This window comes from Magnolia sinica, chromosome 17 (assembly GCF_029962835.1).
Source record: "Magnolia sinica isolate HGM2019 chromosome 17, MsV1, whole genome shotgun sequence".
NCBI lineage: Eukaryota > Viridiplantae > Streptophyta > Magnoliopsida > Magnoliales > Magnoliaceae > Magnolia > Magnolia sinica.
This window is the reverse complement of record NC_080589.1, coordinates 47,581,466-47,725,644: the sequence shown is the minus strand read 5'-3', so window position 1 is coordinate 47,725,644 and position 144,179 is coordinate 47,581,466. Positions and strand designations below refer to the sequence as shown.

At 39.4% G+C, this 144,179-nt stretch overlaps 1 protein-coding gene across 4 annotated transcripts; it reads left to right on the top strand.

Annotated features, from left to right (window-relative positions):
* Window positions 1-24,889: 24,889 nt before the first annotated feature.
* LOC131230990 (kinesin-like protein KIN-UA) lies at window positions 24,890-114,247 on the top strand. 4 transcript variants are annotated; one of them, XM_058227034.1, is made up of 20 exons: window positions 24,891-25,268; window positions 27,878-27,978; window positions 28,164-28,286; window positions 28,545-28,730; window positions 46,966-47,187; window positions 47,322-47,484; window positions 47,858-48,007; window positions 48,316-48,404; window positions 55,191-55,403; window positions 56,753-56,887; window positions 74,853-75,029; window positions 76,507-76,632; window positions 76,830-76,958; window positions 77,059-77,188; window positions 77,298-77,390; window positions 81,151-81,276; window positions 96,035-96,160; window positions 99,328-99,471; window positions 99,824-99,952; window positions 113,586-114,247. In XM_058227034.1, exons 1-20 carry the CDS (start codon window positions 25,091-25,093, stop codon window positions 113,732-113,734), a joined length of 2,889 nt encoding a protein of 962 aa, XP_058083017.1. In that variant the 5' UTR covers window positions 24,891-25,090; the 3' UTR covers window positions 113,735-114,247. The 4 variants fall into 4 exon arrangements, with proteins under 4 accessions (XP_058083018.1, XP_058083017.1, XP_058083016.1 ...); XM_058227033.1 differs by having other exon boundaries at window positions 74,850-75,029; XM_058227035.1 differs by lacking the exon at window positions 81,151-81,276 and having other exon boundaries at window positions 24,890-25,268; window positions 74,850-75,029.
* The last annotated feature ends 29,932 nt before the right edge of the window (window positions 114,248-144,179 follow it).

Sequence of the window (144,179 nt, the reverse complement as noted above, 5' to 3'; positions counted from 1 at the left end):
TAAAGGGCATATTTGTCAATTGGGTTACTTTTAAATTGATCTAAGGGCTAAATTTTGATATGTATGATTAATTTATGATACATAGGCATGGTATAAAATTTCATATCAAATAGATCGTAGGAACCATGTAATTTAGAATTCAAGGGTATAGGTTAATGACATTTTCGTACTTATTGCTGATATGAGAGTTTTGAGAAATCTAATGGTTCTACATAATTATAAGTATATTTATAAGTAATTCTTACAAAAGAAATTATATCTAAATCATTATGAATAAAGAATTATTCACCAAATTAATTAAGGGAATGCGCATATATCAACTAATATAATGGATGGTCAGATGACATGTTAAAAAAAAAAAAAAAACTTGATGGTTTGTACTCTGATCATGTATGTAAGTGAGTGTATGGTCAGTTTTATAACCGGCTGATTACAAATGGGTTTTTAGAGTGGTCAAGAGGCAGAACATGTATACTGTTAAATTCAAGTGACTTGTTCACATGTGTAAGTTTCTCAGATTGTAGTTTTGATGGTAGGTTAAACATATTCATAGGTGGTGAATAAGATTAATGGATCAGAATCTCGATTTAATATGTGTACGAGTGGATGCAGATATAAAGTAGTTAGTTTATTATGATCGAATGATCCTAACTCAAAGTGGATGGTCAGATATCGTTACCTATCAGTGGATAGTTGGTTGAACGGTTGGTTATGATATACAAGTGGGAATACTTGGACATATGATGATCTTGTCTTTAAAATCAACGGTCGGATGACTTGATTTATGGATGAAGATCATTATCGACTGTCAAATTCATGTTGGAGAATAAATGTAAGGTTATGATAGCTAAATTGGTATCGTACACATGTACATACTAAGTTAAACTTCATGATGACACTCGAGAACTTTCAATACTCAGGTATTGAAAGTTCGGAGTATTACAAAAGTAAACTAGAACTGAAACTTTATTTAAACCAATATTAATGAATTATTCAACATTCAAACCAAATAACTTAAATCAAAGTAAACTAGAATATTAAAAACCACTACAAGTTTCACCTCTTAGCCCTAACTAAGAGATTTAGTCAACCATAGATATGATTGAACTAAAGTCAAACAAAAACATAAAAATTAATTTGGAACAGAAATATTAAAGAGGAAGAATGACTCTATATATGCTCTATTACTCATTGTTATTACTCATTGCTCTCTCTTCTAAACTTTAAATCGTACTTAGAAAAGCTTAAAACATTCCTTTAAATAGACTTAATTTGCATAGACTTTGAACTGACTTAAAAAATTTGCACTTGGTTATGCTTTGGTCTCACCGACAGTCACATTTGATTGCGCCAAGTCTAGCCAAATATTCCTTTGGCTGTAACCGAATTTCATCAAATTTCTTCTGGTCTTAGTATCCTTCATGTCAAACCGAACTCTTATTTGGTGACACCAAATATGGATTTGGTCACACATAACTATTGAATCGAATTAAGTCTGAAAATCACATTTTCTTGCCAGACTGTTTTGTGCACATTCAGCTCAGGTGGGACCGAACAATCTATAATTATTTCTGTTATTACACTTTGTGATTTTTTTAGTATTTTCTCTCTTTTGCATTTAGTTTTCTTGAATCTTTGACATGTAAATTTTTTAATAATGACTTCTAAATCTCCAATTCTTCATCAATAATTTTTCTGCGCTTTAATTCCTCCATTTAATTACATATTTTATGGTTATGAGAGAATGGAAAAATATAGGGTGCATGTGTAGTCTTTTGATAAAAGTAGGGGCAAGGTGGTGTAATTACACATGGGGGTAGGGTCTTTATAAAAAATGGTGAATATCTCGATTTGCGTGCACCTTAGGAAACATGCTCGTGCATTAGAATGCGCAACATGTCTTGATTTATGTGCAGGTTCTTCCTAACCGGGCGTCATCTCTAGTTAATCAGACTAAATTTCTAAGGGCACGATCAGCATTCGACAATCCAAGCAACCTCGGGTATGTCAATGTCAAAAACAGGCGTATGGAAGGTCCTAGATGAATACAAGATCTACATATAGCGTTGCTTATTTGTACATTTCTACTGGTTATAACCTCTTTGTAGGTCTTGAACCAACAATGATCAAAACACCCGCGCATTAGCGGTTGTGGTTGTGTCTATCCATGATCCATTATGTGATTGTAACCACAGCCACTATTTGAGGCTCTCTGATCAAATTTGCTTAACGTGCAATTGTTGGTTCCTTTTTTTCTTTTTTTCTTTTTATTGCAACATTCTCTTCAATGACTGGGTTTGCCACATACATTACACGTAACAAATTTGTCTTGGCTACCGGATTTCTTACTCTTGGGCTTGCACTTAGGCTTTAATTTTTTTAACCGAGTGTTCTGGTTTTGTTTCTAGTTGTTGGGTTTTTCTTGGACTTTTTCATTCAAGTGGTTAACTTTAGAAGCTATCTCTTGATTGCTCATTTTTACCTATACATCTTGCCTCTACCTCGATACAATAACATACAATAAGGCTTTTAATGAAGAGCTATTTTGTTTTATGATAGAAGTTCTTAAAGTCTTTTAACGTTGTAGGCAATTTTGCAATCATTGTCATTAGCTGAAAGAGTTCATTTCGTTTAATCCCCTCAACTATACTCTCATGAGCTATCAAATTGAACCCGTTTGTTTGTTGATCTATTAAATTATTATCTACCATTTGGTATTTAAAATACCAAGTGACATTGTATTTTTCAATATAGATCAAATTTCAACAAATGTTACATTATCACAGAATATATCGTATAGTTGGTTTAATAGTGTACTAAGTATATAATTTTTGTACAAGTAATCATATTTTCATCCCATTTTTTTTCATGTAGCAGATAATTCTAGTTCTTGAAAATAAGATGTCCTTCTTTTATTAATCACATTAGTAGTATGAAGAATGCTGAGGTAGAAGAACATCTTCTGCCTCCACCTTTTATGGTGTTATCTATCAAAGTTTTGAATTGACTAGGTATTATTCAAGGGACTTTTCAAGTGATAGGGCCATTATCTCAAACTTATTGAATTAAATACGGAAAATAATCTTGAAATTAATTTTTTTAAAAAAATTGAATATTAGAACCCACACTTGGTTAAAATGGCTACAAAAGGAAAAAGAGTTTAAATTTTTATCCGGCAAGGCGTGCATACAATCATTGTTTATGAAATAGTTCATACTCCTCGGTTTGGTTTGACCGTTGTAATATTCTCCCAACGTTACTTCCAGGATACAATGCCCACCGTGGTCATCTTCATTGTGCACAGTAAAAGTCATCTCCGAATAGAGGGCCCACAGGATCCAACGTTCTACATGATGTGGACTTTTGCAAAGCTGATGATGAACAGTGCAAGTTTAGTGGTCCGTGTAATTACTATAGGAGCAAGTGGGTCTGATCACCACTTTGATTCTACCGAAAGAATGGCTCCTGATTATAATTTACCGCTTGAATCGTACAAGGAATGATCCAGGTAGACATATACGGTATGTTCCTTGAAACACAAATGAGAAAACGAGGAAAACGCACGTGGGACCATCCACTAAAATAGTTGCCTACAAGTGGGTCCCACAGGCGCATGACCAACACACACATGAACTATGGATGAACCCACCAACCAACACCAAAAAGAGTAGTTTGTATGCCTAGTATAAGAGAGAGTGACTTTTTTTTTTTTCAATGAAAAGACCCAAGGAATGGTGGACTCTACACACAAATTGGACAATTTTATTGGCGTTACATCCCATCTCAACTATTCCCGTTGGTGGATCTGAGCTTCAAATCGCCCTGATCTTTGGGCCTCTGCCCTACCACAAGGTGGCACACCAGATGGACGGGGTGGATCTCATCCAAATAAAGTCATCCATCCGCATTAGCATGTAGTCACGCCCGGAATGACGACGCAAATCACGGAAGCGCTTTCATTTAAAGAATAGGTATAATTGGAAAAAAGAATTTCGATCTCTCGGAACGGGTTTAGCAAACGCAGGGTTTCGGTGGAATGAAAACGAAGGCACGGGGCGATTGGTCACGGGGGCTAATAATATTAATGATGCTTGGGTCATCCTCCATTTTTGCCGCTTTAAACGTTGCCGATGAAAACAAACAAGAGAGGACAAGCGTCTCCTGACAAAACATTTCACTTTTATCCGCGCGAGTACAACGTGAATTGGGAAGCGAATTAGCTGGTGTACCTCACACCAGGTATATAGCTATATAGTTGGTATCGACGTCAGCAAGTTCTGTGGGTCTTATCATAATGTATGTGTTATATCCAAACCGTCCATCCATTTTCCGAGCTCGTATTAAGGCTTGAAAAGAAAAATAAGACAGATCTTACTACCAAATAGACTACACTGCAAAAATCAGTGGGGGATTGAACGTCTACCATTGAAACCCTTTTTGGGGTCACTGAAGTTCTGGATCAATGTGAAATTTGCTTTTCGTATTCATTCAAGTTTTTGTGACCTTGTGAATAAATTGGATGGAAAATAAACGTTATGGTGAGCTCTACAAATTTTTTAACGGTGAAAATCATTATCTCAATTGCTATTTATGGTGTGGTTGAGATGATCTGTGGATATGATTCTCTTTTTGGATAATGCTCTAAAATAAACTCTAGAAGTAGATGAACAATGTACATATGATAAATATATCACTGTGCGCTCATAAAACTTTGATCTCCTTTGAGCCGTATGTACAACTCGGAACTCAAAGAGCGTAGTGCTCGTCTTCGCACACCGGTACACCAGCCAATCCACTTCCTGTGAATTCACACGACTCCGCTCACAAATGGGACGCGGTCTAGCCACTGAACCCGACAGTCGCGAGTCTGGCTACTGAAGTGATGTCACCACGTTATGTGGGCTTAGAATGATGTACGTGGTCTATCCACATCGTTCATCCAATTGGAGAGATCATTTTAGGGCATGGACCAAAGAACAAAGCATATCCGAAGTTCAAGTGGACCCAACCATAGAAAACAGTGGGGATTGAACGCCTACCATTAAAATATTCTCTGAGCCACATAAGTTTTTTTTATCAAGCTGATATTTGTCCTTTCCCTTACTTCATGTCTATAGTAACTTATAAACAAGTTCGGTCTCAAATAAACATCACGGTGAGCCCTAGTCAATTTCGACCCATCACTGTCCCACTGTTTTCTGTAGTGGGTCCACTTAAGCTTTGCATATGCCTCATTCTTTGACCCATAACCTGAAATGATCTCTTCCAGTGGATGGATGGTGCGGATGCAACACATACGTCATGGTGGGCCCAAAGAATGTGGTCACATCACTTCAGTATCCAACTCGCTACTGTCGGGTTCAATAGCTAATCTGTGTCTCCAAAGATGCGTGCGGCAACATCTAACGGGAAGCGGATTGGCTGGTGTACCACACACCACCAATTTAGCTGGTGCTTTAAGGTCACCGAGTTCTGTGGGTCACATTATGAAGTATGTATTATATCTAAACCGTCCATCCAATTTGCGAGATCTTCATAAGTATTGAACCGAATAATAAGACAGATCTAAAAATCACGTTGACATGCTGCAGAAAGCAACGGGGGATTGAACGCCTCCATTGAAACGCCTTTTGGGGTCACAGATATTTTGGATCAATATGATATTTGTTTTTTCTCTTCATGCGGGTTTGTACGAAAAGTTTGAATGGAAAGTAAACGTTTTAGTTTTTTGCGGTGAGAATCATTGTCCCACTGCTATCCGTGGTGTGGTCCACTTGAACCTTGTAAATTACTCATTTTTAGAATCAAGATCTAAAATGATCTGGCCAAATGGATAAATGGTGTAAATATGATAAATACATCATTGTGGGGCCATGTAACTTTGATCTCATTTGATCTCCTTTGAACCGTTCGCACGACACATACCGACACAAGCTATATCGCTCGCTGGTGTGTCGTACACCAGCCAATCCGCTTCCCATCCAACGGCCTCGAGTGCAGCTTATTCACAGTGGGGCCCACCAGTCTGGTGCTCTAGCTTAAAAATAGGCTAGCATGAACGCGGTTTGCGTCCTGCCCTGCCTGGACGGACTCAGTCTAGGCAGGGACTGTGGGTCCCGTCGCGATGTATTTGTTTTATCTAGGCCGTCCATTCATTTTGACAGTTCATTTTAGGGCAGATCGAAGGCTCCAGTAGACCCCACCATAGCACGCAGTAGTTCTAATGATACCCACCGTTTATATATTTTAGGACTCATTGTTATGTTTATTTGCTATCCAACCTGCTCATAAGGCCACGTGGAAATGGATGAAGGGGAAACACACATAACAGCTTGATCGAAATTTCCACCGCTCCCAAGAAGTTTTTAATGGTGAGCATTCAATCCTCTGCGGCCCACTTGAGTCTCGGATCTGCCTCATTTTTTCCTCAGGCCAGAAATGATACGTCAAAATGAATGGATGGACGGCATGGATAACACATGCATCACAGTGGGCCGCACAGAGCCCTGCCTGGACCGAGTCCGTCCTGACAGGGAGGGGACGCAATCCGCGTCCGGCTGGTACGCTTGTACGTAGAATGTTGATTGTAGGCCAATTGTTCTTGCCGACCTTTCTTCACACCTCCGGGCACCCGATGAGCGGACTGGATAGATTCTTGGTAAGAGAACAGCAAGGTGGCCCACGCGATGAGACTTGAGATCGGGTAGTGACACGGCCAGTACCTACCTCCCTACTAGTAGGTACTGGAAAAGTTCGTATAAAACATCCAATCAGCCGAAAGGGTGGCCTTCACTGCGAAGATTACCGGGTAGAAAACCAAATCAATTCACTCATTACGCCAGCCACATTCGTACAATAAGTCGGACCATTAGCCAATAATTAATTATTTGATTTGGAGGGTGTAAATCATACGACTGTTGTACCATGTTGGGTTTTGACTAGAGGTGGGCGTTGGGCCGAGTCGAACCGATTTAGGTCCAACTCGGCTTGATCCAGTTTTGCCAACTACTTGACCCCGACTCGATTGGACTTGAGACCGAGTCTGGCAGGCCTGACTTGATCTGAACTAAGTCCCAGCTGGGCTGACCTAAACCGAGTCCGACTCGGTTAGAGAAACCCAGTCGGATCAAGTTGGGTACGATTCGGATTGAGTCTTTTGTTTTGTTTTGTTTTTTTTTTTGAAAAATTTTAAAAAATATGAAAAGTTTTCGAAAAAAATTGTAAAAAAAAAAAGAAGAAATTAAGGGTAAATTTACTATGTTAATAAATAACTAATTTTACATATTTAAAATATATTTTAGAGAAATAAAATCAATTAAACAATGAATTAAATAACAAGTGCTTGAATCTTGATCTTTTAACTTATAGGAGAGTGAATGCAGGGGGCGGGGGGAGGCCACTTGGAAGTATCAAGTAGGAAATATAAGAGAGAGAAAGAGAGAGAGAGAGAGAGAGAGAGAGAGAGAGATTAAGACCACTTGGAGTGAAAATATAAGAGAGAGAGAGAGAGAGAGAGAGAGAGAGAGAGAGAGAGATTAAGAGTCCATACATCACATATGTGATCATATATTTTCGCATATGCAACATATGCAATTACATGTGCTAGATCGCACACTTGGCACACAATAGGTCATTCAATTGTTATTTGAAAGATCCAAGGTAAAATCTTTTAATCTGGGAGATTTCATGAAGCATCATCCATGGTGAGACGGATGATATCAATACGTTGGACCATTTAGCTAGGTCATTCAATTGTTAAAATATCATAGATCTAACTTCCAAAGTAAATAAACTATGTCCATAAAATGAACAAAGTAAATAAACTTTCTCAAAAATCAAAAGTAAATAAACCAAACATGCACATACAAACAAATAAAACTTTCATACATTCAATAACTTCTGTATGATGAATATCTTTGTGGCGTGTAACCAGATGAACCTTGTCCGTAATAGTAACCTCCTCCTCCACCTCCACCTTTATTGCCAAAATCATACTTTGGTTCTCTTTTTATGGCTTCAATTGTAAGAGAACTCTGGGCTGACTCCGAGCTGGAGGTGTCCAAAAGATGGTCGTTTACCTTTACTGAATTGGATGGTGGAGACGTCTTCCCATCGTCCTCATTTATAGATTGAACAAGTTTTTTCAGCCACTTTTTATGATCCGATTTGTATGGGATTCTCAACCGCCTATAAAATGCTGCGAGACTTTTAAAAAACTTTGATGATTTACTCGTGCTTGCTTCAGCATCATGTTGTCTCATAAGCGGTGGATGTTGTTGTCTAGTCCTGGATGCCATTTTCAACCTTTCTTTTATAGCCTCTTTATAATCTTGTTCTTCTTATTCCCTTAAAATTCTCTCTTGTTTTTCTTTTCTACCGATTGTGGAGGGCTTGGAGGTAGTTCCTCTGCTTAACCCTTCTTCATTTATAATAGGCCTACTTTTATATATTATTAGTTGGTTGTATCGGTTGTAATTGTAGCGGGAGCGGCGTAGAAAGTCATTGTATTTGGGTCTAGAATAGCTGGAAATAAATCCCAGACTTCTTGAGGAGCTTTGCTATATGGTGCAACATCTCCTCCCCGATAAGCCAAATGTAATTTCAGCTGATTTGTTTTTTTTATAATTTATTTTCCACACAACTTATATTGTAACTTTATCTTTCCATCTTGGGAGTAAACTTGGACTCCATAATTCTAAATATCTGCCGATGCATCATCTTTCGATGACATATCTACAGGTGTATATTTTAAAAGAAAAATATTTGGTTAGGTTAAGGCAACATCAAAAAAAAGTTATAGTGATGAATGAACGCAATTAGCCAACCATATACTATGAGATTTAAGCAACATTAACTAATTGAATAGTACAAATGAAAAGAGAGAAATATCCTCCACCCATAAAATATTACAATTTAAGCCATCAAAAATAATTACTAATATCCCATTGTAACTTGTAAGCAAATGCAAGAGAAATAGAAGGCAGTATCTTATCCTGCAGTTCATGCAGGTACTGTCTCATCTTGTTTGTCACTCTCCTCTTCCTCAAACTCTTCATCAACAAAGTTCCCTTTCCCTCAGATCGGATGCAGCCAATCATGTGTACAAATAAGCGCTTCAACCGATTCTGGTATAAGTGAGCTTCGATACTTATTCACGACCTTACTCCCCATACTAAAAGCAGATTTTAAAGCTACAGTTGAAATTGGAATTGATAATATGTCTCATGTCATTAACGAGAGCACGAGGTATTGTGAATCACGAGATTTCGTCTTCCACCAGTCCAAAACATCAAATTCTTCGCCTTTGTATTTTACAAGTGGATCCTTGAGATAGTTTTCAAGTTCTGATTGGGGTGTTTACGTTTGAGTCTCATGCTATACCATGAAAGACATGAAATCATCGATTATTTCTTCTCATGGTTCATCAACAACAGAACTAGAACCCACTTAAGGAGTATTGTCTTTTGCGGCACTCACATAGAAATTGTACAAATCATTGACTGCATCACGAATCTTATTAACCTCAAGGGCACTCTTCTCACTATATAACTTATTACATATGAATGCAACCATGAACATCTTGTATCGAGGATCAAGAATAACTGCAATAGTCATTACTAGATTACACTCAAACTAATACTTATCAAACTTTAATTGCATACATAAGGTTATTAATTGTAAAAAGTCTGGTCCACTACAGCTTCTATGCGAGACATCTTTTATCATCTAAAGTTCTGGCAGAAATATATTTGTTGTTGGATACTTGCTTCTTGAAAATTTTTTTGTTGTGTCGTAAAAAAATAAAAGGAACTTGCGAACTGATTTAGCTCTTGACCAATCATCTTCAGAAGACAACCAAAGATACGCACTATCATGCTCCGTATAGTAAGAGAATGCATCTCTGAAAGCTATCGCTGAATCCAACATTTCAAAAGTTGAATTCTAATGTGTCATAACATCCAGCTTCATCGTTCCTTGAGATGACAAATTTTACCGCTTCACGATCTCATTCCATGTATATAATTATGAAGGTGACCCCCATATGTACTTCACACTCTCTCTTATGTTCTCGATCGTTGGCTCAATTATTTTAAGGCCATCTTGTACAATCAAGTTGAGGATATGGGCACAACACCTAACATGAAATATCTTTCCACCAAAATACAAGTCACTGGTGGCCTTAAACTGGTTCTGCAAATTCGTTATCACGCTATCATTTGCAAAGGCATTATCTAAATTTATTGAGTAAATTTTCTTTTCAATGCCTTACTCCACAAGACATTTATACATGCAGTGTGAAATCATCAATCTAGTGTGAGGAGGAGCAAGATAATGAAAGTTTATGATTCTCTTGTAAAGCCTCCATTCGGCATCAACGCAGTGAGTAATTAGAGACATACTCTTTTTGTTGATTGGATGTCATCCACAAATATGATGTCCGGCTAATTCGAGAAATTGATTCCAACTGTCCTTTCAACTTGAGCTTCTCGCTTTCATATATATTCATGCACACTCTCTTTATTGTTGTACGGGAGACCTCGTATCTAGGGTTAAGGCATCTGGCTAATTCGACAAAAGCAGGACTCTTTACCATCTGAAATGATTTTTTATTGATAATAATAAATTTGGCTGTCAACTCATTTAACTGGTCTTCGTTATACTTGTAGATGGACAATGTATCTTGCGACGGACCCACTAAAGATTAGGTAAATGAAAGTGTCTGTTGCCCTGAGCTCTGAGTTCTCACTTTTTTGTAAGACTTCAGACTGTGTTTTTTCAAAGTTATGGTTAACCCATCTAATTGCTTAGCATATTGAGTCTTGCTGTACTTGCATCGTATCTTCACGGTGCCGTTCTTCATGATTACTTCTTCAAAATTTTTCCATACTACAGATCTTTTTTTCATTTTTCCTATAATATGTGACTGTGAGGTACTAATATCAATAGGCACTTCTTCATCTTCTAGACCTAATCCTTCATCTTCTAAGATCATCGGTGATGTAACTGACAAACTGCCTGGGGTATTGGAAAGACCTTTACTAGCCATCTAATAGTTGAAAGACATTAAATCATATTAGCATTAGCAATCTAATGCTAAAAAAGTTATACTAAATCTTAAATTAGTTACTCATCCAAGGTTAAATAGATTGTAATACTTTCATATTCCCATTTAAACACCCACGCCGAAAATCCGGCAGCATCTCCCCATGTCTCTCCAGATAAGTTGATCTTTCGTTGCATTCCGATGCCAAATATCTAAGTAATGTGAAGATATTTGACATTAGAAATGAAAAGAAAGAAACATATCTAGAGAGAAATGAGGAGATGGAGCGTAGATCTGGCATGAACATTTAAATAAGTTATATGAAAGCATATTATCCATCTAACCTTGAACTGTCTAAAACAGGACAATTTGAGCGATTTCTATGCCACCAAAAACACACTATATCTATGTAGGACCACATAAAAATCCTCAAATGGGCAATTAATTATCTAACTCACAATCATAATTCACAACTCACAACTCACAATAATAAGCTAAGTAAAAAAAAGCAATGTAATACATATTAAGCTAACTATATAATGCACAAAAATAAGATAAGCAAAAAGTAATATAATACAATTATACAAATATATTAAGCTAACTAGTAACTACTTAATGTACAATAAGAACTAAGAAGCTAAGCGATAAGCAATGTAAATGGTAATTCCAAAAAATTAACTACTGATTATTTAATTCAAATTTTAAATAAATAAAACACTTTTGCAATTTAGGAATTAGGGTTTAGGGTTAGGATTAGTGTTAGGGTTATGGTTAAGGGTTTAGGATTAGGGTTATGTTTAAGGTTTAGTGTCAGACCCTTAACCTGGTATCCGTTCTATTCCGATAGGTCTCGCGGTCCTTTCAGTCGAATTCGGTGTCCCCCGACCTGTAGGTTACATTTGCGATGATCTTTAAGTTCCGTCCTGTAAATTCGACCTGATTCGACCCAAAACCTATGCTAATGCGATCACATCGTCGCCGCGGTTCCAACGCCGCGTCCCGTGCGTCAATCTGAGTTGTAGATCAAAAGTTGTAGGTTGCGCATCATTTGGACCATTGATCATGATTGTAGGACCCACCTATTGCATGTACACATTTTCCTAGGTAGACCCACCTATTGCATGTACACATTTTCCTAGGAGGACCCACCCTAGTTCCATCATTGCCTATGAGAGCTTTAGTTAACTCTCTCTTTCAAGCCATCATGGGTTTTCTTCCCAAAAAGGCATGATTACCTTACATTGCTATCATTACTTTCTTACAACATTCCATCTTCCCTTCCTTCTCTCTCATTTCCCTCATTTCTCTCCTCTAGCAATCCATGAGAGAGCCCTTGGAAGTCCATAAGAACCCATTCCTCCAGCCCCTTCCAAGCTAGATCTCTCCCAATTTAACCCTCTAAAACCCATCCTCACCATTAAAACTTCACCATTGGAGCTATAGAACCTTACGCTAGAAGAAGGAAGATCTTAGAGGTGGGTGCTCTCCTAGGACTAGTTTTCTGATTTCTCCTTCATGTAATCTTTTTATTTATTTATTTATTCTTGGGAGTGTGTAGGACCTACCAATCAATGGTGGAGGTCCTTCATGACTCCATGGGTGTGGTTAATGTCCTACTTTATGCATGCATGTTGCCATGATGGGGCCATTCTCCATGGACCCCATCATGAGATTTTTCCTTTGATTTATAGTGTGTTGGGTCATTTAGACCCTAGATCCATGGTGAGGATGGTATCTGTGAAGCCCGTATCCTAGACCGTATTGTTCCGTAGGCTTTCGCGGTCCTTCCGGTCGAATTCCGGCAACCCACAACCTGTAATCGAATTTACGCGCAACCTTGAGTCGTATCCCGTATTCTAGAGTCGGCTCAACCTGAGACTTGTATCCTTGCGACCACGTCGTCACCGCGGTTCCAACGCCCCGTCTCACACGTCGATTCGATACCCAGGCTAGGAGATGTGGGCCCGCGTTCAGTTCGAGAAAAATGCCACATATTTGTAAACCTAAGAGAGTATGTCCCATCAATCACATCAATCGTGTCAAGTACATATCCCATCTCCATGTACAAGCAACCCCAAAGTCAACTCTCTCTCTCTCCACCCCTCCCTTTTCAAGTACACCCATCACTCACTCACCCATCCCTCTCTCTCTTACAACCTCTCTCCCTCTCTCATCTCTCTCATTTCCTCCCAAGCAACCATGAGAGACCGTCCAAGCTCCATGAGAGAGCCTAGTGTGGCCCACTTCCTACCCAAGATCCCCACCATCCAACCGTCCGATCTCCATCATCCTCCATCAAACTTGTAGCTTTGGAACTAGAGAGTCCAAGGAGCTAAAGAAGAGGAGCAATAGGTGGGTGATTTTATGATTTTTCAACCGTTGATTATTGTGTATTTGAGGACCCACATATGGTGGGACCCATCTTGATGTATGCATTGTATAGGGAGGGCCCATAGTGGCGGGGTCCCTCCCCTTCTCACGTCTCTCTCTCTCTCTCCCCCTTTTTGACTGTTTGATGGCCCACCTGAGGCGTGCATCCATGCCATCCATCATGATGGAACCCACCTTGGTGTATGTGAGAAATCCACACCGTCCAGCAAACCTGGACGGTGAGACCCACCTGATGAATGTGTTTCATCCAGCTATCTAGCTAGGACAGTGGAGCTCACCTGATGCATGTATTTTATCCAGTCGTCTAGCTGGGACGGTAGACCCCACTGTGATGTATGCCTTCCATCCACACCGTCCATAGAATTTGGATGGTGATGGACACCGTTCTGGATGGTGTTGTGGCCCCCACTGTGATGTATGTGCAACACCCACACCGTCCAGATAGCTGGACGGTGGGCCACACCAAGATGTATATGTTTTATATTCAGACTGTCCATCCATTTTGCTGGTGGGCCAGCTACCAGTAGCCAACAACTACAGTTGTTGCTTTGATGCAGCAAGTTCTGTGGGTGTCATCATGAGGTCTGTGTTTCATCCAGACGTCCGTCCATTTTTCAGATGAGGTGGGGTCCACCTCTCAAGCGTGGCACGTGTGAGGGTAGGGCCACCTTATGCATGTATTCTGCATCCACACCGTCCAGTACTCTGCAGGCCCACCTGCAGCGTGCAGGGTCCACCTTGATTTATGTATCTGATCTGCACCGACCAGATGTGCTGGACGGTGGCAGCCATCTTGATTTGTGTATTATATAGCACTGTCCATCCACGATGGGGCCAACCTTGATGATATGTTGTATATCCACACCGTCCAGACCTTGGACGGTGGGGATTAGATTGACTAGCGTACCTCACTCCAGATATGTAGCTGTTGTACCACATCAACAAGTTCTGAGGGCCACCGTGATGTATTTGTTTCATGGCCCATTAGTGCGGCCCATTGATGCGGCCCACTTGATGTATATGAGGCCCATTGGTGCGGCCCATTGATGTGGCCCACTTGATGTATACAAGGCCCATGTGATATATTTGAGGCCCATGTGATGGGGCCCACCTGTTTTGTATTTAAGGCCCATGTGTGGGGCCTACCTATTGTGTATTTGAAGCCCATGTGATGAGGCCCATGGGTTGTGGCCTATTGTGATGTATTGAGGCCTATGGGTTATGGCCCATTGTGACACATTCGAGGCCCAGGTGGTGCGGTCCATTGTGATGTATTTGAAGCCCATGGGACGTGGCCCATTATGATATATTTTCAGCCCATATGATGAGGCCTGACTTGATGTATATTAGGCCCGTGTGAGTGGCCCATTGCGATGTATATTAGACTCGTGAGATGCGACCCACTTGATGTATATGTGGCCCGTGTGATGTAACCCATTGTGATGTGTATTTGGCCCATGTGATGAGGCCCGTCGTGATGTATATGTAGCCCTTATATGAGGCCCAAGTGATGTATATTAGGCCCTTGTATGAGACTATAGGCCCACGATACGTTTGACTCTATGTGGGCCACTCCTTGAGAGCAATATTGGTTAAATGTCCACATTGATGGGCAATGATGGTTAAATGTCCTTATTGTGACCTTCCCTTAGGCTTTGTTAGGCCCATTCTCATCATTTTCTAAGTGGGTTGACCCTAATTATTGGGCCCTATAGGAAGTCTACTTTATTGCACGATAGAGAGGGTAAGGAAGCCCACTTATTGCATTTAGACTCGGATATGCCCTTGGTGGGGGATATTGTGACGCTCCATCATTGTGATCACATGTGGGCAGGCGCACGTGGGCAGATACTGAGTGGGCGGGGCATGAGGACCTGAGCAAGCTACCAGTGATTGGTAGGCTACTGTGCTGGCAGGCTACTGTGCACACAATGAAGGCAGAACTTTGTCCTACATCGGGAGCATCGTCCGACTTTATGGTGGTTATAAGTTGAATTCTTTCCTTAACTATCGTAACGTGTTTTAAATCAATGAGCCTATCTTGATATTTGAACTAGATTTGCTATCCTTCTGTGGGTCCCCATCATTCGTATGCATGTTGTGATGGATGATTGATTAAAGCAGATGTCATTGGGCTGAGATGTTTATGGGACTCCTTGTGAGACGGAGTTATCCCCACATGATCGTGCGATACGTGCATGTTTGATGTATGACTTAGATGAGGTTGATGGTATTTGTGGACTTATCAGGATTTGCGTATTGCATTGAATCCTCAGTATTTGATATTTTGCTTACTATGTCTCCGCATTGCATAGCTGTTCTACATTGCTTCCTCAGTATATGATATTGACTTATTATATTTTTGCATCGTATAGCCTGGATAAGGCTGATGATATTTATGGACTTATTAGCATGTTTCTGAATTACTCAAATATTATACGATTTATGGATTACTAGTATTTTCGCTTACTCTGATATCTATATGCTTGGCATGTGCATTGCACACACTTTCACCACCCTATAAGCTTTCTATAAGCTTATGCACAATAGATGCGTGCAGGTGGCGTTAAGTCGCAGTAGCTGTCTTCTAGAGCTTCAATTTTTGATATATGTATTTCCCTTTCAGCACTATATTCAACTATTTATATTAGTGGAAATGTGATGATTATGTTGCCTTTGTGATTTGGGTATACTTGTGGTTATGCTTCTTACGAGATAAATGTACGTTGGAAAATCTTCCTTGTAGGATCCCAAGATCGGAACCTGATGTATGGGCACTGGGAGCCAAAAATGGGGTACTACGGAGGTTGTCGGCAATGGACTCGGCGATCGGGAATTCTGTGAGCCTGTTTTTCGAGTTTGGGGTGTGACAGTATCCCCACCTCATCAGACCCATGTGTATAGATCATGTGGTTGTGATTGCTTGAGGAGGACTCATAATGGCAGAGTCCTCCTTATGGTTGGATCTTCTTTCTCTCTCCTTCTCTCTCCCCTTTCTTTGGTTTCTGATGTGTGTGGCCCACTTGATGTGTCCATACTTCCAGCCCATCCAGCTGTAGGGACGTCCAGGCCCAACTTGCTGGACGTCCAGGCCCATCATAGTTTGCATGGTTTGGATGGCCATTAAGGCTTGATTTCATGGTTGTTTTGGATGGGTCTTGGGTCTGGAATATGTGTAACCCATCTAGGTGGACCCTACTTTGATGAATCTGAGATAAATCCCTCCATCTATTGCATATTGGGTTGGAATGGACAGCAACATGTTGCTGTCCAGATTTCTGGCCCATTGCTGTATAATTTTGTATGAAGTTGTAAGCCCTGTTTATAATTCTTTTCTCCTTGATTTTTAGGGTGTTTCTCTGAGGTGTGACCCCACCTTGATGTATGATGAGACCCACACCATCCACCCTTGATTGGAGCCCCATGGAGTAGGCCCAAGAGGGCTGGATGATCCAAGTTTTTGGACCATCTAGCAGCCCTGCATGAAGGGAAAACACATATATCAGCTTGGTTTTGGGGATGGTGGGCCACTCACGTGGACCCCACTTGTTGTTCATTCATGGGTGCATGTAATCCACCCATTTTCCCCTTGATTGGGCAGGCATGGGCCCACTCCATTGGGTGTACAAGATGGGGACAACAACATTCCTGCAGCAAAATTTTATCTAAAAACCTTGCTGTCCAGATTTTAAAATTTTGTTTGTATGCATGTATGGCCTCTCTCCTTACCTCCCTTGTAGTCCACCTTGCTGGGACCCACCTCAGGTGTATGTGGACCATCTGGACCGTCCACTTTTGGGGTCCACCATAGCTGGACTGGTAGCCCACTGCTGGACGTTCCAGCTAGGTTGACGTCCAGCCATGGGTTGGGCGTTCTCCCCATGTGGCCCACCTTGATGATGTGCATTATCCATGCCATTCTCTCCAATGTGTGGCCCACTTGGATGTGGTCCACCCCCTGGTGGGATGTCCACAAGTGGGGCCTACCTTGAGTGTTTTTGGGGCCAGCCGTCTAGCCCCATAGGGACGCCCAGGCTGTTGGGGTGTTGCTGGACTTGCAGTCCAGCAATAGACCCACTTGATTTATGTGTTGTACACTCACCTCCCATCTGGTGGGGCCCATTGTGATAGGTATGTGCTACCATGGAGTGTTTATTTTATCCAGATAGTCTGTTTTGCTGGACTCCAGTAGGCCCAGGAAGTTAGGTGGGCTGGATTTCTAGCAAGGGCCCAAAATTGCTGCATATAGTTGTATGTTTTAGAGTTGTGAGGCCCACTAGACTGAGGGTGTTGTGTACACACACCATGCTTATATTTTCTGAGATTTTTGGGCTTAATTAGCCCTTGTGAGGCCCACTTTTGGGCTAATTGTTGAGGACCATGACAGTTCAGATTTTTGGACGTCAAGCAAGCCCAAATAGCATTAGACGTCCAGTTTTGAGCCTAGTTTTGTGAATAGGCGGTTTTCACATTGTGCTGGACTTTGTAGGCTAAAATGTTATATGTAATTGGACCCTTGTTGCCCATCTATCTTGCCTAGTCTTGGGCTAAATTGTAGGGCCCATTTTACCAAATCTTGGGTATGCCTTATGTATTTTAGGCATTTGGGCTGCCCATGAGGCCCATCATAATGCATGTATTCGTTGGCCATGATTTGCCCCATTGAGCTCACATCGATGTATGTAGGCTTTGGGCCTTTTTCTTGAGGCCCATCATGTGATATAAGATGTATGTATTGCTGCCCATTTCATTTACATGATTGTATTTGGGCCATGAGCCTTATCTTGGCTAGACTCCTTGATGGGCGGCCTTCTTGGGGATAATGGTGGTTGAATGTCCACATTGTGTATCCCCTCTAGGCCCCTTTGTTAGGCCCATTCTCATCTATTGGTGGTTGAATGTTCACCTTTAACCTCGATTGGGCCCATTCTTACCCATTAGGCCCATAATATTGCTTACTTAGGCTTTGTGGGCTACCCCAAACCATTGGGCCCCCACTATTAGTTATGCTTCCCCTATATCTTGAGGAATTGCCTAAGTACATAGACCCAACCTTGGTAAGAGGAGAGTACAACTTCACCGCATGTTATGTTATCTTTACGATTCATCCCCATGTGCACCATGTGCCTAGACCTGACTTTGTCATGAGGAGGGTACATTATTGCCGCATGTCATACTTAGATACTTTCATGACTCGTTCCCATGTGCATCATATGTGTGCTTGAGGAGTGATTGATCATGGTATATGCCATTGGGCAGGTTGTTATGAGACTCCCTGAGTGATGGAGTTGCCCCACATGAGCGCGCTGTATGCGTATGGACTGATGTAGGGTTGATTAGTGTGATTCATGCATCTTGCATTTGTATGGCACGGTTATTATTCGCACTAGCTTCATCAGGGTCGTAACCTCCACAGGCACATCGTGGATGGCCAGATTTGGACACCGAAAATATTTGGTTCTAGCACTATGAGCACATAGGTCCTTGGGTGAAAGTCTCAGAACCTTCATGGTACCAGGAGATGCTCTAATGTCGAGACCGAGTGAAAAACATGAGCGTCGGTGTTGTTACCATTAGGCCGCGTCTCCCACTGTATTGTGGTCGGTTGGAAGGGGGTGTGGCCTTATCCGCCTAAGTGAGGGGGATATAAGCTAGGCTGAGTTTGACCAACTCACAAATGGTTCCGCTACTGACGAGCCTTGTAGGTGTTGGTTGACCACAGGCAAATAATGAGGTCTCTTATACCCGCTAGGCTGCATGGCTAAGGAGTGGCAGTCGGTGTGGAGTGTATTTGACCCAGGTGATTTCCTAGAGAGGAACTGTATTGATATGTGGACATCATATAAGGATGAGCATGATCGCATTGCACATTGCATATGACATTTGGCTATATAGGCCTCGAATTGCCTGGCCTTGGGATGACTGATGGCACTCCTGCATGGTAATGCATAGCCTTGTTATGGTTGTTGGTATTTATGGTCTTGCCAGCATTTTCTGTATACTCTGATATTGCATAGTTGGCACCTGTCCCACACACAATTACACCACCCTCTAAGCTTTCTATAAGCTTATGCACGATTGATGCGTGCAGGTGATTCTAGGCTGTAGCAGGAGCAAGAGCATGCCGCGGATCTTCTGGAGTTCTTCTTTTATAGCCATTGTATCTTTTGCTTTTGCGCCTTGTATTGTAAAAAGTTTTTATTCTTAGTGGATTTTGTGATGATGCTCTTGTGGTTATTATCTGTGGGTTATGATCTTGGTTATGCTGATTATGAAACAGACTTGTGATTTAGAAATCCTCCTTTTAGGATCCCAGGATCGAAACCTGGTGAATGGGTGCCAGGAGCCGAGAATGGGGTACTACGGAGGCTGTCAGCGCCATATTCGACGATCGAGAATTTTGTGAGCCTCATTTCCGAGTTTGGGGCGTGACATTTAGGGTTTAGGGTTAGGGCTATGGTTAGGTTTAAGGTTTAGGGTTTAGGGTTTAGGTTAGGATTTAGGTTTAGGGTTAGCTCGGCTGGACCACCAGCGAACCAGGGTTGGACGCTGTAGTCGAGCCAGCGAGGTCCTAAGATTGGCCAGATCACCAGCGAGCCAGGGCGGGACCCACCATGTACGGTCCACCAGTGAGGTCGAACCAGGGTGGCCACCAGCTGCCCCCGAGCCAGTGAGGTCCCGAGATCGTCCAGACAACCAGCGAGCTAGGCGGGACCACCATGAAGTGTGGCCCACTAGTGAGCCTGGGTGGGACCCACCAACTCGCTACTATCGTGTTCAGTAGCTAATCCACGTCTGTCCCGATCAAGGGCGGGCCATGACCGAGGTCCCAGGCTCGAACGGACCACTAGCAGCCTGCACGACTGCACCCAAGGTCCCGAATAAGGGCGGGCCACCGGCGGCCTACACCTGATGAATGGAGCTCAAAAAAACATAAAAAAAACTTATAAAATCAACATACCTGATGAATGGATGAGGATGACTGGTGAAGATAGGGTGTTGGGCTGTTAACTGGCCTAAATTCTGATCGGGTTCAGTGCGACGCCGGCTCGGGTAGGTTAGGGTTAGGGTAGATAAATGGTAAAGGTAAAAAAAAAAGAAAAAGAAAATTTGATTTTATAGTACCCAATTCCGGTTTGGATCGAGTTTCCGATCTGAATAGATTGGATTTCGGATCGAGTTGGATCGAGTTACTATGTAACCGGAACTCAACTTGGTCGAGATTCGGATCCGGGTGGGTCTACTCGATCCAAACCCAACCCTGGCATTTGGTTCGGGTCGAGTCGGATCTGACCGGTTCGGTCGAGTCGGATCTGACGAGTCGAGTCGGGTCCTGCCCACCTCTAGTTTTGACCATTGACCTTTAGGAACTCGAGACTAAAACGAATGTATGTCTGAGTTCAAAAGATACCGTTGTGTGTTAAATTCTCTATTTCTCTCTCTTTTCAAAGAACCAACTAGCCAGACTACTAGCAGCACTTAAGCATACCTACCAACATCTGGGTCTAACTTTTATTAGATCCAACCGTTCATCATGTCTGTTGCCTCTAGTTTAGGCTGGAAACCAATAATCATGACAATCAGGAATTCATGTAAGCCACACCATAGGAAAAAGTTGGCATGGAATGCCCACAATTGGTTTGTGTAGGGCCTACAACACTATATTTCACCAAGTATGTTTATCTAACTTACCTCATTAGGATGAAAGCATTTCCTAAAATTTATTTATGTTCATTGCAAGTTGTCTTCAAATAAGTGTCCTAACACAGAAGCAACGAATGAATATTACAAAGCTTTTATATTTTCTATGGTGTGCACCAGACTTGACATTACATAAGCAATGAGAGCAATTAGTAAATATATAGCGAACTTGGGGAGAGATCATTGAAATGTTATGAGGCGGATCATTCGTTACTTAAATGATACTTTTGAGGTGGCTCTTTGTTATAATGGTTGAAATTTAGAGTTGATTGAGTTTGTGGATGCAGATTATGTAGGTGACCATGATAAAAGAATATATATACTAATGTCATGTTTTCTCTTTGTTTGATGGTGCTATTAGTTTGATGTCGAGATTGTAGTCACTGGCTTGTCTACTACATAAGCAAAGTACATATTAGTTATACAAGTATGTAAAGAATGTATTTGGTTGAAGAGATTGCTAAAAGAATCGAAGTTCAAACAGAAAGTGGTGGTAATTCATGGTGACAATTAGAACGCGTTACACTTGGCGAGGAATTTGATATTTCATGCCAGATCAAGCACAATAATGTTTAGTATCATTTTGTTCACATTGTTGTGGATGATGGTTAGATCTCACTGACTAAAATGCAACAAATATGTTGATGTAGAAATCTGGTTAACCCTTGTTGGACCTTCGAGTACCTGCACATGAAGAAGACAAAGGAGACCCTGGCTGCAGTAGGGAACCCTCCGATGCCAATGTCAGATAGGCAAACTAGGTCTAGTAGAACATAGGGTTTTTGGGTATGATTTGTGCATTTTGTTGTATGTACCTTTCACCATTGCAGATGCTCTTATTTATAGCTGAAAGGTGCGGTGGCGTAAACAACAATCTTCCTATTTAGTAGGTGCGTATTGTGGAGGGAATCGTTTCCCCATCGTATCGTGGTTATCTTTTGAGATCATTGGCTGAGATCTCGAGCAAATCCATATCTTGGTTATCTTCCGAGATCTTCGGCTGAGATCTCGGACATATCTCTTCAATAAGATCTGAGTAGTTGGAATCAGAAAAAACATGTAGTAGGAGGCCGAAGTCGAGCATCCGAGGTGACCTACGTAGTCATCCCGCGGAGTAGTTTACCGGCCTGGATTTTTTAGTGAGTCGTGATCAAGTTTTCCCTTAACATTGAGTAGATCACCGACTTGCCGACCTGTCCTTGGAAGTCGTAGCCGAGCACTGAGGTCAAGCTTACTTTCTTAGTAGAATATAGGCGAAATTGGGGATGACCATCCTCTTCATTTTATTGTACGGTGCAAGGCTTCCCTAAGTGTAGCAGCTCGGAGTCTTGTCCCGTACAGAGTCATACTTTGGGAGCCCTTACCAAGAGATGTTCCAAGCAACAACTCGAAAATAGATGAGACCATGGAAGGGTTCGACGTCTGATGAAAGCGGAGATACTTCATCTTTTGATGGTTGAGCTCAAGGAATATGCTGTTTCACTAGCAGTGGATTACTGCTTTCTGGCCGTTGAAGAGCTCCTTGGTTATGACGGGTGCTGACTGATCACACGACGAGTGCAGATGTCCGAGCTGGCCCCTTCTCCTTGGCCAAACTATTTTTACCCATAACAAAGCTTATTGCAAATGAGAAGTTTGTTTGGTGTAGGACTTCTCTTGGCTTGTTGTTATATAACAATTGGTGATGTTTGAACAATTGTTATTGCGAGTGTTTTTCATATTATTTGAAAAACTAGTCTTCAAGTAGGAGAATATTGAGATACTTCCTTATTATTATTATTTTTTTCCATAAAAGGCAATTCTTTCCCTCTCCTAGAAGCATATGTACATATGCATGTATGGGTGAAGCATAATTTCTGTAAGACTTTGCCATAAGTCCTCTCTTGTGGATGTTGTCTGTATAAGGAAATGTACATGTAAAGAGAGTTATTCTATTTAGATTATTTTATGAGGTAATCTTTGGTGAGATGTTCTTGTTTAATGAGAGGGAGGCGAGTCTTGTATTTCTATTTCCTTTAACTTGGTAAAGAAGAAAGCCTTATACTACTACCCTGTGGAGTAGGTATATTATTGAAATACATAAATCTTTGTGTCTCTTGTCTTTTATTTTTTGTCTAGTCCTTTAGCTTGGTTTGACTTGCATCAATTACTTATGAATATTTTTCTATACCAATATCCATTCTGCCCACCTTTTGCTCATGTTAGGACATGAAACCAAACACTAGGGAGATCCACAACTCATGTGGGACGCATCATGGGAAACAATTAAGGATGAAAACACTCATTGTTAAAACCTTTTTAGTAGTTGTGACGTTTATATGCTATTTGATGTGCTTACGAGTTGATTCCTACAAGGATGAATCATTATCATTTATCAATAAAAGCCTCATACAGTTGGAAAATAATGTTGAAAACAATAGATAGAAATTTTGAAAACAGAAATTGAATAAACAGGAAAAAAAAAATAAAAAAGAAGAAATTATTGTCGACCATAATCCGATCTCAACAGTGCACTCAGTGTATATGAGCTTGAATTAGCATGCAAAACGTAAACCAAAGTAAGTTAACTCAGCGACAAATGAATTAGAGTAGGTCTATTTATAGACCACAATTAAGTGTGTGAGATCACCCCAACATACGAGTCTCTGGTAGACTCAGACCCGAACCCAACCTGACGTGCTCACATGCCCCTTGTATAATCTTTCACGTACCTCTGAAAGAGGCACATGCTCTATGCAAAAATTATCTCTTATAAGCCTGAAGTTTTTATTGGTCATCTCCCGTACGAGAAAAGAAAGTTGCTAAAAAAACAAAACTACTTTTCCAAATAAAACAAAATAAGAAAAAAAATTTGAATTTTCAAATACATTTTATATTTAAAATTCATTTTAATACAACACATCCGGACAAAATCTTCCTTATTACCTCTGTCCATGTCTTTTTGAACCATTTTCTTATATTTTCAGAGCCTTTCATGCAAAATGCAGGTACATCCAAAACTTCCCTTGCCAGCAAGGTTTCAGCATTGAGCATTCAATATCCACTGTTTTGGTACGTTATAGCCAACTTTGACTCTTCGATCTCACTCGTGTCTGGCTCATGTCCTAAATGAGTTGGCGAATGGATGGATAGATTCGCCGTAACACAAGCATCGTGTGGTGGGACACACGGAGATGGGGAGATTTAACTTTGGATTCTCCGACCAGACTCGGAACTGACTCTACTGAAACCATGTCGGTTCTGGAAATGCTCCTTGGGCCCACCATGAAATACGTGCTTTATCCATGCCGTCCATCCATTTTCCAGCTCATTTTCACAAAAGCCGAAAAATAGGTAGATCCAAATCTCAGGTGGACCACACCATGGGAAACAGTGGTGATTGAACGCCCATCATTAAAAACTTGTTAGAGGCCACAGAAGTTTTGGTTGGAGCTGATAATGGTGTTTTACCTTCGTCCAAGTCTGATTTACAGGTTGGATGGAAAATCAACGTTACAGTGGGCCTTAGAATTTTTTAATGGTGGCCGTTCAATCATTACTGTTTCCTGTCCTGTGGTCCACGAGAGATTTTTATTTGCCTCATTTTCTGGATTATTGCCTAAAATGAGCTGAAAAAATGGATGGACGGCTGCATACAACACATATATTATGATGGGACCCACGGAGCGTTTCCAGCACCGACGTCGGTACTGGAGGGGTCAGTACCGAATCCGAGTTCCTGCACCCACTCCAGCAAGTCGCGTTAAAAATCTCTTTCAAAATTCTAACGGGAGGGGGGACATCGTGCCGGCCTCAACTCTCTCCTGATTTTGTAATAAAAGAGACAGACATGCACAACAATCTTCTTCTATTCTCTGTTTCTCTCGTCTCTCGTTCTCCTCTCCTCCTTCTCAACAACACTTTTCCTCCCTCTTCTCTCTATCAGTTTCATCTCTGTCGGTTTTTTGGCGGGAAATGGCGTCGAATTCTGCTTTCAGATCTTCCCACCGTTCCGAAAGACCAATCCCTCCTCCCCAGCCATCATCATCTGCCTCGAGGCCGCGATCTTCGAGGCCCGCTTCCACCAGACGCTCCGTCTTGTCAGCTTCCAGACCTTCTTCCCACTTCAACACCCACAACGAAGACGATGCAGGTAGTTTCTTTGCGACTTCTGTCTTTCGATGACATACGTGGCTTTTGGCCCGTGGTTCTGTAATCGAGTCCGTCCGTCCATTGCATTTACTTGTGGATGGACTGTGCCCTGAAGATCTCCCAGATTGGATGATCGCAGCGGCCAATCGTTGGCCTTCTTTTCAGTTGAATTTGCTTCTGAGACATTAATCTGTAGGGGTCGTTTGGATGCCTGTCAAGTCCTTAAGTTGTAAAGGGATTAGAGGTAATCAGATTACAGGTGCTGTTTTGGATGCATGTAATTTGCCTGTAAAGGCTTTACAGGCTGTAAACAGATTACAGCTTTTAGCTGTAATCTGAAACCTGGCAAAAAGCCAAGTTTCAAATTACAGGTGAAGTCTTTATAGCTAAAAAGGCATTATACATATTAGAACACAGTGGTTGATATACACTCATGATATGTGGGCCCCACCGTAATGTGTATGGTACATCCAATCTATCCATCACGTGCTTCCCTTGATGCTCTCCTATAGCCTGGCAGAAAGTTAAGATTTCCCTGGCAAAGGACATTTTCGGGGTGCAGTCCATCCACGGTGGGAAATGAGCTGGGCTTTTTAGAATTGAAAATCTGCTTTTACTGTGGACAGACGCCGATTGGGCATTACATAATTCCACTTTTTATTATTATTATTATTATTATTTTTTTAATCTCACCTTCTTTCCCCTCTCTGCTTTTGCACATGTGTTTTTAAGTATTTGATTTCGCAATGTATTGGTGGGCGTATTTGGATGCTCTATTGAAATGAATTGCAATATGTCCCGTTGATACAAAAGAAATGGCTGATATGAAGCCATCCACGGGTAGCAATTCAGATCATTACCACTCCAACTTGTAACACATGAAGTTGCAATTTGGGGTAGCCTTGGTTGGAATGAGAATGGCCCCACCTTATTGTTGACATTTCCTCTATTGAAATTTACATCTCTTATCACAATTTGGTCAGACTGAGCATCTCAACACACCCTTAGGCCCTGTTTGGTAGATGTCTAAAAATGAGTTCATCTCATTTTAGTTAAGTAGTAATTATGTATTAGAGATATTAATCTCTAATATATAATTACTACTACCATGAACTCATTATGTATTAGAGATCAGCATTTCTAACATGAATTTACTGTTAGCTAAAGTGAGGTGAACTCGTTTTTAGCATCTACCAAACAGGGCCTTAGGATTACTAACATCTAAAACTTTGTCACTTCAATTCATAGCATGTAGCGTCAGCTCCACGCTACTTCTAGATTTCTAATCAAGGTTGTGCTTGGTTGCACCAATTCATGATATTCCGCACCAAACTAGGCTGATTAATAATGAAATTTAACAAAATTTCATGACATTTAGTACAATGGTGCATCCAAACGCTACCTAAAGTAATAGGAAAGGGCAATGATTAAGTATAAAGGTAGAGAAAGAGCAGTGAAACTGATTTAATACTGTTACTTATATTATTTTACTAAAATCATTGAAAAGATTAAATAATTTTTATTGAAAATAGAAAAAATGTAACAAATGATTGAAAAAATTAATTGTTTTTACTGTTGTAGTGAAAATAACTTGTAATGTAAGTTATGTAGAGTGAAGCATAGTTTATGTAGTGTGTAGTGTATGCAAATTATCATGTTGCGTAGGCTACATGCGACTTAAGCTATTTTCATGAGCTAAATAGCATTAAGGCTAAGTTACGCTACGTAGTGTAAGCACACGCTACATAGTGTGGCTATTTAAAACACTGGTTGGGATAATGCTTAGATGACGATGATGAGAAGCATGTAGGAAAAGTAGCCAAACCAATACCAAGTGTTCAACTGTGCATTGTATTAGAAGACTAATCATGATGATATCGAGATGTGTAGGCATTTGGGAAGTTTGTCCTTTGTTGTGAGTGATCATTTGCTATAGGTTGTGTTTTGAATGATTTAGATTGACAATCATCCATGACAACTCCATGTTGTGGAGTGAAGGTTAGAAAGCCTTTCAGATGTGCCTAGGTAAGCCTCAAATGTCTTCCAGATGGATTGGAGGTGAACCCGATACGATTGCATGAAAATGGAGTGGATGTGTTTATGATGCTAAGATGTTCGTTGATATCACATCACAACCTTGGGATGTCATATCACTCTCCGGGTGATGTCTTTATCACTCTCATGGCATGAGGAACTAGTTGCTTCTTTTGAAGAGCCGACTGTTTATCATAACGTATTCAATTACAAATTTCAATTGATTAAACATTGTATGTCCTGTTGTCCATGATGCTTGCATATGTAGGATGATTTCATGTGGCTCGACAAAGCTACATAACATTATAAATGCTTGACAGTCTAGTAATGTAGCATGATAATCTCATCCATCTAGTGAATGCTGCTAATTAATACATACATACATACATGCATACACATTTGCGTACACACACATACATCCATCAATACAAATACACACACATTTCTGTGCGTATACATATATAGTACATTTATGTATGTATGTATTGATGCTATCATTTTAAAAATGGTGGAAGTTGGATAAGTGAAATTTAATTCTCAGATTTTGGACTTGATAGTTTGGTTCTCTTACCACAGATCCGGGAAGAGTTCGAGTAGCTGTCAGGCTTCGACCAAGGAATGCAGAAGATCTCTCGTCTGATGCTGATTTTGCTGATTGTGTTGAAGTACAGCCAGAGGTGATTGGTTTTTCACTTAGATGCAAATACCACATTATGTCCTTGCAATATAAAACATGTTTAGAATTTGCAAATAAGGTTTTTTTTTTTCTCCGCACATGCATTCTTCCAACCTTATTCTCAATTAGAGCTGCTGTGGAAATTCACAACTTTAATGTATTGATTGTTCTTTAATCTTTTGCTAGTTGAACCGGCTTAAATTAAAGAAGAACAATTGGAGCTCTGAAGCATTCAAGTTCGATGAGGTCTTTACAGAAAGTGCTTCTCAGAAGCGTGTTTATGAGGCAGTTGCAAAACCTGTAGTGGAGGTAAGTGATTCAGGAGCAAGATATACTTCACAAGCAAAAAGCCTTTGTTACTTGAATTTTTAGTCCTGATTCTGATTGATGAACGGTAGGGAAATTCCGATCTGCTTGTAATTGTGGAATTCTCATTTTAGAATAGTTACATTCTGTTTCCGTGGTTCTTCATGTGGTCATTTTGAATTAAGCATGATATATTTACCCCAGGTTCATGTTAGGATGGCCATGTTAAACATATATCGTCCATTTGATATACTTTTGCAGAGTGTATTAGATGGGTATAACGGGACAGTGATGGCTTACGGTCAAACAGGTACTGGGAAAACTTATACTGTGGGTCGACTAGGCAAAGACGATCCATCTGAACGGGGAATTATGGTTAGAGCTTTAGAGGATATAATTGCTGGCACCTCTCCTGCTTCGGATACTGTGGCAATCTCCTATTTGCAGGTATATGAAATTTATCATTTATGCATTTCAAACTGCACATATAGTAGTGCAGATTCTTATTGAAAGGGCTTTATCTCAATTTATAAATATCTCTGAAAATGAAAAATTCCATAAGGCATTTGGAAATGGATGGTTAGCCCATGAACAGCATCTAGCTCGACTTCTTCTTCGCATTGTTACAGTTGGCTGGGCTTAGCCATGGCTGATCATGTAGCGTGTGATTTAGAAGATTCTGTTCTACTTTTGTATTTTCTGACGGGTAATTGATTCCAAGAATTCTACTGAATTGTTGAAACATGGATCTAATAGTCGATGATTTCAGTTGCTATGTAAAACTCATGGCTCAATTTCCATGAGACCTTTGCTCTAGTCGCTAAGTTGAACTCTGTGCATGTGTTGCTCTCCTTGGTTGCAAATCTCTTATGGCCCCTTAACCCACTCAATATAAAAAGTTGCCTTTCTATATGGGGATATCTAAGAAGAAGTTTACATGGTTCTTCCTCTAGGCTTTCTTCCCTGTTGGGAAAGAGTTTGTTAGTAAGCTTCACGAGGGTATTTATGGGTTGAAGCAATCTTTGGGCGTGTCGTTTGAGCATTTCAGTGATGCTCTGTTGAAGTTTGGGTACATTCGGAGTAATGACAATCATATCCTTTTCTTCAAACATACTGTTGGCCTCACCATTATCAGTGTATGTTGATGATATTGTTGTCCCAGGTGATGATATTGATGCGAATTGCGATGAAGTCTTTGAAATTGTTTTTTAGCGAGGAGTTTGATATTGAGAATTTTGGACCCCTTCGCTATTTTTTGGGCATTGAAGTGGCTAGATCTTGACATGACATTGTTATCTAACAAAGGAAGTATACTCTTGATCTTCTATGGGACAATGGTCTTCTTGGTGCTCGCTTTTGGATACTTCTATCAAGTTGAGTCATTGTCTTCAGCTTGATAGTGGTGACTACCAGATGTTGGAATGTATCAACATTTGGTGGGCGAACTTATCAATCTTATTAGTAGACATCTTGATATTGCATATGCCATTAGTGTGGTGAGCTAGTTTATGCATGCTCCTCGGACATGTTATCTTGATGTTGCGTATTGTATCTTGAAATTTCTAGAAGATTCTCTAGGTCAAGGTGTTCTTTATTCTCAACATGGTCATCTTCAAAATGAGGCCTATATTGTCGCAGATTGGTCTGCATCTTCATCTAATCGTCGATCTACTTCTGGTTATTGTACTCTAGTCGGTGACAACCTAGTTACCTGGAAAAGTAAGAGTCAATCTATTGTGGCATGCTCAATTGCTGAAGTGGAGTCTCGGGCCATGGCTCATAGTGTATGTGAGCTTCTCTGGTTGAAGACCTTATAGAGTTAGGCCTTCATGTCCCTTTTGCAATGACTCTTCACTGTGACAATTTAGCTGCCATTCACACTCTTCTAATCCAGTCTATCATAAGCGTATCAAACATATCAAGGTTCAATGCCACTTCATTTGAGAAAAAGTGGCCTCGAAAAAAGTTTGCATTTAATATCAGAAATCAAATGATCAACTTATTGATTTTTTAACCAAGGGAATCGGTTGTCATCAACTACATTGCATGTGCTACAAGTTGGGCGTGATTGATATTTGTGCTCCACCTTAAGGGGGAGTGCAGAGAGAGATCTTATTTGTATATGGATGTGTATCTCTTTTGTGTATCCATGATTCTATGCTCCTTTATTAGTTATAAAGTATCTGTTAGTCCCTTGAGGCTCATCATCATCTATACCTTATCCCAATTAATTGGGTTTGGCTACATGGATCCCATTCCGCGATGTGACTATGTTAAGGGCCAGACCTTTAGTCAGACCATTGATCGTCAAGTCAAGTCTTTTCTTATTACCTCTATCCACTTCCTTTTGGGCCCCTTGCCCTTTCAGAGCCTTCAACTTATACCAACTCACTTCTAACCGGCGTAGTTCTTGGTCTCCGTGGCACATTTCCAAACCATCTTAAGTCTACTACTCTACTTTCCTTCATCTTATGTCCTCTTGGTGCTACTCGTAGGTTCCCTTGAATGCATTCATTTCTAATTCTATCCTTCCTCGTCTTGCCACTCATCCATCTCAACATCCTCATTTCAGCAGCTACACTCATCCTATTGACTTGTTGATCCTTAACTGCCCATCATTTTGTCCCATAAACCATGGCTATTCTTATAACTGTCCTATAAAAATTCCCTTTCTGTTTGAGTGGTACACAACGATCACTAAAACTCCTGAGGCACATCTCCATTTCTTCCACCTAGCTTTTTTTTTTTTTCACACACACGCACACACACACCCCCACACTTTTACGCCGTAGTGGGATTTCACCACCTATGGGTACTCGAACCATTGACCAGGTGTTGAAACTCCTGAGAGTCTTCCACCCGAGCAAGAGTAAGGACCCCTTCCACCTAGCTTGAATTCTATGGGCAACATCTCCTTTTCAATCTCTCCACCTAGCTCGAGACTATTGCCATAAATCTCTCTCTCTCTCTCTCTCTCCCCTCTCTGTCCTTTCCTCTTCTTCCTTCTTTTCTCCTTACACTAGTCCGTCTTTTGTTCTTCTTCACGACAAAAAGAAGGTATGATAAATGTTGGATCTGAACCCGATTTCCAGCTTATTTTGGATCCGAACTCAATTATGGGTCCAAATGCATGTTGGTAATCGTGATTGAAGGTCAGATCCACCTGATTGGATCCTCTAATATTCTTGGATTCAGATATGGCATCTCATGTATCATACTGGTATCTGAATCTGATGGGACCCAAATCTTATTCTCTTAGTTGAGTTTAGATATTGGTGACATCTGATCCATATACCCCATTGACAACCCCAACACTAAAGCGGCATATTCTCTTGAAGTGGGGCTCAGTACCTCCAAGGAAAGCGACCACATTGCAGGATCCAACTGTGGATGTTGTCATACTGGTGGTTACCAGTCACCTTTCTTTAATGGGTGATCCTTCGTGAAATGTAACTCCAGTTTGGAATGATGAAGCATTTCCTTTAGACTTGGTGAAAATTGGTTATTAGACAAAAGATTCAATTTTCATCACTAAAGTTTAGTTTGGAAGTTACATATGAATGAGTGAATAAAAATGAAAAATAATAGATCTACTCCTAGTGAAGTCAAACAACCAAAGAAACCTAATCAACCCTTTGTAATGTGGAAAGCATAACAAGAATCACAACACTACCCCTTAATAAATAATAAGCCTCTTTGAAGCTGGAGAGTAGAAATCAGTTGCGGTCGAGTTGTCACTAGAAAGATTTGAATCTTTCTTTCACTCTCGCCTCTTTGATCTACTCTATTATTTATCAAATAGTTCCTTTTCATGCACATCTTACCACTCCACTTTTATCTTTGGTCTTTCATGGAATGGTTGCAATGTGGATTGCACTGTCTATTGCGAAACATAATAACATGCTATACTATCCTTCTTGATGAATGGTAATTTTAACTGTGTTAACTCATGTTGTGGAGGTAGTTATCGACTATCATCCTCTTACCTTCGTGGCTTGATCTTGACTCTCATTGTTCGACTTCCATGTGGATACGTTGCTTCTAATAAATGCACAGAGCGCAATGGTTGACTTTCTATAGTTATTGGATCGAGCCATTTCTTTTAGTATAGGCTTTCTTATCAAGTGATAGAAATATGCCTTTCTTAGGTGATTTAATATATGGAGGGTTCTGTGCACTGACCAAATCGACTTTTTGGCTATGGTGTTTGGATCCCATAAAAAAACTGGAGTACCCCAGTAATTTGCTTGGTGTACTAGCAAGTCTAATGTTGATGTGATCGTTTGCTTGCTTTTTCATATGTTCTTATTGGAGAAGGTTAGTGAAGTGTAATAATGCAAGATTATTGAGCTTGAACTTGCAGTAGTGCAATCACATGTGACAATTCTCTTTTCAAGTGCTTTCCAAGACTTGGAATTTGTACTTACTGGGATTTTGATTATAGAGTTTTCAGTTGTTTAGAATTTGTAGTGAACTGTGCCAATTGGGCAACAATCTCAGCTTTTGGTATTTTTGGAGAAGTTTTTTAAAGACGTAATTATACTTATAGGAAGCGACCAATCCTCCCACACCTGCATCTAAGAATTTGGATTTCGAGGACCGAAACTGATCCTTTCCATACTCAATACCCATACTTGTACTCGGGTAATATAACTTTGTGGTTTCATGCATGAATCTGCTAACTCCAACCATATAAGCTACATTAGACGGGCATCCGATCTCAAGATGACATTGTTATCAAGTATGGTTCTCCTTGCTTTCTTTAGGCCCTGTTCGGGATCAAGGAATTGATAATGTGAATTTGGTAACTCGATGAACTCGTGAAATTCATGGATTTGGATTTGGCAAATCTCAAAGTCCACTGTTTGGTAATTAAATTACAAATCCTTGGATTTGGAAAGCATTAATTGTAATGTTAGAGCATTTATTACCAAGGATTACTTTTTTTTTTTTGCTTTAAAAAGTCCCTCATTTTGAGGAGTTGCCAAGTCTTTTGGGAATTTGGATTTGCCCCAAACCCATGGAGTTATGGAGTTGTGGATTTGGGAAGTGCCCAACCAAAAATAAATAGGGAGGTTTAAATTCGTGGATTTCATCCTTGCCCCAAATCCCTCACTCCAAATAACACCTTAGAAGACAATTGCTTTACTTGTTCTAGGTACATCTGATCCAAGAAAGTACTTTAGACTGGCAATATCCTTGATTTCCTTTTTTCTGAAGGTCCTTGATATCAACAATCTTGAGGCCATTAATTCCAGAGTGTCATTCATGCATACATTTCATGTGATAACCCGTTGATGAAGATGTCCCTATATTTCCCACAAGGGAAAGATGGACTGACTATATATTATTTGAGAAAAATACAAGAATACCCCTACACATATAAGAAAGACCCAACATGGGTCTAGGGGCCAAAAAAGGAAAAGACCATAACAAATACACAATAATGTGCAATATACAAGAGCGGGTAGGGGCCCCACAAGGCCACAACTACGACCATCCAACTATACTGCCCCTGAGACAGGGCGAGCATAAAGACATGACTAACCCCCCCCCCCCCCCAAAAAAAAAAAAAAAAAAAAAAAAACTGATGCGGGTCATTTAGAAACAACAATTTGCTAACAAGGAAGCAATGTCATGCAAAAGGTAGTGTCTTAGTAAGAATGTCAACTATTCAATCCTGGGACGCCACATTGGGGAGAGAAATGATACTAGACTGATATTTCTCTCAGATGAAGTGACACTGAACCTCTATGTGTTTCGTCCTCTCAAGAAAGACAGGGTTGGAAGCAAGTTGGACTGCACTGAGGTTATCCACATGGAGAGGAGTCGGCGATTGAAGGTGAAGCCCCAGATCACCGAGAAGCCCATGAAGCCATACAATCTCACTACATGTAGCAGGCATCGCGTGATATTCGGCCTTGATACTGGACTTAGAAACTATGGCTTGCTTCTTTCACTTCCAAGAAATAAGGGAGGATCCAAGAAAAACACAATAACCAGTAGTGGAACGGTGGGTGACAACACATTCAGCCCAATCAACGTCAAAATAATCTCAAAGGTCCAGAGGAGAGCTGGAGGAGAAGAACATAGACCAGTCCATAGTCCCACGCAAGTATCGGATAATCCAAAGGACAACGATCATATGGAGGGTCCGGAGCGTAGAAACAAATTGACTGCCAACTTGGACAAATAGGAATTGTCGGGATGAGTCATCATCAATATACTGAACTCCCTACCAAGCGACGGTAAAGAGTAGGCTGCTCTAGTAAGTCACCATCATCATGGCCATACTGAACATTCAGCTCTAGAGGGGTCTGAACAAACTTCTGATCTGTCAATTGAGCCAAAGCAATGAGGTCCATGGTATACTTGCGCTGGTTGACAAGGATCTCATGGTCAAATCGAGAGACCTCAAGGCTGAGGAAGTAGGTAAGAGAGTAGAGAATGATTTGATAATGATAATGTGAAGAAGAGATGAGAATATTGAGAGAGAGAAGAAGAAGAAGGAGAGTTTGGGATAGATGATGTGTTAGGCTTTCTTGCCCTAACACATAATATTTTATTATAATAAAGCATATAGTACATTGCAGGAGAAGAGGGAAGTGTGCACATGCACTTAAACTAAAAGGGGCCACTAACCATATACACAATATACTAGCATTCTCTATACTCCCCCTCAAGTTGGAGCATAGATGTTGATCATGCCCAACTTGTCACGAACATGATGAAGAGCATCTTGACTCAAAGACTTTGTAAGAACATCAGCAAGTTGATCCCCAGATCTATCAAAAGGAGTGACGATTTCCTTAGAAGGGACTTTCTTCCGAATAAAGCGACAGTCGACCTCAATATGCGTGGTTCGCTCGTGGAAAATTGGGTTACGAGCAATATGGATGACTGCTTGGTTGTCACAGTGAAGAGGAACAACATCCGAAGGAGGATAGCCAAGTTCTTCAAGAAGGTTGCAAAGCCACACGAGTTCACACGTCGCATGAGCCATAGCACGATATTCTGCTTCAGCCGAGGACCGGGCAACAATTGGCTGCTTTTTGCTCTTCCAGGTTATAAGATTGCCACCTAGGAAGGTACAGAAGCCGGATGTAGAGTGGCGATCAAAAGTACTACCTGCACAATTAGCATCGGAATAGCCAGAAAGATGAAGATGACCATGCAATTGAAAGCGGAGGCCAAGACCCCGGGCTGATTTTAAATACTGAAGTATGCGGTAGACAGCCGTGAGATGGGAAGTACGGGGAGCTTGTATGAATTGGCACTGCAAATGAGAGATCTGGTTTAGTAATAGTCAGGTAAATAAGCCGGTCTACAAGTCGTCGATACATCTCGAGATCAGTAAGGAGAGCACTATCATCTGGTCGAAGTTTCTGTGAAGTATCCATGGGAGTGGTAGCAGGCTTGCACCCTAACATGCCAGTCTCCATGAGAAGATCAAGCGCATATTTTCGTTGTGACAAGACCAATCTAGATGATGAGCGAGCAACTTCAATTCCGAGGAAGTAGCGAAGAGGACCAAGATCCTTGATCTCAAACTTGGTCTTAAAAAAATCTTTGACCTCCCTCATTCTAGCAGAATCACTACCGGATAGAACAATATCATCCCAATAGACAATGAGAACCATGATGCCCGTTGATCGACGACATATAAAGAGAGAATGATCGGCATGACTACGAACAAAGCCAAACTCCAAGAGAGCCTGACTAAAATTTTCGAACCATGCACGTGGGGATTGTTTGAGTCCATAAAGAGCCTTCTTCAACCGACATACAAGTGTAGGGTTGTGAGAAGCAACAAAGCCAGGAGGTTGATGCATGTAAACCTCCTTTGTAAGATCCCCATGGAGAAATGCATTCTTAACATCAAGCTGAAACAAGGGCCATGATAAATTAACGGCTAAGGAGAGCACAACGTGAATCGAATTAAGCTTAGCTATTGGAGAAAATGTCTCAAAGTAATCCACACCATGAGTTTGTGTGTAACCTTTAGCAACAAGACAGGCTTTATAACAATCAATTGAGCCGTCTGGAAGAAACTTGATCGTATAAACCCATCGACAGTCGACAGGTTTATGGCCTAAAGGAAGTGCCACAAGGTCCCAAGTATGATTCTTCTCAAGAGCAGACATTTCTTCTATCATCGCCTTTGTCCAATCAGGACTCGGAAGAGCATGTGAGAGAGATCTAGGAATAATTTATGATGAAAGGGAAGCTGCAAACGACGAAAAGAAGGTGAAAGATGATCATATGAAACGAAATTACTAATGGGTGTTGAGTACAAGATTGTGACCCTTTGCGCAAGGCAATGGGAAGATCTAAACTCGATGTAGGAGAGTCACCTGAGCCAACATCCAAAGTGAGCGGAAGGGTGGATGGCTGAACGTGTGAAGATTTATCTCGACAATGATACACCCGCAGAGGCTTAGGCTCACCCATATCACCAACAGGATGCTGAATAGAGGGGAGAAGAGTTTTCCCATGATCACTAGTGGAAAGAGGAGAAGAGTTATACTCCCCTTGACTCGCCAGAGGATAACAGAGGGATCGGCCTAGAGCGGAGGAAAAAGAAATATCCTCAAAGAAGGTTACATCAGCAGAGACATATTTCTTACGAGTCAATGGGTCAAAACATTTATACCCTTTTTGACCCCAAGGATACCCTAGAAAGACACATTTAATTGCCCTGGGGCTAAGTTTATCATTACTCCTATCCAAAATTTGAACAAAGCATGTACAACCAAAAACTTTAGGTGGTAGAGGAAATGAATTATCATGAGGATACAATGTAGTAAATAAAGATTTGTAAGACAAAATACGTGATGGTATACGATTAATAAGAAAAGTAGCAGTGAGAAGAGCATCACCCCAAAAATGTTTAGGTAGATGCATACCAAGCAGAAGAGTGCGAGCAACTTCAAGAAGATGACGATTCTTTTGTTTTGCAATACCATTTGTTGAGGTGTGTGAGCACATGACGTCCTAGACAAAATACCACGCTCCTGCAAGAAGGACAGAAAGGCAGTATACATGTATTCCCTCCCCCCAATTATTAGAATGGAGGGATTTGATGGAACAATGAAATTGAGTGCACACTTCATGATAAAACACTTTGAACGCATCAAACACTTCACTTTTAGATTTCAAAAGATAAATCCAAGTCATGCGAGAATAATCATCAATAAAGGTAACAAAATATCTAAATCCAAAAGTCGAGATGACTGGAGCAGGTCCCCAGACATCCGAGTGAACCAGAAGAAAATGTTGAGATTTCCTCCCAGAAGAGGTAGGAGGAAATGTAGCACGATGATGTTTAAACAATTCACAAATATCATAATATAATGTTTTAGTGACAGGTAAGGAGGGAAACAAAAGTCTCAATATAGCAATGGATGGGTGGCCTAAGCGGCAATGCCACCGAGTCATGGACTCTGGATCTAGAGAAAGGGTACTAGAAGCGGCAATGGGTGTATCATCGAGAAGATAAACGCCTCCTCGCTCATGCCCCCAACCAATCACTCTTCGTCTGTAGGTCCTGAAACAAACAATAAGAAGGGAAGAAGGTAATGGAACAATTGAATGATTTAGTAAGAGAGCTAACAGACAATAAGTTTAATGGAAAACGAGGTACATGCAAGACTGAGGACAAAGACAAGGAAGAAGAGAGAGGGATGGAACCAATCCCAGAGATGGGAGATTGGGTTCCATCTGCGACTGTGACATTCTGAGTGTGAGGAGAAGGAGAATAAGAAGAAAAGAATTGACACTTACCAGTCATATAGGAGGAAGCTCCAGAGTCGATGACCCAAGAGGTAGGAGAGGATGACGCAAGAAGGGCGGTACCTGACTGGGCCGAAGTTGCGTGAGAAGACTCAGGAATATCACGAATGTGAAGCCGCATAAGGGCATCATATGCAGCCCGAGAAATGATAAGAGACTCCCCTGAAGTAGACTGCTCAGCTGTTGGGGTGGTAGACCGTGTCTTAGAAGTAATCGTGGATGCAATAGAAGCAGTGGCATACGTAGGACGACCATGTAGCTGCCAGCAATAATCAACCGTGTGATTAGTTCCACCACAATGTGAACAAATGCGGGAACCATCACGTCCTCGTCCACGACCACCACAACCACGAAGACTATGGCCGCCATGACTGCGATCTCCCTCACGGCCTCTACTGCGACCACCAAAGCCAGAAATGCGCCCCAAACTCAAGGATGGTACCCGAAGACCAAGAGAGGACTGATCGCCAGTAAGATGTGCCGAACGCTCGGGTGGCACAAATGAATGAGAAGGAAGAGTAGAGGCAGTAGCACGCTGACACATGGCATACACTGTCGTCAATGGGGGAAGAGGATCCTGCAAAACAACCTGATCTCGAACATGAAGGTAATCAGAACTCAACCCAGCTAGGAACTGCATGATACGAGTATCATCCCGCTGCTTATGAGCATGTTCATGATCCTCTTTACATTTGGAAGGAAGAGGCTGATACATATCCAACTCATCCCACATACGCCGAAGCGTCGAATAGTAATCTTTTAAGGATCTGGAGTTTTGTTGGAACCGACCAATTTCTTGAATAAGCTGGAATACCTGTTAAAAATTCTAAGATTCCGAGAACATATCATGAAGCGTATCCCAAATACCTTTAGCCGAGGATAAAAACATCACTGAGTGGCTAATCGAGGAATCCATACTATTCAACAACCATGCAATAACTTGATAATTCTCCTTTGTCCAAAACTTGTAGGTAACATCTGTAGAGTTTGGGGGATTATCCAAAATACACGACAACTTGTCACGGGCTCCTAAAAATACTTTTACAGATTGTGCCCATTGAAGATAGTTGTCACCATTCAACTTAGTGGAGTTAATCTGCAAGGGGTTGGATTCAAGAGACCCTATGCCAAGAGATGAGGGCCCTAGTCAGCCATAGGAGAGTCTAAGAGAGATAAACCTATGCCAAGAGATCCCCTACGCCAAGAAAGATTGATTCAAACAACTCTATCTCACTCGATCCTTCAAGATAATAAGAGATAAACCTCAAACAACCAACATACCATGAAACGTAGTAAAAAATAGCCTTAACCGAGTGAAAAATGGCCCAACCGCAAGTCCGTTTGAGGTTAAAAACCTTTTAAACATTGATCTTAAGTAAAAAATCCACCATGGGTAGCTTGGGAGGAAGATTTCGGTCCACCTTGAGGAAAGAAACCAAAGAAAAGCTTACCGATTTGAGGTAGATCGAAGAAAAATAGAAGATGGGTCCAATTTTCGAATTTCTCTATTTTGCCTAAAATACCATGAAAGGAGGTCCAATAAATTCTGAAAAAATTATGACAAATCTTCTAAAATCAAGATCTATCAAACCCCTAAACTTTTAGCTCAAACGGAGTCCATGTGTCCGTACAATGCTAACGTCAGCAAGGTAACGTGTCGCCTCTCAATCTGTTGGATGCGGAATGCCTGGATCTAAGCTCTGATACCAAGTAGAGAGTGATTTGATGATGATAATGTGAAGAAGAGATGAGAATATTGAGAGAGAGAAGAGGAAGAAGGAGAGTTTGGGAGAGATGATGTGTTAGGCTTTCTTGCCCTAACACATAATATTTTATTATAATAAAGCATATAGTACACTGCAGGAGAAGAGGGAAGTGTGCACATGTACTTACACTAAAAGGGGCCACTAACCATATACACAATACACTAGCATTCTCAATAAAGAGGTCCTAAATCCTTCATCCGAAAGGAGGATTGTAGAATCATCTGTAACTCGGTAATTCCAGAAGGATCACTACTAGTCAATAGAAGGTCATCCACATACACTAGAACAATGACAATTGCATGAGAGGTAGTGTGAGTAAATAAGGAAGGATCATGGCCACTTTGAGAGAGCCTAGCACCAACAACAACATCATGAAAGCGCTGGAACCATACGCGTGGCACCTGCTTGAGACCATACAACGCCTTCTTCAGGCGGCAAACCATATCACCAAAAGTCGTACCAGAATCCAAAGGCAAGTTCATATAGATGGTCTCTAGAAGATCGCATGAAGGAAGGCAATCTGCACATCCATTTGAGAGATGGGCTAGGCACGAGTGGAGGCAACCGCAAAAAGGGTTCGGACCATCTTCATCTTGGCCAAGGGAGCGAAAATTTCCTCATAGTCAATCCATACTCCTATTTGTATCCTTGGGCAACGAGCCTTGCCTTGTAGTGGTCCAGAGAGCCATTAGACTTTAACTTAACAGAAGACACCCACTTGTTATCGATCACTAGATCATGGAACAAGCTCCAATGTATGATTGTTAGCTAAATCTCTAAGTTCCTTAGCCATAGCCTCCCTTTAACAACTTTGAGAAGCAGCTTGCGAGTAAGTGGTAGGAATAGAAATGGAATCTTAAGTGGAAGACATGGTAGGCATAGAATAGATCAATCGATTGGGAGCCCTATGAGGGCGGCTAGAACAACGTACCGAAGGAGGATCCAGATCGGCAGGATGAGACGTAGCGGGAGTGGCTAGAGGAGGAAGTTGTCTTGGCCGCTAAGAGTAGACCTACAAGGGACGAGATGACACACGAGAGGCAGAGGAAATGCTTGTAAAAAAAGGTCAAACAAGGAGATGAAAGTGGGTGCAGGGAAACAACAGAAGAGGCATGAAATGGAACATGTTCAAGAAAGACAAGATGACGAGACACTCGAATGCGGCAGGAAATAGGACTAGCACCAAAATCCTTTTTGAGTTTCCCAAACTTCAAGTACATGCATCGAATAGACTTAGGTGAAAGTTTGGGACGTTCACGTGTGGCAAGATGAACATAACAGACATAACCAAAAACACGGAATGTAGAGTAATCAACAAAAGAACCAGAGAGAACAAAGTAGGAAGAGGTATTCTCATGAAGTTTCGTAGGCATGCGATTTATCAAGTACATGGAGTGTAACATGACTTCGGCCCAAAGTGAATGAGGAATATCCATTTCAGTCATCAAGGTAATTTCTGAAGGCCAGAGAGACGTATTCGTAGTCTCAATATTGTAATGATTTTTCCGTTCAGCAACTCTGTTTTATTGGGGAGTATCAGAACAAGTTGTTTGATGGATAATGCCTGTTGTGTTTGGCACCCTAGATTGGCAATTAACTTTAATCCAAAAGTAGCTATGCATGGTATATTTACAAGGAATTTAATTACTAAATCAACTTTAATATCTCTAATTAGTGATGTATGTAATGTTTGACACAATGGTTGTAATAAGCCCGTTGAAATATATGCTTTGCCCGAAAATGATGAAATTCCAAGTCTCGGATGGGCCATAAGCACAAGATCATGTCCGAGTGACTAACCAATGATTTTTAACTGTTGATTTACATGGACAATATTTAGATGGTGCTGATCATCATATTAAAGTATTTATAGTAATACAATTGACAATCTAATTGTTTTGGGATATCATTAGTGGGCCTTGTGCCCAATAGAATCATAGTCTAGTGACACACATGCTACACATGCAACTCTTGGAAGGATTTTAGAGGTAATCCAAGCTCTCACGGTGGATTTCAAACCCCCTCTTTGAGGGGATTTGAAACCCCCAATTACTTTATGGTGCCAAACAACTAGGGGATTTGAAATCCCCTCAAATCCCCCCAAATCCATGGTGCCAAACGACCCCTTAATGAAAAGGAAGCACATTTATTTTTCGATAGGAAACAAGAAGGATGAGAGAGATCCAAAATAAATTTGTTAATGTTCAATTTATCTAACATCCCAGAAGAAAATAAATGAAGTAACCGGTCCGAATGGGGATGACCAAGACGACAATGCCATAGTCTCCGCTTTCGGTCTGCCAATGAAATCTCATTATCAAATGGTGCAAAAAAATAGTTGGCTGGTGTCACAGATTGATCAAAATCCAGCATGAATAGCCGTCTGCTCCTCCTACCCTTCCCAACCACTTTCCCCATCTCTAGACTCTGCACAAAACAACAATCAGGAAGAAACACGACTAAACAATTGTTGTTGGTAGGTTGGCCCTCGGAGATCAAATTAGAGGAAAGATGAGGAAACATGAAAGACATCACGAAGAACAAACTTCCTATGGGAACAAGGAGAGAAAGTCAAGGAGCCAATAGACTTGATGGGTAAATGAGTCCCATAAGCAATTGAAATAACCTGAGTACTAGTATATGGTCTGATATCATAAAGATAGGAGGCATCACCAGTCATATGATTTGAAGCACCAGAGTCAAAGAACCATTGAATAAAGTGTGAGTTACCTGACAGACCCGCAACGAAAAGGGCCTACACTATTTGTTGAAGGATCTTGGGAGTCAATGGTGAGGATGAGGAGGGGTTGGCAGTGTTGATCATGGTGGGCTCAGAAATCGAAGGAGTAGAAGTGGCAGCAAGGGCTTGACCACAACCACACCGACGACCATGCCCACGGCCACGTCCTGGGAAGGAAGCATGTGCCTTCGTCCAGCAATCGACAATACCATGTCCAGTCCGCCGACAATAAGCACACCACTTGCGATATTGAGATACCACATGGCCCACTTTGTTGCAGCCCTGACACGTCACACTGCTCGAGCCACGAATACCAGAAGAAGCGGAGGTCGCTAATACCATATTAGACGAACCAGAATACCGAGGTAAGGTAGAGAGAACCTTTAGCCGCTGCTCTTCAACCAACAGGTTGTTGATTGCAACATTTAGAGAAGGAAGGGGACTACGATTCAGAAGAGCAGCTCGACAATGCTCATATTTTGGTCTCAGCTTCATAAGGTATTGTTAAACATGCGTGCGGTCTCTCATAGCCTAGAATATCTGGAAATTAGCGAAAACTCTGGATCCATCATCGCTATTTCCATCTAAATGGCCACTATCTTTGAATAAAATTCCCGAATGGTCTCGTCACCCTCAAGGATATGTGCCAGATCCTATTCTAGACGGTAGAGATGGGCTTCGCTACTCTTTTGATAGACCACCTTGAGGTGATCCCACATCGCCTTGGCTGTACGGTGTGGGGTCAGGCCAATAGCGATCAACTTATCCACGGAGTCGAGAATCCAAGTGACGATTCTCCCATTTTTCATTTCCCAATTGGCTAGTTTTTCTAAATTTGTAGGAGGGATCAGAAAAGACCCATCAACCAGTCCCCACAACCCTCGACCTTTAAGGAAACTCTGGAAATGGATTGACTACAACCTGTAGTTGGTGCCATCAAAACTACACTGAGGGGCATCGACCGATATGTTTCTTTGTCCATACAAATAAAAATGGAGCACATGAGCAGAGAAAAAATCACACCAAACACACCTGAAAGAAAGGGCAACAACAGTAGGTGTTTAGAGTCAGAGGTTGAGAAATCATGAGTGGGGGTGTCGGATTTGGAGGAGTAGCTGAATCTTGAGCAGGGCTGCCAGATCCGGAGGAGTGCCGAATCTGGAGTAGGAGCAGCCAGACCTTGAGCAAGGGTGCCGGATTTGGAGTGCCGGATCTAGAGCATGGACTGTCGGACCTTGAGCAGAAGCTGCCGGATACGAGTAGGGGTTGCCGGATCTGAGCAGGGCCTATTGGAGTAGTGGGTGCCAGATCTGGAGAAGAAAATGGGATGGTTCTACGATGGAGTATCTTAGTTGGAGTCAGATTTGGTAACCCTCTCTGATACCATGATAACCCGTTAATGAAGATTTTCCTATATTTCCCACAAGGGAAAGAAGGACTATATATTATCTGAGAAAAATATAGGAATACCCCTACACATATAAGAAATACCCAACATGGGTCCAAGGGCCAAAAAAGGAAAAGACCATAACAAATACACAATAATGTACAATATATAAGAGGGGGCAGGGGCCCTAAAAATACGGCCATCCAACCATATGGCCCATGAGACAGGGCGAGCAGAAAGACATGACTAACATCATGAACCCAACCTCTTTCCTTGTTTTTATCAAAAAGAGATCCTATGGTTGTACATGACCTATTCCTCTTTCGATGTTTTTAAAAATTAGAGATTCTATGGTTTTATAGGAACACACCCTCTTTCCATGTTTTTAAGAAACAGAGCTTCTGTGGTTGTTCAATGCTATCAAGAATGTTTCTCCATGCTTCTTTGCAAAACAATTGATTTACTCGATCTAGCTTCATCTAATATAAGAAAGGACTTTAGTCGGTGATAAGTTTGGTTTACTTCTTCTTCTTCTTCTTTTTATTTTTATTTTTATTTATTTTTAATTTTTTTAATTTTTAATTTGAAATAAAAGTCCTCGATATCAACCATCTTTAGGTCATCAATTCTAGTGGCTAGAGTGTTATTCTTGCATACAGTTACACAAACCCACCCCTTTTCCATGTTTAAAGAAACAAACATTGGTTGTACATGACTAATCCCTCTTTTGATCATTTTAAGAACCAACCATTTTATAGTGCCAAGGGCATTGTATTTTTGTCTTGAGGAAATCCTAGTCAAAATGCAGATTAATCCGATTCCAAAGCAAGGCATGTCAAAGTTTTAGTGACTGTTGTATGAAGGTTGTACATATGATTGCAAAAGCAATATTCTTAAGGGGTAGAAATTAAGCCTCACGTACATTTTTCGTGTTTCAAGTCTTTAGTGTGTACTCTTTTTGAAAGAGGTTATGTAGATTCATCATCATTATCTCAGCCTTATTCCAATTAATTAGGGTCTCCTACATGAATTCTGTTTTGCCATTCCACCAATGTTTTAAATATCGACGATATTGGCCGATACATCCCATGATATATCTTGTATCCCACCTGTGCCGCTGTGCGATACAAAAAGCACAGGTCGTGCCGATATCTCGCATGTTCGATCCGGTGAGCATTTTCAGTTTTCGAACCCCCCCCCCCCCCGCTTTGAAATTATGTTAAATTAGTATCAAATGGTTATAAATCCATTAGTTCTTCATGTTTTGCATGAAAATTTTTGGAGTTGGGGCTTTGATTTCTATATCCATTGGTTCTTCATGTTCTCCTTTTTTTTTGAAATCTTCCTTCAACTAGCTGTCAATTGATTTTAATTTCGAAGTATTTAGGACTATTTGATGAAATGATCATCACATACATTCTAATTTTGAAATTTGAGTGTAGGTGGTCTGATTTGTGGAAAATTCAAAATTTCCCTAATTTCTCCCGAATTGCTTGTAATGTTGCACTCCAAACATGAAATCAAGAATGTATGAGGGCTGATCTACTGATTTGTTAAAGTCCTTTTCAATTTTCAAAAAATAAAATTCATTTTTAATTAAAAATTATTAAAATATTATTTCTTTTTTGAAATTTCCCTTCAACCAGCTGCGGTCAATTGAGACTAATTTCGAAGTATTTGGGAGTGGTTGATGAAATGATCATGACATACACTCTAAATGTTATGCATTCAATCTGAATATAGCTGTATTAGTTCAGTTAGACAACGCACAACTTAGGACCCTATACAAAGGAAACCTATTGTGTGTAATTTTGTTTTGAGATGTTATGATTTAAAAGTGTGTATTAAGGTCTTTTCTAACAATCCCTGAAGTTTCATTGAAAAATTCAACCATTTTCCTAATGTTTCCCCATATTTCCTAAAAAGTGCAATAAATTACCAGATACAAACGATATCCCGTGTGATAACCGATACGTATCTGTATCCAAAGGGATACGTATCTGTATCCAAAGGATGCGATACGTAATATGATACTGATATTTGAAACACTACATTCCACTATATCAAGGGTCATACCTTCAGTTAGAGAGGCTATCTAGATTTATTTATTTGACTGGGGAAACTGGTTTAGATAGGACCTCAGGGTGGTCTTTTTCACTTTAACTTTCATGGGGACTTGGTTTTTTACTGTTATGTTGTTATGTCTATTTATATTATTACCCTTTCTGTTGATGACAACACTGGTTCCAACTTGCTTTAGAAACCTTGGCAGTAAGAAGTAAATCCAGATGATGCAGGACAATTAACCACTTGCTCTAAAAGCTCGAACTGTTAGAGTATGGCGAATTAATCCCTTTATCTCATTGCCCAGGCCCCACGTCTCATGGGTTAGGATCTCCGCCGAACCCCCCTTGTGGGCCCCAAATCAAATGGGCCGCCCACCCCTAGTGTCCCCGCATCCCACGGTCTACCCCACTCGAGCCCGATGTGAAATGCGCATTAATCACCCCCGGTGCGGAGTCTCGAACACGAGACCTCCCCCGTGGGCCCCAAATAACATGGGTCACCCACCCCGAGTTTGTCCTTGCATCCCACGGGCTACCCCACTCGAGTCCGGTGTGAAAATGCCCCTGCATTACCAAATAGAGGTGTTTCCAAGCATGTGTCCTGTCATTCTTTCAAGGTGTACTGCTAAAAAAAAATATGATGTTAATAAACTATACTTTTCCTCCTCTCTTAGAAATAATAAAATTTTTGCCCGTTGAACACTTATTCCTACAATGGCGGTGTTGTGCCTTTGTAGTTTGTACTATTAGTGAAATTGATGATTACAGCTAAATTCATTGCTAGCTTTTTCTTGCAAACACTTATGTCATGTACAATTTCTATTGGATCACTTTTTCATAATTCATTCTAGTGTTTGTGATTCATTTATTTCATGATCAATACCATGTTGTGTTTACTCAATTTTTTTAATATTATATTTTGTTGCTCCAGTTGTATTTGGAATCCATACAAGATTTACTTGCACCTGAAAAGAATAATATTCCTATTGTTGAGGACCCTAAGACTGGTGAAGTGTCCTTACCTGGTGTTTCAATAATTAAAGTTCGAGATCTCGACCACTGTCTGCTACTACTGCAAATTGGTGAAGCAAACCGCCATGCATCAAATACAAAGCTGAATACTGAATCTTCACGTAGTCATGCGATTCTTATGGTGGGCACCTGTTTGGGATTTCAAATATCTTGACTTTTTAATAGACTTTTAGTTCATAAAAATATCTTTCATGCTTTCTACCGTGCAAGGAAACTGAATGCTCAATGTGTCTTTGGGGTTGGTTTTATATATAGGTCTATATCCAAAAGCCTTCAAAAGGAAAAGTTGAAAATGAGCTCTCTACTTTAGCAAACAGCACCGGAAATGATTTACCTGGTGGCGATGGTGTACCTGTTGTTCTGAAAAGCAAGCTGCTGATTGTTGATTTAGCAGGATCTGAAAGAATAGACAAATCAGGTTTGTTTTGAAATTATATCTTCTATTTTGATCGCCATGTGACTTGGTCCTAACGGGAAGTTAGTGGTAAATAAACCATCAGCACATCATATTTAGGAGGTTTTGTAGATCTACCTTTACACACAACACACATGCCATCCTGGATAGTGAGTGGGACATCTGTGGAGTGCATAAGTTGGCCCTATCTGCGAATATGAGCTGACACAAAAACTGTCTGGTCCACTCTTCAGTTGGGGCCACATGTTTATGATGAACATGGTATGCCAAAATGGTTATGTAACAGTAACGGTCGTAAATGAGATCTCCGATTATGCTCTTAGAATTTTACTTCTCCATTTACATTTTTTCAATCACGACACATTTTATGTTGCAGGCAGCGATGGGCACATGTTTGAAGAGGCTAAGTTCATTAATCTTTCACTCACTTCCCTTGGAAAATGTATAAATGCATTAGCTGAAAACAGTCCTCATATTCCTACAAGAGAATCGAAGCTTACAAGACTACTTCGTGACTCATTTGGAGGTTACAAATTCTGCCCTTTTCATTTGTAGCTTTCATGTTGCGCACATGCTTTATCTGTAGCTATTGCACAATTGTCTCTGGAATGGTATTCAGTGCTAGTAGTAGTTTTGTTAACCTTTCCTTGATTTGATAAAATTGCAATTTCTCATCCATATCTCTGATTGAAATCATTGTTGAATTGGAACTTCTCCTTTCAACTTTTATTCTGCATCAATGCCTTAAAATCAGCGTTAGATACCTTAAATATCTGCTGTTCTACCATTTCTCGGGAATGTGTTGGATCTTAGCTTTAGTATTTTGTCATACAGGATCAGCAAGGACCTCACTTGTGGTAACAATTTGGCCATCTGTACGACATCATGCAGAAACATCAAGCACAATAATGTTTGGACAGAGAGTAAGTAATATATAAACTTATAATTATATTATGCAGTTAATGTCAGTAACTGATACAAACTAGTTCCAAAACTGCCCTTTACCCCCCACCCCCCCACCCCCAACAAAAAAAAGAAAGAAAGAAAGAAAAGAAACTGATACAAACTTGTCATATGCTATTTCACATTGGGTGCTCTTTTCGTTCGTCATACACAACTTCATTTATTTTTATATTCTTATGATATTCATTTTTCAGCCACAATGATATAAACCACTTATTGTCATCTTCTACCTTATAGTGAAGGTTGAGTGGTCTATATTTTCTGGTGTTCTCCTTGAATAGTTCCATTAACTAATTTATAGGCATTGTCATGATGATGAGAAACACCTTCAAAATCGAAATTTCTTGTTTGAAATCCATATCAATTCATGAAAATGAAATACATACATAGATATAGATTTCTTCTATATTTTCGATAATTTGTTGAAAAAAAAGAAGAAATTCTATCAACTTTTCTCACCTTTTGGGTTTCGGGCCAAAACCTGTCTCGGATTGCGATTTTAACACCAAATTCATGTTTCAATGCAAATGAACTCGATTGGAGTCGTTAAAACACAGCAAGACTCACCAAAAGCTTGGGCAAAAGAAGAGCTTTTCTAAATTTGCTTGATTTTTTTTTTTTTTTAAAATAATTTCGCATGAATTTCACACATTGTGTGTATTGATTGATGCTTGTGAAATATCACAACTAGCGATTGATGCATTGCATGCATTTAACTGACTTCTTACTGGTATATTGCGGTATGTTTGTCATGTATTGATGATAATTCATTCATACATGGGAATTTTTGTGAATACATGTGTATAACGTATCGCCCAAGTTTGATTTCGATAATATTGCCTATATTTCTGCCCATACTATCAATTCATGAAACACTGCCTTTACTCCTCACCACCCATAATTCACCGAAGTAGTTAGACTTAACAATTCCTTCTTTGTACTCTACTTTCTCATGAGTGAAGCTAAGGGGTCATTTGGCACCATAAAGTAACCGGGGGTTTCAAATCCTCTCAAAGAGGGGGTTTGAAATCCAAGGTAGAAGCTTTGATTACATAAAAAATCCTTCCAAGAGTTGCATGTGTAACATGTGTGTCACTAGACTACTAATCTATTGGGCACATGGTCCACTATAATTATTACTTTAATAGGTTAATCTGCACCGTCCAAACATCCCAAAACAATCAGATTATCAACTGCATCACTATAGTTAGTTTAATAGGATAATCTGCGCCGTCCAAACATTGTCCTTGTAAATCAATGGTAAAAAATTGTTGGTTAGTCACTCGGATGTGATCCTATGCTTGTGGCCCATCTGAGACTTGGAATTTCATCATTTTCGGGCAAAGTATATATTTCAATGGGCTTATTACAACCATTGTATCAAACATTACATACGTACACTAATTAGAGATATTAAAGTTGATTTAGTAATTAAATTCAAACCCCTGTAAATATACTATGCATATCTACTTTTGCATTACAGGGGATTTTGAATCCAAGTTGCCAAACACAACGAGAGGATTCCAAATCTAGGGGGTTTCGAATCCTGGGGGTTCCAAATCTGCGCTCCCAAACAGGCCTTAATGCTCCTTTTCCTTTCCCATTTCCCTGTCCTTTTCATCTTAAAAGCTGAATGACATCTGAAAATGTCACGCCTCGAATCCAGCACCCAGGTATGCTTGACCCTAATCCCATACCTGAGAGCATGACTTATAGTTTACATGCTCACAAACCATAATCCACAAACTATCACATAATACCAAACTACAAATATACATTTCCATAAAATAAATCAAATAACCATTAACTAAAAAAAATAAAATGTCATTATCACCATGCCCCAAAGTCTTAATGAACCTTCTACTTTAAGTCCTTTACAAATAATTCTGAAACTTCAAAAGGAAACTAAACCTAAACAAAATAAAATAAAGATAACTAACCATCCACTCCTTACACTCCCCAACAAGATGCCGATACTGAAATTTAAAATCCTATGAGGGTAAATTACAAAGCCCAATGATAAAATCTCAACATAAGTTTGAAAACCCATTCAATCCGAATAGAACATCTTTATTAAATCACTGAAAATCAAATACTGGATAAACGAATATTTCAATGCAATTCCATACGAAATAAATCATGAATGAATAGATACAAACTATGCAAGGGTATCCACATGCACATTTTAAATTCCAATAACTGTAAAATCCAATGTATTTCATATGTGACAAAAATCGTGGATGAATGAATAATGATGTAGGAAGTAATCACAATAATCCGTATGGTTAATCCCATTGAATACCAGGGCTGTTCCACTCTAGTCGGCCAACACTCTCCCAAAATACAACACCTGGCCTAACTGTGTCCTTTTGCAATCTTGATATGCTTATCCATGCGGCCTTGCCCCATTCATACATTAGTTGGCCAGATTACTACCCTACGTGGCCTAACTGTGGCCTTTTGCAATCTTTACATGCTCATCCACATGGCCCCATAGGGAGAGGTTCCAAGAGGTACCAATTGGGCTTTAGGGACTTTTAACCCAAGGGTCTGGATTGTCCCACCTATTTATGCTTTTGGGGATTTTCAACCTAGAGGACTCAATCGCCCCAACTATTTTTTTGGTGTTCTCACAATGATATGAATAATGCATGAATTTCCTTATAAAAAATAAATATTTTTAGAATATTGCAAACACCTGAGAGATTCATAAACTTTTCCCTGCATGAATTCAAGTATCACAAACTCTTTTCCAACATTAAAAGATTCCATAAGGAACATCCATATGCAATGTAAAGAGTTAAAATTGAAAAATTGAAAAATTACAACTGAAACCCTATAATTTTTGAAAAGTGCAGAAAACTGTGCAGTAAACCTTGTAACTATAAAATCTGAACAGATAAGCCCCTGTAGAATTGACCAAAAGGTCCCTGGAAATTCTGGGAAAGTACAAAATGTTGTTGGAGTTACAAAGTTTGTATAGGTTAGTGCTGTAATTCCGAAAAATTACACTAGGAAAAAAATCTTCATCAATTTAATAGTTTGTGCATAAATTCCCATAGAATTGCATATTAAACCCTAGAATGTATCCAGGGATCTTGATTTAGAAAAAAAAAGAAGAAGAAAAAAAGAAAGAAATAAAAAGGGGTAAGAATTCAAGAAAGACAGGAAGTAAATCTTTGATTTTTAAGAAAATAAAGGAAATGGTATGGATGAAGAAAAATGAAATTCACTTTTCAAGAAAATAAAGAAAAAAGTGCAAGGAATCATACCTTGGGGAATCCTACAATGCATGTTAGACGAAAATGGAAAATCATTTACACAAAAGAAAAAGGGTTGCACTTACCCAAAAGAAGAAACCCAAATCTAAGGATTCCATAAAAACAAGAATAAAATCAAGAAAAACCCATGTGTGAGACAAATCACCTGAAGAATCCTCCTCTTGAACTCACTCAAGAAGCCCTTTTTCTTCCTTTCTCACCTTCCCTAAGAAATCTCCCTTTTCTTTCTTTTTTCTCTAAACTCTAAGCTCTAAACCTTTTCCCAAGAGCTTTCCTCTCCTTTCATTTCTTCTTTGTTTCCTCCTCCTCCTCCTCCTCCTCTCTCTCTCTCTCTTTCTCTCTCTCTCTCTCTCTCTCTCTCTCTAATCCACATCCCCTTAAATAGAAAAAGCTCCACTGTCCTTAAATAGAACTAATGGTTAAGATTGAGCTGATTTTTCTCATTGATTAATGATCAAGGTTGGATGGATTTAATGTACAAATCAATGGTCCTAAGTGGGCAGATTTAAGGTACAATTTAATGATCAAAATTGGGTAGATTTAATACATAAATTAACGGTCACAATTGGACTAATTTAGCACTAGAAGTTAGAACAGTGGTCATAAGTGGGCTGATTTGTTACATAGTTCAATGGTTAAAACTTGACAGATCTAACATACATATTAATGGTCACACCTTGGACAAATTTAATACACAATCAATGGTCAAGATTAGGTAGTTTCAATACAAAAATCAACGGTTATCTTTGTACAGATTGATGGATGCATAGTTGGTCTTGTATGAATGTATGTATGCGTGAATGAATTGATGGATGTATGCGTGTATGCATGGATGGATGGATGGATGGATAGATGTTTGCATGTATGTATGCTCGAGTGTGTGTATGTGTATATGAATGCGTACAAGAATCTAGGGTTATTACAGAAAATCATCCTCACTGTCGCCAAATGGGATGCCCACAAGCTTTCCAACATGATACACAAGCTTTCCAACATGGTACACATGCCTTTGATCCAATTCTCACTTGACCTTCTTCTCCATTTTTCCCTTCTTGTTCTTCAATAGGAGCCCTTAGTTGGGTCCCATCTTACCCTTTTTCCCTCTTCTTCCATTTGAATTGCTCAACTCTTACTGCACCCTGCTCCTGAGACCTCTGCCAGACCATGACTGATTAGTAGACATGTTCGGTCATGGATGAATGTGTGTATGCATGGATGGATGGATGGATGTATGCATGTATGTATGGATGGAGCATGTATGTATGTTCAAGTGTGTGCATGCGTATATGAATGTGTACAAGAATCCAGGGTTATTACAGAAAATTATCCTCACTGTAGCCAAATGAGATGCCCACAAGCTTCCCAACATGGTATACATGCCTTATATCCAATTCTCACTTGACCTTCTTCTCCATTTTGCCCTTCTTGTTCTTCAATAGGAGTCCCTAGTTGGGTCCCATCTTAGCCTTTTTCCCTCCTCTTCCATTTGAATCACTCAACTCTTACTGCGCCCTGCTCCTGAGACCTCTGCCAGACCATGACTGATTAGTAGACACGTTCGGTCTATGATTGAAAAAAAGCCCCCTTCTTTCCCCTCATTGCATAGCAGATGCAGGGGATTTGTTGGCTGATTCAAATTTCGAAGCACAATCCTCCCATCTTCCTGTGGATGTTTTGCCTCTCGTCTCTCTTTTGCTTTGCTTAATTGTTGTACCCATTCTTTTGTAGGCCCTTTAAGCCTCTGCCCATGTTGCTGAGATGTCTCCTTTCTTTCCTTCAGTTGAGTAGCGCTATTGTTTCACTCCCACTACCTGATCATGGTTCGCTGATTTTCCTTAAAAACTTCAGGCAAGGTTTCTGTATGAAATGACCAATTTGCCTCTAATCTGTGTCACTAATTCCCTTCTTGGTCGTTCACTGCTACTGATGCCCACTTTTTGTGCGAAGGTACGGAACTGATCCCCTTCATGGTCAATTTTTGGCAACTCCTTTTGTGCTTTCTCCCACTTGTTACCTGTCCCCCAGACATGGTGCTACACACTTGAATTTAAATTTTGCACCTCTTGAACCTGTGATGGACATTACTCTGCTTGCATGCTGCCAACTAAGCCTCCCCTCAATATTCTGTGCTCTGGGGTTCACCCTAAAGGGTGCACCATCATCTTCTTTGTCCGAGCTGCCTTTCGCACAATCCTCCACCTCTTTTCCTGTAATTTCTCCTGTTCTGATTATCTCTCCTAGACCACCTCTATGTTAAAGCTGATGTCCTAAATCCAGAGTTTTACATTCTCCAAGTTAGCTCCTTACCTCTTTCTATGGATTTTCATCCTTGCAAATTGGACCTCCTCAGTCCTCCCAGTCCAGTGTTAAATCACTATCCTCAACCAGTCATAGGCAAGAGCCTATCAAGTGAAAGACCTATTCCATTTAAGCATGAAGCGGGAACTCCACACAGTTTTACCCAACTCCCTTTCTCTTCCAGTTGGGCATGATCAGAGCAGCTACATAACCAAATCCAGAATTTCAGTAATTCATATTATAGTGCATAATCTAGAAAACCAATGTTAGCAGCTGCTTTGTTGATGATGATTGTGACTGATTCATTTCCATAGACATCAATGACAAATTCCCCTTTCTTTTTCTTTTCTTTTCTCTTTTTTCCTTTTTTCCTTAAAAAAAAAAAAAAATCTCTTTGAATGGTAAATAGTATCATTTCTAGAAAAGGGAAAATAATTGATTGTGGATATGGAGAGCAATTGATGGGCTTCTGCAATGTTTGATTTGGATTAGAAACTTCCTGAGATTTCTCTTGCTTTGGAAGGAGAACATGATTTAATAACAAATATCCAAGGTGCCATCTGCAACTGCTAATTTTGTATGCAGTATTCCATGAAAGAATGGAGCATAGCAAGATTGGACACTTTGTTCTAGAGAAAATAACTTCTTGAGAAACTCTCATCTAGAATGAAAACTAGCCTGAAAAAATAGCGAGTTTATGAGAGAGTTGAACTTCTCATGAGTCATGAGTATGCTCAGATGTGCAGTATTCGCTTTTCTTGGAAGTCTGTAGTGACGCAATGATTTTATTTCTGAAATCATTGTTGTGGTATCAATTCCGTACACTTAAGGTGCTTGAGGAAGAGAGCCTTGTTTCTTACAATATTATTTCTTAGGTTATTGTTATGATGCTGATGTTTATTTATTTATTTTTTTCTTCGTAGAATTATGAAGAGGATAATATTTGTTTCCACAAGTTATGCCTGCTTCTCATGTGATGGTTTTCTTTTGCTTACTGGAGTTCCTTCAGTTTTCTATAACAATGTCAGTTTATTTATATTTCCTTTTTTTTCTGTTTTTCTGCAGAGTAAATCATAATAAAATCAATTTTCACCAATTACAAGTACTTAACATATTATTTTTAGTATTTATGCCCAGCTTAGAAATGCCTATTTCTGTTTGTTGCAGGCTATGAAAGTAGTAAACACGATCAGGCTTAAAGAAGAATTTGATTATGAAAGTCAATGTCGAAAACTAGAATGTCATGTTGACTATCTTACTGCGGAAATTGAGAGACAGCAAAAGTTGAGAGAGACTGACAAAGAAGAGATGGAGAAGAAGGTTGAAGAGTGTCAAAACTCCTTAGTGGAAGCAGAAAAGAGTTTTGCAGCAAAGTCTGAGGTAATTTGTTCTCTCAACGAACAGTTCTTCCTACAAGTGTTGTGTAGAGAATAGTCCCTCCACTCAAACCTAGTGTTCGAAGTATTGGTATTGATGCAAGTTTCGTTCACTAGGGATATGGAAACGATATCGATATCGTTGATAATATTGCCAATAACTGAAAATGCTGGGAAACATGGGGGATATCGGTGGAATTTTTTAGTGAAACTTAAGGAGATGCTAAAATACACAAATTTGCATATTTTAGAATAAAAAATTGCCCATTTATCAATCCAACCATCCAACCTTCCATCCAAACACCAATTGATATTTCAGAATATCAACAACACAATATTTAGTCAAGAAATCCTCGACAACTGGAAAGGAAACAAAAGACTATGGTCTTGATATCACCAATGGTGCAATAACGATAATATCGCGATATGATTGATATTATCGTCGACAATTTAACATTGCATATAACCATGTGCATATATTTGAAATGGAATTTTTTTAATAAAAAGATTTTTGGCAATATTGATACATTAGAGATATTATCGAAACATCGCTGATACAGTGGCAATACAAGTGACACCCGGAATTTTCACAGCTGAAAATAATGGTGATATCGATACATTGGTGATTCAAGCGACACCTAGAATTTACACAGTGAAAAATATTGGCGATATCGATACATGGGCAATACTTAGCGATACATCATCGACCCCTGGAATTTCTAAGACTACCATTGTTATTGGTATCGCCGAGCTGGAGATAAGGATAATATCGGAGATACTCTAAACAATGCTCACACCCTAATGATATTTCCCTAATGGATATAAAGGAGCGGGGTCCTGAGGGACCACCAAAGCATACACAACCACCCCCCCTCCCTCATACACACACACACACACACAGGCCCTTTAGAGTCCGTCAGCTTGCTTGTTGGCTAGCTTCAAAGCCCCTATCACGTAAGGTGTGCGTTGGCGCTCATGTTTTTCAGCTGGTTACAGATCAGCACTCTAGTTTCCTACAAAAATTGCCTTATTTTCACCTGTTAAAAATCGTTTGTAGAATAGAATACCATATTCACAACACGACATGGCTTTTCTTCTAGAAAAACATTTTTCTTATTTTATTGTACAATGTTATTTAATTATAATGCTTTGTGAATCTTGTATGTTAGTGGTGTCTCGCCATGCAATTTACTTCAAGGGTCTCTTGTTGCACTTGCTGTGAATTGAACATGTCTTTTTGGATAGCTGCACTACTTGTGAAGTTAACCTTTCTTTGTGGATAGCTTGATTGTGATAGTTTATATAAAAATGTTACTTAGCTAATTCTCAAACTTTTGATATTGTTTGTTATAGTCATTAGAGAAAGAGAACATCTGCTTGGGATTGGAGATAAAAACTATGCTGGATGAGTTAAATCTCCAAAAAGATCAAAGCGATCATATGTGTGATGAACTTGCACGCTTAGAAATGAGTTTAAGACAAACCGAGGTAACCTCCTTTCTTTGGCATTTCTTACCTGTTCATACTTGTGCTTGTGACATGTTCTTATGCTTCATTTTCTTCTTGTGATGTGGGCATCTTGCCTCAACTTATTTTTCTTACAAATTTTAACTATTTAACTATGATAGACACATACAGTATGGATATCCACGGATGTATCCTGATTGTGAGTAGGGATTTTACACATTAAAATTGAAATATCGGATATTTTGTGGTATGATATGCTACCTATTTTGAAGTATCTATGAATCATAGGCAATCAACATTTAATCTATCAAGAGGACAAACGATTAACATCAATTAGTGTCTTCCAAAATGCTTCTAAACAGTGAAGATTACTTTAGGAACTTCTGGAAATGGTCATGATATCTTTTATATTCAGTCTTGTGAACTATAAAAGATCCTTAGATATCTTTAGATAATAATTTAATATAAGTTGTGCTAGTGAAGTGTTCAGACTTAACTAGGCTCCTGCAAATCAGCAGGAGAGGAGTCAATATGCTTCTTCCACTGATTTGACTCATGCATTCAGGGGAAAAGAGCATTAGTGCTGGTTCTTCTTCACAAGAAGCCCAGGTTCAAGAAGTCTATTTAGTTTCCCAAGAGTAGATCCTCTAGCTGAAACTCTAAATGGGTCACTGATATGGCTAGTTGAATCTGCAATAGCTGGGTTATGTGAGTTATTTTTTTCCAACATTGAAGTAGTGGTTGTATCACTTTTCAAATACCTTGAGTTGAGGGATGCCAAAACCAAGAACAGTCCTCTGTAGTAAAGTCGGGAGAAAAGCTTTAGTAAAGGAAGAACTCTTTAACTTGTCTATGAATTATAAATGAGGTACACCAAAGTCAAGCTTGAGCATGACATGATTTGATGAAGATGTTACTAGATATGGGAAAGGAGCAAGCATTGTTTCTAAATGAAGATCATCTCATGTTCATAAGGGGCTAGACAAACTGGTCAAGAGAATGATTTTGAAGTGTCTAGAGAGTTTGCATGGCCTAGGTCATGAATCTATTTTGCAAATGCTTATATTTTCAAATTTAAATGAAGGTCTTGGTATATTGCGACATGAGTATGCTAGCGTAATAGGCAATCTAATGTACGTTATGAATGGTTCAAGGCCCGATTTTGCATGTGCAATGGACACTACTTGCACATGAATTTTAGATAGAGGTTTTGTAGAGAGAATTTTCCAGTCATTTTTAGGGCCATACATCGAGCCGAGTTGAGTCAAGGTGGGCCAAGCTTAGCTTGACTTGTCCCTGCTCTCCTCAAGCTCAAGCTCGAGCTCACTCTAGAGCTTACCATTGGAGCTTAGCTTGACTTGTTCGTGCTCCCCTTGAGCTCGAGCTCGCCCTTGAGCTTACCATTCAAGCTCCCAACCTGCCCCCCCCCCCCCCCAACGCAACCTAACCCCCAAACCTTTCAATTTGCGAATCATAGATTCAAAACTCCAAATCTTAATCTTGAGATTTGGGGTTTTCCTATTTTCAAACAATTACATAAATAAAAATATCAAAGATTAGATTTAGAGGTACATTGCTGTTGAGAGAGAGAGAGAGAGAGAGCTCGGGTGGGTGCGGCGGGTTGGAATCTTAAAGGGAAAGTAAAGAATGGGATGGGCAGGGTAGGGCATACACACACACACGCGCACACACACACACATATTCGAATTGAGCCGAGCTTGAGCTAACTGATGGGGACATCGTGTGCACACGCGCAAGCACGCCGCCCCTTACGCACTACGGAAGGAGAGGGAGGGCCCCACCTTTGATCTGGCTCGATGACAACATTCAGGGAGGGCCTCGTAGTTAGAAGACGAAGTTTTGATTCAAAAGAGTGGACCCGATAATCATGAAAAGCTCTTCATGGGATCTCATGATCGTGGCCCACTAGTCAGATTAAGTTTATACTTTAGGTTTTTCTTATTTATATTATTTAGAACATCATGAACGCTTTAGATTTATTTGATTGGTTTTTATTTTAGTTTATTTCATCGCCAAGTAATAGGTTGCGCACATGGCGCGAGTTTTGGAGTATAGGGTTTTCCCTATAAATAGGCACCCCTTGTAGTTCTTTTGATTCATTTAAGTTTAATAAAATTCCTGTAAGTTTTTTTCTACTTTTTGAGTTTCTGAGTTGTGAAAAAATTCAAGTGGGTGTGAAGCCCTCCCTTTTCGAAGGGCTAAAGTGCAAAGCCACATTTATCCCAATCTGCCCCTCCATCCTATTTCATCCATCCTTCGATCATCTTCGCCTCAAATCTACTTGTTTTGCAGCTGTTTGTCTTTCTACAGCTAGTTTCCAGAATTTGGCCCTGCAGGAGGGCTGAAACTTCGACGGAGTACTGCACTTCAACCGTACGTCGGATCGCCATCAAATTTGGAGGGATTGGAGACCCCCCTGGCCGACCAAGGCTAAGAAGTCCCTTTTGGGATTCGGGCCTCCTCCACACGTGCAACCCCCTACTGCGCACGTGCGTCGGTACCCTGCCCCGCTGCCTGCACGCGAGATCTGTTCTAGGTTCAGGATTTCCTTTTCTTTTCCTTTTTCTTACCTAGTTTCATAACCCTAGTCCTAGTTTGCATTATCCATAATTTGTTTCCGTTTTTTTTTTTTTTTTTCTCATCCTAGGATTCCTTGAATTAGAATTGGGGAATCCCTTGGATTAGGGGCGGATTACTATGCATGTGTGGCTGAATTCTATTTTCCCTCTAAGTATCGTTTGGCTTATAATTTTTATTGTTTCAACCCTAGCCTGTGTAGGCTTGGACTCGCATAGATTCCCCTTAATTGAATGTTTGTACTTTCTTGTGGGATATGGAATTTGTGTAGTTGTTTCTGAACTAATGGGATCTTAAGCCTGAATTCTTGCATATCATATTTGAATTTCATGTCCTGCATCACTAACCAAGCTTGGAATTGAGCTTTAAGCCAAGCCGAGTCAAGCTTCACTCTGCTCGAGCTCGACTCGTTTTCAAACGAGCTAGGTCATATGAAGCTTGGCTCACCTTGAGTTGCAGTTCAGCCGAGTCAAATTGAGCTAGATCGAGCCAAGCCGAGTGAGCTTTTCGACCTAGTTTGGCTCGTGTACAGCTCTAGTCATTTTTATTAAATCCTGCTTGGGTTCTTATAGGGAGTAAGGACTTCGTCTTTTGTAACGGTTAGAAAAGACTAAAAGAACTAAGTATAACTATTAGCATTGTTCAAAGTATCCCTGATATTATTTGTATCTTTAGCTCGGCGATACCAGTAATACCGGTAGTGATGCTGATAACATTGGTAGCAGTGTTTTCATTGTCGTCGAGAAATCGATAATATCGCCGATATTATTGGTGTTGCTGAACCGGCGATATCAAAACCCCAAATTTTCGTTTCTCTTCCTAGTGTCTACGAAATATCGGCGATATTTTGGATTTTATCGAAAAAATATCTATTGTCGAAATTTTCTCCATATTATTGGAAAAAAATGAAATAAATATAAAAAAAATATATAGTCAAAATCTCTCTTACCTTTTTTTTTTTTTCTTGAGATCTACATGTGGAAGCAGCTTTTGGCTGGATTTGGTGGGTCAATCACTGTAAACGACGCCGAATTTTCCGAGATAAGAAAACCCTAAAAAAAACCCTTTTGTTTTCTTTGAAGAGAAAAGATTTGGAAGAGAACCTGATTTTGCCGACGTTTAAGGGGATTTGGGTTTACGTTTGAAAAAAAAATGATAAATTTATGGAGGGATTTTTGGATTTTTGACGGAAAAAGATCGAAATATCATCGTCATTGCATGTTTTCCGGAGAAGACGAGAGACTTTCGTAAAAACGAAAGCTCTCTCTCTTTCTCTCTCTGTCTTAACTCTTAAAGTTTTAAGGGAGTGGATTCCGTGTGACTCCAACTTTACTGAAGATGGTGCGGCCCTCACTGTGGGGCTTGCCTTCTTGTATTTATAATAAATCCGTGTCGTCCATCCATTTTTCCAGAGCACGTTAGGGCATGAGCCCAAAAATCAAGCAGATCCAAAGTTCATGTGGGCCACACGACATGAAACAGTGAAGATTAAACATCCACCATTGAAACATTTTCGGGGCCACGGAAGTTTTGGTCCTTTTTGTGGGGCTATTATTTTTGTGTTTTCAGTTCATCTCACTAGGAATGACCCTATGAATGGTATGTATAGGACATAAACATCACAGTGGACCCTAGGGTGGTTTCAACTGCAGGCATTTTCCTACACACTTTTTCCTGTCATGTGGTCCACTTGAGTTTGGATCTGCCTGATTTTTAGGCTAGGCCCCAACATGTTAGGCTTAGGCCCTGACATGGATAGGATTAAACATCACCGTGGACCCTAGGGAGGTTTCAACGGTAGGCATTTTCTTGTCCATTTTTTCCTATCATGTGGTCCACATGAGTTTGGATTTGCTTGATTTTTAGGCTCAAACCCTTACATGATCTAGATAAATGGATGGACGGAGTGGATTTCTCACAAACTTCATGGTGGATCCCACCAACAGATGTAAGAAGACCTATTTTCCCTTATTTACAGACTGAAAAATTTAAAATGGGAGTTTTATTATACTCTGGCTACATGTATCTCTTCATGTGTGGGCACTTGAAATTGTACATGTGATATATATTTATTAAAAAGTAGTTGAATGGAATGAGCAACCCTCTCTAGGCACATCACTATCTCAATGGCAGATTGTTAAAACCATCCCATTTCATGGATGCTTCTTTATGAAAATAGGATTGTTGGATTTATTCATTTTAACTGTCTAATAAATGTCTACTAATCTCGTACTCAAATAATAATTATTGTATAGTAACAACATTCATATGATATAAATTCATTTTGATTACTATTTGAGTGATTTCTTGTGACATCACATTTATTTTGGGTTCCATTAAATGAGAAGTAATGCATTCTTTTTTGCTATTTTTATATTCATAAACATGTAAATATGTGTATTTAGGCATGTCCTGAAGTTTCAGTGAAAAATTCCACCATTTCCCCTATTAGACAGGCCACATGCCTTATATACCTTGTATAGCCAGTATACCTTGTATAGTTCATTTCCATAGATAGATGATTGTGTTTTTATCATTTACCTTGTATAGCTGACTGTAGATCTCTATATATTCAACCCTTTAGGGTTGTCTAAAATACAAGAAACCCAATCGTCTTCTCTCAGTTTTCATGGTATCAGAGCCATACCGATCCACATCCGGCACCTCCTTCGTCATCGACACCACCCCCTGACCGATCCGGCCGTTGCCGTGTCACACAGCCTCGTCCAACCACCCTGCTGCTGTGTCCGGCCACCCCTACTGCTGCGTCCGGCCGCCTTTGCTGCTGCGGTCGACCCTGCTGCTGCGTCCGACTACCTGGCGGATGGATCTTGGTAAAGTTTTCAAGCATATCTACTTTTCAAGGTTGTTCTGTTCCATGCAGTGAAGAATTTCAATGATTCTGAGGTGCCTAAATCAAATTTGTTAACATATCCCACTGAACCGCAAATTGTTGTTGATGCTTTTTCATCATGGCTACATCCTAAGGTTGAATGTTAAGTCCATTGAAGTTAGCACGCATCGTAGTTGGAGATAACGGCAAATGAGTGCTTAGTCTTGCACCACCCATATTAATCGATTGAAGACGTAAAAGAGGAATTTTTTTTACATCGCCCACTTCATCCTCCATTACCCTATTCTCATTTTTCTCTTTAGGAGGCACCCTAGATTCTTCAAGAATTGTCGAATTTGACGGATTATTACCTGGATTCTCGATTCAGTCGATCGGTCAATAGCTGTTGGCCTCACACCACCTCGCACTGTTAAGGCAGTGTGGGAGCATCTTTAGACAATTTATCAACAAAGAAATGCGGCTCGATTATACCGCCTGGAACAAGATTTGGTTCACCTTACTCAGGGTGACAAAAGTATTCAAACATTCTACTCTACAGTTGTTGCAATCTGGACTGAAATGGTCATGATGGATCCAGAATTTCCGCATGACTTTAAGACAATGTACGATAATGCGCAAGTTCGATAGTTTCTTATGAAGCTGCGTTCGGAATTTGAGCATTGTAGGGTTTCTCTCTTGAACCGTAGCCCAATTCCTTCCTTGAATTCAGTTATTAATGATTTATTAGCTGAGGAACAACGATTGCAAGTTCTCTCTCCCATGTCCCCAACTCAAGGACCATCTAATCTAGTACTCGTTGTATCCACATCCGCACCAAATCGTGGTTCCACTCCTTTAACTTGTTGCGGCTGTAACAAAGTGGGACATGTCGTCCCTCAGTGCAAAGATTGGTGCGCTTATTGTCGACGGACTGGTCATGGTATTTAGGACTGTCGTTCACATGCCTATGCTTCCTCTTTCGGCCGTGGACATAGTGATCGAGGTCATGGCCGTGGTCCTGCTCTTTCTGCTACTTCTGCCATTGTTTCTTCCGAGCCTTCTGTTAGTGATACTGCATCTACCGCTTCTGCTGAAGGACTTTCCTCACCTTTAACTCCTGTGATGCTTCAACAGATTGTGGAGGCCCTTTCTACTGCCGGTATGTCAGGTATATCCTCATCTTCTACATGGTTCTTCGATTCGGGTGCTTCCAATCACATGACTGGTGATGTATTATATCTTCGCGACATTTGTCCCTACACTAGAAATCAAGCTATTTCTACTGCGGATGGCACTAGACTACCCATTTGGCCATTGGTTCATTGTCTTTCTCTCCCTCAGCCCATTGCCAGTTCATCCTTCGTGATGTGTTTCATGTCTCTAAACTCTCCTCAAATTTAATTTCTATTGGTCAACTTACATCCAATAACTGCTTGTTCATATTTCTTCCAAACTGTTGTTTTGTGCAGGATCTGGCAACGGGGAAGGTACTTGGGAAAGGTAGGCGACATGGTCATCTGTACGTGCTGGATTTTGATCCATCTGTCACTCCAGCTCGTTGTTTCTTTTCTCCATCTTCTTCAGATATTTGTTCGGCAAACAAAATGTGGAAACTCTGGCACTGTCGCTTGGGTCATCCACATTCAGATCGGTTGATTCAGTTTTTTTCTTCTGGCATGTTAGGGAATATTTCTCTTAATAAAAGTAGTTTGGATTATTCTTGTTCTTCCTATTGTCTTTCAAAAAGTAAGTGTATTCCCTTTCCTCTAAGTACTACCAAATCATCATCTATGTTTGAATTAGTGCATATGGATGTTTGGGGTCCTTCACCAATTATGTCACTCTCTAGATTAAGATACTATGTTTTGTTCATTGATGATTTCACACATTACACCTGGATTTATTTTCTGTACTCCAAGTCATAGGTTTTTGAAAAATTCAAGATATTTCATTCTATGGTAGACACTCAATTTCAGGTAAAAATTCAAACTCTCCGTGCTGACTCAGGGGGAGAATATCTCTCAACGAATTTTCGTACATATCTTCTGGGTAATGGGATTATTCATTAGATCACCTGTTCTGATACTCCACAACAGAACGGGGTGGCTGAACGGAAAAATTGCCATATTGTTGAAACTACCAACACCCTAATGACAGCTATGAGTGTTCCTCGTTCCTTCTGTGCGAAAGGTATGTTGCATTCCATCTACTTGATTAACCGGATGCCAACCAAAGTTCTGAATAGTAAATCTCCCTTCTTTGTTCTCAGCGGCTTACTTCTTACATATTCCATATTTCATGTTTTTGTTTGTGTATGTTATGTTCATTTGACATCACATGAACGTAACAAACTCTCCCCAAAATCAGTCAAATGTATGTACTTGGGATTTGGAGAAACTCAGAAGGGTTTTTGATGTGATGATCCGATCTCTCGTCGTGTTTGGGTATTACGACATGTTATTTTGTGTTTTTGGTTGTGTATGTTATGTTCATTTGACATCACATGAACGTAACAAACTCTCCCCAAAATCAGTCAAATGTATGTACTTGGGATTTGGAAAAACTCAGAAGGGTTTTTGATGTTATGATCCGATCTCTCGTTGTGTTCGGGTATTACGACATGTTATTTTTTTTGAGCATCTTGCCTTTCATTCATCTGTTCCTCCTCTGCACGCACCAAACTCTCCTGGTCTTACCGCTTTTCCTAACACTCCTTTTTTTTCGAGTACACTCCCTCGTTCGTTGCAGGTTTACTCACAACGAACACGTACAGATCCACCACCTATTACTCTCCCTACTGTACCCGTTGCCGATCCAGAACCCATCTTGATACATCATTCCGCTCGTATACATCGACAACCTGATCGCTTGATATACTCTATGTCTGCCATGAATGCTACCCTGGATACTGTATATATTCCTACTTCATACTCTCAGGCAGCTACTTATGATTGTTGGAAGAAGGCAATGGCAGAAGAACTTGCAGCTTTGGATGATAATTATACGTGGGACATTGTCACTTGACCCACTGACCACCAATTAATTGGTAGTAAATGGATTTATTCTGTAAAGCTCAAGTCTGACGGATCATTGGATCGATACAAGGCTCGGCTTGTTGCTTAGGGATACAAAACGGAACACGGAATTGATTATGATGAGACATTCGCTCCTGTGGTCAAGATGAAAATTGTTTGTACTCTTCTAGCAATATCATCCGTTCGTTCTTGGCCACTCGCTCAGATGGATATGAAAAATGCTTTTCTTCATGGAGACCTCCAAGAAACAGTATATTTGAAACCTTCTCCTGACTCTTTAATCCCCGCCAATAAGGTATGTCGCCTAAAGAAAGCTCTGTACAGCCTCAAACAGGCACCTCAGGCATGGTTCCAACGGTTTCACAATGTTGTTATAGGTGCTGGCTTTACTCAAAGTGGTTATGACCCATCCTTATTTTTGCGCACCACTGATCGCGGAATTGTCATTGTTCTCGTATATGTTGACAACCTACTCCTGACTGGTAACGATGCTACTGACATCTCGGCATTAAAGGAAGTTATGAAATCATTCTTCAAGATGAAGGACCTCAGCCATCTGACTTACTTTCTTGGACTTGAATTTTCACGTTCTAAAAGTGGGATCTTGGTTAGCCAGCATAAATATACCAAGGACCTTCTCGCCTTGGCCTCGTTGATGGATCAGAAGACAGTTCAGACTTCCTTAGAACTTAATGTTCAATATGGCCGTGACGATGGTGATCTCCTTGCGCAGCCTACATTATACCGCCGTTTGGTTGGGAGTCTGGTTTACTTAACAATGACTCGCCTTGATATTGCCTACGTTGTCCAAGTAGTCAGCCAGTTTGTATCTGCTCCTTGGACTCTTCATATGATTGCGGTGTTGCACATCCTATGATACCTGCGTGAAACTCTGGATCGCTCACTGTTCTTCTCCTCCACGACATCTTTAGACCTTCGTACTTATTCGGATGCTGACTGGGCCTGTTGCGCTCTCACACGAAGATCTACTACTGGCTACTGTGTTTTTCTCGGCACTTCTCTCATCTCTTGGAAGTGTAAGAAGCAGGCCACTGTTTCCAAATAAAGCATGAAAGAAGAGTATTGAGTGATGTCAGCTGCGTGTAGTGAGCTTGTCTGGTTACATGGACTTCTTTCCGACTTGGGCGTTCATTTACAGAATCCTACTCCACTCCATGTAGATAATCTCAATGTCATTCAGATTGCCTCTAACCCTGTTTTTCATGAACGGACAAAGCATATTGAGGTTGACTGTCACTTCATCTGCGAGAAGTTTCAGTCTGGGTCCATTTCTCTTCCACATGTCACATCCCATGATCAGATTGCAAACATTCTTACGAAGTCCCTCACTCCTGCACGTCACTCATTTTTAGTTGGCAAACTATTACTTGTCGATGACCAGCATTAGTTTGAGGGGGGATGTTAGACAGGCCACATGCCTTGTATACCTTGTATAGCTAGTATACCTTGTATGGTTCATTTCCATAGATAGAGGATTCTGTTTTTATCATTTACCTTGTATAGCTGACTGTAGATCTCTATATATTCAACCCTTTAGGGTTGTCTAAAATACAAGAAACCCAATCGTCTTCTCTCAGTTTTCATCCCCATGTTTTCTCCGGTTTTCCCCACATTTTTAATTATCGGCGATAACGATATTTTTTCTTTATCTCTGGCCAGCGAAACTTGTAGCGATAACAACAACTCGAACACTAATTGGTAGTATAAGAAATTCCAGGTATCGGCGATGTATCACTAAGTATCGCCAATGTATTGCCAATATTTTCGATCGCGTAAATTCTAGGTGTCGCTTGTATTGGCAATGTATTGATATTGCTAATGTATCGTTGATATTTTCAACTGTGTAAATTCCAGGTGTCACCTGTATCACCATTGTATTAGTGGTATTTTGATTATATCGCCAATGTATTGATATTTTGATAATATCGCCAATGTATTGATATCGCCAAAAATCTGTTTGTTAAAAAAGTTTCCATTTCAAAACTTTTTATAGGTACATTGGTTGTATGCAATGTTCAATTTGTAGACAATAATATTGATAATATCGCGATGTCATCGTTATCGCAATATGGGCAATATTGAGACACAATCTTTCGTTTCCTTTCTAGTTGTCGATGGTTTCTCGGCAAAATATTGTTTGTCGATATTATGAAATATCGATGGATGTGTGGATGGAAGGTTGGATGGATAGATGGGATGGTCAGACTGATTTCTTATGACAACACATGCTTTTAGGCCCCCATTAAATGGAAGCTTATTATGTATGCATTCTTTTTGCAACTTTTTGATTCCTAAATATGCAAATATGTGTATTTTAGCATCTCTTGAAGTTTCACTGAAAAATTCCATTGCTTTCTCCATTTTCCCTGCATTTCTAGTTATCAGCAATATCGATATTGTTTCCGTATCCCCAGCCATTGAAACTTGTAGCGATATTGATACTTAGGATACTGACTGTTAAAAGTTTAAAGCATTTTAATGTTAAAAAAGTAATTAAAGCATAAGAATTTGAGAAGAAAAAATATAATACATGGCAAGCACACAAAACCGCACTGTGTCCATGGCTTGACATGTGTGTGAAAAACTGCATGTGGCGCATGCACCTCAAAGCATAATCTTTAGAAGAGGCTCAAGTGCTATTTGAGAAACTTTTCATACAAAAGAAGTTAGAACTTCCCTTCCCTAACCAATGTGGGACAAAAACAAAACTTTGCCAAAATACAATTGTTTGTTTTAAAACTCTATAACCACAACAATCTTTCTTAAATCTCAACCTTGGCTGATTTAGACTCAGCCTTTCTAACCTGTACACAAAGATTCCTATTCAACATTATATAAAATCCTACATGATTCAAAATTAAACTGATGTGGGCCATGTGTGGACTAATAATTAAGCCTAGAAGCCTTCTAAATCCACCAAATGCAAGGAATATACACCCTTGGCCTGCCAGCATGGCTTCAACCCCTTGTTTTTCTCTCCAGAAATACCCCCTAGTCTTGCTTTAGTTTTATTCACTACTACAACTATGGGTTATAGGCAGTGTTCTCAAAATCCTATGATTTACTATTTACAATATATGATTTTAGTTGAATCTTAAGCAAGATGATTTGAATCCCAACCTTAAATCCCTTTTTATATGAATCCTACGATTCTATGATTTGAATCCTATGATTTACGATTCAAATTATACTTGTTCTCTTCTATTTTAAGCTTTACTTGGCTTTCATTTTATGTTTTTGAATCGTTTAAAAAAGGTAAAGTATTTTTATTTGTTCTTTATACGAGATTAAATGATATATATTTTCTTCGACGTTAAATCATGTAGCTTTGTTAGTGATTCCTTACATCTTAACTGGTTGAAACACTGATGCAGGACATGAAAATTAAATATGATATGAAAAATCTCAGGCTTTAGATTATACTAATTTAGAAACAATCACATAAAATTCCACATCCCACACAAAAGTTCAAACATTCAGGCAAGGGAAATCTGTGCGGGTCTAGGCCTACACAGGCTAGGGCTGGATCAGTAAAATTATGGACCAAACGATACTCAAAGGGAAGTAAAAATCATCCACACATGCACCACAATCAGTCCCTAATCCAAGGGATTCACCAATTCCAATTCAAAGAACCCTAGCGTAAGAAAAGGGGCAAATAAATTGAAAGTAATGTAATCTAGGGTTAGGGTTAGGGAGAATAGGTATGAGAGGAGTAAACTAGGCGGAAATCTGAACCTGGAGATAGCCCCCGCATGCGGACAGCGGGCCAGGCTTGTCGCACGTGTGTAGGGGTCTGGCCACACGTGCGAGGGGACGCCGAACGCGGAAAGCGCTTCCTTGGTTTTGGTCGGCTAGGGGAGGGCTTTAAAACCCTCAAGCTTCGTGTCGATCAGATGCGCGGTCTGTGCGTGGTGCTCCGCCAAAGTTTCAGCCCTCCTGCAGGGCCAGAATCTGGAATTTTGCTGTAAAGAGGAAAGATATTGCAATAAAGGACAAATTTGAAGCGTGGATGGTGGTAAGAGATGAGAAATAGAGGTGGTAGAGGATGGGGGCGAATTGGGATCGATGTGGTTTTGTACCACAGTAGTTAGCCCTTTTATGAAGGGAGGGTTTCGTACCAAATTGGATTTTCACAACTCGAGAACTCAGAGGAGTAGAAAAACGCAGAATTTTTATTAAGCTTCAATGAATAAAAAAGCTATAAGGGGTGCCTATTTATAAGAAAAACCTATAACCCAAACTCGCGCCATGTGCGCAACCTATTACTTGGCGATGAAGTAAATCAAAATAAAAACTAATTAAAGAAATCTAATCCGTCCATGATATTCTAAATAACATTACTAAGCAAAACCTAAAATATGAGATCAATCAGACTAGTGGGACACGATCATGAGATCCCATGATGGGCTTTACTAGATTATCGGGCCCACTCCAACGAACTAAAACTCCGTCTTCTAACTAGGAGGCCCTCCCTGGACGTTGTCATTGATCCAGATTAATGGTGGGGCCCTCCTCCTGGCGTACATGCGTAGGGGGGCGGCGTGCGTGTGCGCGTGCACGTGATGTCCCCATCAACTCTCCCCGGTTGCGAAGATTTCACCATTGGCGAAACAAAACTCCTGAACCGCTCTATGATATCAGGATTAAGTCTCTGAAGCTCCTCCTCAGTGAGCCACGTGCTGTTTGAAGCTAGGCGTGACTTCCACTTAACCAGGTATTTTTGAAATCCGTTGTTCGATGTTGAAACTATTTGATGGTCCAGAATATCCTTTATTTTCTGTCTAGGTGTGGGAAGGGTTGGTATGGGAGGTAGAGGGTGGGAAGATGGGTCGGGACGGGTAGGTATGGGAGGTAAAGGCTGAGAAAATGGGTCGGAAAGGGTAGGTATGGGACGTAGTAGTTGGGAAAATGGTCAAGACGGGTAGGTATAGGAGGTAGAGGCTGAGAAAATGGGTCGGGAAGGGTAGGTATGGGATGTAACGGCTAGGAAGATGGGTCGGGAGGGGTAGGTATGGGACGTAGTGGCTGGGAAGATGGGTCGGGAGGGGACTATGGATCAAGGGAAAGGTCTGGGGAATCAGGATGGTTAGGTGGTAGGTTGGACAATGTATCAGCGGTTCCCTGAAATGCAAGTAGATCTTCCACATTGAATGTGAAACTAATTCCCATGGAAGGTGAAAGATCTACCACATATGCATTGAGACCGTTTCGTTTTATAATTTTGAATGGTCCAGCGCTACACGCGTGTAATTTACGAGCGGCTCCCTGAGGGTACCGCTCTGGCCTGATGCGGACCATCACAGTCCCTTACATTGAATTCCTTGAAATGTTTATGTTGGTTTGTAGAAAGTGTGTAATGTTCATTACTAGTCATGATCTTCTTCCTGATTTCTTGATGCCAAGAATGAATGTGATATGCAAAAGACTTTGCAGACTCTGACGGCCTATGGGAAAGCGACATAGGGACAAGATCAATATATTTCCTAGGTTTATAACTAGTAACAACTTCGCAAGGACTTAGACATATGACCTATCGACAGAACTATTAAACGCAAACACGGCTATAGGTAGTATGGTATCCCATGTTCTGGTGTGCCATATATCCCTCATAGGGGGAAACTCATCTGGTAGATCATCAGAAAAGACATCACGAAACTCATCCACTACTGGAATGGCCTCAGTGGGTAACTCTATACTAGCCTCTGGTGCACTCTCTCTAGCCATAAGGCTATACATGTTGTACCACTCAAAATAGTGGTCTTGATGTCCCTCATGGGGTGGGTGCACGCCCATAACTGATTCCTTGGCCACCTCCATTCATTGGTCTATCCTCCTGGCCACCTGCTTGAGATTGGGCATCTTCCCCATTGGTGGGGTTTGTCCTGGCGAAGGTCTTTAGTTGGGTAATGCACACATCAAGTTGTTCAAAGCATTAGTCTATATGTTGTTCCCAGCGCTTACCCAAAGACTCAAATGCTGGGACAACTTGTTTAGTGACTCTTGCAATTGTTCCATGTTTAGTGTAGGTGCAAGCTAAAACCACGACTCGTACGTGTGGGCATACAACTGCTAACTCAACCTAAGGACCTACTACGACTATATGCAACTAAATGGGACTAAATGATCCTATGAGACTCTATATGAGGAAAACTGCACAACGCTACCAAAATCTCGCAATATAGTTGTCAAAATATAAGATTTTTTTTAAAATTTTTTTTTTTTTATAAATTTAAGAAGCAACCTAGTTTCTAAAAACAAAAAAGGAAAGTTTCTAAAAACAAATTAGGAAAGTTTCTAAAAAAACAAATTAGGAAAGTTTCTTAAGAAAAACAGCCTAGTTTTTAAAAACAAAAAAAGGAAAGTTTCTAAAAACAAATTAGGGAAAGTTTCTAAAAAGGCAACCTAGTTTCTAAAAAAGAAAAAGGAAAGTTTCTAAAAATAGAAAGTAAGTTAGTTTCTATATATATAAAAAAGGAAAGTAAACTAGTTTCTAAATAAAAGAAAAAGGAAAGGAAATTAGTTTCTAAAAATAGATTAAGAAAGTTTCTAAAAAATTAGTTTCTAAAAACAGAAAAGGAAAGTTTCTAAACCTAGAAATAGAGGGCTAAGTTAATTTCTAAAATAATTCAAATAAGGGGATAACAGAAATTTCAGTAGCTTATGTCAGGGTTTATGGACCTCTAAATAGCCATATATGATGAAAATTGATGTGTAATGGACATAAACAACTAAACCCTAAACATATAATGCATTCCCCAATAAGAACCCTAAGCTCTGATACCAAATTTGATGCAGGACATGAAAATTGAATATGATATGCAAGATCTCAGGCTTTATATATACTAATTCAGAAACAATCACATAAAATTCCACATCCCACACAAAAGTTCAAACATTCAAGCAAGGGGAATTTATGTGGATCCAGGCTTACACAAGCTAGGGCTGGATCAGTAAAATTATGGACCAAACGATACTCAAAGGGAAGTAAAAATCATCCACACATGCACAACAATTAATTCCTAATCCAAGGGATTCACCAATTCCAATTCAAAGAACCCTAGGGTAAGAAAAGGGGCAAATAAATTGAAAGTAATGCAATTTAGGGTTAGGGTTAGGGAGAATATGTATGAGAGGAGTAAAATAGGCGGATATCTGAACCTGGAGATAGTCCCCTCGCGCGGATAGCAGGCCAGGCCTGTCCCACGTGCGCAGGGGTCTGGCCGCACGTACGAAGGGGCGCCGAACGTGGAAAGCGCTTCCTTCATTTTGGTCGGCCAGGGGAGGGCTTCAAAACTCCCAAGTTTCGTGTCGATCGGATGCGCGGTTTATACGTGGTGCTCTGCCGAAGTTTCAGCCATCTTGCAGGGCCAGAATTTGGAATTCTGCTGTAAAGAGGAAAACTGTTGCAATAAAGGACAGATTTAAAGCGTGGATGGTGGTAGGAGAGGAGAAATAGAGGTGGTGGAGGATGGGGGTGATTCGGGATCGATGTGGCTTCGCACCACGGTAGTTAGCCTTTCGATGAAGGGAGGGCTTCGCACCAAATTGGATTTCTAAAACTCGAGAACTCAGAGGAGTAGAAAAACACATAATTTTTATTAAGCTTCAATGAATAAAAAAGTTACAAAGGGTGCCTATTTATAAGAAAAACCTATACCCGAAACTCACGCCATGTGCGCAATCTATTACTTGGCAATGAAGTAAACCAAAATAAAAACTAATTAAAGAAATCTAATCCGTCCATGATATTCTAAATAGCATTATTAAGCAAAACCAAAAATATGAGATCGATCAGACTAGTGGGCCACGATCATGAGATCTCATGATGGGCTTTACTTGACTATCGGGCCCACTTCAATGAACCAAAACTCCGTCTTCTAACTAGGAGGCCCTCCCTGGATGTCGTCATCGATCCAGATCGACTGTGGGGCCCTCCTCCTGGCGTACATGCGTAGGGGGCGGCGTGCGTGTGTGTGATGTCCCCATCAAACACCAAATTGATGTATGACTTAATTGTAATGTTTTTATGGATGGTTATAATTAGTGTTTTAAATATCGACAATATTAGCCGATATATCTCACGATATATCTTGTATCCCACTTGTGCGATACAAGACGCATAGGTAGTGTCGATATATCCCACCTATTCAATCCAGAGAGCATTTTCGATTTTCTATCATTTTTTTTTTTTTTTTTTGTAAATCACATTAAGCCAGTATCAAATGGTTACAAATCTATAATTCTTCATGCTTTCCATGAAAAATCTTGGATTTGGAACTTTGATTTCGAGATTTGGGGGAGATGGGTCAAGTTGCGGAAAATTGAGACGAATTGAAATTTCTCAATTTCTCACAAATCAGTTTCAATCTTTGCATCTAAACACAAAATTAAACATGTAAGTAACTTGATCTAGTGATTCTTCTTTTGCTTTTGAATGTATTGCTTGTGTTTCCATACATGCCTTCTTATGTTTATAAATTATATGAATAAACTTTGAATATACTTGCATCGGTTCAGTTGAAAAGTGCATATATTAGGACCCCATACAAAGGAAACCCCTATTATGTGCACTTTTGTTTTTTGTAATGTTTTGATTTCTATATGTGTATTGATACCTTTTTCAACAATCCTTGAATTTTGATTGAAAAAATTGTTTAATTTCCCAATGTTCCAATGTTTCCCAACAACAACGATACATTACGCGATACAGCCGATATATCCCATGTGATAACCGATATGTATCCGTATTCCAAGGGTGCGATTCATTATGCAATAACGATATTTAAAACATTGGTTATAATCATGTTGACTTAAATGTATTATGGAATGATATTTAGAAATCAAAATATCTTTCTTTGTCGGTAGAGGCTACTTTTCTACTGTGATTCTACATTCAAGAAAGGTAACAAGAACATAAATTATTAAAAGACCCTTGCATGTTTTTTGAAGTAAATTTTCATGGAAGACAAAAAAAAGAAAAAAGAAAAAGAAAAAGGAATAAGAATCCTTTAACACCATCATGACATGGTATTACTTGGTGCACATTGACAGCAAAAGGAAGATAAATGAGCTAAAAAAAATCTGATTTATTTATATTTTTCATAATTTTTTTCCAAAATTTTAAGAAAATTGTAAAAAATCTTATGATTTACAATACAATTTACTATCTGATAGGATTCAAACCCTACTACGATTTACGATACGATAACGATTTTGACAACATTGGTTACGGGGTCCCGTTTGGGACTATTTTGGGCCCACTTTGATCCTAGTTTCCTCCTGGATTGATGCTTGAGCGTTTGCCCGCATCTCTTCTTAGGGTTAGGCCTTGGTTTGCATTACTTATCAATTTCATCTTCCGCATATATACACATTTCCATTTTATTACTTCCCAATTTCTTTTCTTGATTCTTATATTGACGAGCTTTCATATCATTCTGAAAGTTATTACCAACGTGAAATCTAGCCCTAAAACTGATTTTATTGTTAGTAGCAGAACCAACTTGATACTTTCACGTATCAGAAGGTACTTGCAGACACTACTCAGATGTATGAGAAGAAAATTGCAGAGTTGCTTCAACGAATAGAAGATGAGCATTCTCGTTCTGAAAGTGCACAAGAAGAACTGTCTGAAGTGAAGATACTCTTAAGTGACCATCAAAGATCACTGCAGGTAAATTTATATTTTCATTTTTTTTCCCTGAAGTATGAAACAAGGATGCGAAACATGCATATCATCTGCTTCTAATAACAAACAAGAAATGCAAACATAAATGACCATGTGGAGTAATGGGTACCAATATTCTGAGTTTTATTTCATAAAATTGCTCAAATGCCCACGTGTTTTCTTAGGCCTGTTTGGATTCATGGAAAACATAGGAAAGGAAATAGTATTCTTGGTAAATCTTATTCCGAGGAAACTGTGGGAAAGGAAACATTGTTTTCCTCATTTGTTTTTCAACTGGATATTCCCAGAAATTATTAGCATCTATTTTCAAATATGTTGTCTGGCACTCTATTCACACACACACACACACACACACACATATATCTGTGCGTGCGTGCGTGTGTGTGAAAAAATTCTAGGTAGTCACTAGCATGTTCCCAATTAGCACGTGTGGCACATGTGGGATGCTTGAAGATGGGCAGCAGCACATGTTGTATCTGTGACATATGAGGGGCATTTGAAGATGAATTGTGGCACATGTGATGTGCTTGAAGATGTATAGATTAGTGGCACATGTGGCACATGACACACACTGGCACATTTGAAACATGTGAGCACTTGAAGCTAGATGGCGCACTCGTGCACATGGCACATTAGCACATGTGACATATAAGGAGCGATCAAAATGAATGATTTCATGTGGCACATGGGTGCATGTGAGGTGCTTCGCGCATGCGGGGCACAAGAGAAGATGAATGGTGCAACATGTGGCACATTAGCACATGTAGGGCACAATAGAGGATGGATGGTGAGACATGTGGCATAATGGTATGTGTGGGGCATTACTGAAGATGAACATTAGCTCATATGGCACACGTGAGGCCATTGAAGGTGGATGGTGGCACATTTGGGTTAACTCTTGAGAAACCCATTTTCCCTTCCATAGTGGGAAAATCCTTTGCTCAGGGGTGGAGGTGGGAACATGAATTTGTTTATAATCCAACAAAGATAGAAGGTGGGAAATGGTGTTTCCCAAGCATTCCCACAAAGTAAGGCTTGACAAACAATGGAAAGTGAGGTTTATGGGAAACAATGTTTCCTTTCCTTTACATGAATCCATACAGGCCCTTGGCAAAAATCCCCTTAGTAAAAACCACATTTCCCACCTTTTATAACATGTGTTAGTAGATTTTCTTTCTTTCTTTTTTTTTTTTTTTTTGTTATTGTGTTTATTTAATTTTAATAATCATAAGTTCCTTGCTTACAAATATGCTTGTAATAGATGAACATGTAGTATCTCGCCATATCAAAATCTTCAATGTATAGTATCTTAACAATATGTTATAAAGCTTTCTAGCTTCTTCTTGACATGCTGTCCTCAATATCTGTGTTTCTTACAAAATTGTGTCTGATATTTCGTATTGAAATGATTTTGAGCTGCTAATACTTCTCACTTATTTATAGAAGAAATCGTTCTGTTCAGATTAAAGGGCAAAAGGAGATCAATGATCTTGAATTGAAGTTACAAGAGATGCATCAGCTGCATAAGAAGGCTGTAAATGAACTTGAGTCTTTAAAAACAGAAAATGAAGAGTTATTATCAGGAAAGGTATGGTTGACATATCAGATGCTTTAACCAAAAAAGTTTTAATTTTTATAAGCTTAGATCAAGCTTCGTGCTTTTAGAAGTTGTTGAGGAAAACTGACTTTTGGGTTGATGGTCAGCAATGGTACTAATCCTCAGGAATTCATGGTGTTGTTTGCATTTTGCACAAGACATTGGCTGATATTTTGTGTTTATATAAGGAAATGCTATATGAAGAACTTCGAACTGCACTAAAAAGACTCTCAGATGAAGAAAAGCAAAGAAAGTGTCTAGAGGATGAGATTGTCAACCTTAAGAAGCCTGTGGCAGAGAACAACTTTGATGTGGAGGTAAATTGTTTTATTCTCTCAGTATGTACAAAGTTGCTAGTGTTGCATTCCTTGGGCATCAAATTCATGTTTCCACGTTTTGTATTTCAATGTATGGCAGGCTAAAAAATCATATATGAAAGAAAATTCTGGCAGAGTAAATTCAGGGCACATGAGTTTACTTTACTCCAATCAATCAAGAGAGACTTTATCTGGTCACAAGGGCACTATTGCGAAGATATTTGAAGAAGGCAAAACTTTTTCCCTACTGTACTCTTGAATAGTATTATTTTGCAACTACTCTGTTGTTGTATACTCTTTGGATTTCCTAATTTTGGGGTTGGCTGGCTTGACATTCAGTTGGTCTTCAAAAGATGTTATCTTTATTAAGATCTGAAGATTTGGATGTTCAAATCCATGCCGCGAAGGTGGTAGCCAACCTTGCTGCTGAAGGTACTTCCATAATTTTGGATGTTTATTTGAGCGCATGCATCTTATGAATTTCAGGTTAATATCATGTCATGATACTTTATCCCTATTCTGTTTTCGACTGCTTCAGAAAGCTGTATTCAGCTCATAGTTCATCTTTTTCCTGTTTGACATCTCACCATCTCTTTCCTTGAGTAGCATCAAAAGGCTACCATGTACTGCAGACACTGCTGCTTAGAAACTTTGTATTTCTTGACTTGAAAAGGATGCTTGTGCCCTCCTTTGATTAGCCATTATTTCTTTATTATTGACTGAATCATGCAAACACACATTTGATTCATAAAATAACAATATTATTATGCGTGTTTTGTAATAGAACTTATATAAGTTTGATGGGAAGAAATTGAAATATATTCATATGCTTCTACACTACAAAATGCTTATTCATATTGTTGAATCAATGCTTGAAAAGTTCATGTGTTAAACAATATTTCTGATTCTCATAGAAAAGGATGCTGATTCTTATTCTGTGGTCATTATGTTCAAGTTAATAATATTTACATCTTGGTAATGGACTTCCAAGAATTATCCTTGACAGTACACTTGATGTGTTCAATGTGCTTAATTGCATCAAATTAGAGGCCCACCTCAAGGTCGCTGGGGGTGTAGCAATATTAAATGGACTTGCTGACAATAACAATCAGTTGCCAACAACAATTTTAAGTTCAGGATTGGCCAACTGCATTGCTGTGGTTAAGTAAAAATAAAAGTGACAGATGCACGAAACTCTCAGGTTTTGTTAACCAGAAGATGATGTAAGTGGTTTACTCAACCATCACAATCAAATAGGGATAAATAAAACAAGATTGACCAACTAAGCGGCAAAGCCTACATGAAGGCTTGGAACATGAATTCTCAACAAGATATATAAGGTGAAACTAGCCTTATGGAGTGAAAACGGTTAAAATTTCAAATTAGAAATCAAAAGAACCTGTTGATCCTCATAATGAATGCCTCATATGATGCAAACCTTAATCAAATTGAATTCCCGAGAAGCTTCTATGTTTCAATCACCCATTGACCCCAATAATAACCCACACAACTGTTAGAAGGTTAAAATAAACAAAAAAGAAAAAAGAAAAAAAAGACTCGTCTAAATTGGAGAAAATAGGAAAACAGCCATATTCTGCTGGTGACAGATGTCTACATAGCCATCCTTTTGATATCAGAATCTCTGATTTTAGAGCTGCAATCATCACCTTCTTTGTATTTAAGATGTGAATAGATCCTTCAACTGATTGAGCTCTAACCAATTTGGCCTATTGCATCCACCCATGGGACTGCTAGTTTGTGTAAGGAGTTGTAATCAATCTCTAGACATCCAGAAAGCTGTATGATGGGAATGAATATTTTGTATCACATCATTCCCCTCAGGACATGGAAAACTCGACTCCAGCAAGTCTAATTTCATGTAAAATTGAAAGAGTTCTTCATCAAACCCTGTACAATTTGCCAACAGACAATTTTGCATTACTACCACCTGTAATCTATGGCACCTAGATACTGCATATGCACAACACATCATGTCAGATTTTGACACCATAGCTGGAATGGTAGTGGATGCTTGTAAGATATGTTTTAACTGAATTATATTTTATAGATACATTACTATTGACAATCTTGACAATTTCTTGCATTCTTGTGTGCATATGCATGCTAAATATATCATTCTCGGTATACCCCTATCTATTTCCACATCTTTCATTCCTAAGAAATGGATGGTCTTATATCAGTATTCGTATCTGGCTATCTAATTGCTTCTATGAGCCTTGTAGTTTACATGTCAACAATTACCTTCATTTTATTTTTAGGCTTCACAGGATTTCTTGTTTTACTCCAATAAGCCCCTTGGTTATTCAAAAGTGATTCCATCTTACCGTGTATCTCATACATATAACTTATGTTGAACATGAGAAAATTTGGAGTTCTGGAAGATCTATAAGATGCACTTTATCGGACAATCTCTTTAATACTCAATGTTGTAAATTTCTAATCAAGAACCATTACAAATGACGGTGTACGATGACTTGTTCTGTCATTTTAAACACCTCAAGGAATCTATGTGCATTTGGTGTCGCTATTCTTAGTTGCATTTATTTTATTTTATTTTTTGAAGTTTACCACTGACACTACTTGTAAACCATTTTAAATGGCACTTGCCTATTGATCGGCTGACCATACTATTTTACATAGGGATGACAAAACTTGACCCACGCTTGAACCTAGAAAGTCAGGGTTTGGGTCAACCCATTTCTTGTTTGGGTTGGGTTTGGGTTGTGTTTAGTCAACCTACAATTAAATGGGTTGGGTTGTTATGCTGGACCCAATGGGTCATGAATATGGTCTGCCCCTTCTCTCTTCTTAAATGCTAATTATATTATATTATATTATGGTTTTACTAATGTCCCCGCCTTCATGGGATGTTGGCAACGTCCCCAAAGCTTTTCACTGGAACGTGGGACCCTTGATCATCGATCAGGACTGTTCATTCAATAGTATCATTGGGAGCAAGCTATGGTGGAAGAATCAAGCTGATCGGATGATCCCAACCCTATGGATGAGGCCAATTTATTACAACCGTCTAGTCTGTACGAGCCATAGATCACATAGTTTGAATCATCAAATCAAAGTTCTACTTTGGAATCATAAGCAATACAAAGTGGGATCAATAGGATTTGATTTAGTCCTTTCTCCCAATTGCGGAGGGTGACACGATCAGTTCGATGCATCTATTCCTTCATCGCTATCGGCCAAAAAAGGGATGGGAAATTCGGATCACGCTCGATCGGCAAGGATGGATGGTTCACAATGCTGATTGGAGCTATTTTATTTATCCTCTCAATCTTAGGATCGTTTGATTGGCATTATTTTTGCATCATTACTTGCCTCTGTTTTATGAAAGAATGGACAATTCAATCGATGACAATTGAGCCCCCCACGTGCCTGTCAAAAGCTTTGGGGACATAACGAACGTCCTCACGAAGGTGTGGTCGTTAGCAAAACCCATATATTAAATTTATAATATATAACATAAGTTTATAAAGCCCTAAACTTGGTTATGATGGTTGTAATTTGGTTATAATAGGGGTTTGATTTTGTATTGATTAAGAGTTGTGGTTGATACTTTTATATTTTTCTACAAAATGACAATATTTTTCTAATTATATTGTTATACTTATTTAATTAAATGGGTTAGGTGGATTGGGTTTGGATTGGACCCATCCTTGTCATGACCCGAGCTAACTTGACCTGAAGTTAGTCCAACCCCCAACCCATTACACCCTAATTGTACATGAACTCAACTTAAGAAAGGGCATTAAGTTCCGTTGAGAAGATTTCTCCCACTAATCTTTGTAAGTTCTTCCTGGCTAATAGCAATGTTTTGAGCTCACTATATTTTAGCTTTGTACTCTCTTTTTGGAAGGATAAATTCGTGTTAAGCATGTATTTCTTAGATATTCAAATGCATTATTTGATTCTATATAACAAAATAAGAAACAAAAACATGTATTTGCTTTCGATTTGGCTTTCCCTCGCTCTCTCTCTCTCTCTCATGGACGCTTTTGATTTGGTTCTTACAAAAACCTCAAACTTTTCTTATATTGAAAAGGGTTCGTTACTTTTCCTTCTCAAGCACCACTTCTTTTTGTTAGTTTTGAGTTGTTCTACATCATGGTCAAATATATGTTTAGATTATTTATTTATTTATTTATAATTCTTGCAGACATAAACCAGGAAAAGATTGTTGAGGAAGGAGGTTTAGATTCACTTCTCATGCTTTTGGGGTCATCAGGGAATGCAACAATTCAGCGAGTTGCTTCGGGGGCTATTGCCAACTTGGCAATGAATGGTACTTCATTCTGACAAAATTCATGCCAATTGTTTTTTGGCTATTTTTGACAAATACCTCTCTGCCACATTGAATATCCAAGATAATTCCACTTAGAAATGACATATAACATGTTGAGAAGAACTATAATTTGAAGGGCAAGGTAACATGGGCATATGTTTTCCATCCATATGTTGTGCAACATCTTAAAATGCTCTGGTGCTAGAACCAACCTAATATCAAACCATATTTACTTGCAAAATCCTCAGTTTCATCTAAGGCACCAATTCACCTTTTGAACCTTGGAGGTGTAGAGAGAAAAGAGTAAGAATAAGAATATATTTGTTGTATCTTTTCTTGTTTGTGGTCTTCTGATCTTGTATTTTAATAAGAGAATGTGTTAGTCACACTGACTGGCACACCATTTTAGCCCTAATCCTCTCTCTCTCTCTCTCTCTCTCTCTCTCTCTCTCTCTCTCTCTCTCTCTCCTCCTCCTCCTTTCTTCATAATCACATGCCTATTTCTCTTGGTACCTCAATCTTCCTACAACATGGTATCAAAGTGGGGAAGTGCTGGTCGAAGACAAATCTAGTGTGGCCACTATTGATGTCATCAAACTGTACTAATGACGCCATCATTGTACCATCGGGGGCCATTCGGAAGGAAATAACTACTGCTAGTGGACGAATTTAGAGGAATTATTGTGAATTTTGGATGCTTTTCTGTAGTTTTTAGAGATATGTTTTTTCTAGATTCAAGGTAAATTTTGGGAAAAATACACTTCTGATTTCTGGTCACTATGGATTGAATGGGGAATTTTTTTTTTTTTTTTTAGGGCATTCGGTGCATTGCTTTGATCCGTAATGAAAAATTGCAATTTACAGGAGCTAGGCTTTCAAATCAACTGTGGATGTTGTGATGTTTTTTATAGAACAGTTTTGGTGCTCAGCTCTATGGAACAATTTTTGCGTTATGTTTGAGTGGATCTCTAGATCTGCATTTTGTATGTCGTTTTGAAGTGTTTGACTGTTCATTCTGATGCCAATGTGAAGATTTGATGGTGCATAGGGGTCTATATGCTAAAAAGTGATGTTAGGGAAGTTGATATGTAGGAAAAGAAGAAAGAGTAGATATCTACGAGAAATGAAGAGGAAACAAATAGAGACGAGGAGGAACAAAGAGAACAAGGGCTAAATGATTTGTGTTAGTCTTATTGACTTTTCTCTCTTCTTGATATAAAGGACGCGATGAGTTTGTTACTTCATGAAACTACATAATACAGTGGTACAAAAAGACAAGAAATAAATGCAACAGTACTCTGCATGACTACACATGCATAACTATGCATCTTCCTAAACTCCCCTTCAAACTGGAGCATGAAAATCAATCATGGCCAGCATGTGACAAGCCTTGTGAAGCTGATGACAAACAATTTCTTTAGTCAAAAGATCAACAAGCTGATCCTTTGCTTTCTAATATTACATTTCCTCTTCCTTCGAAGACACTTCTTTATGAAAATAACAGTAGACTTCAATGTGTTTGTCATGTTCATTTTCACACCTGATTGGCATAGATATGAATTGCGGCCAAGTGATCGCAATGGAGTATCATTGAAGGAGTAGTGAGGATTCCAATTCTATCAACAAGGTCTTCAATCAAAGGATTTCACAAGATCCATGAGCCATAGCACAATACTCATACCTTCTGCTAGAACGATCAATAACTGGTTGTTTCTTACCTTTCATGTAACAAGATTGCTATCCATCATCATATAACAGTCAGTTGCAGATTGTCCTTCTGTTTGTGACCCGCACTAATTAGCATCATTATCAACTTCAACATCTAGATGACCATGTGTAGAATATAGAAGACCTCCCAAGAGGTTTTTTTTTTTTCCTAGTATTGTATGATACAATAAACAACATTTACATGGCATGAGTGTGGAACATGCATAAATTGGCAAACAATTCTAACAACATAGGCAATTTCTTCTCTCCTAATTGTCTAATAGATGAGCTTCCCAACCAACTGATTATACATTCCAACATATGATAATAGGTCTCCACTGTTTAACTGAAGATGCGATTCTGCTCAATTAAGGTAACCACTTGCCATGGAACAAATTGCCCGGAGTCATGGAGGAAATCAAGGGGACATTTTTGTTGAGAGATGGTATCCCTTGATGCAATTGAGCCATCTCAATGCCCAAAATATACCACAAAGGACCAAGTTTCTTGATATCAAACTCTTGATGAACAGTTTTAAAATTTTACCTATACCAATCAATCCTGAAGAGTTGAGCTACCTATGTTTTAGGAACATCAATTCTAGCTAGGATGGAAACGTGCATTCTCTTCTTTACTACTCCACCTAAGCCCACATGCCCAGTGGACGGCGATGACATCGCCCCAACCGCGAAACCTCGCGGTCCACGGACAGCGGGCCGGCCAATGTACATGCTAGTGAGGCCCACGAAATCGTGTAGGGACCCTTATACCACCCCCATTTGCTTCTTTTCCCTCAATTCTACCCCTCCAAGCTTTCCAAACTTCAAAAAATCTCATTTTCCCACCTCAAATCCTCCCTCCATTCTCATAATATCTTCTTCTTCTTCACTACATACCCATTCTCCATCATATCCCTCAAACCCATCTCCTATCTCCTTCATTTCCTTCCATTTGAGCACACAAACCCTACTTTGTGTCTTAAAAATCTCAAAGTCCAACAACCCATTCTATCCCTCCATCTTGTTTCACTCAAATGGCTCTTTTCGAGCTCATGACGGCGATTTTCTCCCTTTCCACACTCCTTTCCCTCATGGGGAAGAAGAGGGCTTCCACGGATGAAGTCGGGCCTAGCCGCCCTACCCGTCCCAGGAGGAAATCGGGTTCAAGCGTCGATCGGGAGATCAGGACAAAGCGGGATCTCGATCCTCAGGTTCCTCTCGAAAGAGCTCTACTGGCGGATATGGCACATGGAAGGCTTCAAGGCCGTAGGGTTTTCTTTGAAGCACACGTGGACGAGAAACTATTTGGGCTTTATCCAGCGATGGATCTTTTGTTGGACGCCAGGTGGGGTCCTATATTTGAGGGCAAGTCTCGGGCGAATGAGAGCACTGTTTGAGCCTTCTATGCCTATAAACGAGAGCCGCTGCTGGAGCCTTTGCAGTTCTCTATCCCTGTGGGAAGGCGGGAAGCCATTGTCAAAGTGGACTTGATAGCCCGGATCATGGGGATGCTGCGTGGAGAGGTACATGCTAGCGAGAGAAATCTCAGGAGTGTGTGTGAAAGAGATCGTCGCACACGATTTCTTTGTGGCCGACTGGTCCAATGGAGTCGAGGCAACTGCCTCCTAGCGACCAAGATGACTCACGACTTCCGCCTGCTCCACCACATCTTCACGCACAATGTGTATCCCAGGTGGAGCAATCGCAGCGAATGCACGTGTCTGATGGTAGACTTCCTATACCGAGCTGGGCAAGGAGACAAGCTGTGTCTGCCTACTTACGTCCTATTACAGATAGTTCAGACTACACGCTCTCCCAGGACAGATATTTCACTCCCTTTTGGCCGACTTATATGCAAGCTTGCTCGTGAATTCGGCTACAGACTTGGCTCAGAGAGGCTTGCGCCGATCCATTTCATCAATGACACAACTCTCAACAACATGAATATTGGGCCATGACAACGTCAAGCCTGACTCGATGAGAGTGTGGATGAGACGAGAAGTGAAGAGGAAGAGAGTGATGAAGAAGGCGAAGATGAGATAGAGGAAGAAAGCGAGGAAGAGGAAGAGCAGGAAGAGGAAGAAGAGGAGGCCCAAGACACTGATAAGGGCTCTCCTCCTGCTACATAGGAGCGCGAGAGTGATCGGGCTACTTTAGAAGCCCGTTTGGCTCATATCGAGGAGGGTCAGGTCGCCCTGCTACAGGAGGTCAGTGAGACCCGGGCGAAGCTTGAGGAGAATAGGGCCTTCATGAAACAAAAATTCAAGAAGGTGTCTCGCACCTTGAAGGCTATCCTGTGCTATATGCAGGACAAGGGTGCCCCTCCTCCATCACCAGATTCGGACGACTAGTCATACGTGTAGTCGTCTTTTAGTTCACTTTCTTGCTTGTTTTCTTGTTTCTATGGCGTAACCTTGATAGGCTGAGTAGTATGGTAGAGTTGTTGGTGTGTTTGGGTGTTGAAGCTTTGTTTAAATTAGTTCACATGTATCTTCTATCATGACTCATGTAAAACTATATCTCATGTATCGTGACAATTTTGGTTAAACGAAATGCATGTAGCTCCTTTTGTTATGAAATGTGTAGAATGCTTGAGAAATTGAGTGTTGTATGCTAAATCTCACGTATGTTGCACCCTATGTTGTATATAGGGAATGCCACCTAAGGCCACATGGGGTATGTCACGTCTTACACTAGGCGACTCGATTGACGGGGCACCTCCCTTAAGCGATAGCCATACAGACCCTAGTTTGGGCCCGACTCACGAGATTATGCCGGATTCTCAGCCGGCCACTGGCCCCACTAATGGGCCAACTCCTTTTTCACTACTAGTTCCTGAGCAAAACCGCGCTTCTACTTTGACGCCTCACGTACCTCAGGGGGCCTCTCCTCCTGATAGGCTGGAGCAGATGATGCTCCTTATGCAGCAGCAGCAGCAGATATGAACCACCATCGCAGGGGCCCTTGCCTAGAACATGAGCACGGTTCCACCTGCACCACCTGTGCACCCTGCTGGAAACGTGGGTGCTAGTGGCTTGTTTGAGTGATTTCAACGCTTCCGACCTCTTACATTTGTGTGTACTCACAGACCCGAGGAGGCCGAGTATTGGCTTGACCGCATTTCTAAGATGCTGAAGCCACTGCACTGCACTCAGCAAGTCGAGCTGGTCACCTACATGTTCGAGAAGGAGGCCAGCCTCTGGTGGGACAGCGTCCTTAAGACCGTTGCTCCTGGTTACGTGTGGTCGTGGGACGCTTTTGAGACGCACTACCACGGAAAGTATTTCCCTCTCACCTACCGTAACGAGGAGGGAGAGGGCAGATGGAAGAGTGAGAATCGGTGCTGTCGTAAGATGAGTTTTTAGTTCCTCGAATGCCCGCTCACAGGCTCTACTCCAAACAAACATTGCATCCTTTTGAGTCAATTGAGTTAGTAGGGCAGCTATACGAGAAAATCCTTTAACAAAACGTCTGTAATACCCTGCTAGACCTAAGAAACTCCGAATCTTAGATGCATTCTTCGGCTGTTTCCATTGCAAAACTGCTTCAACATTAGCTGGATCAATTGAAACTCCATTCTTCGAAATTGTGGGCCCCAAAAATTTTACTTCTTCCTGCCAAAACTCACATTTTTCCGGCTTAGCATATAGCTGGTGGGCACGAAGGGTTTACAACGTCATCTTTAAATGACACTCATGATCTTCCCTTGTCTTTGAATATTTTAAAATGTCATCAATAAAAACAACAAAAAACTGGTCCAAATAAGGACGAAATACCTCATTCATCAACTGCATAAATACTGCAGGTGCATTAGTCAGACCAAATGACATAACCTGAAATTCAAACTGTCCATAACGGGTCACAAAAGCTATCTTCGGAATATTCTCCTCCCCAACCCGAATCTGATGATACCCAGACCGTAAATCTATCTTTGAGAAATACTGCGCACCACTCAACTGATCGAATAAATCATCTATTCTTAGAAGCGGATACTTGTTTCTAATCGTAACCTTATTAAGCCCTCTATAATCGACACACAATCGTATAGAACCATCCTTCTTGTTTACAAAAAGCACAGGCGCTCTCCAAGGTGAAGTACTCGGGCGAATAAACTCTAAACAACGTAATTCATCTATCTGTCTTTGCAACTCATGCAACTCTAACGGTGCCATACGATAAGGGGCTTCGGATATAGGGGCAGTGCCGAGGATAAGATCTATTCGAAACTTTGTACATCTAACAGGTGGTAAACCTGGAATTTCCTGAAAAACATCTGGAAAATCATGTACTACTGGTAACTGTTCAATACATACACCTTTGGACTCTTTATGAATACAGGACATCAAAGTCTCTATAAACTTATTTTTAGGATCAGCCACAAACTGAAATCAAGGCTGGTCAGGTATAGAAAAGGTGACTATCTTAGCTGTACAGTCCAATACTGCATGGTACTTAGATAACCAGTCTATTCCCAAAATCACATCATACTCTAACAACACCAAAACATAAAAATTGATTGGAAGGGCATACTCTTCTATGTAAATAGGACAGTCCTGACATATAGAACTCAACACCATTCTTTTCCCTAAAGGAGTTGAGAGCTCTAATCCCTTGGTTATTGATGTTCTCGGCAAATCCAACAACTGACAAAAACTATCTGCTATAAATGAATGTGATATGCCAAAATTGAAAAGGACACGTGCTAAAAGGGATGATACTATAAGTATACCTTCTATGACTCCTCCCTTAGTCTGAGAATCTCTCTGCTGGATTGCATAAACACTAGGTTGCGTCTGAAGGGAAAAGGGTTGTCTACCTTGCCACCGCTGTGACTGTTTTTGTTGGGACCTATACTGTGACCTATATGGTGGCCTTTGCTGCTGGGGCTGCTGATGTCTAGGTGGTTGATATGGCTGCTGTTTCTGCGAATTGGGACAATCCTTTTTACGGTGCCCTACACCACCATAATTATAACAGGCTCCGGAAAACTGTCGCTGAGGAACAAACTGTGTTACTGGGGATCTGACATTAGATCTGGCTGCATTATCATATCTAACTGCAGGCCTCTTTGGGGGTGAAAAGGACTGAAAACTACTACCATTCTTTGAAATAAATCTCCTCTTCCTTTGCTGATTAGAAGTAGATGGATGAGTACTTTGTTGTTGGTTCCAATCAGACTAAAAAATCTGTGCCTTCGTTACTACTCCCTCAAGGGTCGACAACTCAAACCCTTTAACTTGAGATCGTAAACTAGGACGCAAACCATCCTCAAATTTCCTCGCTTTCAAATCATCATTGGCTACTAAATGTAGAACAAAACGAGATAATTCTATAAAACGAGCCTCATAGTCAGCAACATACATCTCACCCTGAACCAAAGAATCAAATTCATGTGCTTTCTGACGACGAATAGCTACGGGGAAAAACTTCCGATCGAAATAGTCTTTAAATGCTTCCCATGTCCACACAAATTTTGGATCTACTGAATGAACCACTGACTTCCACCATTGTTCTGCCTCGCCTTGCAACTGATACGTCGCTAAGGTAACACATTGTTTGGAAGTACAACCCATAACTTGAAAGAATTTCTCTAATTCTGACTTCCATTACTCAGCCGCCATAGGGTCTGGCTTGCCAGAAAAACAAGGTGGATCTAGACGTCTAAAATCCATAAAAAGAGCACTGGCCCGCTCCTGCGCTGACATCTCAGGAGTATAACTAAATCGCTGCTTTTGATTAGCCGTTATAGTTGACATAGTCTGCAGCATTTGTTGAAGTTGTGCTGCAGGAACAGGTATAACTGGGTCTGGAACGGATTTTGACGTAGATTTTGACTTAGACTTGGGTTGCACCAGAGGAGTCCGAACAAAATTCTTTTTAGGTGGCATCCTATAGACAAAACACCGAATTAGCCTAAATAGAACAATTAAACCTACATAATATACACAATACTAAATAACCATACAACTCCTCTACTTTGCAAAGCATGAACCTAACAACTCTAACGTAACAATGTATAGTAAATACAATATATGATTTATGTAGATATTTCCCAGATCATGCTCTGATACCATCTTCTATTACGTCCCTAAATCTAGTGTCAGTAATCCGTGATTACTATACACCAAATTTTTTGTTGACAACCTCCATAGAACTCTGATTTTGGGGCTTCCAATTATCGCATACTAAGTTCCATAAGCGGGGCTCCATAAGGAGGATTTCTGAAAGTATAAAGACGACACATACGTATCATTTCTCAAAATTTTATCATATTCAACATGTGTTACTGTGTACAACTGAGCACATCAAGGCAAAACCAAAACATAAACCATGTCATATTTACTATACCTGATTTACATATACAGAGTACTACAAAAAAATATATATATACTGATATGTACAAGACAAAAAGGACAACTGAAGTCTGTAATCTCTACTCCTTCAGCTCCCTACTCTTACCTATGAAAAAAAATAGAAAGGAAACCTTGAGCTATTAAGCCCAGTGAGTGCATGTGTGCAGTGAAAATGCATGTTTCATGTCATGCTCATATCATGCAGAGGCATACTGGGCCGATAACAATAAAAGAAAGATACGATGCATGATGCCACTTTCCATGTTCCAAAATTTTCACATTTCCCATTTGGATCACCAAGGTCTGAAACAGAGGTGGGACTCGTATATGATTGCTACTCACTTGCATAGGCTTTTCCATCGTGGTCCACTATAGAGGTGGGACTACATAATTCTTTGGCCGAACTAGTTTAACCCGCTTGTGTTGAACCTCACTATCTGCCTAACAACGAGAAGTTATAAGTCGCCTAACAACGAGAAGTTATAAGTCGCCTGACAAAACGATAGTAGGCAATTTACGAGCTCGTCACATACAACCTATCTTTGCTTGCCTATAGCAGCTCAGGTCAAACCTCTCAACCAATCGACACGCGTTGGTGGAAGTCGCTGCTTACTTTGGTATTTCGACATTCCAGCGCTCTGTTCTTCCACCCGGTCTAAGAATTGGTTGCTCCCAATGGTACCAATCGGGGTTTAGAGACTTTTACCCAGGGACCCTCTAATCATGTCCTGTTGAATTACACATTTCTGGTGTGGTGTCCAACTCAAGTCATAACAAAGTATGTTTCATTGCATTTACAATTACCGTATGCATATGTCCACACACAAGCACAATATATCATGTTTTTGAAGGCAAGCATAGGACGACCTTCCTCATCTGGTCTCCTTATGAATTTAAGTTCCTCATATGAGTCTCGTGTAATGCATCCTGTATCTATATGGTTCACATACTAATCATAGACACATCGTGTGTCGCAACACAACCCACTGTGATCACCATACCATGATATGAATCATTCACTCTCAATCTTACAATGATACAACAACTATGAACCATGCATATGATATGCACATGACTTAGCCAATCAAAATCCAATTCGACATTCATTCCGCTATAAGACTTCATGCCACAAGCATGCTTTTTCTCAAGAGTTAACTACATTAAAAGGAGGAAGGATAACTCTTTCAAACGTTTTGTCAAACTGGTAGTGGGCGGACTTTGTAAGGGACAAAGAGAGAAACCGATGGGAAATACGTATGAATTTAAACAAAACTAAATCATCTCTATCATCCAATCTTCCATTAATAACCTAACCAACTAAATCAGAAAATCCAGCAATAGCCTTCAGAAAATCCAGCAATAACCTGACCAACTAAATCAGAAAAACCAGCAATAACCTAACCAACTAAATGAAAATCTAGTCTTCTATAGGGCTTTTAAGGAAAATCCAGCAATAACCTAACCAACTAAATGAAAATCTAGTCTTCTATAGGGCTTTCAAGGAAAATCTAGCAATAACCTAACCAACTACATCAGAAAATCCAGCAATAACCTAACCCTAAATCAAAAAAATCTATTCTTCTATAGGGCTTTTAAGTAATCTAATGCACATATATGTGTGCTCCTAATCTATGCACTCACCTGTAATAATCAGCTTCCGTTTCTTCTTCTTCTTCTTCTCAACTTCAAACTTAAGCTAGAAGAGAGTGTTGGAAATGGGTTGTTGAAAGAGGGTTTTTTTGTTTATGGACTTGAAAATGGTCTTAAAATTGGCTTTTGTCTAAAAGAAGGGTTGGAAGGTGTTTTGTGATATTTTTGAGAAGTTTAAGCTGTTGGTAACAATAAAAAATGTTATTTAAGTGATTTGACATAAAACATTCCAAGGATTTAAAAAAATCGAGGTCATTTGAGTTATTTTATCAAAATATATATGTGCATATCTATTCATAACTTACAATCCGGGTGTCATATTGACATGCTGTTTCCGCCAATAATTCCGTAACTCAACTACGGTCACAACAATTAGGCTTTTGGACCTAACGGATTTTGAAAACTCGATGATGGCCTACTGCCAAATAAAATAAGGACATAATTGTCATTTCTTAGATTGTTTAATTTTAAGTCCGTATATTAAAATTCAGACATCGGGTTGAAATGCGGCTTGCGGCTCGATAACAGAACAACATTTTGATCAAGTCAAAATATTCTCGAGGCCAATGGACCTACAGTCAACGGCTATCCAGTGTACGAACCAGATGTCGGTGCCTCAGGTCTTACAGTAACAGTTGAAAATAAATTTTTACTTGAAAAATTCTGAAAAATATCTATAAATATTCGAAATTGTATTCAGGTTTGTTTTGAACATGTTTATGTTAGCTTAACAGTCCACTCTTTGGTGAGAATGTTGTATCTGACCATCTGGTGAATTATGAACAAGCTTGTATGTTTCTAATGTTTACAAATCAAGCATTAGAACTGGAAATCCAAAAAAGGCATAAATACTACTTTTTTTTTTCAAATATTTGAAAAAAATGGCCATCAGAGCTTCTATTCGCCTAAATCGCTTCAATCTATGGTTTTAATCTTAAAAACTATAGTAAAAGTGGTCGAAATCTACTGTAGAATGATCTAGGAAAGTTATTGGAATGAGAAAAGTAAAAAAAAAAAGAGAGGAGAAAAATGAATTTAAATAGGAAAAAAGTTGTTTTTTTTTTTTTGTTACTATAACAGGGGTAATGGTCGTTATACTCCATAATGGCCATTCGGTCCCCGTAATGGCTACTATGGTCCAAAAAAACCAATTACCCAATTTCACTCTCATACGCATAACAGTCACGACCGTTACTAATATGTATCGGCCTTTATGGTTGTATCGTAATGGATACAGAACACCTTGGTATTTTGCCATTCCACTCTATTTAGGACCGATTCCTCAATTAAACAATAGATTGTCAAATCTTTTCTTGCTACCTAAACCCTTGCCCTTTTAGGCTCTCCCCTTGCCCTTTTAGAGCCTTCAACTTGGACCAACTAACTTCAAACCATGTAGTTCGTGGTCTCCATTGCACTAGCCAAACCATCTAATTCTCTCAAATGTGTTCATTTCTAATTCTATCCTTCATCTTTTTATCATCCATCTCAACATCCTCATTTTAGTTTTACTCATCCTATGAACATGTTTGATTGCCCAACATTTTGTCCGACAAACAAAGGCTGGTCTTATGGTTGTCCTATAAAATCTCCCTTGCAGTTTGATTTGTATTAGGCGATCACATAAAACTACGTAGGCACATCTCCACTTAATCCACCCATCTCTAATTCTATGAACAATTATTCATAAAAATTGTCTAAATTTTGATATGCTTTGATTATAATGTTAGAGAGAGTTTGAAATTTCCCTGGCAAAAGGCTTTTGTTAATTTTGAGGAATAAAATACATTCCAGGTCGTAATTCGACACGAGCCCTCAATTGCATTCCCTAGGGAAAACCCCTTGATTAAATGTAAAAACCAAATAAAGCTAATATACATGGTACAGAGTAGCATAATGCAAATAATGCATAAAGTCCTAATGATGGGGACATCAGAGGGCCACTCGGGTGTACTAGAAACGGAGACGACCACCCACATCAGCGCAACTTTCTTTGTGGATGCGAGACGAGTTCCAGATGGGGCCCGCCGGGCCATTTTGAAGACCCCACATGCATTGGACGTGCATAAGGAAGACCCCACTTTGGGATGATGCATGTGGGCTACTTAGGAGATCATTTTAGTCATATGATTTCTATTTCGTGTTGATCCGACCGTTGGATCTTGTTGATCAGGCCATTGGGCTACCAAATCTTTTAGATATGGGCCCTTTGGATTCTGATCTTACTTTCTTTATGTTTTATTTATTTATTTATTTTATTTATTTTGTTATTTTTAAGAGTTATTTGATGGTTGAGGTTGATAACAAATATTTTAGTTTTCTTATTTTGGATGATGGGCCACTGCACTTAAGTGAGTGGCATAGTTGTAATTATGCTGGATTTTTAATTATAAAAGCACGAGGGGTGGATTTCCAATGCCAGTGGATATTTGAGAAGAAAAAAAAAAGAAGAAGAGAGAAGCTCTCTTGTGTGAAGGAAATTTCCTTCTTATTTTCTAGGGTTTTTTGAGAAACCCTCCCTTCCAATTAAATTACGGAAGGGTAGAAGCTTGTTTGGTGGTGGATTCCCCAAGGTGCATCCTTCATCTTTCTCTTATTCGAAAGGTATTCTTCTTCTTTTTCTCTTGTCTTCCACTTTCCCTTCCATTACAACATTCTAAATCCCAGATATTCAATTTCCTCTTTTTCCCAATTTCTAAAATTCCTAATTCTAAAATCCCTAACTCCCATGAACCCTAATTTTTCAAATTTCAGATTTTCCTCTTCCTAATCCTAATAATAAAACCTACAAATCTGTCCTTTGAGTGTGGAATGTGCCTATGTTAAATTGGAAGTTCTATTCTTCCACAAGCCTAGTTTTAATTGATTTATATTGTTTCTTAGCATGCGGGCATGTGATTTAGGTTAAATTAGATTTTATTTCCTATTGTTTACTCTTAATTACTTAGTGTGTTAGCTTCTTTTGTTAATTGAATTACTTTATGGACTCTTTCATAATTCCCACGTTGCATGTTAGCATTAAATCATGTGTCCTGCATCACCTAATCCATGTCCTTCATCTTCGAAGTGTCCAGATCATTGATCAGGCTAGGTGTCTTGACACTTCAAGGAACTTAACAGCCTTAGCGTTTATGTACTACATGGCTCCAGAAAATTTAGTAGCATGTTTGCCCTGCCCTGAGACATTTCAGAAACCTTGGATAGAGATGGTTGTAGCTGCTCTGTTGTAGAAAATAGTGAGTCAGCATGTAACCACTGGGAAGCACTACATGGGGTGTGACTAGGTTGATATGAGTTCACAATGCCACAACATCAAGGAGGCAAAACACAGTCAACGTGTGGCCAACTGGGCAATGAGCACCTTTTATGGTCAACGTGGACCAATTATCAAGGTCTTGAATAGTTAGCACGGAACCGTTGTAAGGGCCTCAAACTGTTAGTGCAAAGCCACTGTTGGAAATACGAAAAGCTTGTTTTAAAGCCATTGCTAGAATCATAGTAGTGGTGGTTGAGCAACTGCTAGAATGGTAGACAGTGTGGATCCATTGCTGTTTAGAAAGTTGGTGTGGAGCCACTATTCATAAGAATGAGTCTTTAGACTCCATTGAGTAAGTAATGAGTCCTTAGATTCCTCTGTTTTCACCTTGTCTCGATGCTTGACATGAGAAGGGAGATGTGAGCTTGCCTTCAATAGATCATGAGCTCAAAATGGTATGAACATAAGAATTTAGGCATTAGTGTGCTCAAAGAGGATCCAAGGGGATGTTTATAGGAGATGGGGGTGGTTATTTCCCTTGATGGAGCGCGGACTGAACTTGGAGTCTTCTTAAAGACTACATGAAGTCATATGGCGTTAACCCTTGGTTGAGCATGAAAGTGCAAAGTGGCCTTGTGCTGATCTTGGCATTGGGCATGGATCGAACTTATCTCTTTGCTACTGAAGAATGTGGTAAGAAGGGTTTGTGCTGACTTCTGATTGCTAGCGCAAAGTGGGAAATGAGGTCTCATGCTAGGCTAGAACCATTCTCCACCAAACCTTAGTTGTGTGGAAGTTGTTCCCCACTAACCCTTAGGACTAGACTTAGAGAAATTTCCATTGTTAACAACAATATGCTTCTCAACCTATTCGTTCGCATGAATTGTCGACCCAAGATATATAAAGAATGACCATTTTGGGGTACTTTTTGGTAAGCAATCTTAACTTCCTTGTTTCCATTTCTATTGTTTCTAAAATTGCATTCCATACGCTCCATTGTAGTTCAACATTTTGGAACCTTTAGATTCTAAAACACCCCTCCATAGTTCTAGCTTTGCGTTTACTCCCTCCCTTGTTTCGTAAATCAAAACTATATCATCTACTAACAACATGAACCATGGTTTCTTTTTATGTTAATGCCTCGTTAACTTGTCCATAACTGATGCAAGAAGGTATTGGGTTCAATGCCGATCCCTTGTTTAACCCTACAACAATTAGAATCTCACTTATCTATCCACTAGTAGTCCTCATATCCTCTTTTTTAATACTCCCTTGTACATATCCTTAATAATGTCAATATATCTTCTTGAGACTCTTTTCTTTTCTAACAACCAGTGTTCAAAGTATCGATATCACTACAAGTTTTGATAGTTGGGGATACAGAAACAATATTGATATCTCCAATAATATCGTCGATAACTGGAAATGCAGGGAAACATGGGGCAAATGGTGTTATTTTCAGTGGAATTTTAAGAGATGGTAAAATACACATATAGTTAGTGCAAGCCTGTATGCCTCCTTTATCCTTGTAAATAGGTATCATGATACTTTCCTCTATTTGTTGACATTTTCTTTGATCTTACAATCTTATTGAACAACTTCATCGGCCAGAATAAACCAATATCTCCCATGCACTTCTTAACTCAATTGGTATACCATTTGGCCTTGTGCCTTTCTTGCCTTCATCTTTCTCAAAGCTTAACTGTCAAAACTTACATAAACTCGTTTAGTTAGAACTAATGGTAGTTAATTTTCTATTGTAAAGACTAAGATATTGTTGTGTATGCCCACAGAGATGAATCAAGGCTTAATAATGAGCAAAGGAGGTGCACGACTATTAGCAAATGTAGCATCCAAAACAGATGATCCTCAAACTCTTCGGATGGTGGCTGGAGCAATTGCAAATTTATGTGGAAATGGTAAAATCTAGATGATGTTGATCAGTTTTGGTATCAAGTTCATACACCTGACAAGATTCGAGTTACATTCTGCTGTTCCCTTGCACATACCTTCATTTATCATTTTCTGTTCTAAAATCAATTTAACATTGGAGATGAATATTGGTTGTCTTGAGCTCTCTTGGGGTGCATCTCATATACAATGCTTTTGGGATTAATTTGTTGGGTATAGTAATCATGCCAAATTTTGTATTTAAGTTATCATGTTCATCATATATAGCTGTCATTGTATGGTTTACTATAATACATGGTCATGTATGATATTTCAATTAGTTAGAGAATCCTTTGTTTTTACTGAAACACTAGTTAGATGGGATCTAGCAGCCCTTTGGCCTGATAAGTAATATAATTTTTAGTCTCACATTTGTAGACTTCTAGATAAATGTGTGGGTATCATTTGCAATGAGATCTTTCATGTTCTTAAATATGTTTGATAAATTATATAATTTCTAATCTCACATTTGCAGACTTGTAGATAGTTGTGTGGGTATCATTTGAAATGAGATCTTTCTTGATCTTAAATAGGTCAAAAACACGTCTAAGGCATAGAAGATATTACTTTATCTAGTATAAAGTGGAGAGATTGAAGGGGAAGAGAACAAAGGAAGAGAAAGAGAAGGTGAAAATGTTTTAGGGCAATGAGTTGAGTATTAGCCCAAAAGTCTAAAACACACATTAACATGAGAGAATATAGTGCTCCACGGGAGTACATGGATAACACACATACAATTGCATATATTTTCCTATGCTATCCTTCAAGCTAGCGTATTGGATATCGATCATGCTTAGCTTGGAACACATATGAAGAAGATGATGATGATCAACATGGGCCACTAGACCCCCCCCCCCCCCACAAATCAGAAACAACATGGTGGGATACAAGCAAGATCTTCAATTGCTGCTTGCTTGTAGATTGTGCTTTTGTTGTCTATCGCAAACTCAACAACCATTGAGCCACCAAACTGCCATTTACATGCAAAATCCTCTCAGACACATACATGTAACATGGCACAATAGGTGAGTGAACTATACTCACAATAGTTGAGATGGGGACTACACCCACAAAGGCATATGAAGACCTGTGCATCACTTCACAACATGTGAGTGAACTACCCCTACAACTGATAACAAAGGCCAAATAAAGGAAGAAACAATGAATGGAAAAGGAAAGCTCTAGAGCCTGCAAAATTCCTCCTTGTTAGGTTGGGTCGAGCATTGCGTTAAACAGTTTTGCATTGTGCCACACCTAGAATACTTCACCTTCATTTGGTATAGATACTAATGCCAGACAATTACCGCTTGCTCTAAAAGCTCGAACTGATAGAGCATGGCGAATTAATCCCTTTATCTCATAGCCCATGCCCCACATCGCATGGGTTTGGACCTCGGCTAAACCCCCCTCGTGGGCCCTACCTCACATGGGTACCACCTTACATGAGTCACCCGCCTCACAAAGGCTGCCAACCTCGAGTGTGTCCCTGCATCCCATAGGCTATCCCACTCACGCTCGGTATGAAAATGCCCCCGCATTAATCACCCTCGATGAGGAGTCTTGAACATGAGATCTCCTACTCTAATACCACTTGGATGCAGGACAATTAACCTCTTGCTCTAAAAGCTCGAACTGATAGAGGATGGTGAATTAATCTCTTTATCTCATAGCCCAGGCCCCACATCACATCGGTTAGGACCTCGGCTGAACCCCCCTCATGGACCCCACATCACATGGGTACCACCTCACACGAGCCACCCGCCTCACAACGGCCGCCCACCCCAAGTGTGTCCCCGCAGTCCACAAGCTATCCCACTCGAGCCCGATTTGAAAATGCCCCTGCATTAGATACACCTACTGTGATGACTCAAAGCGCAGAAGGAGAACACAAAGGACACCTTCAAACTACTAAAATGCCTCTGCCACTAATCACCGTTGAAAACAACCCACAAAAAATTACGGAAAATTGCAATTACCCCTATGCGGCCAATGGTGGAAGAAGCTCATATCAACTAAATACAAACATTCTCAAATTACCCAAATAGCCATCATTCATCACACTTTACTGTATGTGGTCACCGAAGTAGAGCAATAATTCAAAACAATCCTCAAAACATGCTTATTTTTGCTTGTATGACAAAACAATTCCATAAAAAAACTTCATAGCTCACTTAAATCTCATCCAAATCACATGAAACTTGTTTTTGTAGTTGGAAAACAATTGACCTAGCCAGATACATGTGAAGAAACTCAGCATAAATCCTCAGGAAAACATTACAACAGAAAAATTGAAATATGGACCGTTTCTTGACATTTTCTATTTTGCGTGAAATACCCCCAACAACTTACCAAAAAATTCAAGAAAAAAATCATCGTAAATATTCTAAATTAAGCTCTTCCAGATCCCATATATATATATATGTGTGTGTGTGTGTGTATATATATATATATATATTCCCTTCAGAGGACTACCTAGCATAAAATGCCGAGTTACCCATATGGTCAAACGATGTCAACAATGGGCCCCACTATCGTAGGCGATGATCAGCCCAACAAAAATATTTTGATACTGAGTAGAAAGTGGAGAGGTTGAAGGGGAAGAGAACGAAGAAAGAGAGCGAAGGATAAAAAGTTTTAGGTCAACAAGTTAAGTTTTAGCTTAAAAGACTAACACATAGATATTACCATGAGAGAAACATATAGTGTTCCATAGAGTTCATGGATAACATGCGCACAATTACATGTAGTTTCCTACATATAATTGTTTTCTGACAATGAAGTATGATAGTCTTAATAATTGTCGATCAACACTATCATACCTATCTGTAAACAGGCTCATTTTTTTTTTTTTTTCTATACAATGGTGTGACTATAGTGTTGGTGATGTATCATTCCAAAATACGACGCTGGCATACATATCTGTAAATAGGTCCAGTGCTTTTACCGTCCATCCCTGTGATTTTGTATTACCGTGTCCCTTAATAAATAATTCATTCTTCGTAACTTATTCAGGGGTGAGCGCAAGATTGTACAAATAACTTTTGACTTCTAGGCGTTCTAGGAGCAATTTGTAGTTGAGAAAGGACATGAAATTGAAATATATTTTGCTGATGCGAAAATTTGTGATATTTGACAGAAAAGTTACATGTTATGTTGAAAGAAGATGGTGGCACCAAGGCACTCTTGGGAATGGTTGGATGTGGGCACCTCGACGTCATAGCACAAATTGCTAGAGGGATGGCGAACTTTGCAAAATGTGAATCACGAGGAATCAAGCAAGGTTCTATCACATTATTTGTCCTCTAAATTCTATCACATTATTTGTCCTCTAAATTCTTTGTTCAGAATGGGATATATTATCTTCATGGTTACATGTGATATGGTCATGATAAGCAATGGACTCAGAGCTTCCTCATACATTTGAATATTGTTTGTACTATCAAGCCACTTCCACTCAATTTATATACTACAAACATTAGAAATAACAAAAAACTGGATTAAAATATCTTGATGTCAACAGGATCTTTATTAGAAGTTATAATATAAACTTTTTTCCATATTTTATGTGCTATTACGGTGCATTTCTAGACAACCCTTTTGACAGAGTTAAATGTTTTGTCTTATTATTTCAGGACACAAGAAAGGGAGGTCATTTCTTATCGAGGATGGCGCACTTACTTGGATGATTGCTAATTGTTCTACTACCCCTTCTTCTTCTCGACGCCATATTGAGCTTGCTCTTTGCCATCTGGCACAAAACAGTAAGCTGCTCAATGTGTTTCTGATCTTTATGTTCTTCCATGAAAATTACAAATCTATCATAGGAGCACAGGGACAAGTACAATGCCATGGCATTGGCATTAGACATAAAATGTTGATCTCTGCACTATAGCTCTTGGTTTAACTTGTTGTTTGATTATATCATTATTTATACTTGTTGGTCAAAACCTATTCTCAATGGGATTCTCTTAATCACTTGCATCCTCATCTGCCACCTTTGCCATATGAAGTCACTTCTCTTGTTTTCGTGCTTTGTAAGTACTCCATTTTTCCTTAACACAACTATCTTTAAGTTGTCTAACACTTCGCTCACCTTTGTATGATTTCCTTTCCCTAACCTTTTTTTTTTTTTTTTGAGATACAGATGGCGAGATGAGTTCTAAGCCATAACATCCCCCCCTGAACCATCCACTGTTTATCCTGCCATCATGCTTTCACAATGGATCATGCTCACAACTTGCTATTTACTCTTCTAGGTTACTTGCACTTTGCCTTCTATGTTACCTCCGTCATGAGAGTGCAAAAACCAGGAGTATATCTGTTGTCAAGTTGAGGCCTTTCCTAATTTGTCTGAAAGCAGACCTCAAGATCCACAAGTCCAATAGTCGGATACAACATCACCTTTCCCAAAAGGACTTATAGACTGATTGAAATGGATTGGTCTTTCATAGAAATCAATGTTCTTTAGTGACTAACCTTCCAAAACATGAATTCAATGGTTTCACTTTACTGAGAAATTGATGATCTTTTGCTATTAACTTCCATATCTGATCCAACCAGTTATCAATGTACTTAAATGTTTGGTATATTTTGACCTTTAAACGTTTGTACCTTAGAAGGATAAGTACCTTAATGAAAGCCTTCCTAAAAAGTTCCTCGACCTCTCACATGTTTTCACCTCTGTAAATAGTCATTACTAGTGTGTGGTCAATTACACAAGAAGCCATAGTTCCTCTACCATTTTCACTACACACATGTATGAATGTATGTCTGTATGTATGCATGTATGTACATGTATGCACACAGGCACATGCACAGAAGCATACACACACAGGCATCATTTATGGGTGTGTGTGTGTACATGCATGCTGAACATTCTGTAAAGGCCAATCCTCAACATTTTGCTGCTTATCCTATCAAACATGCATGCAGTGATTGTTTAAGATCATAAATGCCCTTTCCAGTTAGCACACTTTCCCTAGCTATAAACCTTTACCACAAGAGGAAAACCTGGAGTACACAAGTATTCTTCCACGTATATATTCCGATGAAGATAATGTTGTGATTTTCGAGAGAACTTTTCAAAACTTAGCTTTTAATAGTTTAGAATCAATGCCATTTAGATATAAACAAATTTCTAAACCCTAGTTTGAATGGTTCAGATCATACCTTTAGGCCATGAGATTTTGATGCAATGAATCGACGCTATTCCTATTCTGACTGGCCATCAGTTCATACAACAGAAGATATTAATGCCCAATGATGCAATGGAAATTAAATGCCCAATGGTGGAGATTAATCCATCCTGACTCGTCATTAGTTCATCATATCACACAGGATGACCATAAACTAATCCCTGGTTGTGTAAACCTGTTGAATATTTCAGGTACTCAATAATATGGAACAGTAACTCTCCAATCAGCCATCTAGGCCATCATGTCCATTCCATTCTTTCCCCAAGGCACAAAAAAGATTTCATGGGAATTAGTATAACCCATTAACTCGTCCCAAGTTTCCAATGACAATTAATATCAAATCACTTACAAAAGTAAGTCACTTATGACCTTGTTCCATTCAACAATCATCATCATCATCATCATAGTGGGTCACTTAAGACCTTGTTCCCTTCAACAATCATCATCATCATCATCTAAGCCTCATCCCAATTAATTGGGTGGGCTACATGAATCTTGTTCTGCCATTCCACTGTATTAGGCGCCATAACTTCAGTCAAACCATGGGTCATTTTTTCTTACCATCTCCACCCACATCCTTTTGGGCCTTCCACTTTGACCTTTCAAAGCCTTCAACTTGTACTAACTCCTAATTAGCATAGTTCCTACTCTCTGCTGCACATGACCAAAACCATCTAAGTTTACTTCCCTCATCTTATTAACTATTGGTTCTTTCTCTAAGTTCTCTGGAATGCATTCATTTCTAATTCTATCCTTCTTCGTCTTTCTAGTCATCCATCTTAACATTCTCATTTCAGCTACACTAATCCCATGAACACGTTGTTCCTTAACTGCCCAACATTCTGTGCCATAAAGCATGGATGGCCTTATAATTGCCCAACATTTTATCCATTCAACAATTAATTGAGTCAAATTGGTTTCTCAGGGCACACAAAACACCAACATATAAGTGTTTTTATTTTAAATTATTTTATTTCTTTATTTATTTTACATTGGCCACAACTTAGAAACAAATAAGGACAGTACATATAGGTTGTAAAGAAAGATTTCTTATCATCGGTACTCTAAATGAAAGGCCTAGGTGAGATACAGTTAATTCTAGGAAGGAAGATAAAGGTAAGGGTGTACGTATGAACGTACATACATACATACATGTATGTACATACATAGATGTATACATTCAATGATTATATGTATGTATGTTGCGTACATACATTTATGGGTACATAATTTTGTATGTATGTATGTTTGTTAAATTATACTTTGAAAAATGAATATTGTATTGATAACTTAATCTCTTATAGGCAATTGTACCACAACAATCATCTTTCCCACCAACATGCAACATGTCTAGGAAATCACTACCATGAAAATGATAGGCCCCACCATGAAAATCACCTTTCTTGAAAATTAGGCTGATCCACTCTCTAGGTGGGCCCAACTTGTATATTGAGTCAAACTGTCAGTTTTCTATTGATTCTAATTGTGCAGCCCACTTGATGGGCAGACCAGCCTGAAATTTTTGCCAGATGATTTTCATGCTGGGGTTTACTACTTTAATGGTAGAGATGTACTACGCAAGTGGCATGCTGGCTGGAAAGATGATACAGTACCAGAAGTTGTGGTAGCTTTCCTATTGGTGATTGCTTCTGTATAGTAAAATGTGCACATAATATCTCTAATCATTAGAAATATACTCTTATAGAAAGTTAGATTTTCTTAGGGCCTGTTTGGTAGCATGGATTTGGAACCCCAAACCCCTTGGATTTGAAATCCTCCTATTGTGTTTGGCACCCTGGATTCAAAATCCCCTGTAATCCAAAAGTAGCTATGCATAGTATATTTACAGGAGTTTGAATTTAATTACTAAATCAACTTTAATATCTCTAATTAGTGTACGTATGTAGTGTTTGACACAATGGTTGTAATAAGTCCATTGAAATATATACTTTGCCCGAAAATGATGAAATTCCAAGTCTCGGATGGGCCACAAGCACAAGATGACATCCAAGACTTTCACCGTGGATTTCAAACCCTCTCTACTTTATGGTGCCAAACATACCAAGGGATTTGAAATCCCTACAACTGCACCCCCAAAAAAAAAAAAAAAAAAAAAAAAAAAAATCCATGGTGCCAAATGACCCCTTAAAATCTTTATAAACATATAATTGATGTTAAGCTTCATAAATTAGAGGTTATATGATTGGTTGTCTTTTTTTGGTGACAAAATGGTGCCCACAAATGCATATAGGAGATAAATATCAACATATCTGTTTGAGAAAGAGAAAAAGATGGAAAGAAATGTGGTTCCTAGGAATTGGAAGTGTGAAATACCCCCCCGGTACTTCAAAAAAGAAACGGTATGCTCCTCACTAATGACAGTATGCTCACCTTAGGTTCACCAATAATATGAAGGGAGAGGCTACATGGTCAAAACACCAAAGACAAGGTGGGCCATACGATTGGATTGTACGCCCTTGTTACCATCACCTAGTTGGGTTGTATAATTGTACCTATTATCAATAATAGTTATGATCTTGTAAGTTTTTGGATTCATACTTCTCCAACCTTTTGTGTGTCATATCCCACAAACACATACTACGCATCCTTTGTTGTATGGAACATGAAAATAAAATATAAAATATAAAATTGAAGACATTAAAATAAAGCTCCAATGCTTCTCCTTGTACAACAACTCAGATGGTGACTTGTTGTGATTAGAATTAAAGAGGAGATCAATTTATCTTATGCATCCACATCGTGCTGTCTCCTTCCACCTTGGCAAAATTTTTGGCATGTATCCAACTAGTATTTCTGATAGATGCCTTCAAAGTTATGCTCTGTAATGCCATTTTGTTCCTGTCTTCTTAAACAAGTCGATTACCTTAATACCATGCTTACAACAAATGTCATGAGATTTATTTGACATGTGTCCTGCTCTATACACCTCAAGTTGTTTTAATGATGCCCAAGATGCTCTGTAAGATCAGAATGGTCAGTTCTTTCAGTAGTGAGGTACACCAACCTACTCATAAGCCTTTTATGTGTGGCTATCTTTGATTTCATCATTTGATAGTTGATTGATTTATTCAAGTAAAATGACATATTACAAGAATTCCAATACTTTCAGGGTAAGTCAACACATTCCTCTTCATTTCCTAGACCAGGCAACTTTAAGTCCCTAAGAGTTTCTTTAGATTTCATGTGGCTTTTAGTTTCAAATTTTAACTCGAGAACAAGTTTTTGATTGAAAAGTTTATCTTGCCTCTGAAATCCATGTGAAGATTGGAGCTCTCTCTCTCTCTCTCTAGATGAAAAGTTTATCTTACCTCTGAAATCCATGAGCTCTCTCTCTCTCTCTCTCTCTCTCTCTCTCTGGTTGAAAAGTTTATCTTGCCTCTGAAATCCATGTGAAGATTGAAGCTCTCTGTTGGACGTAGGCCAGTGGGGCCCACTTGTGAGCAATCACTAGTGGGTACGTCCCATGTTTTCTCCGGTCTCTTCCTTTGAATTAAATTTCAAATTCAAATATGAATTTGATTTTTAATTGAAGATAGGAATTTGATTAGATTTTTTGGCCTTATCCCAATCCCACCCAAACTCTCCTTCCTCTGTTATAAAAAGGAATGCGCTTCTCTTGTGTAAGGCAATTGAGTCATACGATAAACCGAGAGTATATAGAGAGATATTATATGCGCTATAGTCTGTCCATCTTAGCTTGTCCTTGGGACGATCTGATCCATAGATCGCAATCTGGGGCCACTTATACCGTAGGATCAGAGGTGTGAATAGATCCATCTATTCCAGTAGTAGATAGGCGGGCCATTAGATCGTCAATCTTCTGCTTTGTAAAGGTTCCAAACATCGTGTAGACCGTCAGATCTTGAGGACTCACCTTCCGTGCTTCCCAACAGTGGTATCAGAGCGAACTCAACGACGGATCTTCGATTTATAATTTTTATCTAAAAAGGTAAGTGGCCCTTTTTTTAAAATTATTGGATTCATGCTCCTGGCTTCTGAAATGTATAAGATCAGTGTGCACTGTGACTCTTGATATGCAAATATGCACCGAATGGGACTACATAGATGTGCATAGATATGCATAGATGTATACACATGAGACTGTGTACATATATATGTGCACATGTGACTGTGTACATAGATGTGCATGATGTAGCCATACAGAACTATTTTCATGTATGACCGTGTACATAGATATGTATGATGTAGACACTGCATACTGTATTTCGATATATGTATATATATATATATATATATATATATATATATATATATATATATATATATATATATATATATATATATATATGTATATATATATATATATAAGGCCCTTTGACGTGAATCTTGTATCTGTACACACATGTATATTTACACATATTTGTACACATGTTGGCTGTACACACATGTATTTATATACAAGTTTAGCAATAATTACCATGGCTTTTGTACACATTGGCTACTGTATACATGTTCTTTTGTGCACATGTTGTTATGTACACATGCCAATATGTTGTGCTGTACATATGTCAACACGTTGTTTCTATTAACATATAGTTTACAGCAACACGTTCCATGTTATATGATGTACTATAACACGTTGGTTATATGTTGCATATTGTTGTATGATGTCCTATAACATGTTGCATTGTTTCTGTTAACATGTTGTTTACAGCAATACGTTAGCATGGTGTTTACACATGTAGTTTATATATGTACACATGGAAGGATATAAATTGTTCACAGTACACATGGATGACTTACTATACACATGTGATATAGTTGGCTGAATATAGATGTAGGCCATCTGTGCACGTATAAAGCATGCAAGAATAACACATGTAATGCAGCCTACTATATCATTAAACATATTAACTACAAGCCATATGTTAACGTGTGAGGAGGGCTGACGTGTTGTACTATAACTAAAATATATACATCATCATATGATTGTACGTGGAAGGTTTCCATTTAAGAAGGATGGAATGGTGGGGTCCACTAATGATGTCATCTTGGGGATCCGATTTGTTCATTATTTTCTCTGTATCATTTCATGATATAGGGTTAAAAATGAGGCAGATCCACTATTTTGGTGGACCACACCACATGAGTATATGTTAAAGTACTTTAAAATGCAATACATGTATATATTCTAACGTGTTAAAATACAATATGTCAGCCTACAAGATGTTCATCATACCTCAGTCTACATGTATACATCACACGTTTCCTACATGTTGTACGTCAACCTACATGTTGCTGTACCTGGTGCTGTACACGTTGCTATTATAAATCCAACATGTTTAATGGTACACATCTGATACGTACATCTGTTGAATAATGATATGTACGTTTCACGTGTGAAGTAGATGGCATATGTGTGAAATAAATCCAAAAATCAGCTCGTGGCATGTGAAGCAGATAGCACATGCCTCCCTGCTGTGTGAAGCAGATAGGCTGATGTGCATCTCACGTGATTAGCTAACGTACACGTGTTGGCTGATGTACACGTGCAACAACTATGTTTTAGTTTTGCTAATTCTACATGTATAGATCTGTTGAAAGATCTACGCACATATTTGTTGAATTCATGTTTAATCTACAAAACAATAGTGTGGCCCACATTCAGATATGTTGCAACCTGAATGTGTTATCCTGAGTTTTAGATTTGATCATATATATTTTTTATGAGTTGATGGACACATATAAAGTATGTTGTTTCCTTTAGTATATCTTCTTCACTGTTGATCTAAAGCTCATTAGTGATCGAAACGATCATCAACTATGATGATCAATGTTGATGAAAGGATCCATCATCAACAATGATCATTATCGGTAATGATCGGATCCATCACTAATGGTCATGATCACAGGTGAAGATAGAACTCTCCTGATATCTTAGCACTTTATTTTTCATTCTAATGATGATGTTTATATATGTGATATAATTAGGCTTGATGTGCTTAGATCTAAGCCCCCTTATTTTTCATTGGAAAATATAGAAAAACTTAGTGCTTAGATACTCCCTATACACATAAAAATAGGTTGTGCATAACCTGAGTGGGAGTGTATTCTCCTCCACCAAATGATGCATGCAACTAAGTAATGGTAGGTTGCACGTTATATAAAAGCATTAAATCTCATCTTAAAAGGAGAACTTGATTGTTCTACACTGCCCATTCGGGTATGTGGACTTTCAGATCTCATTAAGATGCGTTTAATACTTTTATACTTTGAAAATTTGTATAACACGTACAAATGCTGATGATTAGTGTCAATACCTTAGATCATAGCTAAGTAGTGATACTTATGCAATGTAGAGATGACTACCAAAGCGTTAATCACTGAACAACTGAAAGGACAACATTTCGATGGCAACAACTACGAAGACTGGTCCTGCACGGTGCGATGCCTTCTGGACGAGGACGACATATCTCACACACTCGATGTAGTTCAAGAGGAATCCATCCTGGCTGAAAACGAGAATTTACAAGAACATAGGGTTGCGATGACTCGCTATAATAAGTGGCGAAAACAAAATCGTTTAGCCCATAATGTCCTTCTTAGTACTATGCACAAATAACTCATACCTACGTATGAAGTGCATGAAACCGCTAAGGGAATCTGGGAAGCACTGACAAATGCCTACATGCAAAAGTCAGATGCGAGAGTTAGGGCAATGGAATTAGAATTCCAGGAGTACAGGATGCCTATCGGCTGCCCCATCAAAGATCATATTCGTAAGATGGAGCAAATGATAGGTGCCCTTAGGAATGTTGGGTGTAAATTGACTGAAAATTAGAAGATTATAGCCATGCACCGTTCCTTGCCTGAATCTTGGGCCCAAATCAAAAGAATTCTGAACCATACTGATTCTATCACTATGTTCAGAGACTTTTGTGGCCACTTGGTACGTGAGGTTGAAATGAATGCAATTCAGCCAGGTTCGGCCAAGGCCTTTATAGCAGAGACCCATAAGCGGAAAGCTAACAATAAACGGTTCAAAGCTCGCAAGAAGACGAAGAAGAATAATCAAGAACAAAAGACCACAACACTCCTCCAAATCTCAAGAAGGGGAATGAAAAAAAGAAGCAGAAAAAGACAAATATAGTCTGCTTTCTTTGTGAAAATTCTGGCCATTATGCTCGGCAGTGTGCCCACAAAAAGGCGATAATTTTTCAGTCACATGATACTTTGTATGTAGGCGTTTGTTCTAAAATCCTTTCCATTGATACTATATCTAACGAGTGAATTTTGGATTCAGGCGCAACAAAGCACGTGATACAGAGTCATCGAGGACTCGAGAAATTCTGGCCTGTAGCTAAAGGAAGTTACAAGCTGTACATGTGCAATAACGCTATTGAAGACGTACTAGGGATTGGCGTTTTCCATCTCCGTACGCGCATAGGGCAAACAATAATCCTTCGTGATACTTTTTTTTGCACCAGGGATACGTCAGAATTTAATTTCTGTTTCTATGTTATTATTTGATGGTTTAGATATTCGATTTTTCGGGACAAGAGTTTCTTTAAGACTGAATAATCTCATTTTTATATGAGAAAATTTAATTTCAGATTTATTTATTCTAGATGTAGATTGTGATAATGCCCCTCTTGCTTTATCTGTTATGTCAAATAAAAATGTAGTATCTAAATCTCAAAAATGGCACGCGAGGCTAGGTCACATCGGAAAGGATCGTATGACAAGACTAGTACGTTTTGGTCTGTTAGACTCCTTATCCAAAGTTGATTTGCCATTTTGTGAACATTGTGTGTCCGGGAAGACTTCGAAGAAACCATTTCCCAAAGTGGCTAAGTCCAAGGGCACACTAGAGATAATCCATTCAGATATCTGTGGACCCTTTAATTTACATGCCAGAAACAGATGTCAATATTTTGTCACTTTCATTGACGATTACTCGCGCTATGGATATGTGTATCTCATCTCACACAAATCTAAGACTTTTGATTGTTTTCTTAAATATAAAGCTGAAGCGAAAAATCAGCTTGAGAAAAGGATTAAAATCCTTCGATCTGATAGCGATGGCGAGTATACATCTGAAACGTTTAAGTCATATCGTGAAAACGTTGGAATAGTTCGGCAGTACACAATGGCTTACACTCCACAATAAAATGGTGTTGCAGAGAGAAGGGATAAGACACTATTGGACATGGTTAGATCGATGATGGCACAAGCCAATCTCTCTACCACATTCTAGGGAGACGCACTGTTAACAGCCGTATACGTCCTTAATAGAGTCCCATCCAAATCCATTCCTAAGACTCCATATGAGATGTGGTCTGGGAGGACTTCTTCTCTAGCCAACTTATGCCCTTGGGGATCTTTAGGATATGTTTTGCTACCTACTAAACATAGAGATAAACTTGATAGTAAAATCATTGAATGCGTATTCATAAGGTACCCTATGCATTCAAAGGGATACGTTCTAGTTTATGAGGACCATGGACGATGGATTGAGATAGAATTCCGAGACGTGACCTTCATTGAAGATAGATACCCAAGCCGAATGAAGCAAAAGGTTCCGTTAGAATTTTTTGAAATACCTGATGTATCTCAGGAGAGTGGGAGTTCTGCTTTTCACGATGATAATGCTCCTATCGTTCGTCAGGACAGTGAGAGGACATCTCAACAGGCTCTGAGTTATGTCGAAGCGAAAGAGGATTGATTTCTCGAAGATACTTCGATATTGAGGGGCAAACATTCTCTTGCGTTGCAGTTGATGATGATGAACCTGATTCGTATCAGGATGCATTATTATCTTCTAACTGGGCCGATTGGGTGAATGCTATAGAGAAGAGATCGCTTCTATGGAGAAGAATAAAATCTGAGAACTTGTTGATCTGCCTTCCAATCGCAAAGCGATAGGTAATAAATGGATACTTAAGATCAAAAGAAAGGCAGATGGTACAGTGGACAAGTATAAAGCACGATTGGTTGCTAAATGTTTTACACAACAAGAAGGCATGGATTATGAGGAGACTTTTTCACCTGTTGCAAAGTTCTCCTCAATCCGCATGATCTTGCCCATTGTCGCAATTTTAAACTTAGAGTTATATCAGATGGATGTAAAGACCGCATTCTTAAATGGTGACTTGGATGAAGAGATATACATGCAATAGCCCATGGGTTATGTGGACAAAAAACATCCAAAGAAAGTCTGCAAGTTGTTGAAATCTATCTATGGGCTGAAGCAATCTTCAAGACAATGGTACATGAGGTTCCACTTGGCCATCACCACTTTTGGATTTACGATGAGTGAAGAAGATTATTGTGTATACATGAAACGGTCTGAAAGATCTTTTCTGATACTATATCTATATGTAGACGATATCCTGTTAGCTGGTAATGACATACAATTGTTGATATTGACTAAAGATTGGCTATTCTCGAACTTTGAGATGAAAGACCTCGGTGAAGCCAACTTTATTCTTGGGGTAAAAATCATCAGGGATCGCCCTAAGAAATTTTTAGGCTTGTCTCAAGCAACCTATATACAAAAGATCTTAGAGCGGTTCAGGATGAAAAATTCAAAAGCTATTGAAACCCCTATGGATAAAGCTATCAAGCTAGACAGGAAATCGTATCCCTAGACTGAAGCCGAGAAATTGCTTATGTCCTCAGTACCTTATGCAAGTGCAGTAGGGAGCTTAATGTATGCTATGCTTTGCACTAGACCTGATATTAGCTATGCAGTTGGCATAGTCAGCCGTTATCAGAGTAACCCGAGACAGTCTCATTGGCAAGCCGTCAAACGTATATTTCGCTATCTCAGAGGAACAAAAGACCTAATGTTGTGTTATGAAGGCACAAGCCTCGAACTCAAAGGATATTCAGATGCTGCTTGGGGTAATGACGCCGACGAGGGAAAGTTTACTTCAGGATATGTATTCTTACTCGGAGGAAGAGTTATCTCATGGTCGAGTAAGAAATAGACACCCACAACTCTTTCATCTATGGAAGCCGAGTACATTGCATGTTGTGCTACAGTTCAGGAGTGTGTATGGGTTCGTAGATTTCTATTGAGTTTGGGTGTTGTACCGAGTGTTCGTTAGCCTATATCGTTAAAGATATACAATACTTCTGCCATTGACTTGGCAAATGACCCTAAACACCACCAGAAATCTAAGCACATTGAAATAAAGTATCATTACGTCCGTAATCAAGTGAGAGATAAGAAGGTCGCCCTCAGCTATATTCCTACTAAGGAGATGATGGCTGATCCCATGACGAAACCTATAGCTAGAGATCTATTTCAGGTTCACGTCAGGCAGATGGGAGTGAGGAAAGCTTGACTGATGTACTTATTTTGTAGTACCTTTGATCTTTCATTAATGAATATTATATTTCTTTTATTCAGTATTGAACACTAATATAACTAGGTATGAAGATCATCAGCATTTATCTTGAAATCATGTAGGATTTCTATTTTTGTCGGCAGGCCGGTCACCCACTCGCATGGGTTGACCAACCTTGAATGTACAAGAGAGGTACATTTGGGGATATGTTTATACATTGAGGTATGAACTTCCCTTTATTGTGAATAATAAAGGATGTGGATAGGAGTGAGTCGTATCCGCCTACAATCTTATAAAGATTGAAAATGAGATTGATAAAGTCGAATAACATAATCACACCATTCCGTTACATGCGATCAATGTTATGGCTTGAAATTAAAGCCAGGTTATGAGGTTATGAGATGAGTCGTACCTCATGTAAAATGACCTGCGTATTGTAGACCCGACATTCACCTAGTATTGTCTACTTTATGACGTGGATTGTAGCAATGTGCTAGGACCTATTACCTACAGATCGCTTTGATTCGATCTAATCATTGCAACGTGCGAGTAACCAGTCCCGTAGGTGACTCTTGTGTATATGAGGATGGGATTGAGTGTCGCTACTTTAATGTACTATGACGAAAGGTCTTTGATTGGCCAGACTCAGTTACGTTAGGAAAGTGGCTTGATTAATTCTAAATTACACATCTGCGTGGGGAAGATCCCGTGACAGCTACACCAAGTTTCTAGAACTATAAATACACACTTGAAGACTTATCCGCCAGCAGTATCGAGTTGTTTTTATTAGACTTTTGCAAACAATATTTTTCTTAAAGCATATATATAAGTATTGCTTTAAATTGGTTTCAATCGAAGTTTGTGAAAAATCAAGTTTTTAGAATAACTCGATAAGTTGGATAAGTGCGTATGTTGGCCAAGTACTCCAGGTTGGGAGTCAACTCCATCCGGCGTGGTCATGCGGCCTAGGACAGGCATTGCAAAGCTTGGGTTATTGAGTACTAGTTAGGTGGTCATTTAGTACTTAAGCACCTGTGAGGAGATTATGGTGATCTAGCTGGTCCCACGCCTCTGATTCTTTTGATCGCGATGTTTGGTTCTTTGTTTGTTATTAGGCAAATTAGATGGACAAATTTATGTGCCTATCCCACAATGTGATTGAGTGAGAGATGTTGGACATAGGCCAGTGGGGCCCACCTGTGAGCAATCACTAGTGGATACGTCCCATGTTTTCTCTGGTCTCTTCCTTTGAATTAAATTTCAAATTCAAATATGAATTTAATTTTTAATTGAAGATAGGGATTTGATCGGATTTTTTGGCCTTATCCCAATCCCACCCAAACTCTCATTCCTCTGTTATAAAAAGGAATGCGCTTCTCTCGTGCAAGGCAATTAAGTCATATGATAAACCGAGAGTATACAGAGAGATACTGTGTGCGCTATAGTCTGTCCATCTTAGCTTGTCCTTGGGACGATCTGATCCATAGATCGCAATCCGGGGCCACTTATACCGTAGGATCAGAGGTGTGAATAGATCCATCTGCTCCAGTAGTAGATAGGCGGGCCATTAGATCGTCAATCTTCTGCTTTGTAAAGGTTCCAAACATTGTGTAGACTGTCAGATCTTGAGGGCTCACCTTCCGCGCTTCCCAACACACACTCTCTCTCCCTCTGGTTGAAAAGTTTATCTTGCCTCTGAAATCCATGTGAAGATTGGAGCTCTCTCTCTCTCTCGTGCTTGTAATTTTCATCATGCATTTATTTATTATACTGTGTTTATCATACCTGTTTCACGTGCCTGTGTTTATCTTCATAAAAGATGCAATGAGTATATAACTATGTCACTATCTCGTTTTCTGCAGAGGATAATGCTCAGGATTTCATATCCAGTGGGGCACTCGAGGAACTCATTCGTATATCACGTGAATCTTCCCGAGAAGATATACGTAACCTTGCGAGGAAGTCACTCAACATGAACCCAACATTTCTAGAGGAGATGCAAAGAGCCTGACACAATGCTGGTATTAACTTACCACCACCCATCCTTTTTGTTATTAGCTATCATAGGTTGGATATTGCGTGATGAAGAGATATTCCTGGCAGAGATGCACCGATACTCAGTTGCCTCAGTTCGTGCAAGTGGGGCCCATAGTACAGTGATGCAGACTGTTCGTCTGTTGGATCTCACCGTGAATGTATCATCCACCTATAGTTTCCTTGATAGGGGAAACTCTAACTTTCAATTTGTGGCCTGCAAACAGGCAGTTACGAGAGACATATGGTCTGGATAATTGAACTATCAGACCCACTTTTACAAACTGAAAACCTGAATATAACGCATATCCTCTTCCCGAGGATCCTGTTTCCACCATGTTAGCAATGTTCTTCGCACGGTGGATCCTTTTTGTAATCAAACCTTTTCATTTTCTAGTGTATGTCTAGACACGGATCCAATATGTATTTATCTTCCCTTATGAGGAAACAAAAAAGACAATCCAATGAATATATCATGATATCTTTTGAAGTTCTCCTGTCCTGCTGTATCAAACTTCTGTCTTCTACTTGGACGGAATGCTAAATTTCCAGATGCCACACCTTCAAGCGCCAAACACAAATGTACCTGTGCTGGATACTTGGCACAGATCATACATTCACACTGTTGGTTATACCCCCTCATTGCATTTGTCCTAATCTTAAAAGTCAAGATGGGCCGCACATAAGGTGAGCCTCACATGCAAATTGAGTTCAAGCCGTCGGTTTTTTTTTTCCTAACCTGTTGTATCTGTATACATGTGTGGTCCACCTGATAAATGTACCTGGCCTTTTTTTTTTTGGGCTGATGAATAATCACCACTGGGACTAACCTGTGAACATTCCAGACATGGTGGGTCCAACGGTGTATATACCGTCTCAGGAATTAGGCTGGCCCCCTTTCATCATGTGGGTGCAGTTTGTGAAATGAATTGATAGATGAAAATCTGGTTAGTCTCATCATCAGGTGGGCCACGGCAGCTATGAGGTGAGCCCACCTGACGGACACAGGTTCTTGTTGCATTATGGCATGTCAACTGGTGTGAGCTTTACAAGCCTAAAGATGGTTTTTATCCTGGTAACATGGTGAATCAAATCCTCTTTTAATCGATGGTATGATTCCTACGGGCATGTAAGGCTGGGTCATGGTCAACTTTCGTAGAGCCATTTACTTACTGAGCCATTATTCATAGTGCCTGTTTGAAATTTAGCATATGATCTCTACTCGCCATAGGTGGACCTCTACCCTGCTCAGGCGGGCCCTGATATGAAAATTTATAAATCTAGACCTCATGGCTCATTTGCTTTCAGGTCGAAAATTCAGGCGTGGGCATGAGACCTAGTTGCCTGGAATCAGGCTGGAGCCTACTAGTTAATGTGCTAGGCCCGGTAACCCAAATGACCACGTCCAGCCCCTAGTTTAAAAATCCAAAAGCCCAAATGTTGACTTGACTTTGTGGTTACTAACAATAAATTAAAAATAGTAGGAATGGGAAAAAAAGATCTAAATTAGTTACCTTCTATATCAGTATTATCAAATGAGTAAGAAAAAGCAACTATATATTGCATTGCCCGCTGGCTGAGAGTGCTGCCCCTCCTACAGAGGTCCCGAGCTCCAACTCAAATCTTGCCAAGTCACTCTAATATTCAAGATTAATAGTGTGGGCCAATGCTAATATCATACCTTTGATCGTTTTCTACTGTTAGTGTTGTAGGTTTACATAATTCATCTCTTAAAGAAGAGGGTTTTATCCGTTGTCAATAGGACTCGAGTTTGGTCACAACGATGCTAGCCAAGAGAGCCGAGTTCCATGGGTTGCAGTATCTTGTTGTTTCACGACCATTTTGCAGGTTTTGGGAGAAACCTATTGTTTTTCTCATATGGTCTTCTTGTGTGAGGGGACTAATAATGAGTTGGGATGGAAAGACTCAACTATCAGGTTCAAAGACGAGTGAGTGCCTTTGCCTTACCGCATATAGGATTTTAAATGTTCAATGGCATTGGATCTTGTTATTGGAACTTGTTCCTTACATTGGAGGATCGCTTCACGTCTTTGTATTGGGAGACCTATCAACTCCAGTCCAAATCGTCTTGTGTATGTAGCAACTTTGAGTTATCCTTAAATATGGGAACATATGAGAAGTTCAAGTTTCTAGTGTAATATGCTTTCTCGCTTCTCACGAGGTCACTTTGGTTGATCCATATGTTGGTGTGGTTGTGTGCATGCATAAGGATATGATGAATGTTCATATGATCCAACAAGGGATCAATTGTTTGCTTAGGCATACTTTTATGGCTTAGATCTTGTTGATCGCAAATTCCATCGGGCTGTTTTTAGCTAAGCCCAACACTAAAATGGTTTGAAATGTTTTAATAAATGCTTTCAACCACTGATATTTTATTTTGACCTTTGAAAAGCTTTTAATTTCACTTAATGGATATCCGGTGGTTAAGATCTTATGATCCACTCATTGATTTTCATGGGTATTGGATTATGGATGGATGTCCATGGTTAGTGGAGGAATTGGGTAAATTTGGGTGCATGCATAAGCAGGATTACAAACTTTGATTAAGGCATACACAAGGCACCAATCAAACATGTTCAAGTGAACTAAGTCAAGCACCATTCACACATATTCAAGTGAACTAATTTAAGCATCATAAACATATGTTCTAGTGAGGTAAGTCAAGCATCATTCGCACTTGTTCAATTGAACTAATTTAACCATATGTCCTAGTGGGCTCATCTTAGCATCACCACCATACATCTAAGTGAACGGTTTTAGGTCCACTAGGCCATCCTAGGCGGCTTGCCACCTCTTGCCTTAAATCATGTAAGGAGGATAAGGATAAAAAAGAAGAAAAAAAGAAAAGAAGGGAAAGAGTGAGTGAGATGGACTCACTTGTGTCCTCTTGTGTAGTGTCCCTTTTATGAATGGTTTGGGTGGCTTGAAGTGTGGCTCTTCTCTCTCTTCTTTATTATTATTATTATTTTTTTTTCTAAGCTTGAGCGTGTGAAGGGCTAATAATGGAGGAGTGGCCTCTCTTATATGGAGAGAGAGAAGTGTGGTAATGTGTGATGTGGTACGAGAGAGGGGAGGGAGGGGATCGTAAGGTGTGATGAGGTAAGAGGGGAGGGATGGAGAGAACATGGGATATGGATGGGAATGGAGAGGAGATAGCATGGAATAGTAGAGGGGGTGCCATGAGGGTAGGTAGGAGTGGTTGGGGTGTGAGAGGCCTACCCTTGCTTGATCAAGGTTAAGGTTAAGGGGTGAGCTATAAATGAGGGGTGAGTGGGTGAATGAACATATGTAAAGGTATGCATGCATAACTAAATTTCAAGATTATTACAATCTACCCCCTAATAAAAAATTTCGTCTTTGAAATTTAAAATATACCTATCATGCGAAAAATGCAAGGGTATTTGTCTCTAATCTCAGCTTCGTGCTCCCAAGATGCCTCGTCCTCGCTCAAAGGTCTTTATTGGACTGTTTCTAATAGTATAACCTTTTTCCTAAAGACCTATTCTTCTGATCAAGAATATAGAAAAGTTTCTCAACATAGGATGTATCCTCTTAAACCTCTAGCTATTGCTAATCGATGATATGCGAAACGTCCTGCTTATACTTCCTTAGCATTGATATGTGACATTCTTTGTGGATGCCGGACAATTGAGGCAGTAGAGAGAGTCTATAAACTACAATGCCGACTCTCTCGAGGATATCAAATGGTTCAATATACTTATGTGCTAGCTTCCCCTTCTTCCTATATCGCATCATTGATAGAAACAAACCCCAAGTGCAGGGCTGCAATGTAGTAATAACCTGGTGAGACTGAGGTCGTACCCACAGGAATTTATATTTGTACGATTTCTGAAATACTTTAGAACTAGAACTAGAACTAGATCTAAATCTACTTATAGAATATGATTTAAGGAATAATGATATAATTGAGAAGGAATTTAATATAGATAAAATACTAGAGCGCCAATGGTCCACTTATTATTATTCTTAATATTTAATTCACTTGATTCAATCATATAACTCAAATGGAATCGAAGTTCTATCCTATGCAGCTGGATAATTGAACGGTTAAATCAACATTCATATACAAACATAGATTTGAACTTAAATTGAATTGGTTCCTACATTAAGCATCAAAATATTGATCGTAGGGAATTTAAAGCATTTATCTTGCCTTTAATCTATGATAGATTAATGAATTTTACAAATTAATTCCTTGCAAAATAGGTAAGAAATTACTATTAGCTTTCCTAAGCATCCAATGTGCTTTGAGTCAATAATACATCAAAATTAAACTAAAAAGAAATCTTTATTCAAACCAAATATCAATGAATTGTTCAACAATCAAACCCATTACTTGAATCAAAGTAAACTAAGTGATTAAGAATAATTACAAACTTCACCTCTTAGCCCTAATATAAAGAGATTAGCCAATCAAAGACATTGTTGAAGTAAACCTCAAAAGAAAAACATAAAAATCGAAGAAGAATAGAAATATTGAAAAAGAAGGACTCCATAGAAACTCTTCAACTCATTTCTCTTTCTCTTATACCCTAATTCATGTCTAGGAAAGTTAGAATCACCCATTCACATAGAAAAAAATTGTATCGACTTGGACATGACTTCAAATTTATGCACTTTTATTACGCTTTAGTCGCACCAATTATGGCTTTCGGTCGCATTGAACATCACTTCGGTTGCACTGAATTAATCTTTCAGTTGCAGCCAAATTTCTTCAAAATAGATCTAAAGTCTTTGTCTCCCTCAGGTTGCACCGAACCTTCCTTCGGTGGCACCGAACATGACTTTAGTCGCACTCAATTGTCGAGCTGAATTAACTCTAAAAATCACATTTTGTTGTTGGATTATTTTGTGCGCATTTGGTTGAATCGAATCAATCTCAGGTCGGACCAAACAGTCTGTTATTTCTGTAGATGTATTTTATGATTTTTTTAGTCTTTTCTTTGTCTTACACTTAGTTTTCTTGGTTATTTAACACTTGAATTCTTCATTAATCACCTCCAAATCTCTAAATCTTCACTTAGTCGACAATCATGCATAATAAGGGAAAATATACAATATTTCTCACTCAACAATCATACCCTTCATTGGTGAAACCTTCAAGAAGGCATTGTCACCCTTGATGAATTCTAGGTCCTTACCATGGTGATCTGCATAGCTCGTTTACCGACTTTGAGTAGTGTGGATCCCGTCTTTGATGATAGTGATTTTCTCAATTCTCCTACACCACCTCTGGCCCAAGCGAACTTCTCTTGCCAACCTCCACCCAGTAATTCGGGGATTTGTAAGGCTTGCTATATAATAGCTCTTAGGGTGCCATGCCAATACTCGCCTGGTAGCTGTTGTTGTAGGCGAACCCAATCAATGGTAGATGATAATCCCAACTCCTAGAGCTGAACATGAGTCGAACTAGCTCGAGAAACTCGCTCAAATCAACTCAGTTGAGCTCGATCCGACTCGACTCATAATATGGTTCGGGTCAGGCCAAGCGCCAAAAATGGTAGCTTGAAAAAAATTGAGTCGAGTTCGAGCTTGGTCAAGCTTGAATCGACTCGACTTAAAACAGAGCTCAAACTCGACTCAAACCCGAGTCGCTTGAAATTTATTTTATATATATATATATATATATATATATATATATATATATATATATATATATATATATATATATATATATATAAAAGTTTTTGTAAAAAGTAAAAAGTAAAACCATAAACCTGACCTACTTGGCTAACCCTTCACTTTCCCTCTTTTCTTTTTGTTTTACCTTACCCGAGTGCAAGCAAGCGGCAGGCCGACATACCTCACCACCCAATAAGCCGAGCGGACTAACGAGAGTGATCCCACCTCTCTCTCTCTCTCTCTCTCTCTCTCTCTACTCTCTACTCTCCCTCAATCCTTTAAGCTAGGTAATAACATTTCTAATTTTTTTCCATCTATGATGCAATAGATTTGGGTCAGGGTTTAGGTTGCGTCGTGTTGGGTCAACGTTGGGTTGAGTCAGGGTTTGGGTTGTGTTGGGTTGGTTCAGGTTGGGTTACGTTGGGTTGGGTCAGTGTCAAGTTGGGTTAGGGTTTGGGTTGGGTTGGGCCAGGGTTGGGTTGATCGGGTTAGGTCAGGGTTGGATTACATCGGGTTAAGTTAGCGTCGGGTTGGGTCAGGGTTGGGTTGCATCAACTTGGGTCAACGTCGAGTTGGGTTAGAGTTAGGTTGCATCGTAATTTATTCTTGATTACGTCAATAGTTGATTTTGAATAGTTGGATAGGATTTACTTGGATATGAAAGTAATTTATTTGGATATGATTCTTGATTGCTTGAAAAATAATTGAATTTGAATTCTTGATTACTTGAGAAATACTAAACTTGTGTAGACTTGTATTTGATTCTTGACTTCAAGTAATCGATTTGTGTTTTATTAAAGTAATTTACTTGGATATGATTCTTGATTACTTAAATAGTTGAATTTGATATTACTTGAGAAATTCTAAACTTGTATAGACTTGTATTTGATTTATGCTTAATTTAAATATTTAACTATAAATAATATATTAAATATATGATTTATAGTTGTATACTTCAATTAGACACAAATTAATTAGTTTTAGAGTGACTTTGCTTGACACTTGACATACTTGATAGATGAATTTAATAATCTACCTACCCAATGTACTTACCCGTTTAGGAATTCATATATAATAAATTGTATTCAAATCAATTATTGGTTTGATATTCTTTATATATATGAATTCTTAAATTTTCGAAGTTGGACAATTTTAGTAATATATCATGTATCTTGATGTTGCTTACACAATTTACATAGAGTTTGAGATTCGGTGCATCAACCCAATTAATTTTTCGAATATATGGTTCTCAACTAATTAACTGTCTCCCCTCCGTGAATAATAGATAATGGTGATGACACTAAAATAATAGAGATTTTTTACATATATTTGGAGAATTATGGGGAGATGCTGCCAAATTTTCGACTCACATGTAAATGGTGTGAGTAGAATACATGATATATTACTGAATGGGATAAAAGTGAAATTAAAATTTAGGAGACATTAGAAAATGCCTACTTACAAATCACATATTACAATCATACATTCCAACTTCAAATATCTTACATGTGTTTTCTTATTTTCATATTTAAATATGGCTAGTGAGGATGTCCCTACTACCCTTGGTGCTGGTGCATCTACCACATCCTCTCTAGTTGTTAATGTTGAATGGGATGAGAGAAACTTAAATTCAGATATGTTTAATAAAGAAAAAAAAAGATTAGTAGTTTGGGACGATTTTGAAGAGGTTGAGGTAAAAGAAGGTTCAAACCGTGTTATTAAGGTTAGATGTAAGCATTGCAAGTCAACATTCGTAAAGTATTCTGAGGGATCAACTTCACATTATCGTAGACACAGTATTAATTGTGCTAAGAGCCCAAAAATCCTGTGTTCAGGCCAACAATTTCTCTCATCTGCCTTATTTGGAGGAAGTGACTTCGACATGCAAGTTGCTCTCATCACCCATAAATTTAAAAAAGACAAATTGAAAAAGTGGTTTGCAAGAATAGTTATCATTGAGGAGAAACCATTTAAATTTATAGAGAGCAGAGTTTTTAGTGAATACAATGGATATTTGAATCCAAAATTTGAGAAGTATTCACGGGTCACGGTGAAAAGAGAATGAATGAAGATGTATATGAATGAGAAGACAAAGATGAAAGCTATTCTGTCATCAGTCTCACGTATAAGTCTTACTTCAGACTTGTGGACAGTGTCCAACCAAAGAAAGGGGTACATGTCTCTAACTGCATACTATGTGGATGTAGATTGGAATCTACGTAAGATAATTTTAAACTTTCATCACCTTTCTCCCCTCATACTGGTTTGGTTATTTCAGACTGCATATACAATTGTCTTCAGAAGTGGGGCATCGAAAGTAGGATATCTTCAATCATGCTATATATTGCATCTACAAATGATGTTGTGATTTTTTTGTGGAGCCAATTCAAAACAGTAGGGAATCCTTATTTTGGGGGAAATTTTTTTCAGGTCAGACGTTGTGTTCATATTCTAAATCTAATTGTACGAGAGGGACTAAAAATAATTGATAAAATGATTGAGAACATAAGAGATATCGTTGAGTATATAAGGGAGTCATCATCAAGACTTAATATCTAGAATGACATACTCCAACATTTAAATGTTGGAACACAAAAAAATATTGAAGTTAGATATGTGCACCCATTGGAATTCAACATATGAAATGTTGAATGCGGCAGTTGAGTTGAAAATTGCATTCCCAAAATTTTTGATTTGTGATAAAGCATATGCTTGGTTACCTAATGAAGATGATTGGAAAAGAGTTTAAGATGTTTGTAGTTTTCTTCTAATTTATTACGACTGCATGGAGTTATTTTTCAGAAATAAATATCCGACGATAAATCTGTTTCTTTTAAAGTTTTGAAAGATTAAGGATGCTCTTCAGAGAAGTGTCACAACATATACAAATTATATTCAGAATATGACGCTAAGCATGCAAGTGAAATTCGAAAAGTACTGGAGCGAATGTCACCTATTGATGGCTTTATCTATTGTACTTGATCCTCGTTGCAAAATGAGACTGGTTAGTTATGTTTATAAGAAGATTTATTTGTTTGACAAGGTAACAGTTGAAACATCTAGTGTTCATGAGGCGATTGAAGGATCGTACTTTTCTTATGTGGGTAATTCTACCAGAAGTCAGGACACAACTTATGCATGAATGTGGCTCTAGTATATCCGTAGGTAATGACAAATTTCTCGATGAGTACTTCTCAGCCTTAGAATAAGATGAAGCGAGTCAGCAAACAAACGAGTCAGAATTAGATGTACATCTCAGGGAATAGTCGCGAAGGTCTCCAACCAAGACTTTAACGTTTTATATTGGTAGAAGAGTAAAGCTCAAGAAGGAAAATACCCTACACTATCATTGATGGCTAGAGATATTTTATCAATTCCTACAATAATAGTGGCATCATAGTCTGCATTTAGCACTAGTAGTAGGGTGGCGAACAAGTATAGAAGCTCTCTTGCACCTGAAACAATTGAAGTGCTCGTTTATACACAAGATTGGTTGCGTCCAATTTAGGGTAGCAATTGATTTGATGAAGAGAATGATGAAGAAGACGAGACCAAGAGTCTAGACGAGACTAACACCGCACATTCATATGTTTAAAGTTTAAATGTTTTTTTTTAATTTTTTTTTTTCACATCTTGATCTTATTATTTGTTCTATAATACTTTAATTTCTATTATATTTGGAGTAGAGTACTTAACATGGATATTGAAAATTTGAACTTACTATAATTTATTTCTTGTAAATTATATTGGCTTCATGACTTCACCTAAAAATGTTATTCTCTATTAACAAAAGTCCTTGTGCAAAAATATCATATAATGACCCATCCGCTGACATTTGGGATTACGATACCCAAGTCTACTCCCCAACATCTGGAAGAATGAAGATTAAATGACGTTCGTGTGTAGACAAATTCGTGAACAAAACAAATCGGCTAAGAATACACTTATCTGGTCGAGGAGGAGATGCAAAACCATGTCCTAATGTCTCGCGGGAAGTACAAATTCTATTTCAGTCTCTTTCTTGGACTTAAATAATAAAAATCCCACTTCTCTCCACACTAAATTCAACTAGCCACAAAAATATCATAACAAGTCTATTATAATAGATGAAGATTCAGAAATAGAAAGAGTGCAACAAATTAGTAAGAAAGAAGAAGAGGAAAATGCCAGATTAAAAGCTTTAGAAGAGAAGAACTGAAACTTGCCTTGAAGATAAGTAGGGAAGATGTGGAGGTATCTAGATATTGATATTCTCTAAGACAACATGACGCCGAGGCAAGGCTGAGCATGGAAATAAAAAAGAGCCATGAAACATCAAATTTTCTCTCCAGTCTCTCCTCATTCAATAAGATGTTGGGAACTCATTATAAATCAGCTCATAATGAAGGATTGAAAAAGTTAGCTAAATCTATATAGGAACATGATGGTGAAGTTTCACCACATTCTGATTTAGCAGAAGTAAACAATTACCTAGGAGAAGATAATACCTCTGGAGCTGCAAACATATTTCCTGTCGTCGATGAAACAAAAAACGCATCAAGTGGATGGGATGACAAAAGTGATGCTGATGGATCTAGTTCAAATGAATGTGATAACTCTCTTATCCGCTGGCCGGGAAGGCGTTCCTCATATGGACCATATTAAAAAGATGTTGATGAATTTTGAGTGAGTTTATGGTTTTCTAGTAACATTCTCATATTGTTATTTGGTAGCTTGTAATAACTTGTTATGCACTACCATTGCACTTGACTAAGTTCTAAAAACCTTGATTTTTATCATTTTAATTATTTTATAATAATTTATAAAATAATATTAAACAAATCATATAACTCGACTTGACTTAACTCGGCTCAAATAGCTCACTCGACTCGACTCGATCCCAGCTCGACTTGACTCGAACTAGCTAGCTTAGGTGAGCTAGAGGGATGAGCTCAAAGACCGAGTCAAGCTAAGCTCAAGCTTGGGTCATGGTGGGGTCGATCTCAACTAAGCTTGGTATAGCTCGACTCGAACTCAACTCGTGTACAACTCTAACAGCTCCCCTTAAAGTCTGAAACATAAGCATGCGACATGTCTTCAAGAATCTGATTTACCCGCTTGGTCTACCCATTTGTCTGAGGATGAAAGATAGTGTTGAAGTTGAGCGAAGTTCTCAATGCCTTTTAAAAGCTCCTCCAGGAATGAGACATGTATCTGGAGTCTCGATTTGATACAATGGACATTGGAACTCAATGTAGCCTCACCACAACCTTGATATACAATCGGTTCAACTCATCTAGCGAGTAGGTAGCATAGATAATGAGGAAATGTGCGGATTTAGTCACTCAGTTGACAATAACCCATAATGCATCATGACTATAACGAGTCTGCGACAACCCCACAAGTCCATGGTCATGTGCTCCTACTTCCATTCAACAATCAGCAATGGCTGAAGCTCTCTTGCTTGCCTTTGGTGCTTTGCCTTCACTTGTTGGCATATAAGACACCTGGATACATATGCGGCGATCTCCATCTTTGTGTTGTTCCACCAATGCTGCCTACATATATCATAATCCATCTTTATTATGCCCTAGTGGATCATAAACTTGGAGTGCTATGTCTCGTCTAAAATTTCTTGCTTCAGTTCGGCTACATCTGGAACACAACCTTCCTTGGAATTGGAAATCGTCATCAACACCGACTTGCCACTCGGACCTACCACCTTTCAATGCTTTCACCACATGGGCCTGCAGCCATAGATCTGCTTGTTGTGCCTCAACCACCCTATTAACTAAGGTGGGCAGAACTGTCAATTCCGAGAGACATGCTACTGAAGTCTACGGGCTCAGGTGGATGTCAAAGTGCCTCACAATGTCAGTTAATTGTTTAGAAAGAGATAACTCACACATATCATGAGGGTTTGAGAAAAATATTGCAATTATCTCTATGCTTTCTGCGACATTATGGGTAACTAATCACAACCCTTTCACGTTAGATCGGTACTAACATTAGAATAAACTTGGAAAGTAGTGCCCTTTGTTAAGACTCAAATAATGCATAATTTTTTCCATTTATATCTTGGTTTATGAACATGAATCAGCTTAATGTTCTATTTTATTCATGTATGTGTTGCATGGTGAATTTAAGAGCTTGGATTGAAAAAGGGTGCTAAAAACATGAATTTGATTCTCAAGAATTACCAAGGCAATGGATGGATCTTAGGAGACCAAGATTGAGAATTCACATGTCAAAGATCCAAGAAAACCAATTAAGGAATGAAGAGAATTGAAGATTTGAAGTGAAGAATCTTGAAATCATCCTGAAAAAGTGTATTCCAGAGCTCGGAAGTCTATTTTGGAAAACTGTGCAGCGTAAAATCTTTTTTAAACAAACTGTGCAGTGTGAAGTCTATTTTGGAAAACTACATAGATTTTAGGAGGTTTCTAGAGTTTTTCAACTTTGTACAAAAATTGGAGTTCCCAACTTATAAATAGAGCTTCACAGGGCATTCCTAAGCATCATTCAAAACATTCAAGAGCAAGATTTAGAGTTTTTTAAAGAGTTTTTAATTTTATTTAAGTTTTATAAATTATTTTTTTCTTTTAGATCTTTTTTATTTGCATTTATTTCTTTCTTATTACTTTCTTTTTCTATTCTAGTTATGTTTTTCTAGTTTCCTCTAGCCCAAGCTAGAAGGGAAGCACATGGGTTTAATAATTCTTTAAGTTATGATGATTGGTTGTTTTAATGATGATCAGAAGAATGGTGTATGCATGTTATCTATTGTTTAGGTTTAATTTTTTATCTTAATGTGAGATCTATAGTTTCCATCATATGAGATCCACATTGATGGATAGGCTTATCCTAGATCAATTAGATTTCCTAGATAGGGAGGTTCTCAACCTGCTATATTTCTTTGATATTCATTATCTCATTGCCATTGAATTCTTAAAATCACTGGCGCTTGAGAATAAATATCAATGGTACAAATTCATGATTTTCTAATCTTTTATATCATTTATTTAAAACGTCTAAATTGTTTTATTTTCCGATTAGGTCGATCATAGTGCTCGGATCTTAGTTGTGTTATCTAAGTCATCATGATTTTGGAACATTAACCTATGTGTGGAACTTTGAAGCATGTGTGTTATTTTAATTCAGTTGAATTACATCTATTCAAAAATCCTAAAATCAAATCATCAGTTTAGTTTTTATTACTTAGTTTGTTTTGCATTTGATTTTCTCCTTCTCGCAATTTATCTCCCTGTGGGATCGACCCTGTATCCATGGAATACTACTTACGAACCTCTGCACTTGGAGGTAAGCAATCAAGTTTTTAGTGCCATTATCGGGGAGAGACTGAGATAGATTAGATCTGTGCAAGATAGCTAAGGTAAGTTCTCTTCTAAACCCTTCAAATTTTCTATAGATTTTCTATTTTTATTTGAAAGTAAATTCAGTTGGGTCTTTCAAGCACTAACTATAACATAAGGTTGCCCTGCTTGGAATTTTATCACCCAAGTGCTATGGTTATCCTACAGTTGCTGTTTGACCACAAAGATCATCCGCTAAATCTATTTTCCGGATCAGTATAGTTTAATTTTTGCATTAATTTTACTTTTAGTGATTTATTTTTTATTTTTATTTTGTGGTTTGAACCCTCATGGTTGGCCCTACTGCTTGGGTTGTTTTTTTATTTTTACCTTTTGGTTTGAACCCTCATGGTCGGCCCTGCTGCCTGGGTTGTTGATTTATTTTGCTTTGTGGACTGAACCCTCATGGTTGACCCTGCCGCCTGGGTTGTTGATTTATTTTTGCTTTGTGGATTGAACTCTCATGGTCCGCCCTACCGACTCTCCTCAAAAGGCGGACTAGTTCCAGGCTTGATCATTCATTTAGAAGAGGCACTCAACATCACTTGAATTCCATGGCAGACCCAGTTGATAATCCAAATCCAAATTTACCAGATCCAATTATAAATCGAAACAGAGAAAATCAACCTAATTCTCCTCTTGAGTATAAAAATGAAGTTCATAGGTATGTGTTAAACCAACCACGGACTTTACATGAACATCTACACCCTGGGAGATCAACTTTACCATCTTGCATAGTGTTCCCTACTCACACAGGGAACATTGATTTTAAACCAGGTGTGATTCAATTGATTCCTAAATTTCATGGCTTGGATTCTGAAAACCCTTACTTGCACCTCAAGGACTTTGAGGAAGTAATTGCAACATTACAAGTAAACAACGGCAATAGGGATGCACTTAAGCTTAGATTATTCTCATTTTCTTTAAAGGATCGGGCCAAAGCATGACTCAACTCTCTAAGACATAATACCATCACTACATGGCAAGCCTTAAGTAGAGAATTTTCGAAAAAATTCTTTCCTAAGAACAAAACAAATGCGCTTAAATAGGAAATCATGTCATTCTCCTAAAAGGGGAATGAACTATTTTTTCAAGCTTGGGAGCACTTCAAAGACCTTCTACTTACTTGTCCACATCATAGATATGAACTATGGCACGTGATTGATGAGTTCCAAAAGGGGCTCACCATGGATATCCGTCAGTTCATAGAGATGATGTGTGGTGGAACCTTTCTTGACAAGAATCATAATGAGGCCTGAGATTTTTTTAGATATGTTAGCAAAGAATATACAAACATGGGATGTCTCTACTAAACCAGACCAAACTAGACCCATTCTTAAAGAGAAAGCGAGGATGTATGTCCTAATAGAGGAAGACGACCTTACTGCAAAATTCGTTGTATTGGCTAGAAAGGTCGAAGCCTTGGAAATTAGGAAGGTTGATATGGTTAAAGCAAACACTTCGATAAGTAATTTTTGTAGCATTTGTGGTGGTACAGACCATGACACAAAGGATTTTCTAATAATCTCAGTTGTACAAAATATCACGCATGAGCATGAGCAAGCAATTGTTATAAATAATTACCAAAGGTCAGTTATGCAACTAATGAGAAACACGTATAATCCAAATTGGCGTAACCATCCTAATCTTAGTTGGGGTAATGAACCACAAATTAATGTGCCCAATACACCTCAAATGCCTCAATAAAACAACTTCTTTGGAACACCTAACAATGCACCATATGTGCCCCCACCAAAGCGATCATCTATGGAGGATGCATTGACCGCATTCATAAACTTTTAAGCTCAAATGAATCAGTCTCTAATCCAATTGAATCAGGAATTAAAGATGGCCATGGCTAGGATTGGGAATCAACTAAATGCTAGGGAAAAAGACACCCTTCCTTCTTAACCTGTGCCAAACCCTAACACATTTTATTGGAGACTCAAATCCAAGTGTGCTACATCATGAACAAGCTAAGACCATCATTACCTTGAGAAGTAGGAAAGAGGTCGATAACAAGATAATGCAACCGGTAGAAATACCGGAGGATGAACCACTGTCTCAAGAGAATGATGAACCGGCTATGGTTCAAGACCCGTAACAACAAAAGGATAAAGAGACTAATTCATATGAGCCTCCAGTTCCGTTCCCATCTATACTTCGGAATCCGACTGTCCCCATGAAATATCAAGAGGTGTTGGATGTGCTCCAAAAGGTTACTGTCAATATTCCTCTGCATGATGCCATTAGATAAATTCCATCATATGCTAAATATCTTAAGAACTTGTGCACTATAAAGAAGAAATTAAATGTGCACAAAAAAGCTTTCCTTACTGAGAAAATGAGCGCTATCATTCAACAAAGGGCCGTACCCAAATACGAAGACCCGAGAAGTCCCACTATTCCTTGTATTATTGGGAATTTCCAAATTGAGCATGCTTTGCTAGATTTGGGTGCAAATGTCAACTTAGCACCTTATTTGGTTTATTAACAAATAGGGTTAGGTGAGCTTAAACCAACCATGATTACACTCTAACTCGCTGACCGCTCCATTAAGGTACCAAAGAGAATTTTAAAGGACGTGTTAGTCCAAGCGGAGAAATTCTACTTCCCCATGGATTTTATTGTACTAGACACTGAACCATGTGTAAACGCTAGTGCTCAAGTTCCCATCATTTTAGGCCGCCCATTCCTAGCAACTTCAAATGCAATCATAAATTGCAGGAAGGAATGACGAACTTGTCTTTTGGTAACATGACTCTAGAGCTAAATATTTTTAATCTATGTAAGTAGGCCATTGATAATAATGAGATCCATGAGCTAAATTTCATGGACTGCTTGATAGAAGAAGAGGAATTGGTATCTAGTCTGACTAAGGAATTGATTTAAATCTTTGGAGCCTTGAAAAATTCTGATTTAGAAAAAGTGCTTGTTAAAATTTATGATGATAATGAGAGCACTACCACCCAGGACATTGATATGTACCAATGAAGACCGCGCACTTAAATCCTATCTATTGAGGACTCGCGACCTCTGTCATTACCAACCAATGTTGCAAAGCTTGATTTAAAACCACTACCAAATGAGCTTAAGTATGTATACTTAGGTGAAAATAAAACTTATCCTACGTGATCTCTTCATTTTTAGACAAGGATTAAGAGATTAAATTATTGAATATTCTAAGGGACCATAAAGGAGCCTTAGGCTGAAACATTTCTGACATCAAGGGTATAAGCCCTTCCATATGCACCCATCGAATCCACCTCGATGAGGACACCAAACCAATTAAACAACCTCAAAGGCATCTCAATCCAAACATGATGGAAGTTGTAAAAAATGAGGTGATCAAATTATTGGATGTGAGAATCATCTACCCAATATCCGATAGTGTTTAGGTGAGTCCAACTCAAGTAGTACCAAAGAAATCTGGAATAAATATTATGTAAAATTCTAATAATGAACTCATATTAACACGTGTCACCACTGGTTGGCGTGTTTGCATTAACTATAGAAAATTGAACCAGGTCACAAAGAAGGACCATTTCCCTTTACCATTCATTTATCAAGTTTTAGATAGGGTAGCAGGTCACTCCTTTTATAGTTTTCTTGATGGATATTCCAGATATAACCAAATAAAGATAGCCCTGGAAGACCAAGAGAAAACCACGTTCACTTATCCATTTGGCATGTTTGCTTTCAAACAGATGCCATTTGGATTGTGTAACGCCCTAACAACTTTTCAACGGTGTATGTTAAATATTTTTTCAAATATGGTTGGAAAGTTTCTTGAGGTTTTCATGGACGACTTCTCTATATTTGGGAGTAGTTTTGAGGAATACCTCAAAAATTTATCTCTTATCTTATCTAGGTGTGAAGAGAAACACCTTGTCTTAAATTGGGAGAAATGTCATTTCATGGTTTAAAAGGGAATTGTTTTGGGCCATGTTATCTCCAAAAATGGAATCGAGGTAGATCGCTCAAAACTGGACATTATAGCTAATCTACCTATCCCCCGAACTACTAGAGATATTAGATCACTTCTAAGGCATGCTGGTTTCCATAGAAGATTCATCAAGGACTTTAGTGCCATTATTAGACCCTTGACTAATCTTCTTTAAAAGGATGTCCCATTTAAGTGGACAGATGAGTGTGCAAGTGCCTTTAATCAAATTAAATCATCCCTTACCACTGCACTTATCATGCGTCCACTAGATTGGACACTTCCTTTTGAACTAATGTGCGATGCAAGTGATTATGCCATACTGGCTATTTTGGGCCAAAGGAAAGATAAACGACCCTACGTTATCCACTATGCGAGTAGAACTCTAAGCTGTCCAAGTGAACTACTCAACAACTGAAAAAGAGTTACTTACAATAGTTTTTTCTTTAGATAAGTTTAGGTCCTGCTTGCTGGGATCCAAAGTTGTCATTTTCACAGACCACTTGGCTTTGAAATATTTTCTATCAAAGAATGATCCAAAGCCAAGACTTTTGAGATTGATCCTCTTACTCCAAGAATTTGACTTAGAGATAAAAGATAAGAAAGGAGTAAAAAATGTCATGCCCTAAACCCGAAAATCGGATTCACAGGAATCCCGATCGCCGAATCTGGTGCCGACAGTCTCCGTAGTACCCCATTCTCGGCTCTTAGCGTTCATACGCCAGATTCTGATCCTGGGATCCTGCAAGGAGGATTTTTTTTTACCAATGTACGTTTAACTCGTAATAAGCATAATCACAAGTATACCCAAATTACAAAGACAACATCATCATCACGTATCCACGAATATAAACATTTGAATACAATACTGAAAGGAAAATACATAAATCGAAAATCAAGCTCCAGAAGACCGCTGCATGCTCCAAGCTCAACACTGCTACGATCTATCATCATCTGCATACATCTATCATGCATAAGCTTATAGAAAGCTTAGAGGGTGGTGTAAGTGTGTGCATAAGGTAAGTGTCAAGTATTTAATACAATGCCATCATCATACAATACCGGAAATACTGCTAATCCATAAATCGTACATTATCGGAATAAGCAGAAAGACTGACAAGATCATGAATTATCAGAGTAAGCAAAAATACTGACAAGATCATAAATCATAAGATAACAGAGTTAGCAACATAGAACAACTATGCAAATAAGGAATCATAAAAAAGAACTAAATATCAAATGCCGAGGGTGCGATGCAATATACAATTCCTGATGAGTTCACGAATAGCATCAGCCGTATCTAGATCATATAAATGCAAAAACGCAGTAACCTAAAATACCATATGCCGCGAATGTCATGCAATATGCGGTGCGAATGGAATGACCATACTGAAGTGTGAAGTCGGGATGATAGTACATAGTATCGCAGGCTATGGGGTCCATCACAATGGGCTTTTATCCAAACCAGTCCCATACCTAAATTTAGATAGTCAGACTCAATGTGGTAAACTCCTGATCTCAGGTTAGTCGCACGCCCAAACTGAAATCCTGGCCATTGTGAAGGCACACGTAACAAATAACTGCGCACCACTAACTCGAGTGGATAGTGAATGAATGAATGCATGAGTGAGTATGCAGCTCCTTCTCACTAAATCCACATATCAGTACAGTTCATCTCTGGGATCATCACCGGGGTTTAGTACACTCCAAATGGCACTGCCGCTCTCCTAGTCGCACAGTCTAAGTGAGCGTAAGAAACCTCACTATCCACCTGGCCAATAGTCTGCCAATACCTATCCGGCATATCGATAGCGGACCCATTCAAAAGCTGGTCACACTCAGCCTAGTATTGCCCCTACCCTCAGGCGGGTAAGGTCACACCCCCTCCCAACCGACCATGACACAGTGGGAGACGCGGCCTCCTGGTATTCGGCACTCGGGCACTCATGTATCCACTCGGTCTCAACGTTGGGGCGTCTCCTGGCCACAGAGGTTTAGGAATTTTAACCTAGGGACATCTATGGCGCCTGTATGCTAGAACCAAATATTTTTGGTGTCCCATTTGGCCATCCACGATATGCCTGTGGAGGCTACGACCCTGATGTCGCTAAGGCGTACAATAATCATAATGCGAGATGCATGAGTCATACAATCCAGTCATGCATCAATCCTGCGCATACCGCGTGCTCATGTGAGATAACCTTTGCTTATCAGGGAGTCTCATAACAACATGCTCAATGACAGATGCAATGATCAACCACATCTCATAATAAACATGCAGATGATGTGTATGGGCATGTATCATGATTTTATGCTGTCATATACTCATAACCGGTATCAACAACCGGCGTCGACAATCGACCTCGACAATGTGGACATTTAACCAACATTGCCTCTAAGGAATGGCCCACATAGAGCCAAACATATAATGGGCCCACGGCCTCACACAAAGGCCTGATATACAACATAGTGGGCCTTACTCAAAGGACACATATACACAACAGGCGTGCCCTGCTCATGGGCCTCAAATGCATGACATGTGGGCCCTGCACATGGGTTTCGAATACATCGAATGGGCCATGCATCATGGGCCATGAGTACATCACAATGGGCCTTTCTCATGGGCCTAACATACATCATAATGGGCTCTATAGCCTGGTCCTCAAATGCATCCCAATGGGCCTCATCACATGGGCCTCATATACATCATATTAAGCCTTAAACATGGCCTGAATGCACATCACAATGGTTCTCAAATATGGCCCGCATATACATCGCATTGAGCCTCAGCAATCGGCCTCGATATTCAGGCTCAATACTCAGAATCGACACTCGGGATCGGCCTCGATAATCGGTACCGATAATCGACATGATAAATAAGGCGGGGTCCATAGATGGACAACTAATCAACAATAATGTAAAGATCGGCTCTCAACTGTGGTTATATCAATCCAATAGCATAGAGCCATCTGTCTATGGTGAATAGGGCTCACTTATTTGGGTTAACCCACGAAGAGAATGGGCCTAACAAGGCCTAAGGGAAAGTTACAATGAAGACATCTAACCGTCATTGCCCATCAATGTGGATATTCAACCAACATTGCTCCCAAGTAGTGGCCCATGAAGAGTCAAACATAAGGTGGGCCCAAATATCCAACAAGTGGCCTCAAATAGTCATCACAGGTGGGCCTTACACATGCAGCACGTGGGCCTACACATCACGGTGGGTCGATACATTGGGCCGCACCATTAGCCTAATATGCACATCACGGTGGGTCGCATCATTGGGCCGTATCAATGGGCGTCAATCCAACAAGTGGGCCGCATCAATGAGCGTCAATCCAACAAGTGGGCTGCATCAATGAGCCGCACTAATGGGCCTTATACACATCAAGTCGGGCCTCGATAACCGGGCTGGAAACATGTCATAATGGGACACGACATAAGGGCCGGAAATACGTCGCAATGGGCCTCGACCCATGGGCCGAAAATACATCTTTGTGGGCCTTACCAAATGGGCCATAAATACATCCTAATGGGCCTCAACCATGGGCCTCTAACATATCATAACGGGCCTTGCATCAATGGGCAGCACTAATGGGGCTCATGCACATCAAGTGGGTTGCATCAATGGGTCCCATATACACGACGTACGGGCCCTGCACATGGGCCTCATATACATAGCATGTGAGCCCTACACATCATGGGCCTAATACATACCATAATGGGCCTTGCCCTTAGGCCACGAATATATATCACAATGGGCCTTGCCCATAGGCCACGAATACATCTCAATGGGCCTTGCCCATAGGCCTTGAATACGTCACAATGGGCCACAACCCATGGGTTTCAAATACATCATAATGGGCCGAATTACCTAGGCCTCATGTACATCAAGTGGGCTGCATCGCATGGGCCACATATACATCGTAGTGGGCCGCGTCACTTGGGCCGCACCAGCGGGCCTCTTACAAATGGGTCGACTGGAATGGGCCAAATCAATTGGCTGATCTAATGGGCCGTGCCAATCATCTATCAATAGAGATCATTATAGAGCATTAAATAAATAAAGTAAATCATATCCAAAGATCATCTGGACCATATTACAACTAACATTGGTGATATTAATTTCCCACTTTCAAATTCCAGTGGGCCCACAACAACATTTAATTTCCTTCCAAACCATTCCCATGACCTGGGGAGGAACAAATATCATATTGATCTAAAGCTTTTGTAACCCAAAAGGGGTTTCAATGGTAGGCATTCACTCCACTGTGTTTTAGTGTGGTCCACCTGACAACTGGATCTGTCCCATCCTTTAGCTCACACCATAAAATGAGCTCTCACAATGGTTGGATGGCTTGGATGTACCACATGCATCATACCGGGTCCCATAGATGGACAGTGTAGATGAGATAGATGGGACCCAAAGAACTTGGTGGCGCCACAAAAGCAGCTGCACAGCAGCTGAAGTGAGGCATACCAGCCGTCCCGCTCCCATGGATGGTGTGGGTACAACAGTTACATCAGAGGGTCCCATGCGGAGCCCACCATAATGTTTATCTGCCACCCCAACTGTTGATAAGGTTACACGTACCCTGGATGAAGGAAAAAAACAAATCTAATAATGATCCAACACCCAAAAAGGGTTTTATTGGCAGATGTTCAATCACCTTTGTTTCCTATGACGTGGGCCATCTTAGTTCCAAATATGGCTAATTTTAGGGGTGGCCCACAGCCAGGAGGGGGACCCACCCGATGCACAGTATGGATGCACATCACACATCACAGTGGGGCCCAAGAATGGGACCCGTGGTCCCTCCCCTTCCACATTCACGGTAGCGTCATACTGCTGCAGCAGCAGCAGCAGCGTCAGCTGCTTGTATTTTTTTTTGAAAACTGATTCGTCGCCGTTTCTCACAAGTGGGGCTCGGCTTAGGAAAATCCAACCTAGCCATTGGTCCCCATGGCTCAATACAAACCCATCAAGTCCAATATTCGATGGGTTTTGGTGTACAAAAACATCATGGTGTATTTCAACGGCAAAAATACTATTCTCTATGCTATAGCCCGCCAGTGAAATCAGATTGAGTTCATTCTTCGGCTCAATGACTAAAATGATCTGAGGAAAAGGATGGACGGCTTGGATTAAGTACATACATCAAGGTGAGGCCGGTAGGGGTGGTCCACCCAAGTCCTTTGAACCAAGTTGATATTATGTGGTTTGCACGTCAGTGCACCACACCGTCAGTTCACTTTGAGGCCACGTCCAACGTCCTGGACACTGGATGGCCTGGTTATAACACAGACATCATGGTGGGTTCCACATAGACGTGGCCCACCTGATATTATAATATATATATATATAATATTTGTTATATTATTATTATTATTATTATTATTATTATTATTTCTTTAAGAAAAAGAGGGTGGCTGGGTGGTACCCTCCACTGTCAGTTCTTACTTCACAGTTAGCTATACCCCACTGTCAATTATTACTGAACTGTTAGCCACCACTACTGATGGTGTGGCATGTACCTCATCAGGGTGGGTCCCACATTGACGTGGCCCACCTGTTCAGATCAACCTGATGTTTGTGTTTTTTTTTTCCACCCATTCAGGCCTGCTAACGGGTTGGATGGAGCAGATCCATCACATCCATCAGATGGGTCCCACATGAAGGTGAATGGCTTGGATAATTTATGCTTCATGGTGGGACACACACACACCAAATGGGCCACACACCCCTTTGTCATCATCATCATACAAAGAAGGAGAGAGAGAGAGAGAGAGAGAGAGAGAGAGAGAGAGAGAGAGATGGTGATAGGGAGACCCCGCCACTCTGGGCCCCTCATGGACACATCACATACATCTAAATGGGTCCCACCAACAAGTGGGCCCTAAAATAAAAATTCATAGTGGATCACCCACCTATTGCACTCCTTCTTTAGCTCCTTGGACTCCTTGGCTCTTAAGCTCCTTCTTTAAGGGAGTGAGATGAATTCTGAAGGGTTATATGGTTGGATGAGGGGTTAGGAAAATGGGTCCTCTCTTGCATTCTTCTCTCCTTAGAGATTTCCTCTCATGGAAGCTTGGAATGGAAAGAGATGGGGAGAGAGAGTGATGAGATGAAAATGGGTGGGTGGAATGGGTGTTGTAAGAAACGGATATGGATGGTATGGGCTTGTTTGAATTTTGGTAAAAGAGTGATGGGTAGGGAGAGAGAGAATTTGACTTATGGGAAAAGGAGTGGTCATTTGTACTTAAGATAGGGTGATGTGGCATGGGGTAGGGGTAATGTACTTGACTTGATGAATGTGACATGTTGTAGAGATTCTCTCAAAATTCGCAACGCGCGACATTTCTTCGGAATGAACGCAGACCTATATCTTCAGGCTCGGGTATGGGATCGGTGTGCGAGTCGCAGCATTAGAATCGTAGTGACGACGCGGTCGCTAAGGTATAAGTTTCGGGTTGATCCAACCTTGGCATGTAGGACTCGGCTTAGGATTGCGTGCAAATTTTGGATACAGGTCGAGGGTTGCTGAAATTCGACCGGGAGGACCGCGGAAGCCTACGGAACAGTACGGTCTAGGATTCGGGTCTCACAGAAAATGTAGTGGCCGATCACCTTTCCAAATTAGTGTTAGATGATTCCATTGAGGAGATGTATATCCAGGACACTTTCCCTAATAAACAATTATTTGCGATCTCCAAATTGCCTTGGTATGCGGATATAGTGAACTATCTTGTAACGAGAAAAATGTCATACATTGAAAGTCACAAGATAGAAAGTGTTTTGAAATCAAAGTTACGAACTTCTTATGAGATGACCTGTATTTATACAAATATGAGATTGATCAGATTTTTAGACGTTGTATCCCAGAGGATGAAGTTCAAAGTGTTATTTTATTTTGCCACATGGAAGCATGTGGTGGCCATTTTTCTGCTAAGAAAATCACTGTAAAAATCATGCAGTGCGGTTTTTATTAGCCCACCATGTTTAAAGACACCCATGCTTTCTATGTTGCTCGTGATAGATGTCAAAGGTTGGGAAGAGTGTCCCGGCGCAACATGATGCCTTTATCCCCAATTTTACCATTAAAGATTTTTTATTGTTCGGGTATTGATTTTATGGGTCCATTTCCATCTTCTTTTTGATTTCTTTATATATTGGTTGGTGTGGACTATGTTTCAAAGTGGGTTGAGGCAGTTCCAACTAGGACCAATGACAACAAAGTGGTCATACTATTCCTCGAGGAAAATATTTTTTCAAGATTTGGAACTCTAAAGGTCATCATTAGTGATGACGGGTCTCACTTTTACAAAAGTATATTTGAGGCTTTGATGAAGAAATATGGCATCAAGCATAAAGTAAGCACCCCATACCACCCACAAACCAGTGGGCAAGCTGAAATTTCTAATCGAAAAATCAAACACACTTTAGAGAAAACTATAAGGCCAGATAGGAAGGATTGGTCCCTCAGACTATCCAACGCTTTATGGGCTTATAGGACTGCTTATAAGACCTTGATTGGAATGTCCCCATACAGATTAGTATATGAGAAGGCTTGTCACTTGCCTGTGGAATTAGAACATAAAGCTTACTGGGTAATAAAGAAATTAAACTTTGACATGGACCAAGCAAGTGGACAAAGGAAATTAGAGTTGAATGAATTAAAGGAGCTGAGGAGAGACTCCTATGAAAATTTCAAAATCTACAAAGAGAGGACCAAAGCTTTTCATGACAAAAACATCCTGAGGAAGAATTTCGAACCTCAGTAAAAGGTCCTATTGTACAATTCCTATCTCCAGTTCTTTCTGAAAAAGTTAAGATCAAAATGGACAGACCCCATCATTGTGAAGAATGTTTATACTCATGGGACTATTGAAATTGAGAATCCATGTAATGACAATGTGTACAAAGTTAATGGTTAGAGATTAAAGCCTTATGTGGAAAACTTTCATTTGGAAGAGGAGTCTGTCCCTCTTTATGAGCCAGAATATTCAGATTGATGCTCCTAGTCTGACAGAGCATTTGTGTAGGATTTGTATCATATTTAAATTTTTTTAGTGTCATCTAGCAGGTGAGTTCTTCATGGTAGGTATTATCCACACTTTCTTTTATTTTTATTGTTCTCTTCATTACATTATCATTACATTGGGGACAATGTAGATTTTAGGTTGGGAGGTGTGGATAGTCATTCATGTGAGTTTTTTTTATGTTTCAGTTTTTTTTTTTTTAGGTTTCAGTTAGGTTTAAATTTATTCTTTTTTAGGTTTATGGGGAAATTTTTTTTCCAACATTTTCAAAATAATATGTTTATATACAAGAATGTGAACATGATATTATGCGAATTCCAAAGGCAAAGTTAATACTTAGTCTAGGTCAATAGTAGTCAGAATTCTGATAATTGAAAATTATAAACTTGAGTTCAAGTGGATCTGGAATGTCTTTTGCCTATACGATCACCCTAGGAGTACTTTATTTGATCATTAAAGTGGTTAGCTACCTTGCGCTTTTTGAGGCTTTTCAGGGAACTTACTACGCTGACTTCGACTTAATCAGGTGACTTCTTTTCGTACAATCTTTTGATTTTGACATATAGGTTACAACTATTCTTTTCCACCATTCAAGCAGTTTCTTCTGATTAGGACAAGGCTTATTATTCCTTCATCACATCATGCATGTTGTACAATCGTCTAATCACTAAAGTTCAAGTTGATCTACTTTATTTTTCATACGAATTTGACGGCTCTGGATAAACCAAGACTGATCAAGTCTTATTTTACTATTGAACTATCTCCACCCTAGGGTATAAAAGACTTCTTAATGCCTTAAACACCGAGCACTTATTTTGAAATCTTTTTATGTTTTAAAAAGTGCCCCACCTAGGGATTGAATTCTATGGGAATTTTAGTGTAGCGCTTTTTAGAGATTTTTCTACGTTATTAAAGAGATCCATCTAATTTTCGTAGGAAGGTGTCATCGTCCAGTTTTTATTTTAGCCTTTCTTTTTTGAACTTTTGAATAAGTCTGGCTTGTTCTTTCACCCCCACTGAGAATGTCACAGGGGATGATCGAAATCTGTTTTTATTAGCAAAGCATTTTTTATTTTTTCTGAAATATGCTAGACTTGTCCTTTCATTTCCACTTAGGGAAATTCAAGGGCCATGTTGTAGTTGGTTTTTATTGATATATATATATTTTGGATTTTCAAAAAAGTCTCCACCTGTAAAATGGAGTTCCATGCAGTTTGATTATAAAGGCTTTTAAAAACAAGTTAGTCTTGTTTGGTCACCTTCACTGGGGGGTTTCTGAGGGGTTACAATTAAAGTCGGTTTTTATTTTAAAAAATATTTTTATAAAAAAATATTTTGACAATTTCTGCAATATGATCCGGTTTGTCAATTCATGATTTGACGGTTGTAATTAGGACTGTTTTTCTTTTAATTGAAAGATAGACTCACTGCACGGTGTTTGGCTTCTAGTGCGCTTTTAGTTGACACAAAGAATCTTACGAGCCATGGAGCATTGTTTGTCTATTTTTGTGTATTAGTTTATGCCAACATTTGAGATTATTTCGTGCTTGAGTGAGCTTTAATACTTATGAAGAGAGAAAGAGCACTTTAGTAGGAGGATTGAGGAATTAGAGTAAGGGAAGAGAGACTTGCTTGAGCAATAATTGAGCTAGATGTTCGATCACACGTCCATCGCTCAAGTGATGCGAGCTAGAGGCATATATTTTCTTGGGTATTTATTTATATAATGTATACCCCACTTTTACATTTATTTAAAGGGAGAAAATGTATTTATTTGATAAAAATGAAATGAAAATCAAAACTTTGGTGCCGTTCTGTTTGTGTGAGCATGGTTTGGACTTGTTGTACTTGTAGATGTAGGATTTAAAACGTTTGAATTAGTTGGATGCCATATCCAATTTTTTAATGATTTACTAGGGGTCTTGATCCCCTTAAGGTAGTGTGCAATAGTATTCTGCCATTAGAATTTGGGCGGAGCATAAAAGAATTATTGACTCATGGTTGTTATCCTTGGATTTGTTGAATCTTTATGTTGCCCAGATTTTCATGTACATCTTTTTTCTTTTATTTTCATTTTCATCATGCTATTATTATTCGCGACGCCCTTTTAGGTTTTCATTACTTCTGGCTTGCCCATCATTTTTTCCCGCAGTGCACTTTCGGGTTTTCATTATGTCTTGCTGTTTAATCTTGCCTGCCCTTTAACAGTTACATCTTTTTACCCTAGTGCCCTTTCAAGTTTTCACCAAGTCCGCTATGAGCCCACTATTTTTACTCGAGGTACCTTTTTTGGTTTTCACCTTACCTGTTTTGCTTAGGCACATTATCTTTTTTCTTTCTTTCTTTCTTTCTTTTGCTAAGCAATGGTTTGCAGTTGGCCTTCGTCATTGTCGGCCAACTGTTAACCTACCTACCTTTGTTTTTGACCATGATCGTAAAACTGTTAACATAGGGATATGACCATCCTGTAGGGGAGATAGGTGATTTCTAGGGAACTTTGTTTTTCTAGGATTTTTTTTTTTCTTTTCATTTTTGATTAACTATTTTACATGGGCTTTAATTCATTCTTCTTTTTCTTTTTTTCTTTTTTATTGGCCATTTTCTTTACATGGGATCTTATTCATTCTTTCCTTTCTTTTCTCTTTTATTGCTACACTTATTTATTCTTCCTTTTCTTCTCTCTTTTTGTACCCCTTTATTTGAGCACTTATTAGGATTGGGGATGAGGTGAAATCTCAAGATGGATAACCTTTTCCATTAGCCATAGCTTTACAACCATACCCATTAACATTGGCAAGAAGTAATAACCATGATGGATCTTCGGCGTTGATTGGCTTGGGGAGATCTCTGCCATGTAGATTGGTGAGATGAAGGGTGCCTCTTGGGAATACCTTACGCATGATCAACATGCCATCTAATGTGGGCTTGAACCTACCCCTAGAGTTTGGTAGCAACTACAGTAAGATACACTTCATTACTATGTTGTTGACTTTGAAGCTTTCTTTCGGATCCGCTTGTTATAGGCCTAATTAGACCTTTTCTAATGACATTGTGAGTGGCTTAATACTTGCATGTGATTTTTTTTTTCTACTAGATGCAGCTGATCATACCAAGCTTTCTACTTCCTGACTTCACTCTCCATTAGTACTTGTGAAGATGGAATTTCAACTTTGATTGGTAAGACCGCTTCCATTCCATAAGTTAGCTTGTATAGAGTTGCACCTGTAGCCATGTGTATGGACGTCCAATTAGCCCAAGGTGTATATGGAAGCAGTATGATGTCTTCTAATTTTGAGCTTCTTGAGGAACTCATTCATCATTCTTTTTTTTTTTTTCCACGAAGGGCGTCCCATTGTCGATGATGATGGTGTGTGGGATCATGTTAGTAGCAATGTGTCTCCATTGTTAACTTAATAGTAACCAAACTTCTAAATTGTAGTTAGATCGCTCCTATTGAAGTGCGGATGTATGACTAAGTATCCTAGAAGGGGGGTGAATAGGACTTTTAAAATATTTAATCCTGCTAAACTATAAATTCTACCAGTTTAAGACAAGTTAAGCAGGATTATTAAGAAATCATTCATAATCGTATTATAAAATAGCGAGAAATCTAAGTGCTGCATTATATCATACATGTATTGTGCATAGGTGAACATTCTAACAGTCAATTCATATGAACAAGAACAATCAGCACAAATCCAGCAATATATAGTGGTTCAGCTACATGCCTACTCCACTCCCGGCTGACGCGCACTATTCTAGAGTGTGCTGGATTTCACTATCCAATGGTTTTAAATCAGGTTAATCATAAACCTTCACAACCTACATAAGGTATGTACTAGTTGCCTACACAAGACAAACACATGCCTACACAAGGTAAATATGTCCTACACAAGGACTCTATATGTATTCTCCCATCAGAGGCCTACGAAAAGGTCTTAGTGAGTTTGAGAAACAAACTCTGAATCCTAATCCTACACAAGGAAAGGTCTTTAGATTCTATAGACTCTAAGAACTTATTTGTAAGTGGGTGAGCCCCGTTTTTACCACATACTGAAGATGATCTCCCTTATTGATGAAGAGTCTTCAGCTCCCTTAATCTGCAACAGCTGTATATGCTTCCAATACAAGTCGCCGGTGTTGGGTCAAGGTATTTTGGGGAATCTTCTCTATTGAATATTGGTCTTTAAGTGTAGATGAGATTCAAGGATATTATACATTCACAGGATTCCAGCTCAATGATTTGCCAATAAATGAGTTGTTGGAAGATCTTTGAATGGTGGATTTCATTCTTCAATCTAATTTATTGATTTTTCAATGATTGCATTTAAGATGGGGTTGAACAATGAACTCCCACGAGAAAAGGGATTTAAGATGGTGGGTAGTATTCTTACAGCAATAACTCTCTTAAATCTCACTATTTTTCTCACACTGAACTAAGAAAGCAAGCCCCCAAATATAAAGGCAAAAATCCCATTGGTAAAAAAATGGGCATATTTTTTCAAGGTTTGATGTCATCGAAGTTTCCTTCGATGTCATTGAACTAATTCGATGATATTGAAACCTTGCACTAATATATTTATACAAGTGCTGGACCGATTTGCTCGATGTCATCGAGTGACGTTCGATGTCATTGGGATTTTCTCTGAAAATGCTTAGAGCTTGCTGCACAATCACATTCAATTGTTCGATGTCATCAAAGGCAATACGATGTAATCGAAGAGTTCAGGATTTTTTCTATAAAATTCTCTAGATAAGTTTGGTTCATTTTCGATGTCATTAAACATATATTCGATGTCATCAAAATTTGAATTTCAATGTCATCGATGACATTGATGATGGGTTTTTTCCCTAGGCTCGACCGGTCAAGAGCCTCACTCGACCGGTGGAAGGTGGTGGTCGACCAGTCGAGGACTAGATCGACTCAAACTCCAGCGAGTTTGGTTTATTTTTTCCTGCAGTGCTCGACTAGTTGAGGGAGGTTCTCGACCGGTTGAGTGGGCCACTCGGCCGATCGAGGACTCGGCTCGACCAGTCAACCTTACGCAAATTTAAGTCTGGATCTTGTGCGGACTGCGAAAATTTGAGGCGGTTTTCGCCATAGTGCGGAAGGAAGTTGCCTAAACTATAAATAGGGGTGCCTAGGGCTTTTCTAGGTAATGCAAGAGGGTTTCCTAAAGCTTTGAAAGGGTTTGCTAAAGGGTTTAGGGTTATCAAAGGTGAGAGAGAGAGAGAGAGAAAGAGAGAGAGAGAGAGAGAGAGGAAGCTTGTGGAAGGAGGTTATGCTCGTAGAGGTGATCTACTGTACAATCAACATCTCAGTGCTTCTACGTCCTCATGATTGGTGAGATCTCTCCTTTTTTCTTTTATTCTGTTATTTTTTATCCACTCCTATGTGAGTGAAGAAGGTTGTAACG

Coding starts and splice junctions, on each gene's coding strand:
- LOC131230990 (XM_058227033.1), top strand. CDS start 25,091: ATGGCGTCGAATTCTGCTTTCAGATCTTCCCACCGTTCCGAAAGACCA. Junction 48,008..48,315: donor ACTTCGTGACTCATTTGGAG/GTTACAAATTCT, acceptor TTTGTCATACAG/GATCAGCAAGGACCTCACTT. Junction 96,161..99,327: donor TGCAAATTTATGTGGAAATG/GTAAAATCTAGA, acceptor GATATTTGACAG/AAAAGTTACATGTTATGTTG.